The 142,734-nt window shown below is 53.6% G+C and overlaps 1 protein-coding gene and 4 pseudogenes across 1 annotated transcript; 2 read left to right on the forward strand and 3 right to left on the reverse strand.

Annotated features, from left to right (window-relative positions):
* Window positions 1-10,085, reverse strand: part of LOC131094052 (low affinity immunoglobulin gamma Fc region receptor II-like) — a 10,299-nt pseudogene extending 214 nt beyond the window's left edge.
* A 4,933-nt stretch (window positions 10,086-15,018) lies between these two features.
* On the forward strand, window positions 15,019-23,210 carry LOC131094053 (Fc receptor-like protein 2; annotated as a pseudogene).
* Window positions 23,211-41,907: 18,697 nt separating this feature from the next.
* LOC131094054 (Fc receptor-like protein 3) lies at window positions 41,908-69,208 on the forward strand (annotated as a pseudogene).
* Window positions 69,209-69,609: 401 nt separating this feature from the next.
* Window positions 69,610-86,761, reverse strand: LOC131094055 (Fc receptor-like protein 4). The gene is made up of 12 exons (XM_058041520.1): window positions 86,731-86,761; window positions 85,654-85,674; window positions 85,336-85,566; window positions 84,908-85,113; window positions 84,489-84,549; window positions 83,650-83,919; window positions 83,258-83,560; window positions 83,087-83,170; window positions 82,700-82,721; window positions 82,530-82,609; window positions 70,293-70,412; window positions 69,610-69,896 (listed from the first exon to the last, which is right to left on the reverse strand). The coding sequence occupies exons 1-12, from the start codon at window positions 86,759-86,761 to the stop codon at window positions 69,610-69,612; spliced, it is 1,716 nt and encodes a 571-aa protein (XP_057897503.1).
* A 48,376-nt stretch (window positions 86,762-135,137) lies between these two features.
* LOC131094056 (olfactory receptor 14J1-like) lies at window positions 135,138-135,827 on the reverse strand (annotated as a pseudogene).
* Between the last annotated feature and the right edge of the window lie 6,907 nt (window positions 135,828-142,734).

The following is a 142,734-nucleotide window of genomic DNA, read 5'->3' on the forward strand; positions in this document are numbered from 1 at the left end:
CGCGGTGCCTATCATGTCCCAGCTGGTTGGTGGCCACGCACTGGTAGGTGCCTGACTGTCGCACATCAATGTCCCTGAGCTCCAAGAGGGGACCCTGGGCCACCTCCTGCCCATTGTGCAGCCAGGTGAAGGTGACAGGGGCTGAGCCCACCTGCACTGAGCAGTGCAGGGTCACGTTGTCACCTGCAGGCACCTGGTGTGACAGGGGACTGAGGGTGATGGTGGCATTGGCCACAGGCACTGTGGGGACATGCAGGAATTCATAAAGTCAGAGGGTTTTAGGAAATGGTTAAAAAAGGATAGGCCTCAGACTGAAGTTTTGTTAGCATTGCAAACACAGCAAAAAAGTTTTCTAAGCAGTAGAGCATACGTGATAAATAACAAAAGGCCTCTGTAGAATTGGCTTATTGACGGCAACAAGGTTATTTAACGAATATCTTCAGAAAGTTAGCATGAATAGAGCTCTGTTCTTTGTCTCTTATGAGCCAGTCTTTGTTTTAACTACCATTATGTGTGTTTTATAAGATTGGATAGAATGCTTGTCAAGATGTGTTGTTCTATGTATGATTGGCTGAAATCTAGGCTGAGATGGTTTTATGCTATGCTGTAATGCCACACCTCCTTGGCATTCCCTGTGGATCAGCGAGCTGTTAACATCCTGTCTCCATTGTTTAACAATGTCTTGAGACTGATGTGCTGAAAATAAAAAAAAAAGCTGATGTCCCTGGTCCGGTTTGTCCTGTGTTGTCCATAACTGGACGTTGTTGCCGCGGCCAATCGTTTCCTCCATAAGCGTGGGCTTTTGACATAAATTGGACACATTCCCCGCAGGGACACAGACAGGGCTGGCACCTGGCGAGGTGCTATGGGGGTGCCGTGGGCAGGGTCACCCCCAGGCAGAGGGTCCCGCTGACCCAGGATGGTGACATTCAGGGGGTCACTCTCAGCCACGCTGTCCCCGTCGCTGACCCGGCATAGGTACTGGCCGCTGTCATTGTCCCCAGTGTGGCGCAGCGCCAGGCAGGGGCCAGTGCCCAGCAGTGCCACTGAGCCCTCCCGGTGCCAGGAGAAAGACAGGGGACCTGTCACCACGGCCACTGTGCAGCCCAGAACCAGGTTGTCCCCAAGTGCCACCTGTCATCCTGGGGAACACCCCTGAGGGCGGGACCCCTGTGGGACGGGGGGACAGCAGAGGACAGTGAGGGACCCGGGGCAGTCAGGGAGGGGCAGCAGGACCCCAGTGTGGGAGAGGGGGCACACAGATGGGGAGGCTTGGAAACAGGAGAATGGGGTGTTCAGGAGGAGAGACACCTGGAGAGGGAGTGGGGCAACACCAGGGAGGGCATGGGGACCCAGGGAGAGGATGGTGGGACCTGGGGAACGTGCGGGGACCTCAGAGAGGGGTGGGGGGAAGCAAGAAGGACTGAAGGGACCTGGTGAGGGATAGCGAGACATGGGCGAGGAATGGGGAACCTGGGGAGGGACCTGGGGCATGGAGGGCAGGACATGGAAAAGGTGTCAGGAAAGGATGGGGGTATCCATGTAGGGCTGGGGGATCTGGGGAAAGACCCGAGAAAGGAGGAGGGGAGCCAGGGACAGATCTGGGAAAGCTTAGGGCCACAGAGCAGGTGTCAGGGAGCACTGGGAGTCCCTATGCAGTGCTGGGGGCCCAAGGAGACTGTGGGGGCTCCCTGCGCTCATCCCCACACTCACTGTGCACTGTGATACAGAGCCGGGCACTGCTCTTCTGCATGGCCCCTCCCCTCAGAGTGCACCTGGCAGCTGTACAGTGGGCACCAGCAGCAGCGGGGACTCCTGTGGGCCCCCCACCACCTGCCCATCCTGGTAGAACATGTGCAGGAGGGGGGCTCGGGGCCACAGGGGGCTGGGGGTGCTGAGGCAGCTGAGAGTCAGAGGGGACCCCACGGTGGGTTTGGGGGACCCTCCAGCACCGACACCAAGAAGAGCTCTGGGAAGGAGAGGGGAGGTGAGGACTGTGACTCTGAGTCTGCTGGGAAGTGGCTTTGGGAGAGTCAGGAGATTGGAGTTCCATCCGTGGGGGTGCTCACCATGCACTGTCACTGTCACTGGCACCGACTGTGCCCACATTGACATTTCGGTGTCCACCCAGCCCCTGCAGCGGTAGTGGCCACTGTGGTGCAGCTGCAGAGGGGACAGGGACAGCTCAGCCCCATAGCGGGACCTCCCCACCTCCTTGTCCCCATGGTAGAATCGCACCTCTTTGAGTGGCATGTTCTGCCAGCGCTGGCAGCACAGTGTAACCGTGTCTCCCTGCAGCAGTGCCAGTGCCAAAACCTGCAGCACCAACCGGGCTGCGGGACACAGGGGTCTTGTCACACTGGGGGTCCCATTTTCATAAGGGTCCCCCCAGTGGGTCACACCCAGGGAACCAGGGGTACCCAATTCCAACATGTGGTTCTCCACACTGGGATGCTCTGGGATGTCCACAGAGGAGGGGGGCGGGCTTTGGTTACACAGGAGATTACCTATGGAGCAGACACTACCCAGAGATCTTGGGGTCCCCGTGAGTTCCAGGCTGGGGACACCCAAAACCCCTCAGTGTCTGAGACTGTCATGGCATGGGGGGGCTGCACCCAGTGCCAGGTCTGTCACACATGTGGGTGCCTTTCACGTTAATAGTGAAGTGGTCGCGTTCCTCCTGCTATAGGCGTTGCTTGTCCTTGTACAAGTAGCATCACCAGCTGTCCCTGAGCCCTGGCAGGTCAGTGTCACCCAGTCCAACAGCACCGTCGGCCTCCAGGGGGGCTCCATGAGGAACTGGGTGGTCTGGGCACCTGGGGGTGACAGGGGACACCAGTCTGCCAGGGCCAGAGTGGGGCTGGGGAGAGCGAGGTGGGGCCATGGCATCCCTTGAAGACTCACCAGCTAGGCCAAGGGTCTGGGTTGGAAGGGAGAAGGGACAGGGCTCAGTGGGGGTGGAACTGTGCGGACAGAGCCACCGGGGGCACAGGGCATGATGGCTTCCCCAAGCTATCCCCATGGGGACTGCAGCTCCAGTGGGAAAGTGTGTGATGGTGGTCCCCAAAAGATATTTGGCGAAGAAGGGAGACATGTCTGTGTCACAGCCACCCATGCACAGAGTCCATGTGGCACAGGCACCTTGGGAACAGGGACACTGAAGCCATCCTGGGCTGAGGCAGAACATGAGGACACTGTGGACACCCTGGGAATGAGGACATCACAGACACAGCCCATGCTTGCCCAGGTCACCCCCACAAGCTCATGATCCCATCCCCATGAGCCCATCCCCATGGCCACATCTTCACCGTTCTTGTCCCCTTCTGTCCCTGCATCCCAGTTCCTTTGTCCCTATGCCCTGAGCTACCTCAGCCCAAAGGTGCCAGTCCCCACATTCCTGTCTCCCACATCCCCATCCCCAAAATCCTGCATCAGTCAGAGTCCCATCAAGGTCTGCTGTGGGTAACATGGACTGGCTCTGTGCCATTGGGGACCTCAGGGGACCTCACAGCCCCCCTGTGCCCTGTCCCCTCTCCACCCCCAGGGTGTCAGGCCCGTGCCCAGGGCACTCACCTCACAGGAGCAGTGCCACCTTCCCGGCCATGCCGGTGCCCCCAGCCATATGCACTGGCTGTCACTCACTGCCGGGGTAGGCTGTCCCCTTTTTGGTGGCTCTTCAGCCAAAGGGGAAAGAAGCGAGGTCAGGTCTCATCCCCATGCGTAGGTGGCCCTTGGTGGGGGCAGGGTGGCCACAAGCTGGGCACAGGCTGTGGGCAGGGATGGGACAGAGAGGGGACAAGATTGGACAGAACACAGTGGGACATGGTGTTCCCAGGAGTGGGGGGCTCAGAAAGTTTTGGGAGCTGGGGCTGTGTGTCCAGGGGAATTGGGAGTCCCAGGGATGGGGGCCCTGCAAATGGGGATCCTGAAGAGGAGGAATCACCAGGGATGGGGGTGCCATGGGAATAGGGGTCCCCAGGGCTGGGGGGACTCAGAGATGGGAGTCCCAGGGGAATGTGGGCTGCAGGGATTTGGGGTCATGCAATTGAGATGCTGGGGGAATGTGGGGTCCTGTAGGAAGTGGGGTCCTTGGAGAATCAAGGTCCTGGGGAAAGGAGGATTTCAGGGGATGAAATGAATAGGAGAGGGTTCTTTGGGAATGGGATACTGGGCCATGGAGATTCTGGGGAATGTAAATATTGGGATAGAGGTCCCATGCAATGCGGAACATATAGGAATGGGGCTCCCATTATTTGATTTTCAAAGGAATGTAAGTCCCAGGGATGGGCAGTGGCTGGACGGACCCATGGGTCTCAGGGTCCTGCCCTGGGTGCCTCAGATTTTTGGGAGGCTCGTGGCCCAGCACAGCCTCCACAAGGTGTCAGCAGTCAGGGCGTCACCCCAGACAGATTCCAAGGGGGTCTGAGTCTGTGGAGCTGCTGCAGAGGTGAGAATTCTGTAGGGGAAAAAGGCCTGTGTGTGGTTTGCTCAGCCGTGCAAGAAACACAAAGCCTAAAGGGAGCCCAAGCAGTGAATCTGTGAGGGCCTCTGATGGTTTTCAGAGCAGGGCTGGCTGGATAAACCCCTGCAGGGGCAGCTGAGGGAGAACCAGTCCAGAAATGCAGCATTTTATCATTTTCTCCCTTTGCCCAAGGTTCTGAGAGAGCCCCAAATATCCTTCAAAGACAACAACCAACAATCTGTTCAAAAAACATGATCAGGTCTATCATCCTTCCTGTCTCAAACCTGCAGCCCTTTGTAACAGCCTGAGAAGAATCTTTTGGTTCTGACCATGGCTGCTAGACATGAGGGAACAGTGTGGAAATATCAAACAGGGGCTCACCCACAGCCGTGGTGGGGCTGTGGGGAGTGACCCTGTCTGGATTCCAGGTGGGCCCAAAGCTGCTCCAGCCCTGCCCTCCTCACCTGACTGAAAGGCTGATAGTTTGCAGGAATTGTGGTGTAAAGCCAACCGGGGGTGCTGTTGTGGACCCGAGACCTGCCTGGGGTCAGGTGCTGCCTTCCTTCCATTCGGGATCATGGAGAGTGGCCACGGGTGTTGTGCATGGTGTGGGCCTGGCCCCAGGAAACTGCTACGCTGCCACTGGGCACTGGGATCCAACCTGCTGCCTTGGCGGTTTCTGCCCACTGCCGGTGGTGCTGCTGGGAGCGATTGGTGCCCGTGAGTTTGTAAAAGGAGGGATTTCCCCTCCTCCCTCCCGTCCGAGGCCGCCATGACCTCTGAGGGGAAGGAGCTGGAGTGGAGCGCCCCCTGCTGGCCAGGAGTGCTCCCTTCAGTGCCCCCTGCTGGCCGGGAGGGCTCTCTGCAGTGCCCCCTACTGGTCGCAGTTATAACTGCCATAAAAACCAACAGCGCTGAGCAGGAGGGAAAGTTCTGGGTTCGTGTTGTTTGTTCTGTTCTGGTTTATAAATTTCCAAGAAAAGAGCTGGTATTCCTTTTCTTACACTTTGGCCTGGAAGACCCATCATTTTTAAAATTAATAAAAGTTTTAGCATGGGTCTTCTTTTCATTCCAGGAGTGCTCCCAATTTCCTTGCCAGATATTTCTTATTTAAATGAGTTGCCAACTCCTGGGTTCCAGATTGGATGGGACAGACACCCCAAGAGCAGACATGGTCATGGACTGGGCCGCCTCATACTCTGGCTTTTAAGCCAGTTAGGCCACCAAGTGCCCTCTCCCCAGCTGGCACTTCTGGTAACCCGACCACTCAGGAGCTGGCTTTGGCAGGGCGTCACACAGTCCCCAGTGTGCCATGGCTGACAGACTGATGGACAGACAGGGCCCTATCACAGCAAAAGTATAGTCTGACCCATCCCTGCTAGACACAGTGTTCCACAATGTCTCCAGATATCAAACTTTTCTTGTCTCTGACATCCCACCCTGTGCCATGGCCGGATCCTGACCTGCTCTGAAGAAGGGGGAGGCTCTGGAACCCCGACAGGTCATTTGTGACATCCTCGTGGGGGCAACAGGGGAGAGGAGGAATTTGGGACAGGGCACAAGAGAATCCAGAGCCTCCTGAAGGCTGCTTTAGCCATCAGAGCAAGGAAGTTACATGTTGCAGGTTCCTCTGGTGCAGGAATTGTGCAGGGGAGAGTTTCCAGGGTTTGTTCCTTTTGGGGACTTCCCCAGGAAATTGATCTTTTTGTGAAAATTTGGAATCTGAACCTTGTTGCTGGAGCTTTTGGTTTTATTCCCTCTCATTGCTGTTTCAGGAAATTGTTCTTCTCTCAGCCCTTTGGGATCTTTGTGCCTCCACAGGGAGGGCCAGTTTGTAGTGGCAGCACACACATGAGTGGGTGCCCATGGGTGGGGACACCCAGTGCCCCCCAGTTGCCCCCAGTGTCACGGCACAACCTCATTGATGTCACTGGGATTTCTTGGTCGCCCTTGGGGTCCCTGCAGCTCCACGTAGGCCACCCAGGGTAACTGGTAGTCGGTGACGCCAGAGGGCCCTGCAGGACAGAACGGCTGGGGGGACCAAAGGGGAAGGGGTGACACCACTGTCACTGTCCCCCCAATCTACAGTACTCACGCTGCACATGTTTGGTGCTCACAACGTGGGTGTACACAACCTCTCCCTCCTCTGGGTGGGCCAGGGGATCAGGGGGGGGGGGGCTGTAGGGATAAAGACAATGTGTGGGAGGCGATGGAGAGTTGTGTCATGTGGGAAAAAGGGCACGCATGGTTGAAGACCCCACTCACCTTTCCTGCTGATTCCTGGCAGCTGCAAAGGAAAGAGGGTAAGGGTGACTGTGGGGTCCCAGGCCCCTACCCCTCTAAGGATTCCTGAACCCCCACAGGACCCTCAATTCCTCTCAGGACTCCCAAGCATCTCTAAAGCCCCCCAGAATTCATGAGCCTCCCCAGTGCCCTGGGCCAACTCAGCCTCAAGAATTCAAAGCCCAGCAGGGACAGAGACTCTCCAAACACCACCAGGGCCCCTGAAAGAACCCCCAACATCTTTGCAGGACCCTCCAGCACCTCCCCAAACCCTACAGGACCCCCAGGCAAGGTGACAATTCTGGGGCTATGGATGCTGCCCTATCATGCCCACACTCCTGGGCCCTCTACAGCTCCCTAGGACCTCCTGTCCCCATATTGTCACCCACCCACACGGTGCCACCGGTGCCAGGCCACAATGACACCCACGAGCAGGAGCAGGAAGAAAAGGGCCCAACCGACCCCTGTGGCCACTGCAAGAAACAGAGGGGGACACATCAGGTTCACCTAGAACCCCAAGGGTCCTTCGACCCTGAATGATCCTGTGTGACCTTACCTGTGTCCCTGTGTCCCCACGGTGTCACCAACAGGGCCAACTCTGGGCTGAGTGCCCAGAACATGCGGTGCCATTCATGTCCCAGCTGGTTGGTGGCCATGCACTGGTAGGTGCCTGAATGTCCACCATCGGCTGCCCTGAGCTCCAGGAGGGGACCCTGGGTCTCCTCCTGCCCATTGTGCAGCCAGGTGAAGGTGACAGGGGCTGGGCCCACCTGCACTGAGCAGTGCAGGGTCACGGGGTCACCTGCACGCACCTAGTGTGATAGGGTACCAAGGGTGATGGTGGCATTGGCCACGGGCACTGTGGGGACACAGACTGGGCTGAGAGCACAGGGAGACGCTGGCAGCTGGTGTGGGTGGGTAGGGACAAGGGGGATTGGTGTGATGGAGGATGTTGTGGATGGGTTCACACTACAGAGGGGTGAGGTGACACAGGGCAGAGGCAGGGGACACAAGCATGGTGTCTGGGGGACATGGAGATGCCCAGGAAAGGGGATTAGAGGAGGCTGTGAGGGCTCCCCGTGCCCATCCCCGCACTCACTGCACACTGTGACGCAGAGCCGGGTGCTGCCCTTCCACACGGTTCCCCCCTCGGTGCACAGCTGGCAGCTGTAATTCCCCGAGTGGGAGACCCCCACGGCCTGCACCAGCAACTGCGGGGACCCCTGTGGGCCCCCCACCCCCTGCCTGTCCTAGTAGAACAGGTGCAGGATGATGGCTCGGCCTGCAGGGGGCTGGGGGTGCTGAGGCAAGGCAGTTGAGAGTGAGGGGGGACCCCTGGGTGGGCCAGGGGGGACCCTCCAGCACTGGTCCCCGGACAAGCTCAGGGCAGGAAATGGGGGGCTTTGGGAAAGGTGACCCCGAATCCCTGGCGAGGCGTTAGGGGGCTGTCAGGGTGGAGGCTGTGAGGTGCTCACCATGCACTGTCACTGTCACCAGCACTGACTCCTCCCATCCCCATGATACACTCTTGTTCACCCAGGCCTTGCACTGGTAGCGGCCGCTGTGGTTCAGCTGCAGAGGGGACAGGGACAGCTCGGACCCATTGTGGAGCCCTCCCAGTTCCATCTTCTCGCGGTAGAAGAACACTGGACTGGCCCATTTTCCTTCCTGTACTGGCAGCGCAGTGTCAGTGTTTCCCCCTCCAGCAGTGCTTGCGCCAGCCCCTGCAGCACCAGCTGGTCTGGGGGACAGAGGGGTGCTGTCACATCACAGGGGTCTGGAGGGTCCTGATATCATCAGGACCACCATATTGGGTCAAAGCCAGCACACCAGGTTTCCCCAATTTCAACACAATTTCAACACATTTTGTCCCCCCTATAATGGGATGCTCTGGGATGTCCCCCTGTATAGGGGACACTCTCTGGTCACACCAGAGGGTGACCCATGGAGTAGAGCTCATCCAGCATTCTCAGGGTTCCTGTGGGTGCCAAGCTGGGGACACAAACCACCATCACCATCTGAGACGTTCACAGGTGGGTTGCACCCACTTCCAGGTCTCTCGCACATGTAGTTGCCTCTCTCAGTGACAGTGAAATGGTCACCTTCCTCCTGCCCCCAGCGCTGCCCATCCTTGTACCAGGTGGTGTCACCAGCTGTCCCCGAGCCCTGGCAGGTCAGTGTCACCCGGTCCCACAGCACCGCCGGCCTCCAGGGGGGCTCCACCAGGAGCTGGGTGGTCTGGGCACCTGTGAGTGACAGGGGACACCAGCCTGCCAGGACCATTGCAGGGTTGGGGACACTGGGGTGGGGACCTGGCATCCCCCGAGGACTCACCAGCGAGGCTGAGGATCTGGGCTGGAAGGGAGAAGGGACAGGGCTGGGTGAGGGTCATGGGGACACTGTGGACACCCTATGTTTGCACTGCCCACCTCCACCAGCCCTAGGATCTTGTCCCCACGGCCAAGTCCCATGGTCCTGTGTGGAGAGCTTGGTTCAAACATGGCTTAAAGAAAGAGGCCATGAAAATATACAGCTGATGGAAAAGTAAAAGGCAGCTGTAAGCAGCAGTTCCCAAGCCTGTTTCTGTAAATAACTAGGTTCTCAGGCATATTTTTCTAAACAGCAGGGTTCTCAGGCAGTCTTCTCATAACAGGTAAACATTCTGTCCTTGGCTGTTTTGGGAACAGACATGGAGGTTTTGAGAACCCTTCATATCAGAGTGAGAACACAAATCTTGGTTTCAATAAACAAACCACAGGTATTGAAAACAAAAGGAGGGGTTGGTGTTTGATCTGTAACCAATGATGAGCTCGGGTTTTGCAATATGTATGAACTTGATTAACACGGTTATAAAAATATGCATGATTGATCAATAAATTGGAGTTCGATGCTCATCAATCGGATGGTCGTCTCCTTTTACTTCGTCAGTCCTGTGCCCATGATCCCATTCCAATGGCACCTTTCCCCATGGCCAGGTGACATCCGTATGTTACGTGGCCCCATTCCATGTCCCAGTATCCCTGTTCCCCTGTCCCTATACCCACAGTCCCCAAAACCCAAGGCTCCTTCTGCCACATCCTTGTCCCCACATCTCTATCTCCCTGTTCCTGTTTCCACATCCCAGTTCCCCTATTTCTGTCCCTAAAGCCACCCTAAATCTCTGCTCACACTGAGCTCCATGCCCTGCTCTGCCTCTGCTGCCATTGGGGACCTCAAGGGACCTCACAGCCCTCTGTGCCCCCTCCCCACCAGTCTCTGCCTCACCAGGGCCCATCCCCAGGGTGTCAGGCCCATGCCCGGGGCACTCACCCCACAGGAGCAGCGCCACCTTCCCGGCCATCCTGGTGTCCCCAGCCATGTGCACTGGCTGTCACTCGCTGCTGTGGCCAGCGCTCCCCTGGCTGGCGGCTCTTGGGATGAAGGGGAAGGAAGCGAGGTCACGTCTGTCCCCACGTGTAGGTGGCCCTTGGTGGGGGCAGGGTGGCCACAAGCTGGGGACCGGCTGGGGACAAGGCTGCATAGTCTGGGGACATGGTGGGGGATGGTGGGACATGGTGGGGACATGATGTTGCCACAATTTGGAGTCTAAGGCTGTGTAGGGAGCCAGGGATGAGTGTCCAGGAGAATGGGGTGCCTAGGGATGGGGTCCCAGGTAAATGGGTGTCCCAAGGATTGGGTAGACTCAGACTTGGCCATGAGGGTCCCAGAACAATGTGGCCTTCTGAGCTTTGTGATCATGAAATGGGGGTGCCAGGGGAAAGGGGACCCTGTGAGAATGGTGGTCCTGGGGGAATCAAGGTCCCCAAGGGCAGTGGTGTCCCATGGTCTTGAATTACTGGGATGGTGTTCCTTGGGATTGGAGATCCTGGGGGAATTGCAGTCCAGGGATGGGGGTCTCTGGGAAGGGGTGGCATAAGGAAATTGGGTCCCAAGGTTGGGGTCCCAGAGGAATGGGGGTGCCAGGGTTGGGCAGTATGGGGGGGAACATTGGGGTCACTGCTCCTTCCCTGGGTGCCTCAGATTTTGGGGTGAGGCTAGGCCCCACATAATCACCCTTGGGGTGTTCGTTTCCTGGCCAGGCATTGCATGGGGGTCCTGGGTAGTTCGGCCTCTGTGTCCTCGCCTGCCCCTGACATTTTCCTCTCTTTATTTCTCTTTTTTCCTTATTCTCCTTACTTTTTACCATATCCCCTCACCCCTGGTTCCTGGATCAGACATCCTGGGGTGCACCTGAGCAGGGTTGGGGGACCCAGGAGAGGGGGGAAATGGGGAGCAGGGGGTGCAGGGAAGGGTGAGGAGGATTTGAGGAACGGAGGTGTTGGGCTGTGCTCCCTCAGCACTTTGACTTTCTTTGTCCTGGACGAGAGGGAAGAGGCCGTTTGTGCTGAGAGTCAGATGGGAAAAGGGGGTATTCTCTGTTTCAAGGGGGGCACATACAGGGGGCTACTGTCCTCTAAGGTCTCTCCTCTGGAGTTCAGCTGGGAGATCCTGTCCCAGGGGGTGAGACATCCTATAATGGGGTGTCCTGTCCTGGGGGGTGGCAGTTCCAGAAATGTCCCTGCACATTCCTGGCTGGGTGCCTGTCCCAGGGGTGGCATATCCTGGAGACCCCATCAATGCAAGGATGGGGCCCAGCCATGGCCCAGCCCCACTGCACAGGGATGGCCATTGCCCAGCCCTGCTCTGCCCAGCCCCAGGGGGCAGCCTGCACCTGAGGGTCCCCCCTGCCCCCTTGGCTTTCATTCTGGGAGCTTTAGAGCTGCTGCAGAGCGGAGAATTCTGTGGGTGGAAAAAGGCCCCCCCACAGGATGAGCTGAGCTGTGGTTTGCTCAGCCCTGCAAGAAGCACAAAACCCCAAAGGGAGCTCAAGCAGTGGCTCTGTGAGGGCCTTTGATGGTTTTCAGATCAGGGCTGGCTGGAAAAACCCCTGCAGGGGCAGCTGCGAGGGAACCAGTCCAGAAATGCAGCAATTGATCATTTTGTCCCTCTCCCCAAGGAACAGAAAGAGCCCCAGCACTACTGCAAAGACAACAACAATCTACTCAACAACCTGACCTGGACCCTCCTTCTTGAACAAAACCTGCAGACCTTTGGAACCTCTTGGAAAGAATGTTTGTGATCTGGATGTGCACACCAGAAGAGAGGGGAAAGTGTGGAAATACAGAGCAGGGGCTGCACACGAGGGTCTGGGGAACAGGAGTGTCACAGCAGGAGCAGGGAGTGCCCAGGCAGGGGAATTCAGAGCAGGCTGGAGTGGATTTACCAGGGGATGAGACCCTGAGGCACACAGGGGCATTTCCACAGATTCCTGTGCACTGTCCCAAGGATGGACAGAGCTTCTTCTCTTCCTCCAAGAGAAGTCAATGAAGTTTCAGGGTGGGAATGAGCAAAATGGGGAGAGTTCCTAAAGATGGCCCAAGAAAAGGCTTCCTTAGGGGCTGGGTTGCTGCCCAGCAGGCAGGGAACAATCCCATGGAGCTGTTGGACACTTAGGGAGATTCCCCACTCTGTGTTATCCACAAGCAAACGCTGCTGTGGCATGTACCAATGGGCTCCCAAAGGGTACTGAAAACTCTCATTTCATTGTGATTTGTTTGTGGTTTGTTTGTGAGTGGCTTAGTGGGAAAGCAATGGATTCTATAAAGCAGAGAATTTATACCTTTCCAGTTGTATTTTCACTGAGTTTTTACATATTGGGAAAATAATGGTGTGGGAAAGATTTTTGGTTTTATTCTATGGCTTTGGTCTGAACCAGTTGGTCTTCAAGTGTTGCCTGGGATTGCTGAGCCAGGAAATGGGGGGACCTGACCCAGGGGTGTGTGGGGCAGGGACACAGAGACTCCCAGGACTGCCCTGGAATGCTTCAGGGATAGGGCTTTGCTGGGCTCTGAGTCACCCCAAAATCTGAGGCACCCTGGAAAGGAGCTGTGAACCCTGTGCCCATGTAGCCACTGCCCATCCCTGGCACCCCAATTCCCATGGGAACCCAACCATGGGACCCCCATTGCCTTGGTCTCTCCTCCTTGGGCACCCCATACCCAGGACTGCCATTGCCCACCACCCACCACTGCATTGATCCCATACCATGGGCTGCTTCTTCCCTCAGAACCCCTGTTCCCAAGGGTCCCCTTTTTTCCCCTGCACCCCCAACCTTGGGACCCACATTCCATGACACCAAATCCCTCAGGGGGCATGTTCCCAGAGCACCCCCATCCCTGAATCCCCACAGGCATGGAGACCCCAATTCCCCATGACCCCCATTATCCTGGACACCCATTCTTGGTTCCCCACATCCCCTGAACGCCCTACTCCTGGCAACACCATCCCCACCATGTCCCCAGCCTGTGCCCAGCTTGTGGACACCCTGCCCACACCAAGGGCCACCTACACATAAGGTTGAGATGTGACCTCGCTTCCTTCCCCTTCATCCGAAGAGCCGCCAGCCAGGGGAGCGGTGGCCACAGCAGCGAGTGACAGCCAGTGCACATGGCTGGAGACACTGGGATGGCCGGGAAGGTGGCGCTGCTCCTGTGGGATGAGTGCCCTGGGAACGGGACTGACACCCCAGGGATGGGGAAAGGAGGGGGCACAGGGGGGCTGTGGGGTCCCCTGAGGTCCCCAATGCCAGCAGTGCCAGTCCATGTTACCCACAGTGAACCTTGGTGGGACAGTGGATGTAGGGTGGCTTTGGACACTGGAACAGGGGCAGGAATTTGGGGATGGGGATGTGGGGACAGGAATGTGGGGACTGGCACCTTTGGGCTCAGGTAGCTCTGGGCATAGGGACAAGGGAACTGGGATGCAGGGACAGAAGGGGACAAGAACAATGAGGATGTGGCCATGGGGATGGGATTATGGGGATGGGATCACAAGCTGGTGGGAGTGACCTGGGCCAGCATGGGCTGTGTCCGTGGTGTCCTCATGCCCGGGGGGTCCACAGTGTCCCCATGTTCTGTCACAGCCCAGGGGGGCTTCAGTCTCCCTGTTCCCAAAGTGTCTGTGTCACAGGGATGTGCTGCATGGGTGGCTGTGACACAAACATGTCCTCCTGCCTCTCCAAATCTTTTGAGCACCACCCAGACACACTTTCCTACAAGTAGTGCTGTCCCCACGGGGACAGTCTGGGGACAGCCACCACACTCTGTACTCCAGGTGCTGCTGTCCCTTCAGAACCAGCCCCACCCAGCCCTGTCCCTTCTCCCTTCCAACCCAGACCCTCAGCTTCGCTGGTGAGTCCTCAGGGGATGCCATGGCCTCACCCCACTGTCCCCAGCCCTGCACTGGCCCTGGCAGGCTGGTGTCCCCTGTCACCCACGGGTGCCCAGATCACCCAGCTCCTTGTGGAGCCCCCCTGGAGGTTGGTGGTGCTGTGGGACCGGGTGACACTGACCTGCCAGGGCTCGGGACAGCTGGTTCCACTACCTGGTACAAGGACAGGCAGCACTGGTGGCAGGACGGACAGAACCGCCTTCACTGTCACCAAGGGAGGCACCTACATATGTGACAGACCTGGCACTGGGCTCAGCCGCCCCGTGACAGTCTCAAATGATGAGAGGGCATCTTTTGAGATTCATAAATCTCAACAGGTCAGGGTGGCCCCCAACAGGTCTGGATGGGCTCCACTCTGTAGGTGGCCTCACAACCCCTGTGTGGCGAGAGCCTGTGCCCTGCACACAGGAACATCCCAGTTCATCCCAGTGCACCCAGATATCCCTGGTGCCATGGGCACCCACCTTGGACCTGTCTCGACCCCTCAGTGAGATGGGACCCTCCTGTCCCACAGATGATCTGGTGCTGCAGGTGCCAGCACAGGCATTGCTGGAGTGAGACAGGGTGACACTGTACTGCCGGGGCAGGTTGAAAAACACAGTCACCAGGGTACGATTTTACCAGGATGAGAAGGAACTGGGAGGGCTCATAAATGGGACTGAGCTGTCCCTGTCCCCTCTGCAGCTGAACCACAGTGGCAGCTACAGTAGCAAGGGTTTGGGGAGGTCCATTCTTTCATGGTCAGCAGCAGGGACAGTGACAGTGCAAGGTGAGCACACCCACGGATGGAACTCCAATCTCCTGACACCCCCAAAGACACTTCCCAGTGCACTCAGGGTCACAGTCCTCACCTGCCCTCTCCTTCCCAGAGCTCTTCTCGGTGCCGGTCCTGGAGGGTCCCCTAGCCCACCGTGGGGTCCCCTCTGACTCAGCTGCCTCAGCACCCTCAGCCCACTGTGGCCCCAGCCCCCCTCCTGCACATGTTCTACTGGGATGGGGAGGTGATGGGGGGCCCACAGGTGTCCCTGCAGCTGCTGGTGCCCGCCGTGGGGGTCTCCCACTCCGGGAATTACAGCTGCCAGGTGAGCGCCCAGCAGGGGGCCCTGCGGAAGAGCAGTGCCCGGCTCCGCTTCACGGTGCGCAGTGAGTGCGGGGATGGGCACTGGGAGCCCCCAGACCCTCCTCAGGTGCCCTCCCCGGGGACCTCCATGTCTCCCAGACACCTGCCCTGGCACCCCGTGCCTCTGCCCTGTGTCCCCTCACCCCTCCATGGTGTGACCCCATCCCTGACATCCCCCATCACACCCATCCCCTCCAATCCCTATCCCCTCACACCGGCTGCCAGCCCCTCCCTGTACTCTTAGCCCTATCTCTGTCCCCACAGTGCCCGTGGCCAATGCCACCATCACACCCGGTCCACTGTCAAACCAGGTGCAAGCAGGTGACAATGTGACTCTGTTCTGCTTGGTGCAGGTGGGCTCAGCTGCACCTTCACCTGGCTGTAAAACAGGCAGGAGGTGGCCCGGGGTCCCCTCATGGAGCTTGGGGACATCAATGTGGGACATTCAGGCACCTACCAGTGCATGGCCACCAACCAGCTGGGACAGGACGGGCACTGTGTGTTCCGGGCACTCAGCCCTGAGCTGGCCCTGGAGGTGACACCTGGCTCATCCTGGGTCACAGGTGGGGTCACAGGGAGTCACCAGGGTGTTCAGGACCCTTGGGGTTCAGGGTGACCCCAGTGTGTCCCCCTCTGTCCCCAGCAGTGGCTGTGAATGTCGGCAGGACCCTCCTGTTCCTGCTCCTGCTCCTGGCTGTCATCGGGGGCTGTCACCGGTGGCACCACTGGGGTGGGTAACAATTGAGGGGGATAGGGAGTCCTGGAGTGAGGAGAATCCCCCACAGTGGGGGCAGAGATCAGGGATCCAGTGGGAATTGGGGTCCTGTGGGGATTTGGGCTCCCATGGGTGGTTGGAGCTGCTGAGGTCCCAGGAAGGTTCAGGGGTCTCGGTGTCCCCTCGGTCACCCCCTCCCCTTTCCCTTGCAGCTGCCAGGAATTTCCAGGACAGGTGAGTGGGGAGCTCAGGCTGGGACTCCCCTTTCCCCCTCCCCAGACCCCACCCAGACCACCCCCTCCACCCCCGCCCGGACCTCCCCGCAGGAGGGGGCTGTGCTCAACACCCACATCATGGGCACTGAGTGGGCAGGGGGTGAGTACAGGGGCAGACCAGGACACATCACTCACGAGTGTCACCCCCTTACCCAGGTCCCCAGAACTGATGTCACTGTCAGGGCCCCCACAGGTGTCCCCCAGCCCTGCCCCTTCTTGAGATCCACAAGTGACCAACATGGAGCTGTCAGGACCCCATGAGGGTCAGCGGGATCCCTGTGACTACGATGATGTGCTGCGACACTGGGGGCACTGGGGGGCATCGATTCGCCTCAGAGGTCTCTTCTTCCTCTTCGCAGCATCCCATGTGGCTCCTCCTTCCCCCTCCCAGTGCTGGGAGAGCACACGACATTTTTCCCTCCTCTTGTACTTAAAATTAATTTTTGGTCAAACTGTGTGAGAAACAAGGCTCACTCTTTAAAATTTGTAAATGTTTAATAAGGGATAAAGGGGACAGTAAACAGCATGCTGAGTGCTTGGCAACTGCCAGAGGCACACGGATAATTAGAACAATTCTTCATACATACATTTTCATTGTATTGGTGAAATAAATACTCAGGAGAGTACATATAACATATTCAAACATTCTTTCTAGTTCACGTGGTCTGGGAATTCTTTTGCTTGGTTTGACCTTTGATTCATTTTCATAAAGTGAACACCATACTGCAGATTAAATTTATATGTTTTATGTCCTCACAAGGCCTCCCTGTTCTGTGGTTTTACAGTCCGAAGTGTCAGTGGTAAGTTCCTCCTTGCATTCTTTCTTTTGATGTTTTTTCACTTGCTACTTTTCCATGTGTCCTTCTCATACAGATGAGATAGTCCACCAGTACGTTACATCAACATTAGCTAGTTCACAAAATTATCTGAGTTATTTTCACCATTATCACTTAGTTACACAAATAAAGGCATTAGCTACTTCTGAAACAGTTAATGTTTTAATACACAGCGTATTGTCTCTATCTTGATTTTTTGGGAGAGCCTAAACTATAATATATTTATGATGCTAAAATATATAGTCTAAAAAAGGATTAGGGTAAAAATACTGACAATTTGTAGTGTATCAAAATCAGTTGAAAATTGATTACAAACTTTCTTATATCAAAATATTTTGGAAAATCAATATAATAGAGAAAGCCAATGACCAAATAGTTATTCATAACAAGGGGAAGGTGTATTGAAGGGTTTATTTGAATTATCCTGCTCTGATTTTGTCAGCAATAAATTCAATTCATATCTCTAATCCTGAAGCACTTTTACCCATGACATGATTCGATGACTGATCTCCTCTAGTTCATGTCTCAACCCAGGAACCCTTTGCTCAGTTTTCTCTCCCCATCCAGGTGCAGACGGCAGTGAGAGAGCAGCTGTGGTGGGTGAAGGGCATCCAGCCACTGCCCATCAATGGCCAGGCAGGGAGGAGGAGGAGGGTCCAGGTCAGGTTGTTGAGCAGATTGTTGTGGGATTTGCAGTAGTGCTGGGTCTCTCTCAGTCCCTTGGGGAGAGGGACAAAATGATCAATTGCTGCATTTCTGGACTGGTCCCTCACAGCTGCCCCAGCAGGGCATTACCAGCCAGCCCTGCTTTGAAAACCATCAAAGGCCCTCACAGAGCAACTGCTTGGGCTCCGTTTGTGGTTTGTACTTCCTGCATAGCTGAGCAAACCACAGCCAGGCCTTTTTCCCCCACAGAATTCTCACTTCTCCATCAGCTCTAAGGCTGCCAGAATCAAAGCCAAAGGGGCAAGGGGGACCCTCAGGCACTGGCTGCCACCTGGGACTGGCCAGAGAAGGGCTGGGCAATGGCCATCCCTGTCCAGTGGGGCTGGGCCATGGCTGGGCCTCACCCTTGGATGGCCACTGACTTCAAGGAGCAGGAGTTTGGGAGCTCCTTCCTGCCCAGGGCTCCATTCCCCAGTGGCTCTTGTCTCAGATCCTGCAGGGGATGAGCAAGATTGGAGAAGTCTGGACCCCCCTGGAGCTGCCATGCCCCAGGAAAGGAGCCCCTTGTCCAGCATGTGTCTCCTCTCTGGGACAGGATCCCCCCAGGACAGGAGCACCCTGTATTTGCCCCACCAGGAGAGAACATATCCCCTATGTGAGAAATGTGTCAAACGGTCTCTTCCATCTTCTGCAAGAGAGAGAAAGTGAAAGTATTGGGAGGTAAAAGCTGAACACCCACATCCCCCACAGCCTCCTCAGCCTTCCCTGCCAACCCCTCACCCCTGCTTCCCGCACTCTGACGTTCCCCCAAGCTGTTCCCTGCTCTGGTGCCCCAAAGGACCATCAAGGCATGAACTGGGGGCTTGTGAAATTGAGGGGTAAAATGATGGAAATAGAATAAAGAGAGGGAAAAGTCATTGGAGTCTGGGGGGCACAGACCCAGAGCAGCTCAGAATCTGTCTGAGGAGATCCTCAGGCCGCCGGCAACTCATGGGGGCTGTGCTGGCTGTGGTTCACCCCAAAATATGAGGCACCCAGGAAAGGAGCTTTGATCCACGGGCTCACCCAGCCACTGCCCATCCCTGGAACCCCATTCCCATGGGAACCCAACCATGGGACCCCCATTCCTTAAGTCCCACCCTCTCTGCAGCCTCCATCCTGGTACTGACATTCCCCAGGATCTCCATGGCTCAGGACCCCATTCCCAAGGAACCCTGTCCCATTCATTCCATCCCCTGAAATCCTCCTAGGACCCATCATTCCCCCATCCCATGAACTCAAATCCCTCAGTCCGCCCAGCTACAGGGATGCCCATTCCCATGGCACCCCCATTGCCGGAAATTTCGCCTACTCACCACCCCCATTCCCCAGTGACCCCCTTCCTGCTTCCCCAAACCCACTGAGCCACTCACTCCTCGGAACCTCATGTTCCACTTTGTCCCACCCACCTGTGTCCCCACCCTGCCCACACCAAGGGCCACCTACGCATGTGGACAGACGTGACCTCGCTTCCTTCCCCTTCATCTGAAGAGTCGCCAGCCAGGGGAGCGGGGGCCACAGCAGCGAGTGACAGCCAGTGCACATGGCTGGAGACACCGGGATGGCCGGAAAGGTGGCGCTGCTCCTGTGGGGTGAGTGCCCTGGGCACGGGCCTGACACCCTGGGGATAGGGAGGGGAGGGGGCACAGGGGGGCTGTGGGATCCCCTGAGGTCCCCAATGCCAGCAGTGCCAGTCCATGTAACCCACAGTGGACCTGCGTGGGACTGGGGATGTAGGGTGGCTTTGGGAACAGGAGGAGGGGCAGGAATTTGGGGATGAGGATGTGAGGACAGGAATGTGGGGACTGGCACCTTTGGGCTCAGGTGGCTTGGGGCATAGGGACAAGGGAACTGGGATGCAGGGACAAAAGGGGACAAGAATAGTCAGGATGCAGCCATGGGGATGGGATCATGGGGATGGGATCATGAGCTGGTGGGGGTGGCCTGGGCCAGCATGGACTGTGCCTCAGTCCAGGGGGGCCTTAGTGTCCCTGTCCCCAAGGTGTCTGTGTCACATGAATGTGGTGCATGGATGGCTGTGACACAGACATCTCCCCCTGCCTCTCCAAATCTTTTGGGGACCATCCACACTCACTTTCCCTCAAGAACTGCTGTCCCCACAGTTTGGGGACAGCCACCACACACCATTTACCATGGTGTTGCCATCCCTGCAGTGCCACACCCGCACGGCACCCTGTCCCTTGTCTCTTGCTATCCAGACCATTGGCCTCACTGATGAGTCCTCGGGGGATGCCATGGCCCCACCCCACTGTGCCCAGCCCCTTGCTGGCCCTGGCAGGCTGGTGTCCCCTGTGACTCGCAGGTGCCCAGACCACCCAGTTCCTGACAGTGCTGTGGGACCGGGTGACATTGACCTGCCAGAACTCGGGGGCCACCGGTGCCACCACCTGGTACAAGGACAGGCAATGCTGGTGGCAGGAGGGACCTGACGACTTCACTTGCACTGAGAGTGACACCTACACATGTGACAGACACAGAACCGGGTGCAGCCCCCCAGTGTCATTAGTAGATGGTGATGGGGGATCTTAAATTATGAGGGTGGCCCCGGAGAGGTCAGGGTGGGCTCCACTCCGTAGGTGGCCTCACACCCTTCGTGTGACAAGAGCCTGTGCCCTGCACACAGGGACATCCCAGTGCACCCCAGAGCACCTCAGAGCACCCACATGTCCCCCGTGCTATGGGCACCCACCTCAGAACAGTCTCATCAGTGAGATGTGACCTTCCTCTCCCACAGACCCACTGGTGCTGCAGGTGCCAGCACAGGCACTGCTGGATGGGGACACCTTGAAAATGCGCTGCCAGTGCTGTCAGGACAACCATCTCACCAGGGTGCGATTTTACCGGGAGGAGAAGGATCTCAGGGGGTCCCTCAGGAGGACCGAGCTGTTCCTGTGTCCCCTGCAGCTGCACCACAGTGGCCACTAGTGATGTGAGGGCTTGGTGGGGTCCTGGCAGTCACGGTCAGCAGCAGTGACAGTGACAGTGCAAGGTGGGCACCCCCACGGATGGAACTCCAATCTCCTGACACCCCCAAAGCCACTTCCCAGTGCACTCAGAGTCACAGTCCTCACCTGCTCTCTCCTTCCCAGAGCTCTTCTCAGTGCCAGTGCTGAAGGGTCCCGCCAAGCCCACTGTGGAGTCCCCCCTGAATCTCAGCTGCTGCAGCACCCTCAGCCCCCTGTGGCCCCGAGCCCCCCTCCTGCACGTGTTCTACCAGGACGGGCAGGTGGTGGGGGGCCTGCAGGTGTCCCCGCAGCTGTTGGTGCCCGCCGTGGGGGTCTCCCCCTCGGGGAATTACAGCTGCCAGGTGCGCTCCGAGGGTAGGGCTGTGAGGAAGACCAGTGCCCAGCTCCACATCACAGTGCACAGTGAGTGCAAGGATGGGCACAGGGAGCCCCCACAGATGCCTTAGGTCCTCCACACTGCCTGGCATCCCCCAGCCCTCCCTGACACCTGCTCTCGGGTATCCAACCTTTCCCAAATCTCTCCCTGGCTCCCCCCATCCTTTCTCGGGTCCCTCACTGGGTCCCCCACCCCTACATGGGTACCCCCATCCTTCCCTGGTGCATTTTTTGTGTCTTGCCATCACTGCCCCAGGTCCCTCCCAAGGTCCCCCCATTCCTGGCTCATGTTTCCCTCCATCTCATATTGGGTCCCTTCACCCCTGTCTGGGTGCCTTCACCCCTCTCTGAGATCTTTGCACATTCCCCAGGTAACACCATCCCCTCCCTGGGTCCCCATACCCTTCCTGGTGTTTCTCACCTCCCTGTCCAGGTGTTCCCTCCCTTAAACCGCCCATCATCCCTCGGGGTCCTTTTCTAAGACCCACCACCCCAATCTCTGTGACCCCTGTCCCTCATTGGGGTCCTCCTGCCCCTCCTGAACCCCCTGTTTCCCTGACTTTTGCCTGATGTCCCCCTCTCCTGCAGGGGTCCCACCCGCAGGGGTTTCCCTGTCAGTGTAGCCCCCCGAAGGACAGGTGGCATTCAGGGACCAACTGGTGCTGAGCTGCTCAGTGGCCACAGGGTCAGGTCCCCTGCCCTTCTCCTGGTACTGGGATGGCTTGGGGGCACTGCCAGGCACCAGCCCCCACCTGGAGCTGCACCACATTGGGGACAATGACAGCGGCCAGTACCAGTGCCAGGTCAGTGACGGTGACAGAATGGCCCAGGGTGACCCCCTGAATGTCACTGTCCTGGATGAGTGGCACCCTCGGGATGGGAGTGACCTCACCCACAGCACCCCCTTCTCACCTCACCATGTGCCAGCCCTGTCTGTGTCCCCACAGTTCCCATGGCCAATGCCACCATCACACCTTGTCGCCTGTCACACCAGGTGTGTGTAGGTGACAAGGTGACCCTGGGCTGCTCGGTGCAGGTGGGCTCAGACCCTGTCACCTGGCTGAACAACAGGCAGCAGGTGGCCCAGGGCCCCCTCCGGGAGCTCAGGAACTTCGATGTGGGACATTCGGGCACCTACCAGTGCGTGGCCACCAACCAGCTGGGACAGGACGGGCACCATGTGTTCTAGGCACTGAGCTCAGAGCTGGCCCTGGAGGTGACACCTGGCTCATCCTGGGTCACAGGTGGGGTCAGAGGTGGTGTCACCAGGGAGTGCAGGACCCCTGGGGTGATGGGTGATCCTGATGTGTCCCGCTCTGTTTTTTGCAGTGCCCACAGGGCTCGATGGGGCCCTTTTGTTCCTGCTCCTCCTCATGGGTGTCATTTTGGCCTGGCACTGGTGGCACCATGTGGGTGGGTGACAATGGGGGATGGGGGGGCCCATGGAGTTGTAGAGGTTCAGAAATTGGAGAACCATAGGGAACAACCCAAAGACGCTCAATTATGACTTTGGCTGGGAGTCCTGCAGATTTTAGGGAGTAGCTGTAGGGTCCTGCAGGGATGTTGGGGGTTCTTTCAGTGGCCCTGTGAGTGTTTGGAGGGTCTCTGTCCCTGCTGGGCTTTGCGTTCTTGAGGGTGATTTGTTTGGGGCCACTGGGGAAGTTCATGAATTTTGAGGTGATTCAGGAATGCTTAGGAGTCCTATGAGAAATTGAGAGTCTTATCGGTGTTCAGGAATCCTGAGAGGGATCAGGGCCCTGGGACCCCACAGTCACCCCTCCCCTCTTTGTTTTGCAGCTGCAAGGAAATACCAGGAAAGGTGAGTGGGGGGCTCAAACCACACTGTCTCATTTTACCCCAGCCCCCAAGACCTCCCATTCCCTCTCCCACATCCCCTTTATTCCCTCAGGGCTCACCCGGATCCCCCGACCCCCCCAGAGGAGGGGGAGATGCTGTACACACACGTCGTGGTCACCAAGAGGGCAGGGGGTGAGTGCGGGGGGGAAACACAGAGAAGGACATGTCACCCACGAGTGTCACCACACCAGATCCCACAGCCCATGCCTCTTGCAGCGTCCCCCCATGCCACCACCCTCCAGGATCTCCAGGTGACCTACGCGGAGCTGTCGGGACCCCAGGGGCGACTGCAGGAACTCGATGACATCTATGGGAATGTGCTGTGACACTGTGGGGAACTGGGGGGCACTGGGGGTTCCCACCCATGGGCACCCACTCGTGTATATGCTGCTGCTAAAAACTGCCCCTCTCCGTCCCTGTGGAGGCTCAAAGATGCCAAAGGGCTGAGAGAAGAACAATTTCCTGAAACAGCAACGAGACAGAATAAAACCAACAGTAACAGCAACAAGGTCCAGTGTCCAAAGGGTCACAAAAGGAATTATTTCCTGCGAAAGCAAGAACAAAGAACAAATCCCAGAAATTTCCTCCAGCACATTCTCTCCACCAGAGAAACCTGGCAGGGTCCTGGACCTTCCTTTCTCTGATAGCCAAAGTGGCCTTCAGAAGGCTCTAGATTCTCTTCTCCCCTGTCCCAAACTTCTCCTCTGCCGTGTTCCCAACACAAGGATGTCACAAAGACCCTCTGGGGGTTCTGGAGCATCTCCCTTTTCCAGGGATGTCAGGATCAGGCCATGGCACAGAGTGGGGTGTCAGAGACAGGAAAACTTTGATGTCTGGAGACATTTTGGAACACCTGTGTGTGACAGGAGTGGGTCTGGCCTTGCTTTTGAAGAGACAGGGCCCTGTCTGTCCATCCGTTTGTCAGCCATGGCACACTGGAGACAGAGTGATGCTCTGCCAAAGCCAGCTCCAGAGTGGTCGGGTGACCAGACGTGCCAGCTGGGGAGAGGGCACTTGGTGGCCCAGCTGGCTTAAAAGGCAGACCATGAGGTGGGCAAGTCCCTGACCATGTCTTCTCTAGGAGTATCTGTCCCATCCACCCTGGAACCCAGAAGTTGGCAACTCATTTAAATGAGAAATACGTGGCAAGGAAACTGGGAACTGTCCTGGAATCTAAAGAAGGCACATGTCAAAAAGGTTTTTTAATTTCAAAAATGATGGGGCCTAAAGGCAAAAGTGTAAGAAAAGGAGTAACAGCTCTTCAGTGGGAAGTTTATAAACCAGAACAGAACAAACAACACAAACTTTCCCTCCCGCTCAGCACTGTTGATTTTTGTGGCAGTTATAACCCCAGCCAGCAGGGGGTGCTGCAGAGAGCACTCCCGGCCAGCAGGGGGTGCCATGGCGGCCTAGGACCAGAGGGAGGAGGGGAAATCGCTCCTTTTGCAAACTCACGGGCACCAATCGGTCCTGGCACCACCACCGGCAGCAGGTAGAAGCCGCCAAGGCAGTAGGTTGGATCCCAGTGCCCACCGGCAGCATAGCAGTGTCCCGGGGTCAGACACCCATGGCAACACCGTGGCCGTTCTCCATGATCCCGAATGGAAGGAAGGCAGCGCCTGGCACCAGGCAGGTCTCAGTTCCACAGCAGCCCCTCTGGTGGCTTTAAACCACAATTCCTGCAAACCCTCAGCCTTTCCCTCAGGTGAGGAGGGCAGGGATGGAGCAGCTATGGGGACACCTGGAATCCAGACAGGGTCACTCCCCAGAGCTCCTCCATGGCCAGTGCCAGAGCCCCTGTGCGATATTTCCAAACATTTCCCTCTTTTTTGATGGCCACAGCCTAAGCCCAAACATTCTTTCCAAGAGGTTCCAGAAGGTTGCAGGTTTTGTTCAAGAAGGAGTGTCTAGGTCAGCTTGTTGAGCAGATTGTTGCGGGACTTGCAGTAGTGCTGGAGCTCTCTCAGTCCCTTACCAAGAGGAACAAATGATCAATTGCTGCATTTCCAGACTGGGTCTTTCACAGCCTCCCCTGGAGGACCGGTTTCCAGCCAGCCCTGCTCTGAAAAGCATCATAGGCCCTCGCAGAGACACTGTTTGGGGTCCCTCTGTGTTTTGTGCCTCTTGCAGGGCTGAGCAAACTACAGCAAGTCCTTTCCCCCCACATAATTCTCACCTCTGCAGCAGCTCTAAAGCTGCCAGAATCAAAGCCAAAACGTCGGGGGGGGGGACCCTCAGGTGCTGGCTGCCACCTGGGACTGGGCAGAGCAGGGCTGGGCAATGGCCATCCCTGTGCAGTGGAGCTGGGCCATGGCTGGGCCCCACCCTTGGATGGCCACCCCAACAACATCAGCCACACCACAATACACATCACTGTCCCAGCAGTAACAACATCACAATATTTAATCAACAATATAATCAATAATGTTATTTCATATCATATCCAGCGAAAGTCAACTTCCATTAACTTGTTTCTCAAAATACATATTAGTAAAGAATTGTTATTCCTGTTCCCACATCTTTGCCTAAAAGGCCTGTAATTTCAAAGTAGTAATAGTTCAGAGAGATTGGGGTTGTATTTTCCATTCCAAGGGAGGTTCCCACCTTGTTCAGCTTCCTTGATAGAGCTGAACAAAGAAACACCATTTCTGCCTAGTTTAACCAAAGAGCTGCATTTTTGTCCCAGGAGCAGGGAACCAGGTCCTGTGCCCCCTTGGAACTGGGATGGGCACCAGTAAACCACTTTAGTGGGAGCACTGGGAGGGGGATTGCAGAGCCACTAAGCACATGAGGGTTAGGAGGAACAAATCTGATTTTGATTTATTTCTTAACATATGCTACACATGAGGTGAAAAATTACTCTGTGGGTTGTACAAGTGCTGGGAAGCGCTTCCCCAGTGAGGCTTCACGCAATCAAGAATGAGGGGAGAGAAAGCTTCAGTGATTGGGCTGTGAGTGACCCCCCACTGGCTGGTGGGACAGATGCTGGGGGAAAATGTCTGGGAAAAAATGCCTGGGAAATTGAACTGTAGGAGGACCTTTTGCAAAGAAAAGCAGGTAACTGTGACACAACAGGAGCATTTTGCTTTTGGTTTCTTGGAGGATTAGGGTCTCGCTCAGAGGGTCAGTTTGGCCCTCCTCGCCTGTGGGATTGACATTCGCTGAACCTGAGAGAAGCAGTGAGAGAAGCAAAAAATTATCCAAACAATTCTTATCTCATTTTCTGCTCCTGTGATTTTCACAAATGGAATGCATTGTGGGAGATTGTTTACCTGAAGGGAATTGGTAATTGCGAGTGTTTTGATTAACTGACCAATTGAATCCAGATGTGTGTGTGGGGACTGTCTGCTGACAGTCATGAGATTGTGTTCAGTGAAGTGCAGTTGAGTGCTTGGCAGATTCAGTTTAGATGTAATGTAATAAAATATAGAATTATATAGTATAATAAAGTACTTAATTAGCCTTCAGATAAGATGGGGTCAGATGCATCATGCCTCCTGGACATCCGGTAAAAATATCATCGACACTCCCCTCCCTTGCCTTTTCTTTCGGTGGTCCTTCTTCCCTGTCTGCACCCGTTCTTCCCTGCTTTGCTGCTTCCACGAGGCAGCTCATTCCTGCACATCCTGCATATTCCTTCATTGCTCCCCGACAGAGTGGATGCTGCCTGCACCCACCCGCCGCCTCTGCTGTGTTTCCCGTGCTGCCCACAGCACTGAGCCTGCTACGCCTGCCCACCACAGCCCCAGCCCGCAGCAGCCAGCCCAGAGCCACCAGTGCTGCAGCACCAGCCCACAGCCAGCCCGCGGCAGCCAGCCTGCAGCCATCGCTTGCCCATGCCAGAGACACGCAGGTGCCGTCCTTGGAAATCACGCCCAGCCACTCACAAAAACCACGTGGGCTCGCCCTGGCTTGCAGCACACACACTCCATCTGCCCAGCTGATGCCCACAGAGCGCCCGGGCTTCTTGCAGTAACGCTGTCCCTATCTTCTCTTTCTGTCTCTATCGTTTTCCCTTTCTACTCCCTTCTCTCCCCCTTTGGTAAAGACACTTACCCTTCTTTATCAATAAACAGTTGTCAGATATTCCCATGTTTGTGCTTCATTTTCCTCTGAGAAACCTTTCAGCAAGAATTCTCCCCGACTCCCCCTTTTACAGTGGGATGGGACAGGGGTAGTGGGAGGGGGAATGGGGAAGCCCTTGGTGTACTGCAAGCACGGTGGGGAGAGAATGGGGCAGTCCCAGAGGGTACTTGGGCACTTGGATGGGGCTGGGGAGCCCCTACAGGTATGACCAAAGGGATGGGGGAGCCCTTGGGGGTACTGGGAGAGGAAATGGGGAGCACAGGGTGCCCTGTGTAGCCTTCCCCTGGCCCATGACCACCTCCATTGGAAGGATGGGCAACCACAGGAGCCATGGAGGGAGCACCCCCAGAGTCACCCAGTGCCTCCCGCTTCACAAAGCATCACAACTTTTTGTGTAGGTTGTCATAGATGTCACTGGATTCCCACGGTTGCCTTTGCAGCTCCATGTGCATCGCTTGAGGATCCTCCACTGGGGATGCCAGGGGGTCTGGGGGAGCCCTGTGGGAATAAGGGGCTGTGTGGAAGGGGATGGGAGGTGCTGGGTGTTTGGGTAAAAGGTGTATCATGGCTTGAGGCTGCACTCACCTTTCCTGGTGCTTCCTGGCATCTGCAAAGGAAAACTGGAGGGGTGACTTTGGAGACCCAGGGGCCCCCATCCACCCTTGGCACTGCTGAACCACCACCAGATACACAATTCTCCCCAGGCCCCCCCAGTATCCCTGATGCCCCGCCAGTATCCCTGACCCACCCCACTTGCACCAAAACCCTGAGCCCCTAGATCCCCAATCCCGGCAGGGAGGGGACCACTGATAGAACCCCCAACATCCCTGCAGGACCCTCCAACAGATTCCCAGGGCTGTGAGCCATGGCCACTGGGGGCTGAGCCCTGCCCAAGTCAGGGGCTGTGGATGCTGCCCTAGGGCCCCCCTTCTCTGGGGTCCTTCCAACCTCTCTCCATGATCCCTGTCCCCTCATTGTCACCCACCCACACAGTGCCACCAGTGCCTGGCCACAATGACAGCCATGGGCAGGAGCAGGAACAAAACGGGCCCCACTGACCACTGCGGCCACTGCAACAAACAGAGTGGGGCACATCAGGATCACCCATCATCCCAAGGGTCCTGCACTCTATGGTGACCACGTGTTATCCCACCTGTGACCCAGGGTATGCATGCTGTCACCTCCAGGGCCAGCTCTCAGCTGAGTGCCTGGAAGACATGGTGTCCATCCAGCTGGTTGGTGGCCACGCACTAGTAGCTGCCTGAATGTCCCACATTGATGTCCTCGAGCTCCAGGAGGGGACCCTGGGCCACCTCCTGCCCATTGTGCAGCCAGGTGAAGGTGACAGGGGCTGAGCCCACCTGCACAGAGCAGCGCAGGGTCACAGGGTCACCGGCACGCACTTGATATGACAGGGGACTGAGGGTGATGGTGGCATTGGCCACGGGCACTGTGGGGACACAGACAGGGTTGGCACCTTGGCGAGGTGGATGGGGGTGCCTTGGGTGGGGTCACCCCCAGTCTGGGGGTTCCTGCTCATACAGGACAGTGACATTCAGGGGGACACTCTCAGCCATGCTGTCCCCGCACTGGTATTGGTTGCTGCCCTTGTCCCCAGTGTGGTGCAGCTCCAGAAAGGGCCAGTGCCAAGCTGTGCCCCTGAGCCCTCCCGGGCACCAGGAAATGGACAGGTGACCTGTCCATGTGGCCACTGGGCAGCTCAGCACAAGGCTGCGCTGACAGGGACATCGCTGAGGGCAGAACCCCTGCGGGAGGGGGAGACACCAGGGGACATTGAGGGAGGGGGGAGGTCAGGGAGGGGCAGGGAGAGACCAGCGAGGGAGAGGAGAGGAGGTGCAGAGCTGTGGGAGGGGGAGGGGATGGGGGGTTTAAGGAGGGGACACATGGAGACGGAGAGTGGAGGACCCCAGTGCGGGTATGGAGACCCAGAGAGAGTGTGGTGGAACTTGGGGACCGCGGGGAAACAGCAGAGAGGGGTGGGGTTGACTCAGAGATGGGTGAAGGGACCCAGTGAGGGATGGGGGGACGGGGGCAGTAGTGGAGGTACGCAGGCAGGGGACCCAATGAGGCTGTGGGGGCTCCGCATGCCCATCCCAGCACTCACTGCGCACTGTGACGTGGAACTGGGTGCTGCTCTTTCACACGATCCCCCCCTCGGAGCGCACCTCGCAGCTGTAATTCCCTGAGTGGGAGACCCCCACGGTGGGCACCAGCAGCTGTGGTGACCCCTGCAGGTCCCCCACCCCTCGCCCGTCCCGGTAGAACACGTGCAGGAGGGGGGCTTGGGGCTGCAGGGGGCTGGGGGTGCTGAGGCAGCTGAGAGTCAGGGGGGACGAATTGGTGGGCTCAGAGTGAACTTCCAGCATCGGCAGCGTGAAAAGCTCTGGAAAGGTGAGGGGAGGGAGATTTGTGAGCCCGAGTCACTAGGGAGGGGCTGTGAGGGGGTTGGAGTGACAGTTGTGGAGTGCTCACCATGCACTGTCACTGTCACTGATTCCGACTTCTCCCATCCTCGTGATACCCTGGATTTCACCCAGCCCCTGCAGCTGTAGCTGCCGCTGTGTTGCAGCTGCAGAGGGGACAGGGACAGCTCGGTCCCATCGCGGAGCTCCTGCAGTTTCCTCTCCTCGTGGCAGAAGGACACTGAGTTGATTGGGTTGTCCTGCCAGCACCAGCAGCGCAGTGTCACCGTGTCCCCCTCCAGCAGTGTCTGTGCCGGCACCTGCAGCACCAATGGGGCTGTGGGATATGGGGGTCCTGTTACACCTGGTGGGTCCCCAGAGCAGGGGACAGGCTCTGGTAACACAGGAGTTCACCAATGGAGCGGAGCCCACCCAGAACCCTGGGGTCACTGCTGATGCCAGGATGGGGACACCCAAAGGCCCCTCACCATCTAAGACTCTTACAGGAGGGCTGAGCCCAGTGCCGGGTCTCTCACATGTGTAGTTGCCTCTCTCAGGGACAATGAGGCGGTTGTGTCTCTCCTGCCTCCAGCGCTGCCCATACTGGTACCAGGTGGTGGCCCCGGCGGTCCCTGAGCCCTGGCAGGTCAGTGTCACCCGGTCCCACAGCACCGCTGGCATCCAGGGGGGCTCCACCAGGAGCTGGGTGGTCCGGGCACCTGTGGGTGACAGGGGACACCAGCCTGCCAGGGCCAGCATGGGGCTGGGGAGAGCGAGGTGGGGCCATGGCATCCCCAGAGGACTCACCAGCAAAGCCAAGGGTCTGGGCTGGAAGGGAGAAGGGACAGGGCTAAGTGAGTGTGGCACCATGGGGACAGTTGTGCACAGGGGAATGGGTCATAGGGGCTGCCCCTGAACTGTCCCCCTGAGGAAATTGGTGTGGCACAGATGTCTCGATGAGGACACTGTGCTAGCACAGGTCTCCCCCACCAGCCCCATGGCCTCTGTCTTCATGGCCCATCCACATTGTGCTTTTCTTCTTCTCCCTGTCCCTGCATCCCTGCATCCCTTTGTCCCTGTCCCCACAGCTGCCACAGCCCCAGGATGCCTCTCCCAACATTCCTATCCCTCCAGCCCTATTCACCCTCTCCTGTCCCCACGGCCACCCCATGACCCCCGTCACTTCATGCTCTGCCTCTGCTGGCATTGGGAACCACAGGGAACCCTGCAGCTCCCCTCTGCTCCCTCCCCACCACTCTCCACCTCACCACAGCCCATCCCCGTGGTACTACCAGTGTGGCCCGTGCCCGGGGCACTCACCCCACAGGAGCAGCGCCACCTTCCCAGCCATCCTGGTGTCCCCAGCCATGTGCACTGGCTGTCACTCCCTGCTGTGGCCACCGCTCCCCTGGCTGGTGGCTCTTTGGATGAAGGGGAAGGAAGCCAGGTCACATCTCGTCCCCATGTGTAGGTGGCACCTAGGGGGGGCAGGGTGGCCACAAGCTGGGGACCGGCTGTGGGCAGGGTGGGGACATGCTGGAGACAAGGCTGTCTCTGGGTCGGTGGGACATGGGCTTCCCAGGAGCAGGGGGGCTCAGGGGGTTTGGGGAGCCAGGGATGGGTGTCCAGGGGAATGGGGAGCCCAGGGAATGGGTGTCCAGGGAATGGGTCCATGGGGAATTGGGGTCATGAGGAGGGGGAGTCACGGGGGTTGGGGTGCCATGGGAATGGGGGTCCCAAGGGCTGGGGGGACTCAGGGATTGGAGTCTTAGGGGAGGGTGAGCTCCAGGGATTTGGTGTCATGGTTTTGGTTTGCTAATTTGATATATTTTGGTTAATGTAATAATTAATGTGGTGGGTTTAGTGTTGGTTAATTATTCGTGCATTTATCAGAATGTATTTATTTCTTTTTTGTTTTGAGATGAGACTATGAGAAAGGTAAAGTACATTTAAAAGGGTATATTAAGAAAAAAATTTAATTGTAATGAATTTATTAGTAATAAATCCCTCATCAAGGGATTTTTGTGCCAGAGATGGGTGCACGGGGAATCGGGGGACGTGGGAGAATTAAGGTCTCGGGGGAATGGGGATTTCAGGGCATGGAATGAATGGGAGAGGGTTCCTTGGGAATAGGGTCCTGGACCATGGAGATGTTGGGGAATGGCAGCCCTGGGATGAGGGTCTCTCAGGAAAGGGGAGACAGAAGGAATGGGGGTCCCATGGTCAGCTTCCCAGGGGAATGAGTTTGCCAGGGATTTACAGCGACGGGATGTGCATGTGGGTCACAGCTCCTTCCCTGGGTGCCTCAGATTTTGGGAATACTCAGAGGCTGGTGCTGCCTGCTGGGTTTCCCATGATTTGGGGGGGGGGGGAGGGGGGCAACAAGAGAGGATTCAGAGGAGCTCTGTGTCTGTGCCACCACAACCTCCAGGGGCATTTCCCAATCTTCATTTCCATTTCCTTCCTTTTATTCCTCAATTTCACAACCTCCCAGTTCATGCCTTGATCCTGGGGAGCTTCTGAGTATGGAATGTGTTGGGGTAAGCCCAGGGTGGGGGAAGCAGGGGTGAGGGGTCTGCAGGGAGGGCTGGGGAGGCTGTGGGGGATGGAGGAGTGCAGCTTTCCCCCTGCCTACACTTTCACTTTCTCTCTCCTGCAGCAGATGGAAGAGGCCGTTTGTGCTGAGTGTCACATTAGAGGAGGGTTCTGCCCTGGGGGGGGCTAATACAGGGGGCTCCTGTCCTGGGGGGATCCTGTCCCAGGGGGGACACATGCTGGACAAGGTGTTCCTGTCCTGGGGAATGGCAGTTCCAGGGGGGTCCAGACTTCTCCCTTCTTGCTCATACCCTGCAGGATCTAAGACAACAAGAGCAGCTGGGGAATGGAGCCCTGGGCAGGAAGGAGCTCCCAAACTCCTGCTCCTTGAAGCCAGTGGCCATCCAAGGGTGGGGCCCAGCCATGGCCCAGCCCCACTGCACAGGGATGGCCATTGCCCAGCCCTGCTCTGCCCAGCCCCAGGGGGCAGCCAGCACCTGAGGGTCTCCCCTGCCCCCTTGGCTTTGATTCTGGGAGCTTTAGAGCTGCTGCAGAGGTGAGATATGTGTGGGGGAAAAAGCCTTGCCTGTGGCTTGCTCAGCCCTGCAAGAAGCACAAACCCCAAAGCGAGCCCAAGCAGTGTCTCTGTGAGGGCCTTTGATGGTTTTCAGAGCAGGGCTGGCTGGAAATCCCTTTACAAGGAGCAACTGTGAGGGAACCAGTCTGGAAATCCAGCAATTGATCACTTTGTTTTACTAGGCAAGGGACTGAGAGAGACCAAAAAATTCTTGCAAAGACAACAACAATCTGCTAAACAATCTGATCAGGACCCTCCTCCTCCTTCCTGTCTCAAACCTGCAGCCCTTTAGAACATCCCAGAATGTATTTTTGGTTTCTGGCTCAGTTGCAAGACAAGAGAAAAAGACTGGAAATGTCGAGCAGGGGCTATACTCCACGGCCGTGGTGGGGCTGTTGGCAGGGACCCTGTCTGGATTCCAGGTGTCCCCAAAGCTACTCCATCCCTGTACTCCTTACCTGCACAGGGAACAGGGAATAGACAGGGCTCTTCTCTGCCCCTGGCCCGCCCTTTCCAGGGTACCCCTCCAATTCCCAGAGCTGTGGGGGCCTTACCCTGGCAACGCTCGGTCGTGATACATCGTGACAGTGGCTTCAGACACGCTGTCACAGTCGGTTTGGACACTCCGTGACCGTCCTGGCACTCGCAGTGCGATGGCAGCTGGGCCCCTTCCCGATGCTCCGGGACCACCATTGCGGTCCCTCCTTTCCACAGACCCCACCGCAGGGTCTCTGCTCCCCCCTGTTCTGGAGTCTCCCCTCCTCCGTTTCACTCTCTCCACGCTCAGGGCTCCCCAGTGGGGTCCCGGTCCCTCCATCCCGGCCCCTCCCACCTGCTGTCCCCCGGCCCCTCCTGCCGCGCCCCCCAACAGCCCCGGGGCTGGCACCGGCAGAGGCTGCCGAGCTCCTGCAGGATGAGACGTTCCTGGGGCAGCGCCGGCTGAGCAGGGCCCGGCTCCCTCACGCCATCCTTGCCCACAGCACTCGGGCTCCACCAGCCCTGAGCTGCTACTTTGGGATGTGCCGATCGCTCCTGGAGCGCTGCCCTTTGTCGGGAACGAGCCCGGGAGTATCCGAATCATCCCCAAGGCCTGGGCCGGGACCTCCTGTGAGGCTGCGGCTGAGCCCTGAGGGGTTTGGGAGCTCGATAGGTGTCACTGCTCTGTCCCAAAATCTGGGGGAAGCAGGCATGGCAAGTGGTGCCCCAACATGTCCCTGCCCCGTGGACCTCACCTGAGCACCCTGCGGAATTCCTTGCACTCTTGCTCCACCTGCATGGCCAGTTGCTGCTCCGTTGGGCCACCTCATCCAGCCGCTCCTGCCTCAGCAACAGAATCCCAAATTCCCTGGGAGAGGCAGCAGAGCCGTGTGTTTGTGCACAGGGATGCTTTAGGAGCATGGCTAAATTACAGGAATCCCGTCCCTAATTACCACAACTCTGTAAGGGTCTGCAGCTCCCAGAGCAGAACAGGGGCATTGACCAACACAGATACAAGTTTGCCCCATTTTGTCCTCCCAAGGCACTGCTCCCAGCCTGGGCTGTCCCTGTGCTCCAGCTGCAGCTGCAGAGCCCTCAAGGCTGTGGCTCTGCTCTACTTCTCCTCCTCCTCCCCTTGGGGATATTGTGTGGCGATCAGCAGTGGCCAAGGAAGAGCAGGAACTCCAAATGTGCTCTGGTGACCCCTGACAAGCTCTGGCGGAGTCAGCACTGAGCACCAGCTTTCCTCAGGTGCTCAGTGCTGACTATCCCAAGGCAATTCAACGTTCCCAGAGCTGCTGTACCAGGGCTGGAAAAGGAAAAAGGAGTGAAAGGCTGAGGGTTTGCAGGAATTGTGGCACAAAGCCACCAGAGGTGCTACTGTGGACTCGAGACCTTCCTGGTGTCAGGCGTTGCCTTCCTTCCATTTGGGATCATGGAGAGCAGTCACAGGTGTTGTGCAGGGCGTGTGCCTGGCCCGGGGACACTGCTACACTGCCACTGGGCACTGGGATTCAACCTTCTGCCTTGGTGGCTTCTGCCCGCTGCCGGTGGTGGTGCCAGGACCGATTGGTGCCCGTGAGTTTGAAAAAGGAGCGATTTCCCTTCCTCCCTCCCGTCCGAGGCCGCCATGGCCCCTGAACGGATGGAGCTGGACCGGGGTGCCCCCTGCTGGCCGGGGGGGGGAGGGGAGGGGGGGGGGCTCTCTGCAGCGCCCCCTGCTGGGCGCGGTTATAGCTGCCACAAAAACCAACAGTGCTGAGTGGGAGGGAAAGTTCTGGGTTTGTGGTTTTTGTACTGTTCTGGTTTACAAATTTCTCAGTAAAGAGCTGTTATTCCTTTTCCTACACTTTTGCCTGAAAGCCAAATCATTCTTAAAATTTAAAAAAATTTAGACATTGGTCTCCTTTCCATTCCAGGAGTGCTCCCAATTTCCTTGGAAGATATTTCTCATTTAAATGAGTTGCCAACTCCTGGGTTCCAGATTGGATGGGACAGACACCCCAAGAGCAGACATGGTCATGGACTGGGCCGCCTCATACTCTCACTTTTTAGCCAATTGAGCCACCAAGTGCCCTCTCCCCAGCTGGCACTTCTGGACACCCGACCACTCCGGAGCTGGCTTTCACAGAGCATCACACTGTCCCCAGTGTGCCATGGCTGAAAGACGATGGACAGATGGGACCATCTGAGCAGAAGCAGAGCCTGACCCACCCCTGCCACACATCTGTTCTAAAATGCCTCCAGACTTCAAACTTTTCCTGTCTCTGACATCCCGCCCTGCGCCATGGCCTGATCCCAACTGCCCTGGCAAAGTGGGACGCTCTGGAACCCCCAAAGGGCCTTTGTGAGATCCTCGTGTGGGGGACACGTCAGAGGAAGTGTTTGGGACAGGGGGCAAGAGAATCCAGAGGCTCCTGATCGCAGCTTTGGCTATCAGAGCAAAGAAAGTCCAGGGCCCTGCCAGGTTCCTCTGGTGGAGGAAACGTGCTTGGGGAAGTGTTCAGGGTTTGTTCCTTTTTGGGTGACTTTGCCTGGAAATCGTTTTTTTTGTGTGACCATTTAGACGCTGAACCTTGTTGTTGTTGCTGTTGGTTTTATTCTCTCTTGTTGCTGTTTCAGGAAATTGTTCTTCTCTCAGCCCTTTGGCATCTTTGTCTCTCCATGGGGAGGGAGAGGGGCAGTTTTTAGTGGCAGCACACAAACGAGTGGGTGCCCATGGGTGGGTACCCCCACTGCCCCCCAGTTCACCCCAGTGTCACAGCACATTTTTGTAGATGTCACTGGGTTTCCGTGGTCGCCCCTGGGGTCCCCGCAGTACCGCATAGGTCACCTGGAGGGTGGTAGCAGGGGGGGATCCTGCAAGAGACACGGGCTGTGGGATCTGGGTGTGGTGACACTCGTGGGTGATGTGTCCCTCTGTGTGTGTCCCCCCTGTACTCACCCCCTGCACTCTTGGTGACCATGACGTGGGTGTACAGCACCTCCCCCTCCTCTGGGGGGGCTGGGGGATCCTGGAGGGCCCTGAGGGAATAAAGGGAATGTGGGGGAGGGAATGGGAGGTTTGGGGGTTGGGGTAAAAGGGGAGAGTGTGGTTTGAGCCCCCCAATCACCTTTCCTGTTTCTTCCTGGCAGCTGCAGAGGAAAGAGGGGAGGGGTGACTGTGGGGTTCCAGGGCCCTGAACCCTCTCAGGATTCCTGAACCCCCACGGGACCCTCAACCCCTCTCAGGACCCCTAAGTATCCCTGAAGCTGCCCAGAATCCATGAACCTCCCCAGTGCCCCTTACCAACTCAGCCTCAAGAACTCAAAGCCCAGCAGGACAGAAACCCTCCCCAAACAGGACCTTGTTCTGGGGCTGTGGGTGCTGCCCTATTGCTCCCCAACTCTAGGAACCTCTACAGCTCCCTGGGACCCCTGTGCCCCCATTGTCACCCACCCACACAGTGCCACCGGTGCCAGGCCACAATGACACCCACGAGCAGGAGCAGGAACAAAAGGGCTCCACCGACCCCTGTTGCCACTCCAAGAAGCGGCTGTTATTCCCCCAGTGGGAGACCCCCACGGTAGGCACCAGCAGCTGTGGGACCCCTGTGGGCCCCCCACCACCTGCCCATCCCGGTAGAACATGTGCAGGAGGGGGGCTCGGGGCTGCAGGGTGTTGGGGGTGCTGAGACAGGTGAGAGTCAGGAGTGACCCCACAGTGGGCTTGGAGGGGACCATACAGCACCGGTACCAAGGAGAGCTCAGGGCAGGAGAGGGGAGGGAGACTTGTGGCCCCGAGTCTCTGGGGAGGGGCTGTGGAGGTATCAGGGTGGCAGCTGTGGGCTGCTCACCATGTACTGTCACTGGCACTGGCACCGGCGCTGACTCCTTCCACCCCCAGTAGTCCGCCCAGCCCTTGCAGCTGTAGTTGCCACTGTGGTGCAGCTGCAGAGGGGACAGGGAGTCCCCTCAGTCCCATTGTGGAGCGCCCTAGTTCTTTCTCCTTGTGGTAGAAGGACGCTGAGGTGACTGTGCTGTTCCGCCAGCCCTGGCAGCACAGTGTCACCATGTCCCCCTCCAGCAGCGCCCGCACTGGCACCTGCAGCACCAATCACTCTGGGGGACAGAAGGCTCCTGTCACACCTGATGGCACCAGGACCCCCACACTGGTTCACATCCAGTGCACCTGGGTCCCTGATTTCAACACGGTTACCCGCACACTGGGATTCTCTGGCATGTCCCCAGAGCAGGGGGTGACCCATGGAACAGAGCCCACCCAGAATCATAAAGGACTGGTGAGTGCCAGGCTGGGGACACTCAAATCCCCCTCACTCTCAGAGACGATGACAGGCAGGCTGTGCCCAATTCCGGGTCTGCAACACTGGTAGGTGCCTTTCATCTTGAAGTGATCGCTTCCTTGTTGCCACAAGTGTTGCCCATCCTTGTACCAGGTGGAGGCACTGGTGGTCCCCAAGCCATGACAGGTCAGTGTCACCAGGTACCACAGCACTGCCAGCCTCCAAGGGGGCTCCACCAGGAGCTGGGTGGTCTGGGCACCTGTGGGTGACAAGGGACACCAGCCTGCCAGGGCCAGCGTGGGGCTGGGTACAGTGGGATGGGTTCATGGCATCCCCCAAGGACTCACCAGCGAGGCCGAGGGTCTGGGCTGGAAGGGAGAAGGGACAGGGCTGGATGGGGGTGGCACTGCAGGGACAGCAGCATGGGGGCTTGGGGTGTGGGGGCTCTCCCCAAACTGTTGTCCCCGTGGAGACAGCAGTTCTTGTAGGAAAGTGTGTCTGGGTGGTCCCCAAAAGATTTTAAGACTCCAGGGGACATGTCTGTGTCACAGCCACCCGTGCACTACATCCATGTTGCACAGATGTATTGGGAACAGGGACACTGAGGCCACCCTGGGCTGAGGCAGAACATGGGGACACTGTGGACACCCCAAGCACAAGGAGGACACCATGGACACAGCCCATGCTAGGACAGGTAACTCCCACCAGCTCATGATCCCATCCCCATGGCCACATCCTCACCATTCTTGTCCCATTCTGTCCCTGCATCCCAGTTCCCTTGTCCCTATGCCCAGAGCTACCTGAGCCCAAAGGTGCCAATCCCCACATTCCCGTCCCCACATCCCCATCCCCAAATTCCTGCCCCCTCTGCCTGTCCCCAAAGCCACCCTACATCCACTGTCCCACCAAGGTCCACTGTGTGTAACATGGACTGGCACTGCTGGCATTGGGGACCTCAGGGAACCTCACAGACCCCCTCTGCCCCCTCCCCTCCCCATCCCTGGGGTGTCAGATCCATGTCTGGGGCACTCACCCGACAGGAGCAGCGCCACCTTCCCGGCCATCCCGGTGCCGCAGCCATGTGCACTGGCTGTCACTCACTGCTGTGGCCACCGCTCCCCTGGCTGGCGGTTCTTTGGATGAAGGGGAAGGAAGCGAGGTCACGTCCGTCCCCACGTGTAGGTGGCCCTTGGTGGAGGCAGGGTGGCCACAACCTGGGCCAGGATGGGGACAAGGCTGCATAGTCGGGGGACATGACAAGGGATGCTCTTCCCAGGACTGGGGGGGCCCAGGGGGTGTGGGGAACCAAGGATGGGTTTCCAGCAGAATGGGGCTCCAGGGGATTTGAGGTCTCCCTGCCTGGGGGGATTCAGGGATGGGGGTGCTGTAAGAACATGGTCCCCAGGGATTTGGGGTAATGGCATGTGGGTTGCAGGATTGGGGTTGCAGCGGGAAAAAGGGGACCCACAGGAAGAGAGGTTCTGGGGGAAGGAGCAGCCCATGGGATGGGATCAAGGCAATGGTTGTGCTGGGCAATGGCAGTCCTGGGATGGGGGTCCCGAGGGAGGAGAGACCAAGGCAATGGTGGTACCAGGGTAATGGGGGCATTTCCGGGATGGACAGTGTCTGGGTGGGCACAGAGGTCAAAACTCTTTCATGGGGTGCCTCAGATTTCGGGATTACACAGAGCCTAGAAAAGCCCCTACCCTGAGGCACCCCAGGGCTGTCCTGGGAGTCTCTGTGTCCCTGCCCCACACACCTCTGGGTCAGGTCCCCCAGCTTCCTGGCTCAGCCATCCCAGGCAACACTTGATGCCCAAATGGTTCAGTCAAAATTACACATGCATAGAATAAAAGCAAAACTCTTTCCCACACCAATTATTTTCCCCATAAAATACAAACTGACAAAGTACAAAATGCTCTGGTTTGTAGAATCCATTGCTTTCCCAATAAGTCCCTCACAATAAAAACACAAGCAAACCACAATGAAATGAGATTATTTTGTTCCCTTTATCAGCCCCTTGGTGCACCCCACAGCAGCATCTGCTTGTGGATAACACAGAGTGGGGAATCTCCCTGAGTTTCTAACAGCTCCATGGGATTGTTCCCTGCCTGCTGGGCAGCAACCCAGCCCCTAAAGAAGCTTTTTCTTGGGCTATATTTAGGAATTCTCCCCATTTTGCTCATTCCCACCCTGAAACTTGATTGACTTCGCATGGAGGAAGGGGAGAAGCTCTGTCCATCCTTGGGACAGTTCACAGGAATCTGTGGAAATGCCGGTGGTGGAATGCCCAGGCTCTGATTCTCTGGTAAATCCACTCCAACCTGCTCTGAATTCCCCTGCCTGGGCACTCCCTGCTCCTGCTGTGACACCCCTGTTCCCCAGTCACTTGTGAGCAGCCCCTGCTCAATATTTCCACCCTTTTCCGTCTCTTCTGCTGTGAACATCCAGATCACAAATATTCTCTCTGCAGGTTTTATTCAAGAAGGAGGGTCCAGGTCAGGTTGTTGAGCAGATTGTTGTGGGATTTCCAGTAGTTCTGGGGCTCTCTCAGTCCTTTGGGGACAGGGACAAAATGATCAATTGCTGCATTTCTGGACTGGTTCCCTCGCAGGTGCCCCAGCCGGGTGGTTTCCAGCCAGCCCTGCTCTGAAAACCATCATAGGCCCCCTTAGAGCCACTGCTTGGGCTCCCTTTGGGGTTTGTGCTTCTTGCAGGGCTGAGCAAACCACAGGCAGGCCTTTTTCCCCCACAGAATTCTCACCTCTGCAGCAGCTCTAAAGCTCCCAGAATCAAAGCCAAGGGGGCAGGGGAGGCCCTCAGGTGCTGGCTGCCCCCTGGGGCTGGGCAGAGCAGGGCTGGGCAATGGCCATCCCTGTGCAGTGGGGCTGGACCATGGCTGGGCCCCACCCTTGCATTGACAGGGGTCTCCAGGATGTGCCACCCCTGGGACAGGACCCCCTATGCCAGGATGTGTCACTCCCTGGACTGGTTTCCCCCAGGTGGACTCCAGAACAGACACCTTAGAGGACAGGACGGCCCTGGAGGCTACCCCCCAGGAACAGAGACTGAACACCCCCTTTCCCATCTGACTCTCAGCACAAACGGCCTCTTCCCTCTCGTCCAGGACAAAGAAAGTCAAAGTGTTGAGGGAGCAGAGCCCAACACCTCTGTTCCTCAAATCCTCCTCACCCTTCCCTGCACCCCCTGTTCCCCTTTTTCCCCCCTCCCCTGCGTCTTCCAACCCCTTCCCTGCTCAGGTGCACCGCAGGATTGCTGAGCCAGGAACCGGGGGTGAGGGAATGTGACAAAAACTTAGGAGAATAAGGAAAAAAGAGAAAAAGGAGAGGAAAAATTCCAGGGTAGGGGAGGACAGAGAGGCAGAGGTACCCAGGACCACCGTGCGATGCCTGGCCAGGAAACTAACACTCCAGGGGTGATTTTATGGGCCCTCGCATCATCCCAAAATCTGAGGCACCCAGAGAAGAAGCTCTGACCCCTGTGCCCCTCCATGCACTCCCCATCCCTGACACCCCCATTCCTCTGGGACCCCAACCATAGGACCCAATTTCCTTCAGTCCCCCGTTCCCTGGGACCCCCATCCCTAGACTGCAGTTCCCCAGGATCTCCAAACCCAAGGAACCCCATCCCAGTAATTCCACTTCCTGGGACACCCCTTCCCTTGGGGACCTTGATTTCCTCAGGGCCCCCATTCTCACAGGGCCCCCCTTTCCACTAGAACCCTCATGCCATGGCCCCCATCTCAGAACAAGAAGTCCCTCCTGGCCATGTTTTTTTGGGACTCTCATCCCCAAGTCTGAGTCCCCCCAACCCTTGGGACCCCCATTTACCTGGGACCCCATCCCTGGGAACCCCATTCCCCTGGACACCCATCCCTGGCCCCCTACACCACCTCAGCCTCCAAATTCTGGCAACACAATGTCCCCACCATGTCCCACCATCACCCCCATGTCCCACAAGGTCCCCACCCTTCCCCCATCCTGTTCCCACCCTGCCCCCACCAAGGGCCACCTACACATGGGGACAAGATGTGACCTCGCTTCCTTCCCCTTCATCCCAAGAGCCGCCAGCCAGGGGAGCGGTGGCCACAGCAGCGAGTGACAGCCAGTGCACATGGCTGGGGACACTGGGATGGCCGGGAAGGTGGCGCTGCCCCTGTGAGGTGAGTGCCCCGGGCATGGGCCTGACACCCTGGGGATGGGCCCTGGTGAGGCAGAGACTGGTGGGGAGGGGGCACAGGGGGGCTGTGAGGTCCCTTGAGGTCCCCAATGGCCGCAGAGGCAGAGCAGGGCATGGAGCTCAGTGTGACCAGAGATTTAGGGTGGCTTTAGGGACAGAAATAGGGGAACTGGGATGTGGGGACAGGAACAGGCGGATAGAGATTTGGGGACAAGGATGTGGCAGAAGGAGCCTTTAGGCTTGGGGACTGTGGGGACAGGGACAGGGGAACAGGGATGCGGGGACAGGGACAAGGGTAACGTAGCATGGGGATGGGCCAGGAGGACAGGTGCCATTGGAATGGGATCATGGGCAAAGGGCCATGGGTTTATGGCCGTGGGGACAGGTGCTGTGGGGCTGATGGAAGTGGCCAGTGCAAACATGGGATGTCCACAGTGTCCCTATGACCCTCACCCAGCCCTGTCCCTTCTCTCTTCCAGCCCAGACCCTCAGCATTGCTGGTGAGTCCCTGGGGGATGCCATGAACCCACCCCGCTCTCCCTGGCCCTGCAGTGGTCCTGGCAGGCTGGTGTCCCTTGTCACCCACATGTGCCCAGACCACCCAGCTCCTGGTGGAGCCCCCCTGGAGGCCAGCAGTGCTGTGGGACCTGGTGACACTGACCTGCCAGGGCTTGGGGACTGTTGGTTCCACCACCTGGTACAAGGAGGGGCAGCGCTGGGAGAAGGAGGGAGGCAACAACTTCACTGTCACTGAGAGAGGCACCTACATGTGTGAAAGACCCGGCACTGGGCTCAGTCTCCCCGTGAACGTCTCAGACGGTGAGGGTAGTTTGTGTCCCCAGCCTGACACCCACGGGAACCCCGGGGACCCTGGTGGGCTCCACTCCATGGGTCACTCTGTGGTGTGACCAGACCCCATGCCCTACACACAGGGACATCCAAGAGCATCCCAGTGAGGTGGGACCCTTGTGTTGAAATTGGGGAAACCTGGTGTGCTGGCTGTGACCCAATATGAGGGTCCGGGTGACATCAGAACGATGATGTGACGGCACTCCTCTTTTCCACAGACCAGCTGGTGCTGCAGGTGCCAGCGCGGGCACTGCTGGAGGAGGAAACGCTGACACTGCGCTGCCGGTACAGGCAGGAGAAGTCGGTCACTTTGGTGCTCATCTACCATGAGGAGACGGACCTGGGTGGGCTCTACAATGGCACCAAGCTGTCCCTGTCCCCTCTGCAGCTGAAGCACAGTGGCCGCTACCGCTGCAAGGTCTGAGTGAACTATGGGGTATCACAGGGATGGGAGGACCCAGTGCCAGTGACAGTGACAGTGCATGGTGAGCACCTCACAGCTGCCACCCCAACAGCCCGTTGCCAGGGACTCGGGGTCACCATTCCCACAGTCCCCCAACTCCTCCCCTGAGCTTGTCCGAGTGCTGGGGCTGGAGGGTCCCCCTGAACCCATAGAGGGGTCTCCCCTGACTCTCAGCTGCCTCAGCACTCCCAGCCCACTGAAACCCTGAGCCTCCCTCCTGCACGTGTAATACCGGGATGGGCAAGTGGTGGGGGGCCCACAGGGATCCCTGCAGCTGCTGGTGCCCGCCGTGGGGGTCTCCCACTTGGGGAATTACAACTGCCAGGTGCGCACTGAGGGGGGGGCCATGCGGAAGAGCAGAGCCTGGCTCCATGTCACGGTGCGCAGTGAGTGCAGGGATGGGCACAGGGAGACCCCACAGCCTGCTTAGGTGCCCTGTCTGAGGACCTGCATGTCCCCCAGACACCTTTCTTGGGTCCCCCTGCCTCTGCCCTGTGTCCCCTCACCCCTGCATGGTGTGACTCCATCCCCAACATCCCCCATCACACTCATTCTCTTTTTCCCTAACCCCCCCCCCCACCAGATTCTAGCCCCTCCTTGTGCCCTCAGCCTTGTCTGTGTCCCCACAGTGCCCGTGGCCAATGCCAACATCACCCCCAGTTGCCTGTCACACCAGGTGCGTGCAGGTGACCCCGTGACCCTGCACTGCTCGGTGCAGGTTTGGTCAGACCCTGTTACCTTCACCTGGCTGCACAACGGGCAGGAGGTGGCCCAAGGTCCCCTCCTGGAGCTTGGAGCTGTCGATGTGGGACATTCGTATTACAGCGCCTGAGTGGGTCGCTGCTGGTGAGAGAGAGATGGTGAATCTTGTTTCTTGATCAGAAGGCTGATTTATTGATCTATGATATATAATACATTAAGACTATACTAAATAGAATAAAGAGAGAGGTTTGCAAAGCTGCTAGGCTAGGCTAAGAATAGATAGAAAGAATCCATAACAAAGTTTTGCCCAAGGACTCAGTCCCCTAGCTTGCACTGGTGATTGGCCCTTAATTATAAACATAGAAAATGAGCCAATCAAGAAACCCCTGTTACATTCCACAGCATCTGATAATAATTGTTTACCTTGTCTTCTGAGGCCTCTGGCCTCCAGAAGACACAGAAATCCGAAAGAAAGGATTTCTGTGAAGAAATGTCTGCGACACATTCAGGCACCTACCAGTGCGTGGCCACCAACCAGCTGGGACAGGACGGGCATCATGTGTTCCGGGCACTCAGCCCTGAGCTGGCCCTGGAGGTGACACCGTGGGGACACAGGGACAAAGGTAGGGTCACACAGGGTCATTCGGGGTTGCAGGACCCCTGGGTTGATGGGTCACTCTGATGTGTCCCCCTCGGTTTCTTGCAGTGGCCGCAGGGGTCGGTTGGGCCCTTTTCTTCCTACTCCTGCTCGTGTGTGTCATTGTGGCCTGGCACTGGTGGCACAGTGTGGGTGGGTGACAATGTGGGGACAGGGATCCTAGGGAGCTGTAGAGGGCCCTAGAATCAGGGAACCATAGGAAATGACCCACAGACCCACAACTGTGCCTTTGTCTGGGGGTGCTGTATGGTTTGAGGAGGTGCTGGAGGGACCTGCAGGGATGTTAGGGGTTCTTTCAGGGGCCCTGGTGGTGTTTAAGTTGGTCTCTGTCCCTTCTGGGCTTTGGGTTCTTTAGGGTGATTTGTTTGGGGCCACTGGGAAGGTTCATGGATATTTGGGGGCTTCAGGGATGCTTGGAGGTCCTGAGGAGAATTGAGGGTCCTGTGGTGGTACAGGATTCCTGAGAGGGGTCAGGGCCCTGGGAACTCCTCAATCACCCCTTCCCTCTTTCCTTTTCAGCTGCCAGGAAGCACCAGGAAAGGGGAGTGGGGGGCTCAAACCACATTCCCCCTTTTTTCCCAAACCGCACGCACCTTCCATCCCCTTCCACACAGTCCTTTATTCCCACAGGGCCCCACCAAACCCCCTGGCACCCTCGATGGAGGGTCCTCAGGCGACGTACATGGAGCTGCAAAGGCAACCATGGGAACCCAGTGACATCTATGACAATCTACACCAAAAGTTGTGATGCTCTGGAAAGCGGGAGGCACTGGGTGACACTGGGGGTGCTCCTTCCATGTCTCCTGTGGTTGCCCATCCTTCCAAGGGAGGTGGTCATGAGTCAAGGGAAGGCTACACAGGGCACTCTGTGCTCCCCATTTCCTGTCCCGCTACTCCCAAGGGCTCCCCCATCTCTTAGCTGGTACCTGCAGGGGCTCACCAGCCCCATCCAAGTGCCCAAGTACCCTCTGGGACAGCCCCATTCTCTCCCCACCGTGCTTGCAGTACACCAAGGGCTTCCCCATTCCCACTACCCCCTTCCCATCCCGCTGTAAAAGGGGGAGTCGGGGAGGATTCTTGCTGAAAGGTTTCTCAGAGGAAAATGAAGCACAAAAGTGGCAATATTATATCTGAAAACTGTTTATTGATAAAGGAGGATAAGCGTTCGTACTAAAGGGGGAGAGAAGGGAGTAGAAAGGGAAAAGGATAGAGAGAGAAACAGAAGACAGGTACAGCGTTACCACAAGGAGCCCGGGCACTCTGTGAGCATCAGCTCGGCAGATGGAGTGTGTGTGCTGCAAGCCAGGGCGAGCCCACATGGCTTTTGTGAGTGGCTGGGCGTGATTTCCAAGGATGGCACCTGCGTGTCTCTGGCATGGGCAAGCGATGGCTGCAGGCTGCCTGCTGCGGGCTGGCTGCGGGCTGGTGCTGCAGCACTGGTGGCTCTGGGCTGGCTGCTGCGGGCTGGGGCTGCGGTGGGCAGGTGCAGCAGGCTCAGTGCTGTGGGCAGCATGGGAAACGCGGCAGAGGCGGCGGGTGGGTGCAGGCAGCATCCGCTCCATCGGGGAAAGCAATGAAGGAACGTCCAGGATGAGCACAAATGAACTGCCTCGGATGCAGACAAGGAAGAAGGAACACGGGGAGGAAAAGGCGAGGGGGGGAGTAACAGTGATATTTTTGCCCAGTGTCCTGGAGGAGTAATGCATCTGATTCCATCCTATCAGAAGGCTAAATAATTACTTTATTATACTATATTTTTCCATATTATATTACGTTACATCTAAACTGAATCTGCCAAGCACTCGACTGCACTCCACTGCACACCATCTCATGACTGTGAGTCAATAGTCCCAACACACACACCTGGATTCAACTGGTCAGTGAATCAAAACACTGACACCAGAATCCAATTACCAATTCCCTTCAGCTAAATAATCTTCCACAATGCATTCCATTTGTGAAAAACAGAGGAGCAGAATATGAGATGAGAATTGTTTGGATCATTTTTTGCTTCTCCCATTACTTCTCCCAGATTCTGAGAATGTCAATGCTACAGAGCAGGAGGGCCAAACTGACCCTCTGAGTGAGACCCTAATCCTCCAAGAAACCCAAAGCAAAATGCTTCTGTTGTGTCACAGTTTGCTGCTTTTATTTGCAAAGTCTCCTCCCACAGCCTGATTTCCCGGGCATTTTCTCCCACACATTTTTCCCAGGCATCTGTCGCACCAGCCAGTGGGGGTCACTCACAGCCCAATCACTGAAGCTTTCTCTCCTCTGAGTCTCTGTTGAGTGAAGCCTCGCCAGGGACAGGGCTCCCAGCACATGTACAACCCACAGAGTAATTTTTCACCTCATGTGTAGCATATGTTAAACATAAATCCAAATCAGATTTGTTCCTCTTAACCCCCATGTGCTTAGTGGCTCTGCAGTCCCCCTCCCAGTGCTCCCAATGAGATTGCTTACTTGTGCCCGTCCCAGTTCCAAGGGGGCACAGGACCTGGTTCCCTGCTCCTGGGTCAAAAATGCAGCTCTTTGGTCAAACTGGCAGAAATGGTGTTTCTTTGTTCAGCTCTGTCAATGGAGCTGAACAAGGTGGGAACCTCCCTTGCAATGGAAAATACAACCCTCATCTCTCTGAACGATTATAATTTTGAAATTACAGGGCTTTTAGGCAAAGATGTGTGAAGAGGAATAACAGTTCTTTACTAATATATATTGTGAGAAACAAGGTAATGGAAGTTGATTTTGCTGGATATTATATGAATTGATTTTACATTATTGATTGTACTGTTGATTAAATATTGTGAATGTTGTTACTGCTGGGACAGTGATGTGTATTGTGGTGTGGCCGATGTTGTTGTGGTGGCCATCCAAGGGTGGGGCCCAGCCATGACCCAGCCCCACTGCACAGGGATGGCCATTGCCCAGCCCTGCTCTGGCCAGCCCCATGTGGCAGCCAGGACTTGAGGGTCCACCCCGCCCCCTTGGCTTTGATTCTGGCAGCTTTAGAGCTGCTGCAGAGGTGAGAATTCTGTGGGTGGAAAAAGCTGTGGTTTGCTCAGCACTGCAAGAAGCCTCAAACCCAAAGGGAGCCCAAGCAGTGTCTCTGTGTGGGCCTTTGATGGTTTTCAGAGCAGGGTTGGCTGGAAACCCTCCTGCAGAAGCAGATCTGGGGGAACAAGTCTGGAAATGCAGCAATTGTGCATTTGTTCATTTTGGTAAGGGACTGAGAGAGCTCCAGCACTACTGCAAATCCCACAACAATTGGCTCAACAAGCTGACCTGGACCCTCCTTCTTGAACAAAACCTGCAGCCTTCTGCAACCTCATGGAAAGAATGTTTGGGCTCAGGCTGTGGCAATAAAAAAGTGGGAAAAGTTTGTAAATATTGGACAGGGCCTCTGGCCCCGGCCATGGAGGAGCTCTAGGTAATGACCCTGTCTGGATTCTAGGTATCCCCAAAGCTGCTCCATCCCTGCCATTCTCACCTGAGTGAAATGCTTAGGGTTTGCAGGAATTGTGGTGTAAAGCCACTAGAGGGGCTGCTGTGGACCTGAGACCTGCCTTGGGTCTGGCAGGTCTGCCTTCCTGCCAGGTTCTGCCTTCCTTCCATTTGGGATCATGTCACTCACGGGCGTTGTGCAGGGCGTGTGCCTGGCCCCGGGACACTGCTACGCTGCCAGTGGGCACTGGGATCCAACCTGCTGCCTTGGTGGCTTCTGCTCACTGCCAGTGGTGGTGCCAGGACTGATTGGTGCCCGTGAATTTGCAAAAGGAGCGATTTCCCCTCCTCCCCCCTGTCTGAGACTGCCATGACCCCTGAAGGGATGGAGCATGACTGGGGCGCCCCCTGCAGGCCGGGAGTGCTCTCTTCAGCGCCCCCTGCTGGCCGTGGTTGTAACTGCACCAAAGAGTAACAAAGAACACTGAGAAGAAGGAAATGTTCTGGTTTTGTATTGTTTGTTCTGTTCTTTTTTATAAATTTCCTCATAAAGAATGTTTATTCCTTTTCCTACAGTTTTCCCTGGATGACCCATCATTTTTGAAATAAAAATGCTTTTAGAGATCGGTCTTCTTTTTCCTGCAAGGTTTCCATTTTCCTTGGCAGATATTTCTATCGTATACCAAGATGCCTAAACACTCCTGGGTTTCAGTGTGGATAGCACAGACACTCCCAGAGGACACATGGTCAGGGACTTGGCCACCTCATGGTCTGCCTTTTAAGCCACTTGGGTCACCAAAGGCCCTATCCCCAGCTTTCATTTCTGTTCACCCAGCCACTCAGGAGCTGGCTTTAGCAGAGCATCACACTGTCCCCAGTGCGCAATGGCTGACAGATTGATGGACAGACAGGGGCCTGTCTCAGCAAAAGCAAGGCCTGACCCACCCCTGCCACACACAGGTGTTCCAAAATGTCTCAAGACATGAAATTTTTCTTGTTGCTGACACCCACCCTGTGCCAAGGCCTGATCCCAACTGCCCTGGAAAAGGGGAAGCTCTGGAACCCCCACAGGGCCTTTGTGACATCCTCGTGTGGGGAACATGGCAGAGGAGGGGTTTGGGATGGGCTAGAAGAGAATCCAGAGCCTCTTGAAGGCCACTTTGGCCCTCAGAACTAGGAAGGTCCAGGGCCCTGTCCTTGACAAACAAACCCTGGAAATTCTCCCCAGCAGGTTTCCTCCACCTTCCTAGGATTCCTCCTTCCTACCCTTGGGACCCTGAACTTTTTGCTGTTGCTGTTGGTTTTATTCTCTCTCATTACTGTTTCAGGAAATTGTTCTCCTCTCAGCCCTTTGGCATCTTTGTCCCTCCACGAAAGGGAGAGGGGCAGTTTTTAGTGGCAGCACACACACAAGTGGGTGCCCATGGGTGGGGACCCCCAGTGCCCCCCAGTTCCTCACAGTGTCATAGCACATTCTTGTAGATGTCACCGGGTTCCCATGGTCACCCGTGGGAACTCTAGAGCTCCACATAGGACACCTGGGGATCCTGGGGGACAGTGGCATTGGGGGGCCCTGCAAATGACACCAGTTGTTGGGACCAAGGTGGGGGTTGACACAAGTGTGTGACGTGTCACTGTCCCCCCCATCAATGTACTCACGCCATGCCTGTTTCCTGCTCACAACGTGGGTGTATGGAACCTTCCCCTCCTCTGGGGGACCATTGGATCTGGGGGAGTCCTGTGGGGATAAAGACAGTGTGTGGAAGAGGCTGGAGATTTGTGGAGTATGGTAATAGGGGACTCATGCCTGCAGAGCCCCACTGACCTTTCTTGTTGCTTCCTGGCAGCTGCAAAAAAAAAGAGAGGAGGGGTGACTGTGGGGTCCCAGGGCCCTGATCCCTCTAAGGAACCCTGTACCCCCCTGGGACCCTCATTTTCTCTCAGGATCCGCAAGCATCCCTGAAGCCCCTCAGAACTCATGAACCTCCCCAGTGCCCAGGGCCAACTTAGCCTTAGGATCCCAAAGCCCAGCAGGAACAGAGACCCTCCAAAAGCCCCCAGGGTGCCTGAAAGAAACTCCAAAATCCCTGCAGGTCCCTCCAGCACCTCCTCAAACCCTACAGCACCCCCAGACAAAGGCACAGTTGTGGGTCTGTGGGTCATTTCCTATGGTTCCCTAATTCTAGGGCCCTCTACAGCTCCCTACATTGTCACCCACCCACACTGTGCCACCAGTGCCAGGCCACAATGACACACACGAGCAGGAGTAGGAAGAAAAGGGCCCAACCGACCCCTGCGGCCACTGCAAGAAACAGAGGAGGACACATCAGAGTGACCCATCAACCCAGGGGTCCTGCCTGACCCTATGACCCGAATGACCCTGCGTGACCCTACCTTTGTCCCTGTGTCCCCACGGTTTCACCTCCAGGACCAGCTCAGGGCTGAGTGCCCGGAACACATGATGCCCGTCCTGTCCCAGCTGGTTGGTGGCCACGCACTGGTAGGTGCCTGAATGTCCCACATCGATGTCCCTGAGCTCCAGGAGGGGACCCTGGGCCACCTCCTGCCCATTGTACAGCCAGGTGAAGGTGACATGGGCTGAGCCCACCTGCACTGAGCAGTTGACACCAGCACGCACCTGGTGTGACAGGGGACATGGGGAGTGATGGTGGCATTGGCCATGGGAACTGCAGGGACAGAGACAAGGCTGAGGCCACAGGGAGGCACTGGCAGCAGGTGTGGGGGGATAGGAAAAGGAGGGGATGAATGTGCGCGGGGATATTGGGGATACTGGGGACAGGGTTATGCCATGGATGTGTGAAGAGACAAGGGGAGTGGTGGAAGGACCCAAGTAAGGTGTCTGGGGGACATGGAAGTGCCCAGGTAGGGGACCCGAGGAGGCTGTGGGGTCGCCCCGTGCCCATCCCCACACAACACCCGCGACTGCTCTCCATGATCCCGAATGGAACGAAGGCAGCACCTGACCCCAGGCAGGTCTCGGGTCCACAGCAGCACCTCTGGTGACTTTACACCACAATTCCTGCAAACCCTCAGGCTTTCACTCTGGTGAGGAGGACAGGGATGGAGCAGCTTTGGGGACACCTGGAATCCACGCAGGGTCACTCCCCAGCGCTCCAGCACAGCTGTGGGCAGAGATCGTGCTTGGTATTTTCACACTTTTACCTCTTATCTGGCAGACACATCCCAAACCCAAACATTCTTTCCACGAGGCTCCAGAAGGCTGCGGGTTTTGTTCAAGAAGGAGGGTCCAGGTCAGCTAATTGAGCAAAATGTTGTCGATTGTGCAATAGTTTTGTGGTTCTCTCTGTCCCTTACAAAGAGGAACAAATGATCAATTGCTACATTTCCGGGCTGGTTCACTCACAGCTGCCCCTGCCGGGGGGGTTTCCAGCCAGTCCTGCTCTGAAAACCATCAAAGGCCCTCGCAGAGCCACTGCTTGGGCTCCCTTTGCAGTTTGTGCTTCTTGCAGGGCTTAGCAAACTACAGGCAGGCATTTTTCCTCCACAGAATTCTCACCTCTGCAGCAGGTCCACACACCCAGAGCCCCTCAGAATCTGTTTTGGGTTACCCCCAGGCTGCCGGGGCCTTGTGGGGGCTGTGCTGGGCCTTGGGTCTCCAAAAATCTGAGGCACCCAGGGAAGGAGCTGAGACCTGTGGGTCCACCCAGCCACTGCCCATCCCTGGCACATCCATTCCACTGGAAAACAGCTCATGGGTACCCCATTTCTTATGTCTCCCCCTCTTTGGAATCTGTATCCCAGTACTCACATTCCCCAGGATATCCATGGCCCAGGAGCCCTCATTCCCAAGGAACCCTCTGCTGTTCATTCCATCCCTAAAATTCCCTTCCCACAGGACCTTGATTTTCACAGGACCCCCATTTCCCCAGCATCCCCATCCCATGACCCCAAATCCCTGGAGCCCATGTTCCTCTGGCACTCCCATCCCTGAGACCCCTCAGCTCTGGAGCCCCCATTTCCAGTCACCCCCCTCCTCAGCTCCCCATTCCCAGGGACCCCATCCCTGGGACCTCCATTCCCCTGGACACCCATTTCCGCATCCCCAAACCTCCTGAGCCCCTCACTCCTGGAGACCCCATGTCCCACTGTGTCACACCCAGCCTTGTCCCCAGCATGTCCCCACCCTGCCCACAGCCTGTCCCCAGCTTGTGGCCAACCTGATCCCACCAGGTGACACCTACACGTGAGGATGAGACCTGACCTCGCTTCCTTCCCCTTTGGCCAAAGAGCCACCACCCAGGGGACAGCCACCCCCTGCAGTGAGTGACAGCCACTGCACATGGCTGGGGACACCGGGATGGCTGGGAAGATGGCGCTGCTCCTGTGGGGTGAGTGCCATGGGCACGGGCCTGACACCCCAGGGATGGGTAGGGGAGGGGGCACAGGGGGGCTGTGGGGTCCCCTGAGGTTCCCAAAGCCAGCAGGGCATGGAGCCAAGTGTGACCAGAGTTGTGGGGTAGCTTTCGGGACAGAAACAAGAGACAGGAATGTGGGGACGGGGGATGAAGATATGGAAATAAGGATGTGGCAGAAAGAACCTTGGGGCTGGGGCAGCTGTGGGGACCAGGACAGGAACACAGGAATGCAGGGACAAGGGGACAAACACCATGTGGTGGGCCATTGGGACAGGTGTCATCGGAAATGGACCACGGGCACAACGCCATGGGGATGTGGCCGTGGGGCTGGCAGGGGTGATCTGTGCCAACACAGTGTCCCCACGTCTGAGCAAGGGTTGGCTGCTGTGTCCCTGTCCTGAAGACATCTGTGCCACACACATGCACCCACAGAAACCTTTTGGGGATAGCCCCAACAAACCCGGTCCCCTGTGCCTCTGTCCCCATAGTGCCACCCCCACCCAGCCCTGTCCTTTCTACCTTCCAGCGAAGCCCGTGGCCTTGCTGGTGAGTCCTCAGGGGATGCCATTTCCCCACCCTGCTGTTCCCAGCCCCACACTGGCCCTGGCAGTCTGGTGTCCCCTGACACCCACAGGTGCCCAGACCACCCAGCTCCTGTAGGAGCCCCCCTGGAGGCCAGTGGTGCTGTGGGACTGGGTGACATTGTCCTGCCAGGGCTCAGGGACTGCTGGTACCACCACCTGGTACAAGGACAGGCAGCTGTGGGGGCAGGAGGGATGCAAAAATTCTCTGTCATTGAGAGTGGCACCTACATGTGTGAGAGGCCTGGCACTGGGCTCAGCCCCGCCATGAGAATCTCAAGCAGTAAGGGGGCTTTTGGTGTCCCCAGACTGGAACTGAAGGGATCCCGAGGGCTCTGGCTTGGCTCCACTCCATTGGTCACCTCCTGTGTGACCAGAGCCTGTCCCCTGCTCTGGGGACATCCCAGAGCATCCCAGAATGGAGGAACCACTTATTGGAATTGGAGACCCCTAAAGCACTGGGTGTGACCCAATAAGGGTATCTCCATGAAAAGAGGATATCCTTGTGTGCTGGACCCCTCTCTCCCCCAGACCAGCTAGTGCTGCAGGTGCTAGAACGGCTTGAAGGAGACACGGTGACACTGCACTGCCAGAGCTGGCGGAACAGCACAGTCACCTCGGTGTCCTTCTACCACGAGAAGACGGAACTGGAGGTGTTCACCTATGGCACCGAACTGTCCCTGTCACCTCTGCAGCTGCACCACAGTGGCCACTACCCCTGCAGGGGCTGGGTGCTTTTGAAGTGGAAGAAGTCAGAGCTGGTGACAGTGAGAGTGCACAGTGAGTGCCAGGATGGGGACAGGGAAGCCCAACATCCTCAGAGGGTTTCCCCACCATCCAGACCCCCACACCCCTTTACTCCTCCCTGGGTCACCCCAAATTTTCCAAGTCCCTCTTGATTTCCCCCATGACTGCCCAGTTTCCCCTGCAGATCCCTCATCCCTCTCTTTGTCCTCCCCAGCCTTTGTCCTCCTATCCCTGGATTCCCCACCCCTTCCAAGGTCCCTGCTCCACCCTCTGGTCTCTCTGCCTTCTGTGGGTCCTCCCACCCATCTCTAAACCCCATATCATTCCTTGACTCTCCTCAGTCTCTCATCTGCTTCCCCATCCCTGCCTGGGTAACTCCCCATTTCCACGGGGTCTCGCCATTGACCCCAGGTCCCAACATGCCCCTCCGGGTCCCCTCCTGTGGGAACTCCGCACATCATTCCTGATGTCCAGAGTTGCTGAGACAACCCTTGGGGGGCTCGGAAGTCCTGGAATGTTTCCAGAAGTGCTTAGTGGCTGGACTTTGATCCTGCGTGTGATGCAGCACCTGTATGAGGATGAGAGGATCACACGGGGATAAATGGTGAAGGGATAGATTAATTATAGAGTGAAAACACAGGTTTTAGAATCTCGGGTACAAGGGGGTTCTAGGAGACAAGATGGAGGAATTAGGGCATGTCCTGTCCTCCTTCTTCTTCTTCTTCTCATCCATCTTTTTTGGTGATGATGGCACTTTGAGATTGGTTCTTACTGAACTTGCACTTGTCAATAAGAGTGAAAGGTATTGGGAGGAAAAGGTAAATATCTTACACGTCGTTTTTGGTATAAAAATAAGCGTCCGCCCCGAGGGAGATCAGTGTGCCCATGGCTGACTTGCTGTGCAGACCTCTGTCGGGCCGGGAGACAACACTGTAGATAAGAATTAATAAACAACACTGAAGAACTGAAAAACCTGAAGACTCCTTTCGTCCTTTTGAGCGCGGGCTGCCTCAAGGTCATCCAGAGCTATACCAGGCCATTTTAACAGCCGAGACAGGACAATTGGCGTCTGCTGGGTGGGCGACTCCCACCAAGGGGGGGGTATTAGCCCTGAAGAGCCGAGAGGGCAGCTCCCGACTTGGACGAATTCCCAAGAGAGCACTGATAACTCCTTGGGAGGAGCCAGAAAATGGCCAAGAGAGTCTGAAAAAAGCAGCAGCCACTGAGAAGAACATCTCTCAGCTTCTGCTGAAGAACGTTCGCAGCAGAACAGCCCGGACCGGAACCAGAAAGGCGCCTCTGGATCCATCTCCTCTTACCTGCTGGAAAGAGATTTGGAGCCTTCGGACTGCTCTGACAACAGAGATTTGGTGAGAAGGTCAAAAATTAAGAACATGGGGGCACACTCTCCCAAGAACAGCTGGGAATTTTTTCCACCTTACAAGGCGTGGCAGACACACATACAGTAGGGATCCCAAAGAAGGAGTTTAAAGAGCTTCTGTTGTGGGTGAGACTCAATTACCCGTTTTCGGAGACACGTCTGTTGTTTGAAGTGGGGTTTTGGCAAGAAATTAATAGACATCTTTATCTTTTAGCCACGAAAAAAGACGAGACAGCCTTGAAATTGCTGTCTCCGGCAAGAATTATGTTAGAAGGTATCTCAGTGCAGTCATAAAGGCTGGAAAGGCAACAAGCTATTGCGGGTCCCTCAAAGGCAGTGGGAGAAGAGCAAGGCTCGTGACAGAGATTGGCTCTGGCCCCAGCTAGTAAGGGGGAAAAGGCTCTCGAGGAATGGGAGCAGAAAGCAATATCATTGCCTCCAGTCCCACCACCCAGAAAGTCCAAGAGATCCCTGAAATGCCCTGAAACCTCATAGAGTACAGGGGCTTCAGGTTCCAACTCAGGCTCAGAAGATACCATCCTACTCCCAGAAGAGTCGAGGTTTTCTCCTCATGAGCCAGAGGGACAAGGGATGGAAAAACGGCGGAGTCGGAAGGGGGGGTCCTAGGGGGAGAGAAGGGGTCAGGGGAAGCGCTTTTTTGTGGCGAGCCCAGCGGCATGGCGGCGACGGTGCAGGCTGTCGGGGGGAGCGCACATGAGGAGGTGATGGGAGACATGGGTTCTGGTGCGGCTTTTGCGAGCGCAGCGCCAGGGGTGGCAGCTGCCACAACCGGCACGGTGCCAAAAACGCGCGCGAAGGGCAAGGCTCGCAGGACTCCGGGAGAGGGTTCTTAGACCGGCGGGGCAGCGTCAGACACGGGCAGCGAATTGGGAGAGGCTACACAGCCCCAGTCGGCTACTGTAGGGAGACGCAGGGGACGCGCGGTTGTGATGTCAGACCCGGAAGTTGGGACACGGAGATCGGCTCGAATCGTGGAGCCCGGGCGCTGGCAGGGGGCAGGCTGCGCACACCGGTGGGAGGAGTGGATACTGCGTCAGAGGAGGAGGAGAGAGAGTCAGGGACAGATCGTAGGGAGGAGACTTCGGAGGCGGAACAGGAGGGAGAGAGTTATGTCAGCTCGGGAGAGACAGGGGGCAGTTCCAAAAGCATGCATGCGCGGAAAGCAGATCGCGGTTGGAGGTGGGCCCGTTCCCCTGTGACGTCTTGGGCGACGAGGGGCTGTGCTCGGGGTTCCACATCCCAGGGCTCCACCCACTCTCCTTTCCCGGTGCCTTCAGTCCAAACCCTTGGGGTCCAAGCCTCTTCCCTCCAAGGGAGAGGTTCACATATTCAAACTCCATTGTCAGCTGAATCAAAAGCCATGCGGACTCAGTCTCAAACAAGATCGCAGGCATGGCAGTCGGCCGAACGAGGGGCAGTCGAGTTCATTCCGTCACCCAGGCTGTTCAGTCCGGTGACAGCGCCACCTTGTGGGGGACGACCGAAGTGCCCGACATGCTGGATCTGTTCGGGGGAGCCACAGCGCCATCTCGTGGCAAGACTGCAACAATGCAGCAATTTTTTCCAACAACATATAAAAAGAAAAGTACATCTAAGAAAACAATGACAACGCAACAAATGGATTATCCTTCAACTTCTGGATCTTGCGAAGACGAAGAAAGTTTAGATGAAGTACAGCAATAAGGAGAGGACATCATACGGATCACAGCATCAGAAGGTGTTCCGGCGTGGATGCTGTCGGCAGCAGAAGCAGCAAAAAGTTTCTTGCATTCTTTTGATACAGCCAAAAAGATATATCAACAGGATCCTCAAGTTTCTTTTTCGGATTTGGGAGCGAAGCCGAAAACCTCAAAGCAAAGAATGTGGTACAATGAATCATCGATGACCTCCACGACTCCACTGTTCATGCAGATACTGATGGAGTTTCCAGAGGAGGAATTTTAACAGCCAGTGAAGACGATGGACTGGAAGAGCATCAGAAAAGCATTGGCAAAGGATAAGCATTTATTTCCAGGTTCAGGAGATTTGACAATGTCGGTGACGTATGACGCCCAGGGACAAAATCCGAGATGGGAAAGGATGGGTCATGAAACACTCAAAGATTTAGGGAAGGCGGCTCAAACTTTTGGGCTGGGTTCACAATATTTCAAACAACTATTAACGGGGACATTCACCACGTATGACCTTACGCCATATGATATTCGGAGCATTGTGGCAATGATTCTCACTGACACACAGAGTCTCGTCTGGGAAAAAAGATGGAGAAAGTATCTTTCAGAGTTGCAAAATAGGTATCAAGGTGGGCCAAATGCGAATCTCACAGAAGCACAGTTAGCAGGAGATCCTCCGGATGACAACGCAGGGGAGCAGCAGTGCAGCTTCCACAAAGAGTATTAAATGACATCAAAGAGGCAGCGCGAATTGCAATCATGCAGATTATGCCAGCAGGAACTCAGGATGTTCCGTTCTCTTGCATCAGGCAAGGTCCCACAGAACCATACATGTCATTCATTGATCGACTCACGCAAGCCGTGGATCGACAGGTGATGATTGAAGAAGCAAAGAAGCCTCTCTTGGAGAGCTTGGCTTTTGGCAATGCCAGTCCGGATTGTCAACGGGTCATTAGTGCCATGCCAGGACGGCCATCCTTGGCAGAGATGGTGGAGGCATGCAGCAAGGTGGGGAGGTGGGGACACCTCCCCGTGTCGCATCAATTGTGAGGAACGAGTTAAGAGAGGAATGGGAAGAACAGATAAAGGGACACTCAGAGAGACAATCAGAAGACAAGGCATTGGAAAAGATGCTGGAAAAAATACTTCATCAACAGAACGAGAACACAAACAAAGTTCTTGCAACAATGCAGAAGAAGAACAATCCCCCAGGAGGACAGTGTTACAAATGTTAAAAATGTGGGGCGTTTGGACACATGAAAAAAATTGTCCACCAGCACCAGCGCAAAAAAGCAGAAAAGCCAATTTGTGCGTGGTGCGGAAGAGGAAGACACTCTGTGAAAGAATGTTATTCTCAGACAGACGTGGAAGGAAATCCTTTACCATATCCAGGAAACACAAGAAGGAGCGCGTCTGTAAATTGCCAGCGCACGCAGACACAAGTGATGGCAATGACACAAGAGCAGACAGGACAATCATCAGTGAGCAACAAGCAGATACCCTCAGCAAAACCCTCAGTTGATTCCATAGCGACCCAGACCTCCTCCCACCAGGGGCACAGTGTGCATTGGCAGCTTCTAAATTACTATGCTTCCTAGACGAAAATCATGCAGAGATATCAACGGGTATCCACGGAGATTCATACAAAAGACAAGATTTCTTAATAGTTGGACAAGACAAATGCAGCATCCTTGGACTCATTGTTTATCTTACAGTTGTTTCTGCAAATAAGAATACAGAATTGACAGTTCTGGCAAGAGCGCTTCATCCACCATTGACTGTGCCGGAAAACACTGTGGTTGCGAGAGCTTTCGCCTTGCTGCCACACGCCATTGGACAAGTCATGTCAATCTTCGACCAAGAAGGGTTTCCTATGAAGGAGCATGTTTAGATACATACTACCTGGGTGAAGCACATAGGTCGAGATTGACCCACACGCACATGCCAATTGACATGTGGAGACAGGACGATAGCAATCAGAGGCATGCTCGACACAGGGGCGGATGTCACAGTAATATCGTACATCTTTTGGCCATGCAATTGGAGCTTGTTCGCGCCCTTGGGTTCTCTCTGAGGCATAGGGGGAGTTTCTCTGTGTCTGCAGAGCGTAAATTCCATTGTTGTCACGGGACCAGGAGACAAGACGGCAATCATTCGTTCTTTTGTTGTCCAAAAGCTGATCACAGTTTGGGGTCGGGACCTTTTGGCACAATGGGGCTCGAAGATCGAAGTAGATTTTTAGAAGGGGTCACTGCGGCACTCGCCACACTGAAGTTGACATGAAAAACAGATGTTTCAGTTTGGGTGGATCAGTGGCTCCTTGAGCGGAAAAGTTGAATGCTTTGAAAAACCTGGTCCAAGAATAATTGCAGAAAGGAAACATCAAGCCAACAGACCGCCCTTGGAACTCTCCAGTGTTTGTCATCAAGAAAAAGCTATCAAGCAAATGGAGGCTGTTACATGATCTCAGGAGGATCAATGAAGTCATAGAAGACATGGGACCGCTTCAGCTGGGACTTCCATCTGTTTCAATGATTCCCTGAGATTGGCCGCTTGTGGTCATTTACCTCAAGGATTGTTTCTTCAGTATTCCGCTCCATCCAGATGATGCTCCGAGATTTGCCTTTTCAGTTCCGAGTATCAACAAGGAAACACCTCTGCAGCGGTACCAATGGGTGGTTCTTCCACAAGGTCTCAAGAATTGTCCGATGATCTGTCAATGGTACGTGGTACGAGCTTTGGCACCAGCGCGGAAGAAATTTCCGAAGGTGAAGATCATTCATTATATGGATGATTTGCTCATTGCAGCGTCAACACAACAGGAGCTGCAAGAAGCTTGTGACTGTGTGATCGCAGAAGTGCAAAAGGCACGTCTGGAAATCAGCATTTCAGAGATTCAAGAGGTTGCGCCTTGGAAATATCTAGGGTGGAAGATTTCAGAGAAAACAATAAAACCTCAGAAGATGGAGGTCAGCACAGAGATTAGCAATTTACATGATTTACAACAGCTTTTGGGAGAGATCAACTGGATGAGGCCGATTTTGGGAATCACAAACAGCGACATTCCAGCGTTGCTCGATCTTTTGAGAGGAGACACAGACATTTGATATCCCAGGACACTCACGCAAGAAGGGAAGAAAGAGTTGGAGAAAGTTACAGAGGCTATACAGAAAAGGCAGGCACATCGATTTGTTCCAACGTTGCCTTTTCAGTTGGCAGTGCTGGGGAAGAAAACACAGTTCCATGGTTTGATCTTCCAATGGGATGAATCACAAAAAGACTCTCTGATAATCTTAGAATAGGTTTTTCTACCGTACAGGCCTTCAAAGACAATTCTCACAGATTTAGAGATGGCAGCACAAATCATCATAAAGGTGAGAACAAGGTTGCTGATAATGGCAGGACGGGAATTCTCAATCATCAGATTACCTCTCAAGAAAGACTATTTTGATTGGGCGATGCAACAATCGAAAGACTTGTTAATTGTGTTGTTATCTTTTCCAGGAACTTGCACAATCCATTTTCCACAGCATAGAGTACTGCAATCACAAATATGTTACAGAGTGAAACCAAGAATAAGTGAAGAACCTTTGGACGGGATCACAGTGTTCACTGATGGCTCAGGGAAGACACACAAGTGGGTGATCATGTGGAGAAACTCAATGACAGGGGATTGGAATTCAGATGTAAAGACGGTTCAGGGCTTTCCACAAATCATGGAGTTGACGGCTGTTGTCCGAGCATTTCAGTTGTTCGAACAACCTCTCAATCTGGTCACAGACTCCGCATATGTTGCGGGTGTGGTCAAACGATTGGAAGGTTCGCTCTTGAAAGAAGTCAGTAATGAGGTTTTATACTCATATCTGGTGAGCTTGAAAACGTTGCTAGAGAGCAGGGAAAGAGAATATTTTATCACGCACATTAGAGCGCACACAACACTTCTGGGGTTTTTAGCGGAAGCGAATGCTCGTGCAGACAGGTTGACAATGCCCATTTCGCAAACACTTTCGGACATTTTTGAGCAGGCAAGATTGAGTCATGCGTTCTTTCATCAGAATGCACAAGCGCTGATGGAATCCTTTCGCCTCACACAGAGTCAGGCGAGGGAGATCATTAGTGCTTGTCCAGACTGTCAGCTTGTGCAGCCACCTTCTTCTACAGGAGCAGTCAATCCGCGGGGACTGCAAAGTCTTCAGTTTTGGCAAACTGATGTCACAAAGTATCCATCATTTGGGAGGCTCAATAATGTTCATGTTTCAGTAGATACATTCTTAGGTGCAGTCTTTGCTTCAGCACATGCAGGGGAAACAGCAGACCATGCTTGTAGATATTTTTTGCAAGCATTTGCATCATTAGGTGTGCCTCAGGAAATAAAAACAGACAATGGTCCAACATATACAGGCAGGGTGCTTGACAAATTCCTGAAAAGATGGGGTGTCAAACATACATTTGGTATTCCACATTCACCCACAGGTCAAGCAATCATTGAAGGAACACATCACAGCCTGAAATCCCTTCTGGACCGACAGAGAAGGGGTGAGCCAGAGGCAACACCTCACATGAAATTAAATAAGGCACTGTATGTGTTGAATTTCTTTAATAGTTCATCCTCAGAAACTAATCCACCAATCGTGAGGCATTTTTTAAACAGCACACAGGCAAAGCTAAGGGAAAATCCTTTAGTTTTGATCAGAAACCCAGAGACAAGACAAATAGAGGGACCTTCAAACTAATAACTTGGGGCAAGGGTTTCGCTTGTGTTTCCACAGATCGAGGTCTGAAGTGGGTTTCAGTGCAACACGTGAAGCCGTTTCGAACACGAGAGCAGGAGAACGCTGATCTGAGAAACAAAGAGACGAGTACTCAGACAGAAGTCGAGGCTCAGGCTGCATAAGACGACTCAGAAGAGAAATAAAAAGAACTAAAGACTGGGGATTTTTCCTTTGGGATCTTGAGTGAAAACATGACAGTGATTTCGCACGAGAGTGAAGTCATGAGCTTCACAATGCTCATGTGCATCATTCTTTCATTCATTGCAATGAGCAATGGGGCAAGTTTACCCATTGATCAACCAAAACAAAATGTGTGGGAGGCTTTAGCTCTAGCAGCGAATTTGGATAGTATTTGTCTGACACATTCGAGGCCAGGGAGACCATTTTCAGCATGCATGGTTGGATTGCCAGTGGACGAATGGCAGATTCCAGGGCACTCCACAGTTAACATCTAGCAGGTCATTAAAGATCCTGTGAAAGAGTGGTGTGCTTGGACGCATCTTCTTCCTGTGGCTTCTACAGAACCTCAGGAATTGGAGATTTTTGGGTCCATGACAATGGAACTCTGCATGCAGTTTGAAACTCCGAATGTCACAAAGACAAACAAAACTATTGATGTAACTCCCAATCATGAATTCTATAAAAACACATCAGCTTGGTGTAAATATACAGAAAAAAACTGCCAAAGGATCGATCCCAAGTCCCAGTGCAATTGCCACGGGATTTGTTTTTAATTTGCGGGGACAGAATTTGGCACGGCATTCCTGCTAATGCCAGGGGAGGTCCATGCAGTATTGGGAAAATTTCAGTGTTGTCGCTAGATTTGAAATTGCCAAGGGAGAAAAAACACAAAGAAAAAAGATCATTACAACATTACGCGGCAGATTGCAACGACGAAATATATACTTGGGACAAGGCAAGGAGAATTGCTACAGCAATCTTCTCACCCCAAACAGCATCGGGGGTGGCCTTGACTCAACTCGACCGCATGGGTTGTTGGTTGAGCAAACAGGCTCAATCCGTGTCTGTCGCATTGAGTGACATGTTAAAAAACATCAGTAGCGTAAGACAGGCGACTCTTCAAAATAGAGCGGCGATCGATTCTCTATTGCTCACTCATGGACATGGTTGTGAAGAATTCGAGGGGATGTGCTGCATGAATCTCTCAGACCATTCAAGGTCAATTCATGAAAGTATTCAAAAAATAAAAGATAGCATAAATAAACTTGGCAAGATCACAGGATCTTGGATTGATGATCTGGCAGGATATTTTGATCTCTCTCCCGTATGGAGAGGAATTTTAAAGATAGCATTCTATGTCTTAATAATTCTCTTAGTCCTCATGCTTGTTATCCCATGCATCTTTTAATGTATAAGGCGTGTTATGAGTCGGGTAGCGAAAGAAGTGCTTTTAGTGCAAACAGAAGGGGGAGATGTGGGAACTCCACATATCATTCCTGATGTCCAGAGTTGCTGAGACAACCCTTGGGGAGCTCGGAAGTCCTGGAACGTTGCCAGAAGTGCTTAGTGGCTAGACTTTGATCCTGCGTGGGATGCAGCACCTGTATGAGGATGAGAGGATCATACGGGGATAAATGGTGAAGGGATAGATTAATTATAGAGTGAAAACACAGGTTTTAGAATCTCGGGTACAGGGGGGTTCTAGGAGACAAGATGGAGGAATTAGGGCGTGTCCTGTCCTCCTTCTTCTTCTTGTCATCCATCTTTTTTGGTGATGGTGGCACTTTGAGATTGGTTCTTACTGAACTTGCACTTGTCAATAAGAGTGAAAGGTATTGGGAGGAAAAGGTAAATATCTTACACGTCGTTTTGGTATAAAAATAAGCGTCCGCCCCGAGGGAGGTCAGTGTGCCCATGGCTGACTTGCTGTGCAGACCTCTGTCAGGCCGGGAGACAACACTGTAGATAAGAATTAATAAACAACACTGAAGAACTGAAAAACCTGAAGACTCATTTCGTCCTTTCGAGCGCAGGCTGCCTCAAGGCCATCCAGAGCCTTACCAGGCCATTTTAACAGCCAAGACAGGTCATCCTCCTGCACACAGAGATTCTCTACACTCCCCTCCAAACCCCCTCTTTCCCCTTCCGTGTCCCCCACCACTCCTAGGTCCCCAATCCTTCCTGTGTCCCCCTGCAGGGGTCCCGCTCTCGGGGGTGTCCCTGTCAGTGCAGCCCCCTGGGGGACAGGTGGCACTCAGGGACTGCCTGGTGCTGAATATCACGGTGGAAATGTGGACAGGTCCCCTGGCCTTCTCCTGGCACCGGGAGGGCTCAGGGGCACTGCTGGGCACCTTCCCCCCCCGGAGCTGCCCCACGTTCGGGCCAATGACAGCGGCCATCACCGGCACTGAGTCAGCAATGGAGACAGCGTGGCCAAGAATGACCCCCTGAATGTCACCATCCTGGGTGAGTGGGACCCTCAGGATGGGGGCGACCCCACCCTCAACACCCCCATCCCACCTTGCCCGGCGCCACCCCTGTCTCTGTCCCCACAGTGCCCGTGGCCAATGCCACCATCACCCCCGGTCCCCTGTCACACCAGGTGCATGCAGGTGACCCCTGTCCTGGGGTGAGGTTATGATGCTTGCATCCCAATTCATCTGTTCTATGCCTTTAAGACTGTCTCTGAGGGAATGAGGTTTTTCAGCCTCTGATTTCCTCCTTCTCCTATGAATCAGTTGCATCACTAGTGAAGGATGTTCAGTTTCCCCTCAATGTTAAAGAAGCCATCTTTCTGGTATTTAATCTGGTAACCTTCCTCTATACAGCCTCCTGCTACTCTAGAATGAAGGCTGAGATTTCTAGACGGGCTGATGAGACCCCTGACTCAGAAGTAAACCCCCGTGTGGAAAATCCTAAATGGTGTGAGAAAAGGGAGGATATGGGCCAAATCCTTAAGGAATTCTCTGACCCTATAGTCTGAGATTTTTCCCATGAACAAATTCAGAACCCAGCTGAGGTGGGGAAATATTGGAAAGAGAAGTACCAGGATGAGCCTAAGGAGAGGAAGGTCATTGCAGTGAGCTGGGCCCTGGCATACGCTTATCGCACACTGCTAGATACTGTCAGACAGCAGACAGAGGCAGGGGGGCAGGGAGATAAATCAACAACTATCCCGGTGACTCAGGCTGCAGCCAACAGCCCAGGACAACCCCGTAACCCTGCACTGCTGGGTGCGGGTGGGCTCAGCCCCTGTCACCTTCACCTGGCTGCACAATGGGCAAGAGGTGGCCCGGGGTCCCCTGCTGGATCTTGGGGATGTTGATGTGGGACATTCAGGCACCTATCAGTGCGTGGCCACCAACCAGCTGGGACAGGATGGACACCACATGTTCCAGGCACTGAGCCCTGAGCTGGCCCTGGAGGTGACACCTGGCTCACCCTCGGTCACAGGTGGGGTCACATGGGGTCGCCAGATAGTGCTGGTCCCATGGGCTAATGAGTGATCCTGATGTGTCCCCCTCTGTTTCTTGCAGTGGATGCAGGGGTTGGTGGGGCCATTTTGTTCCTGCTCCTGTTCGTGGGTGTCATTTTGGCCTGGTAAAAGTGGCACACTCAGGGAAGGTGACAATGAGGGGACGGAGGTCCCAGTGCGCTGTAGAGGCCCACAAAGTTAGGGAGCGATAGGGCAGCACCCACAGCCCCAGAACTGTGACCTTGTCTGGAGATCCTGTAGGGCTTGGGGTGGTGCTGGAGGGACATGCAGGGGTATTGGGGATTCTTTCAGGGGTGCTGGGGGTGTCTGGCAGTCAACAGCAACAACAACAAGGTTCCGTGTCCCAATAGTCACACAAAGAGAGATTTCCAGGGAAAGACAACAAAAAGGAACAAACCATAAACACACCCCCAAGCACATTTCATCCACAAGAGGAACCTGGCAGGGCCCTAGACCTTCCTTGCTCTGATGGCCACAGCAGCCTTCAGGAGGCTCTGGATCCTCTTGTGCCCTGTCCCAAACCCCTCCTCTGCCCTGTTCCTCACAAGATGATGTCACAAGGCCCTGAGGGGTTTCCAGAGCCTCCCCCTTTTGCCAGAGCAGTTGGGTTCAAGTCATGGTACATGGTGGGGTGTCAGAGACAGGAAAAGTTTCATGTCTGAAGACATTTTGAAACATCTGTGTGTGGCAGGGGTGGGTCAGGCCTTGCTTTTGGTGAGACAGGGCTCCATCTGTCCTTCAGTCTGTCAGCTGTGGCACACTGCGGACAGCTTGATGCTCTGCCAAAGCCAGCTCCAGAGTGGTCAGGTCACCAGAAGTGCCAGCTGGCGAGAGGGCCCTTGGTGGCCCAACTGGCTTAAAAGGCAGAGCATGAGGTGGCCAAGTCCCTGATCCTGTCTCTTCTTGGGGTGTCTGTCGCACCCACGCTGAAACCCAGGAGGTGGCAACTCATTTAAATGAGAAACATGTGCCAAGGAAATTAGGAACCTTCCTGGAATAAGAAGACCCATCTCTAAACCTCTTCTTTAATTTCAAAATACGGGGATACCAGGCAAAAGTGTAGGAAAAGGAATACCAGCTCTTAACAGGGAAATGTATAAACGAGAACAGAACAAACAACACAAACCCAGAACTTTCCCTCCTGCTCAGTGCTGTTGGTTTTTGTGGCAGTTATAACCGCAGCCAGCAGGGAGCACTGCAGGGAGCATTCCCGGCCAGCAGGGGGCGCTGAAGGGAGCACTCCCGGCCAGCAGGGGGCGCCCCGGTCCAGCTGCATCCCTTCAGGGGCCATGGCGGCCGCGGACAGGAGGGAGGGGGGGAAATCTCTCCTTTTGCGAACTCACGGGCACCAATTGGTGCCGGCACCACCACCAGCAGCGGGCAGAAGCCGCCAAGGCAGCAGGTTAGATCCCAGTGCCCACTGGCAGTGTAGCAGTGTCCTGGGGCCAGGCACACGCCCTGCAAAACACCCGTGATTCTGAATGGAAGGAAGGCAGCACCTGATCTCAGTCTCATCTCGGGTCCACAGCATCACCTCTGGTGGCTTTACACCATAATTCCTGCAATCACTCAGCCTTTCACTAAGGTGAGGAGGGCAGGGACTGAGCAGCTTTGGGAAAGCCTGGAATCCAGAAAGGGTCACTCCCCACAGCCCCACCACAGCTGCAGCCAGAACCATATTTTCACACTTTTCCCTCTTTTCTGGCAGCCACGGCCAAAAGCCAAACATTCTTCCCAGGCCATTCTAAAGGGCTGCAGGTTTGAGAGAGGATGGAGAGGGGACCCGGTAAGGTTGTTGTGCAGATTGTTGCAGAATATGCAAGGTTTTTGGGGCTATTTCAGACCCTTGATGCAAGTGACAAAATGATCAATTGCTGCATTTCCTGACTGGTTCTCACACAGCTGCCCCTGCAGGTGGCGATTTCCAGCCAGCCCTGCTCTGAAAATCATCAAAGGCCCTCACAGAGACACTGCTTGGGCTCTCTTTAGGGTTTTGTGCTTCTTGCAGGGCTGAGCAAACCACAGCAAGGCCTTTTTCCACCCACAGAATTCTCACCTCTGCAGCAGCTCTAAAGCTGCCAGAATCAAAGCCAAGGGGGCAGGGGGGACCCTCAGATCCTGGCTGCCACCTGGGGCCGGCCAGAGCAGGGCTGGGCAATGGCCATCCCTGTGCAGTGGGGCTGGGCCATGGCTGGGCCCCACCCTTGGATGGCCACCACAACAACATCAGCCACTCCACAATACTTTTCACTATCTGAACAACATCCCAATATTTAATCAACAGTATAATCAATAATGTAATATCTATTCATATAATATCCAGTAAAAGTCAACTTCCATTAACTTGTTTCTCACAATATATACCAGTAAAGAACTGTTAGTCCTGTTCCCACATCTTTACCTAAAAGCCCTGTAATTGCAAAATTATAATCGTTCAGAGAGAAGGGGGTCGTATTTTCCATTCCAAGGGAGGTTCCCACCTTGTTCAGCTCCATTGACAAAGCTGAACAAAGAAACACCATTTCTGCCAGTTTAACCAAAGAGCTGCATTTTTGACCCAGGAGCAGGGAACCAGGTCCTGTGCCCCCTTGGAACTGGGACGGGCACCAGTAAGCCACTTTAGTGGGAGCACTGGGAGGGGGATTGCAGAGCCACTAAGCACATGAGGGTTAAGAGGAACAAATCTGATTTGGATTTATGTCTCAACATATGCTACACATGAGGTGAAAAAGGACTCTGTGGGTTGTACATGTGCTGGGAACCCTCTCCCTCGCAAGGCTTCACACAACAGCGAATCAGGGGAGAGAAAGCTTCAGTGATCGGGCTGTGAGTGACCCCCACTGGCTGGTGGGACAGATGCCCGAGGCAAAATATCTATGAAAAAATGCCCGGGAAATCAGGCTGTGGGAGGAGACTCTGCAAATAAAAGCAGATTAGTGTGACAAAACAGGAGTGTTTTGCTTTGGGTTTCTTGGAGGGATCAGGGTCTTGTTCGGCAGGTCAGCTTGGCCCTCCTCTCCTGTGGGATTCGCATTCTCTTAACCTGGGAGAAGCAATGAGAGAAGCAAAGAATGATCCAAACAATTGTTATCTCATTTTCTGCTCCTGTTTTTTTCAGAAGTGGAATGCATTTTGGATGATTGTTTATCTGAAGGAAATTGGGAATTGGATTCTGGTGTGAGTGTTTTGATTCACTGACCAGTTGAATCCAGGTGTGTGTGTGTGTGGGGACTGTTGGCTGACAGTCATGAGATTGTGTGCAGTGGAGTGCAGTTGAGTGCTTGGCAGATTCAGTTTAGATGTAATGTAATATAATATAGAATAATATAGTATAATAAAGTAATTAATTAGCGTTCTGATAGGATGGAGTCAGATGCATCATTCCTCCCAGATGCCAGGAAAACTATCACTGGTACTCGCCCCCCTCACATTTTCCTCCAGGTGGTCCTTCTTACCTGTCTGCATCTGTTCTTCCCTTCTTCGCTACTTCCCCAAGGCAGCTCATTCCTGCTCATCCTGGACATTCCTTCATTGCTCCCCGATGGAGCGGATGCTGCCTGCACCCACCCGCCGCCTCTGCCACGTTTCCCGTGCTGCCCACAGCACTGAGCCTGCTGCACCTGCCCACCGCAGCCCCAGCCCGCAGCAGCCAGCCCAGAGCCACCAGTGCTGCAGCACCAGCCCGCAGCCAGCCCGCAGCAGGCAGCCTGCAGCCATCGCTCGCCCATGCCAGAGACACGCAGGTGCCGTCCTTGGAAATCACGCCCAGCCACTCACAAAAGCCATGTGGCCTCGCCCTGGCTTGCAGCACACACACTCCATCTGCCCAGCTGATACCCACAGAGCGCCTGGGCTCCTTGTGGTAACGCTGTACCTGTCTTCTGTTTCTCTTTCTATCCTTTTCCCTTTCTACTCCCTTCTATCCCCCTTTGGTATGAACGCTTATCCTCCTTTATCAATAAACAGTTCTCAGATATAATATTGCCAATTGTGAGCTTCATTTTCATTTTTCGGCAAGAATCCTCCCCGACTCCCCCTTTTACAGCAGGATGGGACAGGGGTACTGGGAGGGGGAATGGGGAGCACAGGGTGCCCTGTATAGCCTTCCCCTGGCCCATAAGCACCTCCCTTGGAAAGATGGGCAACCACAGGAGCCATGGAGGGAGCACCCCCAGAGTCACCCAGTGCCTCCCGCTTCGCAAAGCATCACAACTTTTGGTGTAGGTTGTCATAGATGTCACTGGGTTCCAACGGTTGCCTTTGCAGCTCCATGTACATCGCCTGAGGATCCTCCACTGGGGGTGCCAGGGGGTCTGGGGGGGCCCTGTGGGAATAAGGGGCTGTGTAGAAAGGGATGGGAGGTGCTGGACGTTTGGGTAAAAGGTGTATCATGGCTGGAGGCTGCACTCACCCTTCCTGGTGCTTCCTGGCATCTGCAAAGGAAAACTGGAGGGGTGACTTTGGAGACCCAGGGGCCCCCATCCACCCTTGGCAGTGCTGAACCACCACCAGACACACAATTCTCCCCAGGCCCCCCCAGTATCCCTGATGCCCCGCCAGTATCCCTGACCCACTCCACCTGCACCAACACCCTGAGCCCCTAGAGCCCCAAGCCTGGCAGGGAGGGGGACCCCTGATAGAACCCAAAACATCCCTGCAGGACCCTCCAACAGCTCCCAGGGCTCTGAGCAATGGTCACTGGGGGCTGAGTCCTGCCCAAGGGGCAGGGTGCTGTGGGTGCTGCCCTATGGCCCCCAATCTCTGGGGTCCTTCCAACCTCTCACCATGACCCCTGTCCCCCCATTGTCATCCACCCACACAGTGCCACCGGTGCCAGGCCACAATGACAGCCATGGGCAGGAGCAGGAACAAAAGGGCCCCACTGACCCCTGCGGCCACTGCAACAAACAGAGTGGGGCACATCAGGATCACCCATCACTCCAAGGGTCCTGCACTCCCTGGTGACCACATATTATCCCACCTGTGACCCAGGGTATGCGTGCTGTCACCTCCAGGGCCAGCTCTCGGCTGAGTGCCTGGAACACGCTGAGTGCCTGAACAGCTGTCCATCCAGCTGATTGGTGACCATGCACTGGTAGGGGCCCGAATCTCCCACATCGACAGCCCTGAGCTCCGGAAGGGGACCCTGGGCCACCTCCTGCCCATTGTGCAGCCAGGTGAAGGTGACAGGGGCTGAGCCCACCTGCACCGAGCAGTGCAGGGTCACAGGGTCACCAGCATGCACTTGATATGACAGGGGACTGAGGCTGATGGTGGCATTTGCCACGGGCACTGTGGGGACACAGACAGGGCTGGCACCTGGTGAGGTGGATGGGGGTGCATGGGTGGGGTCACCCCCAGTCTAAGGGTCCCGCTCACAAAAGACACGGACATTCAGGGGGACACTCTCAGCCATGCTGTCCCCGCACTGGCAGTGGCCGCTGTCATTGTCCCCAGTGTGGTGCAGCTCCAGGCAGGGCCAGTGCCAAGCTGTGCCCCCTAGCCCTCCCGGGTACCAGGAAATGGACAGGTGACCTGTCCCTGTGGCCACCGTGCAGCTCAGCACAAGGCTGCGCTGACAGAGACACCCACAAGGGCAGAACCCCTGAGGGAGGGGGTGACACCAGGGGACATTGAGGGACTTGGGGGAAGGTCAGGGAGGGGCAGGGAGATCCCAGTGAGGGAGACGAGAGGAGGTGCAGTAGAAGGACACTGAGTTGACCGGGTTGTCCTGCGAGCGCCGGCAGCACAGTGTCACCGTATCCCTCTCCAGCAGCGCCCACGCCGGCACCTGCAGCACCAATGGGGCTGCGGGATACGGGGGTCCTGTTACACCTGGCGGGTCCCCAGAGTAGGGGACAGGCTCTGGTCACACAGGAAGTGACTCATGGAGCGGAGCCCACCCAGAACCCCAGGTAACTGCTTCCTTCCCCTTCATCCCCTTCCCCTTCATCGTCTCTCTCCTGCAGCAGAAGGAAGAGGCCGTTTGTGCTGAGTGTCACATGGGAGGAGGGTTCTGCCCTGGGGGGAGGCAAATACAGGGGGCTCCTGCCCTGGGGGGATCCTGTCCCAGGGGGAACACACGCTGGACAAGGGGCTTCTGTCCTGGGGGATGGCAGCTCTTGGTGTTTCCAAACTGCTCCATTCTTGCTCCTCCCCTGCTGGATCTGAGCCAGCAAGAGCTGCTGGGGAATGGAGCCCTGGGCAGGAAGGAGCTCCCAAACTCCTGCTCCTTGAAGCCAGTGGCCATCCAAGGGTGGGGCCCAGCCATGGCCCAGCCCCACTGCACAGGGATGGCCATTGCCCAGCCCTTCTCTAGCCAGCCCCAAGGGGCAGCCAGCACCTGAGGGTCCCTTGCTGCCCCATTGGCTTTGATTGTGTCAGCTTTAGAGCTGCTGCAGAGGTGAGAATTCTGTGGGGAAAAAGCCCTGGCTGTGGTTAGCTCAGCCCTGCAAGAAGCACAAACCCCAAAGGGAGCCCAAGCAGTGTCTCTGTGAGGGCCTTTGATGGTTTTCAGAGCAGGGCTGGCTGGAAACCCCCCTGCAGAGGCATTGAGGGGGAGCCAGTCAGGAAATGCAGCAATTGATCACTTTGTCCCTCTCATCAAATATTGTAAATACATATTATATTACTGGAATTTTACAAATATTAAAATGGAATTTATATATGTAATGTAAAAGTAACTTTGTTACAAAGATGTAGTTTTTATGTCTGTTGTTAATTAAGCTTTGTGAAATAGCTGATATAAGGATACTTGTGTTAAAATGCCTGCTTGGATGGGATAACATCCGATGAACACAGGATGGGGATGCCTGCTACCGATATGCCAACTATCAGCACTCACCGCCTGAAGACAGTGTGGACCAAGGCCCAGAAATGAAGATGATTATAAGAATGGCTAAAAGCAGAACCAAGGAATAATGCTCTAAAAAGGCAGATCCAAGTAGGAGCCCAGCTAAACAATTCTTGGAATGTAAATTAGCTTGGGGAAAAATTTTTCTATGCATAAGTGTCTATGAATATGCAACAGCCTGATCTAAGGGAAAAGATATCTAAGAGGTATCCCCGAAGAGAACACTGTGCTCTTGGCTGAGTGCCAAGATGCACCCACCCATAACAACCTTGGCTCTATGATCCTTGTCTCCTATTGTCCTTTATTAAACTTCTAAAATTTTCACAGGAGAGAGAACGTAGTTTTCGCATGCTGCAAAGATGAGAATTCAGTGGGGGAAAAAGGCCTGCCTGTGGTTTGCTCAGCCCTGCAAGAAGCACAAAACCCAAAAGGAGCCCAAGCAGTGTCACTGATAGGGCCTTTGGTGGTTTTCTGAGCAGGGCTGGCTGGAAACTGCCCCTAAAAAGGCAGCTGTGTGGGAACCAGTCCAGAAATGCAGCAACTGATCACTTTATCTTTCTAGGCAAGGGACTGGGAGAGACCCGAAAATCCTGCAAAGACAACAACAGTCTGCTCAACAATCTGACCAGGACCTTCCTCCTCCTTCCTGTCTCAAACCTGCAGCCCTTTAGAACATCCCAGAAAGTATTTTTGGGTTCTGGCTCAGTTGCGAGACAAGAGAGAAAAGGATGGAAATGTTGAGCAGGGGCTCTACCCCATGGCGGTGGTGGGCAGGGACCCTGTCTGGATTCCAGGTGTCCCCAGTGCTGCTCCATCCCTGCCCTCCTCACCTGCACAGGGCACAGGGAATAGACAGGGCTCTGCCCCACCCCTGCCCCACCCCTTTCAGGGTACCCCTTCACTTCCCAGAGCTGTGGGGGCCTTACCCTGGCAACGCTCGGTCCCGACACATCGCGAGAGTGGCTTTGGGCACGCTGCCACAGTTGGTTTGGACACTCCGTGACCATCCTGGCACTCGCAGCACGATGGCAGCTGAGCCCCTTCCCGGTGCTCTGGGACCACCATTGCTGTCCCTCCTTTCCGCAGACCCCACCGCAGGGTCTCTGCTCCCCCCTGTCCCGGGATCTCCCCTCCGCCGTTTCGCTCCCTCCATCCTCGGGGCTCCCCAGTGGGGTCCCGGTCCCTCCATCCCGGCCCCTCCCACCCACTGCCCCCCAGCCCCTCCGGCCGCACCCTCCGACAGCCCCTGGGCCGGCACCGGCAGAGGCTGCCGAGCTCCTGCAGGATGAGACGTTCCTGGGATAGCGCAGGCTGAGCGGGGCCCGGCTCCCTCACGCCGTCCTTGCCCGCAGCACTCGGGCTCCAGCAGTCCCAGGCTGCTCCTTTGGGACGTGCTGACCACTCCTGGAGCGCTGTCCTTTGTTGGGAATGAGCCCAGGAGCACTCGAATCACCACGGGACCTCGTTTGAGGCTGTGCCCAAGCCCTGAGGGGTTTGGGAGTCTGATGGGTGTCACTGCTCTGTCTCAAAATCTGCTCCCTTGGGCCACCTCATCTAGCTGCTCCCGCCTCAGCCACAGATTCCCAAAATCCCTGGGAGAGGTAGCAGAGCCGTGTGTTTGTGCACAGGGATGCTTTAGGAACACAGCGGACCTTCAGGAATCCCATCAATAATTACAACACCTCCTGAAGGGTCTGCAGCGTCTGGAGCAGAACAGGGGCATTGGCCCAAACAGCTCCAATTTAGCCCTGTTTTGCCCTCCCAAGGCACAACTCCCAGCCCTGGCTATCTCTGTGCTGCAGCTGCAGCTGCAGAGCCCTGAGGGCTGTGCCTCTGCTCTCCTCCTCCTCCCCTGCAGTGGCTGTGTCAGAACCATCAGTGGCCCAGGAAGAGCAGGAAATCCAAATGTGCTCTGCAGCCACCTGAGGAGCCCTGGCAGAGTCAGCACCGAGCACCAGCTTTCCTCAGCATCCCAGGGAAATTCAACATTCCCAGAGCTGCTATGCCCAGGCTAACGGAGGAAAAGGGAATGGAAGGCTGTAAAGCGGTCACAAGTGATGTTTTGGATCCGAGACATGTCAGGCGCTGCCTTCCTTCCCTCCGGGATCATAGACAGTGGTTGCGGTTTTTGTGCAGGGCGTGTGTCTGGCCCCAGGACACTGCTATGCTGCAGTGGGCACTGGGATCCAACCTGCTGCCTTGGTGGCTTCTGCCCGCTTCTAGTGGTGGTGTCGGGAGGGATTGGTGGCCGTGAGTTTGCCGTCAGAGGCTGCCATGGGCCCTGAGGGGATGGAGCTGGACCGGGGCGCCCCCTGCTGGCCGGGAGTGCTCCCTGCAGCGCCCCCTGCTTGCCGGGTGTGCTCCCTGCAGCACCCCCTGCTGGCAGTGGTTATAAATGCTACAAAAACCAACAGCACTGAGCGGGACGGAAAGAGGGGCTAAATTTATGTATACAATAGAACAATATAAGTTTAATAATTAACATGAAAGTTATGTAACGATAGAGTATAAAACATGATCATTTTGGATGTATAGTCAGAGTCAGATTTGGGTTGAATATACCCCGATTCCCAGAGCTCTTTAAAAAAGCACCGCATATAATCCCCCGTGATGATGTGTTTTTGAACGCTAGCATTTTGGCGACCCAGATGGGTCACTTGTCAGTGCTGCTGAGTGAGTTTGCAATTTGATCACGCTCCAGATGGCACCGAGAGATTCTTGGGGAGCCCATTGCCCGCAACCGCTTCTGCCGCTCAAAAACGTCCCCGGGAGAAAGGTAAGGTGCTTTTTACTTTGGTTTTGGGTGCCTGCCAATAAGACACATTGAAAGCTACGCTTGGTTAGGCTAAAGGAATTCCTGTTGGTGTAAGCCTAGGCGCCGTTCTGTAAGACAATCATGAAAGCGTTGCGGGTTCAACATTTGTGGTATTTTTGAAATGGAGAAACTTCAAGAAATTTTGGGCAGTAATACCCCTATCCCACATAATTCTCCTTTGGGGTGCTTATTAGCACATTGGAAACAAGGTAACTTTAGAGAAGAATTACGTAAAACTAAGTTGATTGATTATTGTAATTCATGGTGGCCAGAATATGCCTTAGAGAATAGTGAAAAATGGTCAAAATACGGTACTCTGCAATATAACACTATTTCGCAGTTAATGTCGTTTTGTAAACAAGAAAGAAAATGAGATGAAGTCCCATATGTTGATCTGTGTTTCTACTTACGGAGAAAGACAGAATGGCAAGATGAATGTAGATTATTAGTAGTTAAAAGATCTGCAAAGTTTAGGGTTTGTGAAGAACGTTGTTTAGGACACTTGGCGTTAAAAGAAAGCTTGAGTAGAGAAAATTATACAGATATTGATTTACAAGTAGCTCCAATAGGAACTACTAGAGAACCTAACCCTATCCCGCCTGTTTCATCTGTCCCTATCCCACTACCTGCTCCTCACCCACCTAGCCCTGAACCTGTCTCGTCTAGTACACCTTTCCCTCTTTATCCTCCTCTCCCATCATCACCCGATCCCTCTTCCTCAGAAGATGAGCAAAACCTAACTGTGATAGAAAAGAGAAAGAGATATGTGAGTGAAAAAGATAGCAATGGTAATGATCAGTGACCCCAACAGCCCATAGAACCCGGGGTCGGGCAAAGCTTGCTCCAGTTGTGCATAGAGATGGCATAAAGAAACAAAAACAGACTGTGATTGCCCCCTTGCGACAAGGTGTTGGAGTAGAAAGGCCAGTATTTGTAAAAGTGCCTTTTTTTCCCGGCAGACTTAGTCATTTGGAAACAGTCAGACGGAACTTATAGAGAAAATCCTGATAAAGTGGCACGCGTAGTAAAAATAGTTATGAAAACTCAAAATCCTTACTGAGATGACATACAAGTAATATTAGATACTGTGATAGATTCTACTGAAAAAGAAATGGTACTTAAGGCAGCCAAAGAGAGGGCAAGAAAAGATATTAGAAATGGGCTGGTAACAGAGAATTTAGATGTGAATTTCCCAATTGAGGATCCAAATTGGGAGCCTAATTTATTGTGCGATATGAGGAGATTACAGAAATACCAAGAGTAGATCCAAATAAGAGTTCAGAATGCTGTGCCCAAAACTATAAATTAGTCCAAACTATATGAGGTTCGACAAGAAAAGAAAGAATCTCCCACTGCGTTTTTGGAGAGGCTTAAGGAAGTAGCAAAGAAATATACATACATCCAAATGGATACAGAGCAAGCAAAGGTTCAGCTCGCTCTCATATTCTTGGGCCAATCACAAGATGACATTCGTAGAAAATTGCAAAAATTAGAAAGAGAAGAATTAAAGAATTTAGATAAGTTACTCAAGGTTGCTTCGAAGGTATATAACAATTGAGAAAAAGAAGCTAGTAAAAGGCAGCAGCAGAATCTTTTAGCAGTAATACAGGGGAGAGGGAACCCAAATTTCAGGGACCGTAACAAGAATGGTCGGGGTAAGAGACAAGTTACCCAAGAGTTAATCCTGAATCAATGTGCGTACTGTAAGCAGGAGGGGCATTGGAAGTGAAATTGTCCAAGCTTGAATAACCACTTTGACCAAGGCAATCAGTTCCAGCAGGCTACCAAGGAGATGGTCCTGGGGGAGTATACCAGCTGACTAGATGTAGAACTGGGAGAACGTGTTAAGGAACCTGTTATAAATATACAGTTAGGGCATGAAGAGGTCAGATTTCTAATAGATACGAGAGCTACTTTTTCTGTATTGAATTATTTGCAAGGACAAATTGAGGACAAGGAAACGACAATAGTCGGCGCTACAGAGAAAGAAGAAAAATGGCCTTTCCTGCAACCCCTAGATTTGTGGTTTGGAAACAAGATTATAACACACGAATTTTTATATGTACCTGAGTGTCCAATTCCGCTTTTAGAGAGAGATTTGGTAGCGAAACTTGATGAGGTAATAACCTTTGAAAATTGAGAGCTTATAATGAAAATACCTGAATCAAAGATGAGACAAATATTAATGATCAAAGAAAAACCTGTCCCCTCTATCCCTAGGGAGGTAGAAGATGCAGTGATTCCCTCTGTATGGGAGACAGATATACCAAAGCAATCTAAATTGGCACAACCAGTGCATATAGAGTTAAAAGAAGAGGCAAGATCTGTACAAGTCAAACAATATCCATAAAACCAGAAGCACAGCAAAGAATAGTAAAGATTATTGAGAAATTCTTGAAATACTGAATTTTAGAAGAATGTGAATCAGAATTTAATACACCAATATTTCCAGTAAAGAAGCCAAATGGTGAATATAGATTAGTGCAGGATTTGAGAGCAATAAATAAAATAAGAAAGGACATTTATCCAGTGGTAACAAATCCTTATACATTGCTAACATCCGTAAAGGAGACATATAAATGGTTTACAATAATTGATTTAAAAGATGCCTTTTTCTGCATTCCCCTTGACAAAGAAAGTAGGAAACTGTTTGCCTTTGAGTGAAAAAACCCAGAGAACGGAAGAAAGATCCAGCTCACCTAGACACGACTCCCACAAAGCTACAAGAACTCACTGACCCTATTCAGAAACCAACTGGCAAAGGAACTAGAGATTTACACCGAAAATGAGCAAGTACCAAGAGACCAATACTTATTGTTGCAGTATGTTGATGATATACTAGTAGATGCAGAAGAAAGAGCAACCTGTATAAAGGTAACCATTGAGATTTTAAATTCACTGGGAATGGGAGGCTATAAAGTATCCAGAGGAAAGGCACAAATTGCACAACAGACTGATTTACCTGAGATGTGAAATTTCACAAGGGCAACAAAAACTAAATACTAATCGTATCCAAGCTATTTGTGCGATTCCAAACCCCCAGAATTTACATGAGCTTCGAGTCTTCCTTGAGATGGCAAGATGGTGTCGCTTGTAGATCATAGGACTATAGACTGATTAACCCCTGTATGAAGCTCAGAAGACGCAGCCATTCACCTGGGGCAAACCACAGAAAGAAGCCTTTCTAAAATTAAAAGAAGCACTGACAACTGCTCCAGCATTAGAGTTACCTGATTTGTCTAGAGTTACCTGATTTGTCTAAAGATTTTCAGCTGTTTGTACATGAAAGGCTGCGCCTAGCACTAGGAGTCCTGACCCAACGTCTGGGAAGCTGGAAAAGGCCGGTGGGCTACTTTTCCAAACAACTCAACAACATAAGTGCCGGGTGGCCCTCATGTCTGTGGGCAGTCGCAGCTACTGTGATCCTGATACAAGAAGCCAGGAAACTTACTATGAGAAGGCACATAAATGTCTATGTACCACACATGGTAAACACTGTCTTAGAACAAAAGGAGGGCCATTGGCTATCTCCCAGCAAGATGATGAAATTCCAAGTAGTCCTGACTGAGCAAGATGATGTCACATTAAAAACAACTAGCTTTTTAAATCCAGCTTTGTTCCTAGGTACCACAACTGAAGAAGGCCCATTAGAACACGACTGTGTAGAAGTAATAGAGTACACCTATTCAGCAAGAGAAGACCTGAAAGATATCCCAGTAGAGCAGCCGGAGTGGGAGCTGTTTACAGATGGGAGCAGCCTCGTGGAAAACGGAACCAGATACGCTGCATATGCGGTTACAACAGTCAATACAACAGTGGAGGCAAAGGCATTACCACCAAATACATCTGCGGAGAGGGCAGAACTTGTTGCTTTAACCAGGGCACTAGAATTAGGTGAAGGAAAAAAAGTAAATATCTACACTGACTCAAAATATGCTTTTAGAGTGGTGCATGTACACCGAGCACTGTAGAAAGAAAGAGGACAGTTATCTTCTTGGGGTACGCACATTAAACATCAGGATGCAGTCCTGCAATTGATAAAGGCAAGTACAAAAACCTGAACAAGTGGCAATCATACACTGCAAAGCACACCAATCAAGAAACTCCAAAATCTGTGAGAGAAATCAAAAGGCAGACTGAGCAGCCTGACAAATTGCTCGAGAAGTACAAACAACAATGGCATTGATACCTTTGAAGCTTAATGTATCCCAATTCAATTTGCCTCCAAAACCAAAATATTCAGTAGAAGATGAGAGACTGGCACATTTGCTAAATGCACAAAAGAATTCAGAAGGATGGTATGTAACCGCACAAGGACAAATAGTGGTACCCCCCTTAATAATGAGAGAAGTTCTACAAATTAAACATAACGAATGTCACTGGAGAGCAGAGGCATTAGTAAAATTACTAAAGCAGAGTTTAATTTCAGTACAGATGTTAACAATAGCAAAATCAGTAATGTTAAAATGTGATATCTGCTTGAAAAACAACCCAGTGGGCAGGTGACAGGCACAGCTAAGAAGAATTCGAATAGGAATAGAGCCAAGAGACTATTGGCAAGTAGATTTTGTAGAGCTACCAAGAACTCGAGGATACAAATACCTGTTAGTAGGAGTTGACACATTCTCTGAGTGGCCAGAAGCCCTTCCCTGTCACATGAACCAAGCAAAAGAAAAAGTTAAGTAGTTACTACAAGAGATTATTCCCAGATTCGAAGTACCCCTAAGAGTATCATCAGATAGAGGACCCCATTTCATAGCTACAGTAGTAAGAGAACTAAGTAGATTGCTAGAGATAAATTGAGACCTCCACACACCGTGGAGACCCCAGTCAAGTGGACAGGTAGAGAGGATGAATCAGACACTAAAAAGGCAAATCAGTAAAATATGCCAAGAAGCCAAATTGCAGTGGCCCCAGGCTCTGCCAATAACACTGTTGATGATTCGGATAAAGCCTAGGAGTGGGATGTCAGTCAGTCCTTATGAGATATTGTATGGGAAACCATATGAATCTCCCAAGCCTAACCCTAATGTACACGTCACAGGAAAGCAGGAAGTGTATAATTATGTTCTGTCTCTTGGGAAAACTTTAGCTCGGCTCCGGAGTATCCTCGTGTGGAATAGACCACTGACTCTTGAGAACCCAGTCCATAACATACATCCAGGAGACGAGGTGTACATCAAGAACTGGAACGAGGAACCACTGAAAGAAAAGTGGAGTGGACCCCATCAGGTACTACTGACCACGTTTACAGCAGTCAAAGTAGCCGGCGTGGAACCCTGGATCCACTATACCCGAGTGAAGAAAGTCCATCCTGGATCACAGACTGTAAAAACTCTGGAATGAACAAAGGCTGCAGATAAGACATGTTTAATTGCTTTCAGAATGCTATCAGTAATTGTGCTAACGTTATGGTTATTAATATCTTTGAGATGTAGAATGCAAAATGATCAACTAACCACTCTTCATTCTAGAATGAAGAGAAAAGTACAAACGGAAACACAAGTGATAAAAGTTTCTAATGCAGTTCAGGCTGAGAATGTAATGATTAGATTAGTCAAAGATTTTGCCAAAATGCAAAACACCAGCCGAATGACTGCCTGTCTGCCAATACCAAAGGCAGCAGGAGACCCAGTAAATTGGAGAACCATAACATCAAAACTACCTGAAATACAAAAGAACAAAACAATTACATGTAAACTAGTACCCAGATCAAGGCAAGTTACAGAAACCACTCTAGTATGAGAATGTGAAGCCAAAGATAAGAAAGATCAGATAGAACCTTGAGACAGTGCATAGTCTGTGAGTATTCTTCAAAGATTCCAATATATGGCAAACACCCCTTGGTGTATTAAGTGAGAAAGCCCCGAGAATGAAAGAGATCCAGCAATAACGAACACTGACACTAGTAGCAGAATGAAGGCAGACAAAGTAAGTTAGTAAGAATGTAATAAAACTTAGGACTGCACTTCAAATGATGAAGAGATAAAACAGATGCCACTCCTGGCAATAGCCCTACAAATTGGTTGTGCTTGCAGAGAAATCAAACATAAACAAGGCAAAGTGAATTATAAAGTAATTATAGGGTGTATCAAGATTACAATCCGAGTTCCAAGACAATTTGTATGGGCAGCAAATGATGGTACCTAGACAACACATCTGCCTGTAGACGAGAAAGTAAAAGAGATTACTTTAAGCCTCCCAACTTTATGTCCAATTTAGAAAAAGTCCCCATTCAATAGAAAACATGAACTTCTGCAGATAAGAGCAAGACGAGAAGTTCTAGACAATGAAAATCCAGATGACACTTAGCAAGAACCCTCTAGTGGAGTGAAATTTGGATGGGCCCCAGTGTCATTGCTTGGTCCTATAGCAAACTATAAGAGCAGAGAGATGCTGTACAAACTTACAAGTCAAGTAGGTAGACTAGCAAGAGTCACCCAGAAAGAATTTAAATAATTAAATATTCAATTACAAGCCACCACAAAAATGACTTTACAAAATCGATTGACCCTAGATATGTTACTCCTGAAAGAGCATAGAGTATGTAGATTTTTAAAGAGACAAGTTGATCATTGTTGTGTTCATATCCCAAATGTAACTGCAGATGTAGAATATGACATCAATCAGTTAAAACAAATAGATCATGAAGCACAAGAAGAGCAAAAAGATTTAGCTACAAGCTGGTTAAGAAAAATCTTTAAAAGATTAAAGTAGAATGTGAGTTCATGAATGAAATCTATCATTGAGAGTGTGATAATCTTACTAATTGTATTCTTAGCAATTTAGTGAATTTACAGCATCTTAAAGGGAGAGATACAGAAGAAAACATCCTGGAACCAGATGATAATAAAGGCACTAACACGAGATCCACGCCCACCATCTTCTGGTTCTCCAGTTCATAACAGCATCCACGACAACGTTTACATCAACCCTGGATTTGAAGAACCAAGTACGAACTGAGGAATAAAGGACTGTATCAAGTGAAAACATTTACACCTATAGTGAAGTGAAAATGCTTTCAAAGGGGGGAGAATGATAGTGGAACCCTGAAAAAAGTTAAAGATAGAATCTAAAAATGTTAGGCTTTGTGCTTTCCCAGATCAACTGCACCTGCGTAAGCAGTATGATAAATTATATAATTGTTAGATGTGATGATTGTTTAGTAATTAAATGTAATTGTTATATAACCATAAGAAGAATAGTGAGAAACTATGTTGGAAATTCAGAGAGGGGCTAAATTTATGTATACAATAGAACAATATAAGTTTAATAATTAACATGAAAGTTATGTAACGATAGAGTATAAAACATGATCATTTTGGATGTATAGTCAGAGTCAGATTTAGGTTGAATATACCCCGATTCCCAGAGCTCTTAATAAAAAGCACCGCATATAAACCCCCGTGATTTTGTGTTTTTGAACGCTAACAACCTGGCCACACAGGACCTGGTGCATCATACTGTGCCTTGTGTCCCATGGCTGACAGACTGATGGACAGACGGGGCCGTGTCTCACAAAAAGAGAGGTCTAACTCTCCCCTGCCACACAGGTGTTTCAAAATGCCTCCAGACATCAAACTTTTCCTGTCTCTGACACCCAACCCTATGCCATGGCCGGATCCTGACTGCCAGGGCAAAGGGGGAGGCTCTGGAACCCCCACAGGGCCCTTGTGACATCCTGGTGTTGGGAACACAGCAGAGGAAGGGTTTGGGACAGGGGAAAACAGAATCCAGAGCCTCCTGAAGGCCATCAGAGCACGGCAGGTCCAGGGCCCTGCCAGTTCCTCTGGTGGAGGAAATGTGTTGGGGACCACTTCTGGGGTTGGTTCCTTTTTGGTGGTTTCCCCTTAAAATCATTCATTCTTTGACATTTTTGACTCTGAACCTGATTGCTGTTGTTGTCTGTTTTATTTCCTCTTGTGGCTGTTTTAGGAAATTGTTCTTCTCTCAGCCCTTTGGCATCTTTCTCCCTCCACAGGGAGGGAGAGGGGCAGTTTTCAGTGGCAGCACACACACGAGTGGGTGCCCATGGGCAGGGACACCCGGTTCCCCCCAGTGTCACAGCACATTCCCGTAGATGTCACTGGGTTCCTGTGGTCGCCCCTGGTGTTCCCGTAGCTCCGCGCAGGTCACCTGGGGATCCTGGAGGGTGGTGGCACGAGGGGGACACTGCGAGAGACACGGGCTGTGGGATCTGGGTGGGGTGACACTCGTGGGTGACGTGTCCCTCTCTGTGTGTCCCCCCCATACTCACTCCCTGCCCTCTTGGTGACCGCGATGTAGGTGTACAGCACCTCCCCCTCCTCTGGGGGGGCCGGGGGATCCGGGGGGGCCCTGAGGGAATAAAGGGGATGTGGGGGAGGGAATGGGAGGACTTGGGGGTTGGGGTAAAACAGGAGAGTGTGGTTTGAGCCCCCCACCTACCTTTCCTGGTTCTTCCTGGCATCTTCAATAGAAGCAGGGGAGGAGTGACTGTGGGGTCCCAGGGCCCTGACCCCTCTCAGAGTTCCTGAACCGCCTCGGGACCGCCAAGAATCTCTGAAGGCCCTGGAATCCATGAACCTCCCCAGTGTCCCTAAACAATTCACACTCAAGAACCCAAATCCCAGAAGGGACACAGACCCACCCAAACACCCGAGGGCCTTGGAAAGAATCCCCAGCATCCCTGCAGGACCCTACAGCACCTCCTGAAACCCTACAGGACCCCCAGCCAGTTACAACTGTGACGCTGTGGGTAATTCCCTATGGTTTCTCCCATTCTGTGGGCCTCTACAGCTATCTGGGAACCCCCGTTCCCCCATTGTCACCCACCCACACAGTGCCACCAGTGCCAGGTCACAATGACACCCAGGAGCAGGAGCAGGAACAGAAGGGCCCCACCAACCACTGTGGCCACTGCAAGAAACAGAGGGGGACACATCAGGGTCACCCATTACCCCAGGGGTCCTGCACTCCCTGGTGACCCCACCTGTGTCACCCCACCTGTGACCCAGGGTGAGCCAGGTGTCACCTCCAGGGCCAGCTCAGGGCTGAGTGCCCGGAACAAGCGGTGCCCGTCCTGTCCCAGCTGGTTGGTGGCCACGCACTGGTAGATGCCCGAATGTCCCACATTGACGGCCCTGAGCTCCAGGAGGGGACCCTGGGCCACCTCCTGCCCAGTGTGCAGCCAGGTGAAGGTGACAGGGGCTGGGCCCACCCGCACCGAGCAGCTCAGAGTCACATTGTCACCTGCACGCACCTGATGTGACAGGGGACCGGGGATGATGGTGGCATTGGCCACAGGCACTGTGGGGACAGAGACAGGGCTGGCACTGTGCAAGGTGGGATGGGGGTACCGTGGGTGGGGTCATCCCCAGCCCAAAGGTCCTGCTCGCCCAGGACGGTGGCATTCAAGGGGTCAATCTCGACCTCGCTGTCCCCGTCACTGACGCGGCACCGGTACTGGCTGCTGTCATTGTCCCCAGCGTAGCGCAGCTCCAGGCAAGGGCCCGTGCCAAGCAGTGCCGCTGAGCCCTCCCGGTGCCAGGAGAAGGACAGGGGACCTGTTCCTGTGGCGACCACACAGCTCAGCACCAGGTGGTCCCCGAGTGCCACCTGTCCCCCGGGGGTCTGCACCAACAGGGCCACCCCCGAGGGCGGGACCCCTGCGGGAGTGTGGGACACCTGGGGACAGTGAGGGACATGGGGGGATGTCAGGGAGGGGCAGGGCAACTCCAGTGAGGGAGAGGGAGTGCAGAGATTGGGGAAGGGGGACTTAGAAAGGAACACCAAGAAATGATAAAAGGGTCAGGGAGGGAACACCTGGAGAGGCAGGTGGGCAGCACCAGGAAGGGTACGGGGACCATGGGAGGGGATGGTGAGACTTAGGGAATGTGCGGAGACCTCAACCTCAAAGAGGGGTGAAGGGACCCAGGAGGGGTACGGGGACACGATGAAGGATGGAGGGAAACACAAGCCAGGAATGGGGGGACCTTAGGAGCGACCCTGGGCAGCAATGGCAGGACACAGAAAATGCACCGGGGAAGGATGGGGGTACCCATGTAGGGGCTGGGGGTCCCAGGGAGAGACATGAGAAAGGATGGGGATAGCCAGGGAGGGATCTGGAAAAGGTTGGGTACCCCAGAGCAGGCGTCAGGGAGGTCTGGGGGGTGCCAAGCAGTGTGGGGGACCCAAGGCATCTGTGGGGGCTCCCTGTGCCCATCCCCACACTCACGGTGCACTGTGATGTGGAGCTGGGCACTGCTCTTCTGCACGGTCCCCTCCTCAGAGTGTACCTCACAGCCATAATTCCCCGAGTGGGAGACCCCCACGGCAGGCACCAGCAGCTGCAGAGACCCCTGCAGGCCCCCCACCACCTGCCTGTCTCAATAGAACACGTGCAGGAGGGGGGCTCGGGGCCGCAGGGGGCTGGGGGTGCTGAGGCAGCTGAGAGTCAGTGGGGACCCCACAGTGAGCTTGCGGGGACACCCCAGCACTGGCACTGAGAAGAGATCTGGGAAGGAGAGGAGAGGTGAGGACTGTGACTCTGAGTGCACTGGGAAGTGGCTTTGGGTTTGTCAAGATATTGGCGTTCCAGCCATGTGGGTGCACTGTCACTGTTACTGCTGCTGACTGTGACTGCCAGGATCCCACCAAGCCCTCACATTGGTAGCCGCCACTGTGGGGCAGCTGCAAAGGTGAAAGGGACAGCTTGGTCCCCTTAAGGAACATCCCGAGATCCTTGTCCTCCCAGTAAAATCGCACCCTGGTGAGATGGTTGTCCTGCCGGCAGCGGCAGCGCAGTGTCACCGTGTCCCTGTCCAGCAGTGCCTGCGCTGGCACCTGCAGCACCAGCTGGTCTGTGGGACAGGAAGGTCACATCTCATTGATGAGACTGGTCTGAGGTGGGTGCCCATAACACCAGGGACATGTGGGTGCACTGGGGTGCTCTGGGGTGCACTGGGATGTCCCTGTGTGCAGGGCACTGGCTCTTGTTACACAACAGGTGTGAGGCCACCTTCAGAGTGGAGCCCACCCTGACCTCTCAGAGGTCGCCCTCATCATTTAAGATCTCCCCTCACCATCGAAGACTGTCACGGGAGGGCTGCGCCCGGTGCTGGGTCTGTCACTTGTGTAGTCGCCTCTCTCGGTGACACTGAGGTGGTGGCGTCCCTGCCGCCACCAGTGCTGGCTGTCCTTGTACCAGGTGGTGGCACTGGCAGTCCCCAAGCCCTGGCAGGACAATGTCACCCAGTCCCACAGCACCACCAGCCTCCAGGGGGGCTCCACCAGGAGCTGGGTGGTCTGGGCACCTGTGGGTGACAGGGGACACCAGCCTGCCAGGGCCAGTGTGGGGCTGGGGACAGCAGGAAGGGCCATGGCATCCCCCAGGGACTCACCAGCAAGGCCAAGGGTCTGGGCTGGAAGGGAGAAGAGACAGGGCTCAGTGGGGGTGGCACCACGGGGACAGAGGCACATGGGGTACAGGGTGTGGGGGCTGTCCCCAAACTGTCCCTGTGGGGACAGAAGTTCTTGTGGGAAAGTGTGTGGGTGGTCCCCAAAAGTTTTGTAGAGGCAGGGGGACATGTCTATGTCACAGCCTGTCGACGGAAGGAGACCAGGACATCAATTAGATCATCACAGGCCCAGTTTTATTGATCAGTACAGCAGGTTAAATACAGTTCATAATGAGCTTCATACATATTGCAAAAGTTGAGCTCAGGATTGGTTAGTTACATATCAGCAAATATGCCTACTTCTGCATTCTTATGGTTCTACATTTGATACTTTCTACATATTCTCAGGAAGAATCTCTCTTCCCTATCCTCATGTTGTGGCAAGGCCATTCTGTCCTTGCCTGTCATTGGTCACCGACTGCTGACTTCTCCTTTCAGCTTACTGACTGCTGACTTCCCTTTCTCAACTTGACCAGCGGCATTATGTCAGTATGGCCTTTCTCAGCTAACCAATTATTAATAAAACTCTCCACAACAGCCACTGATGCACAACATCCCTGTGGCACAGACAGCTTGGGAACAGGGACACCGATGCCACGTTGGGCTGAGGCAGCACATGGGGACACTGTGGACATCTGGGCAAGTGGTCACCACGGACACAGCCCATGCTGGCCCAGGTCACCCCCACCACCTCATGATCCCATCCCCATGATCCCATCCCCATGGCCACATCCTCACCGTTCTTGTCCCTGCATCCCAGTTCCCTTGTCCCTATCCGAGAGCTCCCTGAGCCCAAAGGTGCAGTCCCCACATTCCTGTCCCCACATCCCTATCCCCAAATTCATGCCCCCTCTTCCTGTCCCCAAAGCCACCCTACATCCCCAGTCCCACCCAGGTCCACTGTGGGTAACATGGACTGGCTCTGCTGGCATTGGGAACCTCAGGGGATCCCACAGCCCCCCTGTGCCCCCTCCCCATCCCATTTCCCCAGGGTGTCAGGCCCGTGCCCGGGGCACTCACCCCACAGGAGCAGCGCCACCTTCCCGGCCATCCCAGTGTCCCCAGCCATGTGCACTGGCTGTCACTCCCTGCTGCGGCCACCGCTCCCCTGGCTGGCGGCTCTTCAGATGAAGGGGAAGGAAGTGAAGTCACGTCTTGACCTCATGTGTAGGTGGCCCTTGGTGGGGGCAGGGTGGGGACAGGCTGGGGACATGAGTGGGTGGGACACAGTGGAACATGAGGTTCCTAGGATTAGGTGGCTTGGTGGGATTGGGGAGGCAGGAATGGGGTCAATGGGAAAGGGCGGTGGTTAGGAGGGGGAATTTCCAGCGAGGGGGATGTCATGGGAATTGGCGTCCCTATATCTGGGCAGACTGAGGAATTTGAGTTCATGGGATGGGGGAATGGTGGTTTTCAAGGGATGGAATGAACGGGAGGTCTTCCTTGGGAATGGGGTCATGAGCCATGGAGATCCTGGGGAATGTCAGTACTGGTATGAGGATTGCAGACAGGGTGGGATATAAGGAGTGGGGGCCCCATGGTCAGGTTCCCAGGGGGCTGGGGGTGCTGAGGCAGCTGAGAGTCAGGGGGGATCCCACAGTAAGATAAGGGGGACCCTCCAGCACCGGCACCGAGAAGAGCTCTGGGAAGGAGAGGGGAGGGAGATTTGTGAGCCTGAGTGCCTGGGGAGGGGCTGTGAGGGTGTCAGGGTGACGGCTGTGGGGTGCTCACCGTGCACTGTCACTGTCACTGAAGCCGAGTGCACCCACGGTGCCACCTTGGAGTCCACCTGGCCCCCGCAGCTCTAGCAGCCACTGTGGTTCAGCTGCAGAGGGGACAGGGACAGCTCGGTCCCATTGAGGGACCTCCCCACCTCCTTGTCCCCTTGTCTCTCCTGGGGGGGCACATCAGGGGGTGGGTCCTGGGAGGATCCCGTCCCAGGGGGTGACACATCCTGGCATGGGGGGGGGGGGGTCCTGTCCCAGGGGTGGCAATTCCAGAAATGTCCCTGCACATTCCAGGCTGGGTGCCTGTCCCAGGGGTGGCACATCTTGGGGACCCCTGTCAATGCAAGGCTGGGGCCCAGCCATGACCCAGCCCCACTGCACAGGGATTGCCATTGCCCAGCCCTGCTCTGGCCAGCCCCAGGTGGCAGCCAGTTCTTGAGGGTCGCCCCTGCCCCCTTGGCTTTGATTCTGGCAGCTTTAGAGCTGCTGCAGAGGTGAGAATTCTGTGGGTGGAAAAAGGCCCCTCCACAGGATGAGCTTAGCTGTGGTTTGCTCAGCCCTGCAAGAAGCACAAAACCCTAAAGAGAGCCCAAGCAGTGGCTCTGTGAGGGCCTTTGATGGTTTTCAGATCAGGGCTGGCTGGAAAAACCCCTGCAGGGGCAGCTGCGAGGGAACCAGTCCAGAAATGCAGCAATTGATTATTTTGTCCCTCACCCCAAGGAACTGAAAGAGCCCCAGAACTACTGCAAATATGGCAACAATCTGCTCAAAAACCTGACCTGGACCCTCCTTCTTGAACAAAACCTGCAGCCATTTGGGACCTTCAAGAAAGAATGTTTGCATTCTGGATGTGCACACCAGAAGAGAGGGGGAAATGTGGAAATATTGAGCAGGAGCTGCACACGAGGGGCTGGGGAGCAGGGGTGTCACAGCAGGAGCAGGGAGTGTCCAGGCAGGGGAATTCAGGGCAGGCTGGAGTGGATTTACCAGGGAATCAGACCCTGAGGCACACATGGGCACTTCCACAGATTCCTGTGCACTGTCCCAAGGATGGACAGAACTTCTCCCCTTTTGGGAGCTGAATCCATGGGAAGTCATTCCAGTTTCAGGGTGGGAATGAGAAAAACGGGGAGAATTCCTAAATATGGCTCAACAAAAGGCTTCCTTAGGGGCTGGGTTACTGCCAAGCAGGCAGGGAAAAATCCCATGGAGCTGTTGGATACTCAGGGAGATTCCACACACTCTGTGGTAACCACAAGCAAATGCTGCTGGGAAATGCACCAATGGGCTCCTAAAGGGAATCAAAAAGACTCATTTCATCGTGATATTTTGTGTTTTTACTGTGAGTGACTTGTTGGGTGAGAAACTTTTAAAAGAATTCTATAAACCTGAGTATTTTATACCTTGTCAGTTTGATTTTTGCTGAGTATGTTCTATATTAGGGAAAAAATTGTGTGGGAAAGATTTTTGCTTTTATTCTACAGAGGTGTAATTTTTTTCTGAACCAATAGGGCATCAGGTGTTGCCTGGATGGCTGAGTCAGGAAACTGGGGACCTGACCCAGGGGTGAGTGGGTCAGAGCCCCAGAGCATCCCAAGACAGCCCTGGGGTGCCCCAGGTTGGGGGCTGTGCTGGGCTCTGAGTCACCCCACAATCTGAGGAAGCCAGGGAAGGATCTGTGACCTCCGTGCCCACCCAGCCATTCCCCATCCTTGACATCCCCATTCTCCTGGGAACCCCAAACATGGGACCACCATTGCCTTGGTCTCTCTGCCCCAGGGACCCCTATCCCAGGACTGCCAGTGCCCAGCACCACCATTGCCTTGATCCCATCCCATGGGCTGCTTCTTCCCCCAGAACCCCTATTCCCCAGGGTCCCCTTTTTCCCCCTGCACCCCCAACCCTGACACCCACATGCCATTACCCCAAATCACTGGGGATCATGTTCTTACAGCACCCCCATCCCTGAATCCCCCCAGGAATGGAGACCCCAAATCCCCCAGACCCCCATTCTCCTGGACACCCATCCTTGGTTCCTCACATCCCCTGAGCCTCCCAGTCCTGGCAACAGCATCCCCACCACGTGCCCAGACTATGCAGCCTTGTCCCCATTCTGTGCCCAGCTTGTGGCCACCATGCCTCCAGCAGGTGCCACCTACACGTGGGGACAGACGTGACCTCGCTTCCTTCCCCTTCATCCGAAGAGCTGCCAGCCAGAGGAGCAGTGGCCACAGCAGCGAGTGACAGCCAGTGCACATGGCTGGGGACACCGGGATGGCCGGGAAGGTGGCGCTGCTCCTGTCGAGTGAGTGCCCCGGGCATGGGCCTGACACCCTGGGGATGGGGAGGGGAGGGGGCACAGGGGGGCTGTGGGGTCTCCTGAGGTCCCCAATGCCAACAGAGTCAGTCCATGTTACCCACACTGGACCTGGGTGGGACTGGGGATGTAGGGTGGCTTTGGGGACAGCAACAGGGGGCAAGTATTTGGGGATGGGGATGTTGGGACAGGAATGTGGGGACTGGCACCTTTGGGCTCAGGTAGCTCTGGGGATAGGGACAAGGGAACTGGGATGCAGGGACAGAATGGGACAAGAACGGTGAGGATGTGGCCATGGGGATGGGGTCATGGGGATGGGATCATGGGGATGGGTGGGGGTGACCTGGGCCAGCATGGGCTGTGTCCGTGGTGTCCTCATGCTCAGGGTGTCCACAGTGTCCCCATGTTCTGCCTCAGCCCAGCGTGGCCTCGGTGTCCCTCTTCCCAAGGCATCCATGCCACACAGATATGGTGCACAGATGGCTGTGACAGACATGTCCCCCTGCCACGACAAATCTTTTGGGGATGACTCAGACACACTTTCCCGCAAGAATTGCTGCCCCTATGGAGACAGTTGGTTGACAGCCACCACACCCCTTGCTCCTGTGCTGCTGTCCCTGCCATGCCACCCCCACCCAGCCCTGTCCCTTCTCCCTTCCAGCCCAGACCCTTGGCCTTGCTGGTGAGTCTCTGGGGGATGCCATGGCCCTTCCTGCTGTCCCCAGCCCCACGCTGGCCCTGGCAGGCTGGTGCCTCCTGTCACCCACAGGTGCCCAGACCACCCAGCTCCTGGTGGAGCCCCCCTGGAGGCCGGCGGTGCTCTGGGACTGGGTGACACGGACCTGCTAGGGCTCAGGGACCACCGGTGCCACCACCTGGTACAAAGACAGGCAGCACTGGGGACAGGAGAGACAGGACTGCTTCACTGTCACCTACCTGTGTGACAGACCCGGCAGTGGGTGCCGCTCCCCCGTGACAGTCTCAAATGGTATGGGGGGATCTTAAATTATCAGGGTGGCCCCTGACAGGTCTTTGTGGGCTTCACTCCGTGGGTGTCCTTACACCCCCCGTGTGGGGAGAGCCTGTCCCCAGGACACTTGGACATCCCAGTCCACCCCAGTGCACCCAGATGTCCCTGGTGCCATGGGGACCTACATTGGACTTGTCTCAACCCCTCAGTGGGATGGGATCGTCCTGTCCCACAGATCATCTGGTGCTGCAAGTGCCAGCACAGGCACTGCTGGACAGGGACACGGTGATGCTGCGCTCCCGGGAGCAGTGGAACAACATGGTCACCGAGGTGAGATTTTACCAGGACGAGAAGGATCTGAGGGGGCCCGTCAATGTGACTGAACTATCGCTGTCCCCCCTGCAGCTGAACCACACCAGCAGCTACAGCTGTGGGGGCTTGGTGAGGTCCTTAATGTCACGGTCAGCAGCAGTGACAGTGACAGTGCTCAGTGAGCATCCCCACGTCTGGAACTCCAATCTCCTGACACCCCCAAAACCACTTCCCAGTGCACTCAAAGTCACAGTCCTCACCTCCCCTCCCCTTCCCAGAGCTCTTCTTGGTTCAGGTGCTGGAGGGTCCCCCTGAGCCCACCGTGGGGTCCCCCCTGACTCTCAGCTGCCTCAGCACCCCCAGCCCCCTGCGGCCCCGAGCCCCCCTCCTGCACATGTTCTACCGGGACGGGCAGGTGGTGGGGGGCCCGCAGGGGTCCCTGCAGCTGCTGGTGACCGCCGTGGGGGTCTCCCACTCGTGGAATTACAGCTGCCAGGTGCGCTGCAAGTGGGGGGCCGTGCAGAAGAGCAGCGCCCAGCTTTGCCTCACGGTGCCCAGTGAGTGCGGGGATGGGCACGGGGAGCCTCCACAGCCTGCTTGGGTGCCTTGCCTGGGCACATCCATGTCCTCCAAACAACTTTCTTGTGTCCTTCCATCACTCCCCTTGTCCCCTTGCCCCTCCCTGTATTGACCCCATCCCCAACATCCCCCACCACACCCATCCCCCCATCCCTATCGCCCCACACCAGCTGCCAGCTCCTCCCTGTGGCCTCAGCCCTGTCTGTGTCCCCACAGTGCCCGTGGCCGATGTCACCATCACCTCTGGTCCCCTGGCACACCAGGTGCGTGCAGGTGACAACGTGACCCTGCGCTGATCGGTGCAGGTGGGCTCAGCCCCTGTCACCTTCTCCAGGCTGCACAACGGGCAGGAGGTGGCACGGGGTCCCCTCTGGAGCTCAGGAACATCAATGTGCGACATTTGGGAACCTACCAGTGCATGGTCACCAACCAGCTGGGACAGGACGGGCACAGCGTGTTCCAAACCCTCAGTCCTGAGCTGGCCCTGGAGGTGACACCTGGCTCACCCTGGGTCACAGGCGGGGTCACACAGGGTTGCTGGAGGGTTCAGGTCCCCCATGGCTCAGGGTGACCCCGGTGTGTCTCCCTCTGTCCCCAGCAGTGGCTGTGAATGTCGGCAGGACCCTCCTGTTCCTGCTCCTGCTCCTGGCTGTCATTGGTGGCACTGCAGGGCTGGGTGACATTGGCGTGGGATGGGGACTCTGCAAGGATGGGAAGCCCCCAGAGTGGGGGCAGAGATCTGCAGCACCCAGGGTCCTTGAGCTGGGGGACACTGAGCCTGCAGTGACCTTGGCTGGGGGCTCTGGGGGATCTGGGGGGAATTTGGAGTGTCTTGGTTGGGCTCCACGGGCTTCCCTGGGTGGGCTTTGAGCAACATTGTGGTGCATTGGGAGTTCCTGGAAGGTTTGGGGAGGTCCTGGAGGGCTGTACAAGGATGTTGGAGGATCTTTTTGGATCCTGGAGGAGTTTGGGGGTGGCCCTTCCTGCCAGGCTTGGGGTTCTGTGGACTCAGAGGCTTGGGGGCACCAGGGGGGTTGGGGGCACTGTGGGGATGCAGAAGTTCTAGAGATCTCAGGAGTGCTGAGTGTCTGGGGAGAATCAGGGATATGGTGGGAGTCGGGGCTGCAGTGGGGATTTGGGGGGTCCCGTGGGTGGTTGGAACTCTGAGGTCCCAGGAAGGTTCAGGGGTCCCGGGGTCCCCTCGGTCACCCTCTCCCCTTTTCCCTTGCAGGAATCTCAAGGACAGGTGAGTGGGGGGCTGGGGCTTTCCCCCTCCCAGACTACTGAGATCCCCCCTTATCCCCACAGGATCCCCCTCTGGAGGAGGGGACTGTGCTCAACACCCACGCCATGGGCACCGAGTGGGCAGTGGGAGAATTTGGGGGGGACAAGGACACATCACCCACGGGTGTCACCCCCACCCAGGTCCCTACAACCGGTATCACTCTCAGAGTCCCATAGGGTGTCCCTCAGCCCTGCCCCACCTCGGGATCCACAAGTGACCAATGTGGAGCTGTCAGGACCCTACGACGGACAGGGGGACCCCTGTGACTACGATGATGTGCTGTGACACTGGGGGCATTGGCAGAATTGGGAGCCCTGGGGGCACTGGGGACACTGGGAGCACTGGGGGTCCCTGCCCCAGGGCACTCTTTGTGTGCTCCCCTCGGGATCCTGTGCTCCTGTGCCCAGGGGGTGGTAACGAGTGGGGATCTCATGTGGGGCTGCCCAGAGCTCCCAGTACCAGTTCCAGTGCTCCCAGTACCCAGAGGCTCCCCGTTCTCTCCCCCAGTGCCAGGGGGTACAGCACCCCTGTCCCTCTTATTGGACCCAAATGCAGCTTTGTGATTAAACTGGGCGAAATGGTTTTTGTTTGTTCATCTCTGCCTGGCCAGCTCGGGATTGAGCAGGGTCCCGGTCAGGTTATTGAGCAGGTCCTTGTGGGATTTGCAGGATTTTTGGGGCTCCCTCTTTCCCTTGGGGACAGGAACAAAATGATCAATTGCTGCATTTCCAAACTGGTTTCCTCTCAGCTGCCCCGCAGTGGGGAAGGAGGTGCCGCTCCCTGTTTGTTCCCTCTCGGTGACACCAGCCAAGGGCTCGGGCACCTGTGGCGGTGCCGCCCCGTTACCTCGGGCACTGATCCGGCAGCTGCCGAGCTCCTGGGGCCCACCCCAGCTCAGCCCATCCCCGCCCAGTGCCCAAACCCCGCACCTGGCGCTCCCCGAGCGGCGTCTGAGCCCCGGAGCTGCTGCGGAGCCCCGGCCGGGGGCACCGGGAGGGCGGAGGGGAATGGGGACCCTGGGGAGGAGCCCCCAGTGCTGCGGGAGCGGAGTCCCGGCCTCGGGTCACTGTCGCCGGTCACGGCTGCTATCGCACTGCGAGAGCCGGGACTGTCCCGGGCTGCGGGGACCGACGGTGTCGGTGTGTCCCGAGGGGGGATTTTGGGGTCTCACCCCGTACTTTCCAGGACCCCCCGATCCCCCATTCCCCCGCAGCTCTGGGGCTGTTGGGGACGTTGGGGACAGCGCCGCTCGCGCCAAGGGCCGTTGGGGACATCTCGCGACAGCCGCTGCCGCTGCCCACGGCCGGGCCTGGCGACAATCGCGACATCCGTATCGGCCAATGGCGACACGCGACAGCCGCCCCTGCCCGGGATTCGCCTCCCTCCATCCCGGGGACACCCTGGGGTCCCAGTTCGCCAACCCCAGCAGGTCCCGTGTCCCCCAAAACGCTCCTGGGGACACCTTGGTCCCCCCTGACCCCTCCGGTCCCTCCTGTCCCCCCCGGGCTCGGCGGAGGCTCGGCAGGAGCTCCGGGGCTCGGAGCCCGCCCGGGGAGCGCTGGGTGCGGGGTCGGGCGCCTAGGGGGCACCGGGAGGGGAACCGGGCAGGGCTGGGGAGGGGGGATCTGGGCACCGGAGGGATTTTGGGAGGATTTGGGGAGATTTTAGGGTGATTTGGGGGATTTGGAGGGCATTTTGAGGTGATTTGGGATTACTCTGGCGGCCATTTGGGGGATTTTTGGAGGGTGGGGAAATTAGGAGGGGTTTTGGGGTGATTTCAGGGATTTTGGGGGTGATTCAGAGGTGATTTTAGAGAAGTCTGGTGAAATTTGGGGTCATTTTGGGCAGATTTTTGAGAGTTTGGGGTGATTTGTGGGAATTAGAGGATATTTGGATATTTTGTGCAGAATTTGAAAGATATTGGGGTGATTTAGAAGATTTTGGGGGCTTTAGGGATGATTTGGGGGAATTTTGGGGCAATTTGGCGTAAGGATTTGGAGGAGTTTGGGGACATTTGGGGTTGATTTTGGGTTGATTTTGGTGGATTTTCTGGGTATTTTTATGGTATTTTGGGGGCCATTTTTATGGGAGATTTTTGTGGGATTTTGGGAGAATTTGGGGGGGATTTGGGAGTCTCACCTCATCCTTTCCTGCAGCCTGAGGGCTTCTCCAGCTCCATCGTGCTGCTCCATGATGTCACCAATGTCACCGTCACCCCTGGAGCGCTGCCCTCGCTCCGGGACAAACCCCAAAACCATCCAAGTCATCATCAGGGACCTGACCCAGGAGCTCATGCGAGGCTCCCAAAATTTAACATTTTTCCCCCAACATCTACAATTTTTCTCCCCCAAAATCTGCTATTCCCCCCCCCCCCCCAAATCCATTATTTTTTGCCCCAAAATTCGGGATTCTTTGACTGAAGATTCAGGATATTTTCCCCCAAAAGTCAGGATTTTTTTTTCCCCAAAATTCAGGATTTTTTCATTGAAAAGTCATGGGTTTTTTCCTCCAAAATTTAGGATATTAAACACAAAAAATAAAACACAAACAAAAAAACCCCCAGAAAAACACCAGGATTTTTTTGCTTAAAATCTGGTGGTGGTTTTTCCCTCCAAAATCTGGGATATTTTCCCCAAAATTCATGGTGTTTTTCCCCAAAATTTGAAAATCTTCCCCCCAAAATCTGGGATATTTTTCCCCTGATCCTGGTCCGTGTCCCCAAGAATTCCCAGGGATCGACCCCCAGCCTTGCTCATTATCGGCACCGAGGAATGCCAGCATATCCAGGAGGAGGCTCAGCCTCCACGGCAGCTCACGGATCGGCTGCGGATCCTCAAATCCCACCAGGACGTGGCTTTTGTGAGCATCTCCTGATTCCCTGAGCCCCAATTTCCCAAACCCGAATTTCCTGCTCCCAATTTCCTGATCCCAAATTTCCCAATCCCACTTTTCCTGAGCCTGATTTTCCCGATCCTGCTATTCCTGGTCCCGAATTTCCTGAGCCCGATTTTCCCTATCCCAAATTTCCCAATCTCGATCTTCCCAATCCCAAATTTTCTGATCCAGCTTTTCCTGACCCCACTTTCCCTGACTCCACTTCCCCTGATCCCACTTTTCTGATCCCAATTTTCTCAATCCCACTTTTCCCAATCCCACTTATCCTGATTTTCTGGATCCTGTTGCTCCTGATCCTGATTTTACTGATCCAGGGAATGTCCCGTGATTTCCCCGGAAATGTTGCCAGGAATGGCTCTGGGAATGTCCCCGGGAATGCCTTGGGATGTCCCAGGGATGTCCTCAAAATGTCCATGGGCTGTCCCGGGGATATCCCTGGGAATGACCCCCAGGAAGATGCTGGGAATGCCCTGGGCTGTCCCTGCGATGTCCCCGGGCTGTATTATTATTGTTTGTGATTCTCCTTATGTTACAGGAATCATTGAGAGAATTCAGCACTCATTCCTGAAGGAAGGCTCTAACAAAGTTCTTTTTCTGTTATTAATCTCTCTGTACAGCTTTTCACTTCACAGGTCTCAGCAATACAACCTTCTGCACTTTAGATCACACATCCCTCTGCCTGGACCTTCACTGGAAGGTGATGTGAAGGCGGATGCCCTCGCCATGACAGTCACTATACCACAAAAGTCAGGGCAGGCCAAACTTTCTCATGATGTCTACCATCAAAATGCCCGAGCACTGGGAAAACAATTCCATCTGACTTTGCCCCAAGCATGGGATGCAGTGAATCCTTGCTCACAGTGTCAGCAGACTCTTTGCCACCAATGTTAGGTACAAACTCACAAGGGTTGAAACCTAATGACATGTGGCAAACAGATGTAACACACTTTTCAAGCTTTGGGACGTTTAAATATGTCCTTGTTTCTCCTGATACCTTTTCTGGATTCACAGTAGCAACAGTACACTAGGGTGAGAAATCCATGGGAATTTGAGGGGAATTTCGGAAGGGAACTGAAAGATTCTAAATGCCTGGAATGCTTTCATTCCTTGGGAATATTGGAGGGGAACTGCAGGATTCCAAATTCCCAACATCCGGAATGCCAGTATTCCATGGAAGTTCCATGGGGAATTTGAGAAGGGAGCTGAAGCACTCGAAATTCCTGATGCCCAGAATGCAGTTATTCCATAGTTTTGGTGGGAATCTGGGAGGAGAACTGGAGCATTCTAAATTCCCAACACCCAGAATGCTCTTATTCATTGGGAATTTGGGAGGGGAACTGAAGGATTCCAAATTCCCTATGCCCCGAATGCCAATATTTCATGGGAATTTGGGATGAGACCTGCAGGATTCAAAATTCCCAATGTCCAGAAGGCAATTATTCCATAGTTTGGGGGGAATTTTGGATGGGAACTGGAGGATTTGAAATTTCCAATGCCTGGAATGCAATTACTTCATGGGAATTTGGGAAGGGAGCTGAAGGATTGAAACTTCCTGATGCCCAGAATGCCGTTTTTCCATGTGAATTTGGGAGGGGAGCTGGAGGATTTGGAATTCCTGGTGCCCAGAATGCAGTCATTCCATTCTACAGTTTTGGTAGGAATATGACATTGGAGCTGGAGGATTCAAACTTTCTGACGCCCAGAATACTGTTAATCCATGGGAATTTGGGAGGGGAATGGGAGGAGTTGAAATTCCTGGCGCCCAGAATACTGTTAATCCATGAGAATTTGGGAGGAGAATGGGAGAATTTGAAATTCCTGACACCCAGAATGCTGTTATTCCGGGAATTTGGTGGGAATTTGGGAGAGGAGTTGGAGGATTTGAAATTCCCAACAGTTTGAATGCCATTATTCCATGGGCATTTCAGAGGGCAGCTGGAGCATTCAAAAATTCCAATGCCTGGAATGCCATTGTTCCATAGTTTTGGGGGGAATTTTTGAGGAGAACTGCAGGGTTTGATGCCTGGAATGCCATTATTCCATGGGAATCTGGAGGGAGAGCTGGAGCATTCAAAATTCCTCATGGCCGGAAAGCCATTATTCCATGGGAATTGGGGAGAGCAGCTGGAGTGTTCAAAATTCCCAATGCCTGGAATGCCGTTATTCCATGAGAATTTGGAAGGTAAATGGCAGGATTGAAAATTCCTGACGTCTGTGTCTCTCATGTGCCTTTGCAGCTGCCAGAAGGTGCAGTTTTGATCTGTGCTGATCATGCTTGTGCCAAACATGGGCACCAGTGCTTGTGCATTTTGATGGAAAAAAGCATGACTCAGTTTTGCTTGTTCAAAATGTTTGGCAAAGTGTTTGAAAAAACCATTGTAAGTTTGTCGGCTCTCACATTTCCTTCTGCCATGAATCCTGTTAGCGAGGAATGAGCCCTGATATGAGAGACAAAATATTGGTTAGTTCTGAGTGTCAAAATTGAAGAAAGACATGAAAGCCAACAATATCATTTGTAACATCCTTTAAAACGGATCCTTTTATTCTTTTAACAATACTAGCAACACAAGATAAATCTGTAATTAAATTCAAAAGTTCTGAAAAGAGCTGAAACGCTCTAAACTACTGCAGCCAGTTCAACAATCTGAGGAGAGCCCTCTATTGTAGGGACATCTGACTCCCATGTTTTGGTTGTTTGATTTTGCCATACTATTACTGATTTCTGTGTTTTCCCTGCTCCAGCAGTGAGGAGAGTTATAGCACTTAAAGGCTCTTCACTTAGCATGGGTTTTTCTCTAAAACTTAATTTAGCTTGTAACAATTTGTGCCCTGGGTAATGAATAGAACAAACACCTGAATAATTTAGCAATGCAATTTGCAAGTCTAAATTTTGCAAAGCCCAATCAATCCTTTTCACAGGTAAATAAATAATTACAAAATCTTGGCCTGCCATAGTTACCAATCTCGTTCTGGCTCTAACTATGATTTCAGCTGTCATCTCCATGGTTGTAATAATTGATTTTTGGAGACCTATAAGGAAGAAAAACCCACTGTGTGATTAGCAAAGGATCTTTTTCAGAAGTGTTCCATTGAAAAATGAGACCATAAAGTTGCATTTTTTCTCCTAACTGCAAGAAATGCAGTGTCTATTCTACAAGATTCCTTCACTTTTATTTCTAGCTTTACAAGAAAAAAGTAAGATGTTGGAGTCAACCCAACTAAGACAAAGGGTCAGCTGACTTCACACCAAATAAACCAAGCCTGATCTTCAAGGTCTGGGAACCATTCATCTAAATCAGGGCAATCCTCAGATCGCCTCCCAAGAGCTTTGGAGTAGTTATGTTAATTAGTCCAGGTCCCACTCCCCTACTGGTTACATATGTTCCATATATTGTATGGTTTCTAGAGTGTTAATCTCCAAGACTATATACTGTTACCTCTTCCTTGTTTCTGGCCCTTGGAGCTTCTCCCTAGGTTGTGTTCTGTTCCTGAGCATAGTTCGCATTTTTATTTCCCATTAAAAGTCATTTCCTTGTTGGGCACTCCATGGTTCCCCCTCCTTCTCTCCTATTTTGCACCACGTTCACCCTGAAGTCAGGGAACCCAAAGGTTTGTCACAGCCACCCTCACTGTGACAGCCAATGCCCAGAGCGCTGTCAGGCAGTGCCGGGATCCTGGCTGTGCTTCTGCTCCCCACAAGTGAGGAATGGCAGCCCCAGGCTCAGACCCAGCAGAAAGCCAAGCAAGGGAGAGCAGAGGGAGGGCACCCTTCCAGTCTCTCTGGGGCATGGCTGCAAAACAGCCCCTGCTGCTTCTTCCTCCGCCTGTGTTTGGGCTGTGCTGGTGGCAGAGCCAGCCAAGTTGTGCTCTGTGTTCCAAAGCCTGTTGGGAGCGGGCATGAAAAGCGCTGTGTGCACAGCACAGAGTTCTGGAAGGTGCTGGCAAGAGCGTGCCCATGGAGTAGCCGTGCACAGGAAGGCTCGCTGGCAAGGATGATCCAGGAACTACAGGCCTGGCAGCCTGGCTTTGCTCCAAGCCAGAGAAGGCCTTGGAGCAGATCCTCCTGAGTGCCATCCCACAGCACGTGCAGGGAACCAGGGGCTCTGCTGGAGGCTGGGAAAGCTCTGCGGAGGGACGGGCACAGCTGGGGCTCCTGGTGGGGAGTTGAGGGCTTCTGTGGGGGCGTTTAGGGGTGATTGTTTGGGGGCGTGTTGGGGAAGGAGTTGTCTGGAAGGTGAGAGGTCTGGGCTGGAATTTGAGTCAGTTTGAAGGCAGCATCTGTGCTTTAGCACAGCTTTGGTTATGGAGGGCAGAAAGAATATCTGTGACCATTTGTTTTACTGGTGCTGTTTCTCCTGCAGGGAACAAGAAGGGAGAGTTGTACTTTATTGGCCACTTAGATATCTGTACTGGGGGAGGATTAGCCCTTTTGCCATCTACTCATTTGTTCTGGTTACTCTTGTAACACTGAGTGGTCTTTCATTCCTTGACAGTGTTTAGTCCTTAAGAGAATTAGGAGATTATAATCCCTTCTTCAAAATCCATTTGCAAATCAAAGAATGGCCTTCTTTTTGGCTCTGTGTAGTGTTATGTTTTGTAAAGTGACTTCCAGGGGATGATGTTAAGACAAATGAGTTGCTGCTTTCAGATGGGAACAAACTTCCAAACCATTCCCATTCTCTGGCCATGGCTATTAACTGGAGAAGTTTGCAAATTTTGGAACTACTTGAGTTGAGCAATGGGAAGTAAAGCTTTCCTGAAGTGAGGATTCTTAAATGCCCTGAGCCCACAGAGCAGGGCAGCATTTGCTGATGTTTCGAGCAGTTCCAAGAGATCCTGTGGGGCTGCCTTAGACACCTGGGCCCAGGGATTCCTTCCAGCCTGGGCCACTTTGGCTGGGCTGGGGGCGGCCCCAGGGCAGGTGGCAGTTGTGCAACGGCCCTGGGTGGCAAGCTGCAGCACGGTCACTGTTGCATGGAATGGAACCCGGTGTCCAAGGGACCTTTGGGACACGTGGGAAATAGAAGCTTGCCCGGGTGCTCAGAACAGCCAACGGGACAGAACAGGACAGAGCAGTGCTGTGAGGAGCCCCCACACAGCACACTCGTTTCTGTCTCTCCTGGAGCTTTTCCGCAGCATTATTCCTGCAGCTGAGCTCGAGGCCAGACTGCGGGACTCTGTGACTCGGAGCTTTTCCGAGGCATCTGCCATTCCTGCAGCCAGTGCCATCGACTGTGGGATTTGATCACCTGAATCACTTAGGAGGAGCCTCCTGTCATTGTGGCAGGAGCCCTCAAGACCAGAGTGCAGGGCTTCCTGTCCTGCAGCCTTCCTGAGGCTTCCCTGTTGCAGGTGCCTTGAGGGCACAACTGCAATTGTTGACTTGTTGATATCCTGAGGCATCTCTTTTTAAGGCGCCCTCAAGAACAGACTCTGACATGGCAGCCAGATTCCCCGGCATGTTGAAAGTGTTCAGGGGGAAAAAAAAGAGAAGCCCTGGAGCTGCCGCAGCACAACAGCCTGAAGATCCAGAGCAGATCCAGACACTGCAGGATGGTGAGTAGCAGAGCTGGGCCACAGGGCTGATGGGTACAGCCAGCTTGGCCCCATCCCATCCCATCCCATCCCATCCCATCCCATCCCATCCCATCCCATCCCATCCTATCCCATCTCATCCCCTGGGGAAATGCCCATGGACAGGATGAAACAGGGGCAGGACAGACACCCCACAATGGCTGTGCTCTATCCCCTGGGTCATGCTGGGGCTCTCCCTGCCTGCGAGCGCAGGGCTGGGCTGTCTTCTCCAGGCTCTCCCGCAGCCCCTCAGCTCTGGCTGCGCTCGCTCTTTGCCAGATGCAGCCCTGGACAAGACACAAGAGCAGAAATCCAGCCGTGGCTGCTTGCGCCAAACCCTGAAGGTACCTACAGCCACCCCCACCTGGGCTGGGCCTGCTGTCCCTGCTCAGCCCAGCACCACGCTTGGAGCATGCCACGGAGCATCCCTGGCTTCCCTGCCCTTTATTCTCCTGCAGGTGTTCCGGAAATTCCTGCGCATCCGACGACGTAGAAAGAGCGGCACCACAGCAGCTGAGGGCACAGTCCAGCCTGACTCAGGGCTGACCGAGCTCCAGGCAGAGCCCGATGTCAGCCCAGATTCGGCTGAGCGCTCACAAAACTCTGAGGCTGCAATGAATGAGGACAGGGCAAAGGCGGACAAGGCAGTGACTGAGGATGTGGCCGTCATGAACAACAACACTGCAAAGACTGAGGACATCTCAAATACTGGCACCAGGCCCATTCTCACTGGGACTCATGCTCCCACTAAGGGTTTTTTCGAGGAGAGTGCTGTTCCTTCTCAGCAGCAGGTAAGCAGCCTGGGGCCAGGCCTGGAGGATTGCCAGGATTGTGTCCCCTCAAGGCATGGTCATTGGGCCCCCTCAGCCTTTGAGGCCAGCACAGTGTGGCGGGAAGGGAAGCTCTTCTTGGGGGAAGCTGAGGAAGTTGCTCCCAAGGACAGCACTCAAAATCTACCCCATGCCTCCTCCAGGTGCCAGCCATCGTAAGAAACATCCACCAGACTCTACTGTCCCAGGGCACTGTGGATGCCAGGCTGCAAAGGGACATTGTGAGGCTGGCTGAAGCACAGCCTGCTGACGTGGTGCTGACCCTCCTGCGCTGTGCCCCAACATGTGACAGGTACGGGGCCCACGTGCCTGGAGAGCTCAGGGCTCACCAGCCTTTAGGGCCCATGGCCCTGCACAGCCTGTGCTATGGGTTATGCCAGACAGGCACAGAGGTCCAGGACCCTCAGGCCCTTCTGTTTCCCAAACCTGCTGCCAATGCTCCCCCCCTGCCCCTCAGGGCACCGGGGCTCTTTCACGTGCACTCCCACAGCTGCACAGGGCAAGGTACTGTGACTGAGATGCCCCTGACACAGAGCTCTGATCCCACAGAGCTGCTGCAATCATATGGAGAACCATTGGCTCGCCACAACTAACAATGGAGAGAGTGCGTCCAACACTGGTCCGTGTAATGGAGGATTGGCCACTGCACAGCGCATGCACCTCTGATGGGGATGACGGCGACGTTTTTGCCCTGGCTGTGAGTTTCTGGGCCCATGCTCACCCCCAGGTCGCCTCTCCAGTAGCTCTCAGTCCTCTCGGTGCCAGAGTCACTGGGCTGAAACCTGGTCTAGGGGCAGGCTCAGGGGGCACCAAGCCTGCTGCCCCTCCTGCATCTGCCCTTGGGCCCTGCCCCATGGATGCCTTGGCACTGAGCGCTGTCTTGGGCTGCTTCTTTTGCAGGCAGCTCTGGTGCTCTGGGTGACTGTCCAGGTGCCTGAGTGCAAAAAGGCCATGATCCCTTATTGTGAGCAACTGTTTGTGGCACTGCTCTTCCATATTGTCATCACTACACAGCAGATGCCACCAGAGGAAGTTGATACCTTCTGGAGAGCATGCCAGGAGGAACACCGCCTTCCCATCAAGCTTAACAGGTCCCAGTCCTCCTGTCCTTCCCATGCCCTTGTGGCCAGTGCCAGCGCTCCCAGTGTGACCTGGCCTTTACTCTGCACACAGGTTTGCAGTGCAGGCCATGAAGGTTCTGCTCTACATGCTGCAGTGTGACCACGTGGTGATGTCTATGGAGCGCAAGTGTGGCTGGGACACGCTGCTGTGTGCTGACACCCAGCACTATGCCATGGGTCTGCTGGCCAGGTGATGCGCTGGAGCGTATTTGGCCCTGAAGTCTGGCTAGCAGATGCGAGAAGGAGGTGGCCGACACCCCCGGCGCATGTACTGCCAGCCCCCCTCGGTGGCTTGGCCTTGGGCTGGGCTGGATGCACAGTGGGGGTTGAAGCGCTAACGGACGAAGGAAGAGGCGTCCACAAGCTGGGGGCTAACTCCGGTTTATTGAGGGTCCGATGACATGAACCGAAAGGGAGGGTGCCAACCAGCAAATGGCAGGGAATGAGGGGAGAGGCAAAGTTTTAAAAGGAAGGGGTGGAGAGAGGAGGGAAGCCCAACTAGCCAACCAGGGAGGGGTACAGACATAACTGGCATAAGGGGTTAACCAATTGATACAACATAAAGGAGGGGCCCTGGGACCACAGCCAACCACAGCCCCCAGAGAGGCGAAGTTTCTAGAAAGCAGGGAGGAGTGGGGGGGGATTGACTGGGCCCAGGGAGGAGGAAAAACTTACATATAAGGAGTAAAAGGGAGGGGTAATTACATAACCAAGGGAGATTGGCAGTTGAGGGGGAAGGGGGTAACCGGGGAAACCAACTGCCAGGAGAGGCAGTGGCGGGAAAATCTGGGAAGGGAGGAACCATTGTACAGAAACAGGGGGGAGAATACATAAAATGGGGGAATAACTGGGGAAATTAAACAACACAACACAACATCTCCCCGTTTCTTAACAAATAAAACAAAGGAACATAAAGGTCCATGTAAACTTAAACTTCGGGGACCCGCGGCTGGTCCGGCCAATCCTCACCTTCTTCGAGCTGGGGCTCGTCCGCCCATGGATGGTCAGCAGGCGACACAGTTGACCCCTCCTCTTCTGCAGCTTCTTCGGCCTCTGAGGAGAGGTCCCCCAGCTCGATGTGCTCCTCGACGGGCACGGTGGCATGGTTGATGTTTGGCGAGGTGGCTTTAGATATCAGTCTCTGGACCAGACCGCGGATCACCATGATAAGAACTGAAAATGTAATCAAACTCAAAACAACTTTAATAATGGTTTCTATGATAGTGGGGGCCACTGGGGAGACGTAACTGAAACGACAAAGAACGGTAAAAGTATATCGAAATCGTAAGTATGGTTCCTCCCCAAAAAGCCAACTTAAATAGAACATTCGGGGCGATATATCCGGGAGAGGGGGAGAATAGGAAGAAACGTGGAGAAGGAGGTCCAGTGGTGGAGGAGAGGCTGGAGGGGAAGGCTCTTCCTCCACTGAGGGAAAGTCCAGAGGAGCGGATGGCAGATGGTGGTGCCTCCTCCGTCGCCGCCAACACGCCTGCCGAACTTGTGGCACAGTCCCTGCTTTTGTCCCCTGCTTCGGGACGAAAGGCCTTACCCACTTCGATGGAACCCACTTGGGACCTGAGGGGGTAGACACGCAAGCGTATCCCCTCCCCCAGGTCACCAAGTCGAAGGGGCCTTCCGTCCGCCAGGTCTCCGGATCCTTGACCAGAACCGGAGGCCTGACTTTGGGCTGCAGCTGCTGGTGGCTGCTGAAATGCCGGACCACTGAAGGATTCTGGCTGTCGAAAGAGCAATTAAGAAAGTTGAGGGTGTACAAGGCTCTCGACAGCCAGACGTGGGGGGTCTCCACCTTCATCGCCGGTTGTTGGCGGGACAGGGTCTTCTTAAGGCTCTGGTGGGCCCTCTCCACCATGGCTTGGCCTGTCGGGGAATAGGGGATGCCGGTCTTATGGACTATTCCCCATTGCTGCAGGAAGCTCCGCAGCTCCTTAGAGGTATACGCCGGGCTGTTATCAGTCTTTAGGGCCCTAGGGATGCCCAAGACAGCGACTGCCTGAAGCAGATGCCTCTGAACATCCGCTGCCTTTTCACCTGCGTGGGCAGAAGCATAGATAGCTCCGGAGAAGGTATCTACTGAGATGTGGACGCAACACAACCGGCCAAAAGATGGGACATGTGTTACGTCCATCTGCCACACCTCGCAGCTCGCCAGGCCTCGAGGATTAGCTCCTGAGGCCACGGTGGGCATTTGATGCTGCTGGCATTGGGGACATGTGGCCACAATCGCCTTGGCCTGGTCCTGCGTCAGGTTGAATTGCCGAACCAGGCCGGGCACATTTTGGTGAAAGAGTTGGTGGCTGATCTTAGCCTGGCCGAACACATCCAGGAGCGGGCCCTGCGTAATGGCAGCCGTGGCCAAAGAGTCGGCACGGCGGTTGCCCTCCGTTATGAACCCGGGCAGGTCAGTGTGTGACCTCACATGCATCACATAAAATGGGTGCTCGCGGTGGGAGACCAACTCGACGAGCCTATTTAATAATTCAAACAATCTCTTGTTTGTGACCTCTTGAAGAACTGCATGTTCTGCTCGGGACACTACACCGGCGACGTACGCAGAATCTGTCACCAAATTAAAAGGTCCAGGGAATCTCTGGAATGCCTTGACAACTGCGTCTAACTCAGCAACTTGCGGAGAACTCTCCACAAGGACAACATCGGTCTCCCACTGCTGAGTCTGAGGATCCCTCCAAGTCATCACAGACTTGTGAGATGCTCCAGACGCGTCAGTGAAAACAGTCACAGCATCCAATGGTTCCCTACTTTGAACCTTAGTGAGAGACAATTTGAAATCCGAATTAAATAATTTGTGGGCCGGCCGATCAACTGCGACGCGCCCAGTGTAGCTGTCTAATGCAAACTGTAGATATTCATTCGTTTGCAACAGTTCTTCAAAGGTCTTTAATTTTAATTGGCCCGCTTCCAATTTGATTGGAATGTGAATGCATGAAAAGTCACACCCTGCCAGCTCCCTGATCCTCGATCTCGCTTTGAGGATCAGTTCGGCTACCAACTCTTGTGGCCGTGTCATCCTTTTGGACCTATGGTGGCTGAGGAACACCCACTCTATGATCAAGAGGGGGTCACCCAGACCCTGGTCCTTCAGGTCTTGGTCCCATTGGTGGATCATGCCATAGAGGTGTGGCAGCTTTCCCAGTATAATAAATTTGAATGGCAGGCCCGGATGGGCCTGCCTGGCCGAAATAGTTTTCTGGACCTTCTCCAGAGCCACCTCTGCCTCTGGGGTGAGAACCCTAGGGGAACTAAGCCCTTCTCCCCCTTTCCACAAATTGAAAAGGGGGGCCAGGTCTTCGGTGGGGATGCCTAGCCAGGGTCTCACCCAATTTAAAGAACCCCACAGTTGATGGACATCCGCTAGGGTCTGGACTTTTGTCCTAATAGCCAATTTTTGCGGAACAATGGTCCGCTTTGTAATTTCGAGGCCCAGGTACTTCCAAGGTGGCATCCGCTGAATCTTGTCCTGCTGGAGCTCGAACCCTGCAGCAACCAACGCATTGGTTGTCAGGTCAAGCGCATGGGCAAGTACACTGTGGTCGGCCGCACACACAAGGATGTCGTCCATATAATGGTGGAGGATGACGGCATCCCCGAGGGTTGTACGCAAAGGTGACAGCAGCGAAGCGACGTACCATTGGCAGATCACAGGGCTGTTCTTCATGCCCTGTGGTAATACCTGCCAATGGTAGCGCTTGGCCGGGGACTCACGGTTGATGGACGGAACCGTGAAAGCAAAGCGTGGGGCATCGTCCGGGTAAAAGGGAATTTGGGAGAAACAATCTTTGATATCAATGATTGCCAAATTCCAGTTTTGGGGGAGCATTGCTGGGGATGGCATCCCTGGTTGGAGAGATCCCATATCAACAATTAAGTCATTAATTTGGCGGAGGTCGGTCAGGAGCCGCCACTTATCTTTATTGGGCTTCCTGATGACAAAAACCGGGGAGTTCCATGGCGACATGGACTCCACGATATTGCCCTTAAGTAACTGCTCCTGCACGAGCTCGTTGAGCGCCTTCAATTTCTGTTTGTTAAGTGGCCACTGTTGGACTGTACTGGTTTATCAGAAAGCCAATCCAGCTTCCAAGTCCAGCGCTCATCAGTGGCCACTGCCCGAAAAACCTGGGGAGCCTTTGGTAGGTCAACTCTAGCCCCCCATTGGGCTAGTAGATCTCTCCCCCAGAGAGGCTCGGTGTAGTCCAAAACAAACGGGCGCACTGATGCCAATTGCCCGTCGGGCCCCTTAATTTGAACAATGCTCTTTGACTGTTTAGCCAATTGCAAACCCCCGACACCTGAAATCGTGCCCGCTGCACTTTGCAAATGCCAATGTGACGGCCACTCCCGAGAGGGAATGATCATCACATCTGCCCCCGTGTCCAAGAGACCCCTGATGACCTTTTGATCCCCGCCCAACGAGAGTTGACATGTCAGGCGGGGCTTCTCCCTCCCTACGAGTTGCGCCCAGGCCACTGACGGAGGCGATGTCCTCTCCGCAACGCTGCTCCAATGGTCTTTGTCAGGAACGGGAATGGCCTGGGCGATGACCTGTCCCTTGGGAAGGAGAAGTGGGGGTCGGACACAGTACAGCCCTACAGCGAAACGATCCCGGTCTGTAGTGACCAGACCGGGGACAATGTGCACGTCTCGCGGCGTGTGCTTAGTGTCACCGATGACAGTCCACCTGCAACGTCCCAGTTTCCTCCAGCGACCCGGATGTTGAAGGTCGACAGACACCAGCTGGATGTTACTGCTAGGGATATAAAAATCCCTTGTTAGCTGCAGCCTGTATGGGGAAACAGAGGACAAGGTGTTAAGCGCAGGAACTGCACCACAGGTATTAGTCACATCCGAAAATTGAGTCAAGTCCGGCAAAACGTAAATTGGCGGCGGCGCTCCCTCTTCTCCTTCCTCCCTGCGTGCTGTTACTCTGCCCGCCGCATTTCTGTCTTGGCGCAGGGTGGGGCTGCGCTCTCGGCTTAGTTTTTTGAAGCCCTTTTTTCTCTCTCCCTCTGCCTCCTGTAATTGAGATAGTCCAGCCTCATGGGGCACTGGGGCATCCAGTGCCCTATCTCGCCACATAAGTGGCAGGGGTGGGTGTCGGTTGTTCTTCTGCCGGGCCCTGGTGTTGGTGGCCCGGCAGCGGGGGCAGCCTCAAGGTCGAACGGCTCGGGGAGATCGGCAAAGGCTACAGAGGTTCTGCGTGGGCGCGCAGAAAGAGGGACGTGAGCCACTACCGCCTCCATCATCGCCTCTACCGTGGGCCGGGGATTTCGGGGGAGAGTCCTGATCGCCTTTCTGCATTCAGGATTGGCGTTATAATACGCCATCTTCCTAAGCATGGATTCTCTCTCCCTGTCCCCGGACACCTGTGCTTCAACGAAGTGGTAGAGGCGCTCGATAAAGGCCAGGTAGGGCTCCTGCGCGCCCTGCCGCACCTTGTCTTCCTCCCATTTGGAGGTGACGACCGCGAGTTTTAAAAAAGCTCGCTCCGCAGCCTGAGCCGTCTCCACTAGATGTCGTGGGAAGAGAGCCCGAGCCTGGGCTGCCCCAGTCGCCCACTGCCCCTCGCCCAATAGATGCTCTTCCTGAACTATCACGCCGTCCGCGTCGTGAGAAGTTGAAGGACTCCCCCAAAGGTTTGGGAGAACCTCCAAAATCTCCCTCTTCCACTCCGCCACCCAAATCCGGAACTCCATGGGGCCTGTCAAGCTGGAGAAGAGAGCTCTCAGGTCAGCTGGCACCAGATCTCCCTGTGCAAGGGCATTACGGAGCAACCCCCGGAAGTATTCGGACTCCCGGGAGTAGTCCTTCTGCGCCTTGCACAGCTCCTTGATCCGGGCCGGTGCTAAAGGCACCCACTGCGCCAGAGAACTCCCCTCTCCGCTCAGGGTGTACGAAACCGGGGCGGCTTCCAACAAAGGCGCCTGCCCCGGCCTCCGGTCATCCACCCCTCCCCCCCACAGGAACACAAAGCGTGGGAACCGGAAGGGAAGGTGTGGGAACCGGAAGTGGAAGAGGTTGAGGCAGGGCCTGGTAGTGAGGCGGGACGAGGGGATGGGCACGGCACACCACCCCTCTCCGCCCCCTGGGTGGAGCGGGGGGGGGAAGCTGAACACAAAGGAGTAACAGGGGAGGGATCCACGGGGGGCTGGACTGGGGGAGGAGATACAGGAGGAGCCAAAGGAGGAGCCGAATGGGTGGGAGGAGCAGGGGCGGGATCGGCAGAGGGTTGTACCAGGGGCGGAGGAATGGGAGGAGTTGAGGGAGGAGCCGAATATGAGGGAGGAGCAGGGGCGGGGTCAACAGGGGGCTGTACCGAGGGAGGAGGAACGGGAGGAGTCGAAGGAGGAGCAGTGGGAGGGACCGTGGAGGGGTACAAGGGAGGGGCAACCGAAAAAGGGGTTGGGTCAGGAGCGAGAAAGGGATTGGGATTTGGGAGAAAGGGGTTCTGGGGAAGAGAAGGGGCCCTGGCGGGAACGGCCATGTGGCCGCCGCCATTTTGGGCACCCTGGGAGCCATCTTCGAAACCTTCAACAAACCGAACCTTAGGCTTTACAACTGGGGACTTGGGGACAGGGACAGAGGGGTCGGGAAGAAGAGAAACCTGGCCAGGGCTCCTCGAAGGGGGAGGCCGAGCAGGTCGAGGGGGAGCAGGGGCAGGTGGAACCCCCTGCTTCTTTTCGGCCTTTAGAATCCCCCTCGAGGGCTCCTGCCTATGGGATGGGGGAGCGGAATGAGGGACAAGGGCAAGCGAACGAGGGGAACGAGGGGATAACACAGAACTTGCGGGTCCTTTCTTAAGCTCCGCTACTGGGCGGAGAACGGCAAGCACAGTACCAGCCCAGCATGCCACGTTGACTAATTTTGTCTCCCCAGACTTCACGGTCTCATCTAATTTTGCCACAACGGCTGCCCAAAAACGTGGCTGTTTCACAACTTCTGAGGAGGCATTGGGGAACTTCGAAAAGACCCACCTAACCAACAACTTTACTTCCTGCTTGGGGGCCTTATGCCCACCCGTAAGCAGCAAACCTTTAACATAGTAATAAACCTCTTTCTGCTCCTTTCCCAAGCCTGCACCCATGGCGCCTTTCTAGCAGCAAAAAATTTTACTACCGGAAAGGGGGAAAGGTAGCTGATGTCACATCCCCTCTTGCCCGGGGAAAAAAACGCAAACTAAAACAACGAGCCGCTTACAACCAGCCTTCGCCCTCCCACCGCCCCGAAGTCCGGGGGAAGGTGCGAGGAACAAGGGAATGGGGTGGTGGGTCCGGCCCCCGCATCCAGGGAGAGTCCGGCTCCCACAGGGAAACTAAAATAACAACGGTTCGGGGTTTAGGGAAGAGGGTGGGGAGCAGGTCCCCAGGGCAGGGCCCGTACCCCTAAGGGAAAGTTTAAAAAGGCGAAGGGGAAGCCCAGAGAGTCCCCAGGGGGAAAAAGGGGCCCGGACTTACCAATCCAGTTGTAGCGGCAACAAAAACCCAGGCGAGGGGCCTTCGTCCAGGAGTCGTCCCGGCGGGTGCTTGGGAGTCCCGACTCCGGTCCCCAGGGAGCACTGCCCTAGAACGGGCCTGCTACTACCTTGGGGTAGGTCGACGGCCAAGGAATTTGTAAAATCCCACACCGCGGGGACCGGTCAGTGGTCCAGACGTCCGGCGTCCACTTCGCAGCCCCACATTGGGCGCCAACCTGCGCTGGGGCGTATTTGGCCCTGAAGTCCGGCTAGCAGATGCGAGAAGGAGGTGGCCGACACCCCCGGCGCATGTACTGCCAGCCCCCCTCGGTGGCTTGGCCTTGGGCTGGGCTGGATGCACGGTGGGGGTTGAAGCGCTAACGGACGAAGGAAGAGGCGTCCACAAGCTGGGGGCTAACTCCGGTTTATTGAGGGTCCGATGACATGAACCGAAAGGGAGGGTGCCAACCAGCAAATGGCAGGGAATGAGGGGAGAGGCAAAGTTTTAAAAGGAAGGGGTGGAGAGAGGAGGGAAGCCCAACTAGCCAACCAGGGAGGGGTACAGACATAACTGGCATAAGGGGTTAACCAATTGATACAACATAAAGGAGGGGCCCCGGGACCACAGCCAACCACAGCCCCCAGAGAGGCGAAGTTTCTAGAAAGCAGGGAGGAGTGGGGGGGTATTGACTGGGCCCAGGGAGGAGGAAAAACTTACATATAAGGAGTAAAAGGGAGGGGTAATTACATAACCAAGGGAGATTGGCAGTTGAGGGGGAAGGGGGTAACCGGGGAAACCAACTGCCAGGAGAGGCAGTGGCGGGAAAATCAGGGAAGGGAGGAACCATTGTACAGAAACAGGGGAGAGAATACATAAAATGGGGGAATAACTGGGGAAATTAAACAACACAACACAACAAGGTGAGACCCCCTTCTCCCCACTGCCCCTGGCATTTGTGCCCTGTGCTCCACACAGTCCCTGTGGTCATGGGCCACGGAGCCTCGTCACTGAGGGACGGCCAAGGAGCCTGAAAAAGGCTGGGAGAGGAGAGTGCCCAGAAGGGGCCACTTCCCACAGCACCCACATCCACTCCAGGGATGTGGGGGAATGACCAGACCTCTCTGAGTCAGTCCTGGGAGAGGTTTGCCCCCCACCTCAGGGTCTCCTTTTTTCCCCCTGCCAGGGAGATGCGTTATGACTTGACCCCTCTGTGTTCCCATGTCGCATATTGCCTTCTCCTGCTGCTCAGCAGTGAAAAGCCAAGGTGGGATCTGCCCTTGCTGGCATTCCTTGTGGAGGTGAGCCTGGCAGCCAGCGCTGCCTCACTGAGCTGCCTCCCAGCTCTGTGCCCTCTCACAGCCACAGCTGCCTGGGACGGTGCCCACGCCCTGTGCTGCTGCCTGGGCCCGGCCCTGTGCGCTTCTGGGCTCCTGCTGGATGGGTCCCCTGTCACTGTCATGTGCCTTTCAGGTCCTCGAGTGCCTGGACTTGAGGGAATGTGCTCACACTCTTGTGAAGATCATGTCAAGTAGCCTGCAGATGGAGTGCAGGGAGCGGCGTCGCCTGGCACTCAGAGGCCTCGTGGTGCTCAGCAAGGATGCCCCGATGGTGAGAAGGGAGCTGTGGCTGAAGCTGCGCTGAGGAAAGCAGCCCCTTGGGCGTGCAGGGATTCAGGAGCTGAGGCAGTTGCTCACAGCTCTCCTGCCTCACCTGCCCCAGTGCTTGGCATCAGGCCTTTGTGGGCCCTGCAGCAGCAGGGTGGGCTTGCAGTGCCAGGGCGGTGTTGGCGGTGCAGCCCTCCATGGCTTTGCAGCACAGCCTTGTGTTCCACACAGGCCAGCAGAATGTGCAGTCTGTCTCCGAGCCTTCTGGAGCTGCTGGATGATGCCGATGGAGAGGTGGTCAGCATGTCCATCCATGTGTTCACAAATGTGCTCCAGGCAGACATCCTGGTATCCAGCACCACTGCCCCAAAACTGACTGAGGCACTGCTGCTGCTCTTTGACCATGTAAGGCTCTGTGTCCCCAGTTGCAGGCACTGGCTGCTGCCCAGAAACTTTGCCTAGGTGAGCCTGGAGTAATTGTTCTAAAGGCCTCATCCTCTTCCATTCCTCCAGGACAACAGCTATGTGCAAGTGCTCTCCCTTCAGCTCTTCTTCAGGGTGATGGACTTGGTAGTGGATGAGGGAAAAAAGGCCCTTGCAAAGATTCTGAGCCAAAGCCTCCTTCCACTCTTCTTCCACTGCCATGATGAGAACCAGTGTGTGGCAAAGGTGAGGTTTTGTGTGATGCTGGTGGATCTCGGGGAGGGGGCTCAGCTGCCTCCTGCCCTGGCACCTCATGGACTGCAGCCTCCCGCAGAACTTGGCACAGGGATGTGGGTCCTGTGCCTTGGCCTGTGGGGCCATCTCTGGGTCTCTGCTGCCCTCCAGGCCTCTTGGGAAATGCTGCTTCGTGTGGCAAGGTTCCTGAAGAGGAGGAAGCTCAAGCAGCTGGTGAAGAAGGGGCAGCTGTCAGAGTTCACCGAGGTCCTGGTAAGGAGGGCCTGGAAGCCCCAGGCTCAGCCTGGAGAAGGTCCCTGAGGGCGGTGCTCAGTGTGCGGGGCTGGCAGTTGTGCCCGCTGCTGCAGCCAGAGGCCGCGCGAGCTCTTCTCCAGGCTCCCGTGGGCCTGAGTCGGGTGCCCATGGAGCCGCAGCCTGGCGGGGCTGCGGGCCGGCACCGCGGCTCCCCGGGCAGCAGCCGGCCCTCTGCCCCCTCCCTTCGGGAGCCCTTGGCCAGCGGCTGCTGGCCGCGCCTCAGGGCTGTGCGGGCAGGCCAGGCCGGCGATGGGCGCAGGCAGCGCCCGGCCCAGGAGCTGAGCCCGCGCCAACCCTTCCCTCCTGTTGCTCTCTCCAGCTGGCAGAGGACAGGAGCCGAGCGGCCGAGCACCTGCGCCGGGCACTGCTCTACCTGGACAGCCCACAGGAGCCCCTGCGAGCGGCGGCCGTCAGGATCATGGGTGAGTCCCGAGCCCGGGCTCCTCCCCGGCCCGCCGCAGCTCGGCCCCGGCCCCGCCTGCTGCCCCGGCAGCGCCAGCCCGGCCCGGCGCCGTGGAGCCCCGCCTGGCCTGGGCGTTGCTGCCGCCCTCTGGCAGCCGTGCCCTGAGGCAGCCGTGAGCGGCAGGGGCCCGGACTGAGCCCTGCCGGGCCAGCAGCCCGTCTGGCCACAGCGCCGGCAGCGCCGCTGGCAGGGAGCTGTGCCGCTGGGGCCGTGACAGGCTCTGTGTTCACAGGCATGGCCGGGATGGTCACGATGGGCTGGAAGGAAGAGCTCCAGCTCCTCAATGAGGGTGAGTGCGGGCAGTGGGCTGACAGCGGGGGCTGCCACTGGGGGAACTGCAAGTCCTGCCTTGGCTGCGACAGGCTTCTTTCCCTGTGTGGACAAGCACAGAGAGATCTCAGGGACAGGACCTGTGTGGGGGACATTTGTGGCCAGCACCTTCTGGCTGATCCCATTGTCTCCTGCTGCCTCCTGTCCATGGCAAGATGTAGGGGGGATGGCCCTGGCAGGAAGGCCTCCTTGGCTACGTGCAGATCCAGGCTCTGACTGTGCCTCTGCTCATCTCTCTTCCAGCCCTTCAAGGCCTGAGAAGAGATGACAGCCCTTCCAAATGAACATAGTCGTTCAGCAGAGAATCATTGAGAGATCTGCAGAACTACGTTTATCTGGTGGCTCAGAAGAACCATTGCTCCTAAAAGTCCTAAAAACACCATGGAAGAGGAGATCAACTTGAGAGGCCAGAAGAGACAGAAGAGACCAGCTGGAGCTTCAGGCACAGCTGATGATTGGCACAGCTGAGCCTATGGGAAGCTCCAATAGCTCCTGCCTTCTCCGTGCCTGTTGACAACTCCGTGCCTCCCCCCAGCCCTCAGACCCTGCCCGTCCCCTTTCTTCCCTCCCCACTCCTCCCTTTGCTTCGCCTTCCATTAATAAACAGTTTGGCTTCTTCACTTTGCCTGCATCCCTGTGGAGCTGAAGCACATCCGGGGCCCTGGGACACACTGGCCCCTGCTGCCATTCTCTCCCACAGACCCAGAGGAACAAGGGCAGGTCAGGCTGGAAAGGTCCCTGTGCTGAAGGCACAGCTCCACAGCGCTGTGCAGTTCCACAATCTTGTTGAGCACAGTAAAGGCCAGCAGAGGGACAAGGAGCCAGTGTGTCAGGACCAAAGTTGTGTCTAAGGCCCTGCCATATTTGGTCCACTGTTGTGCACGACAACAAGATCATGAAGAACAGACAATGAAGGAAACTTTACGGTTTAACTGGTGGGAATTTGACTGTAACTGGAAAAACTCCACCCCAGAAGAGGAGATGTCAGGCCTGGTTATGGGCTGGAGGGATGAAAAGGACAAAATGCCCATCCTTTTGATGCAGGGGATGCCCTGAATGTGGGTGGCCAGCCTGCTCCTCCCACTGGAGCACCATGCTGAGATACCCTGAGAGCAGCCCAGTACTCCTTGCTCCTCTCTGCTGACCCATGAGCATTTGTCTGCTTTTGGGATGGCCCTGGCTGTGTCAGGGCTGCTCCATGGACACGAGACAGCTGGTCCTGACCCACTGGGTCCCAGAAGTGCCTGGCAGTAGCCCTGCATCCACATCAGGGTGCTGGCCAAGAGAGGCCCCGGAAGCTGGGGCGGCTGATTTGAAGCATTTGCAGATACACACAGGGGATGGCCAGCAGTGTTCCCTCAGGATTCAGCAGTCCTGAGGGGTCTCCCTAATTCAAAGAAATCAGCAGACAAATGCATTGCCTTGTAAAAGCCCTTTTATTGAGCTAGCAGGAGGGCAGGGGGTCTGCACTCCACTAAAATGCTTCTCTGCCACATGCAAATTTCAGTGGGTTGATATAGGAATTATCTCAAAATTGCAATCTATCTTTTCTCTTCTGAGGTGATTTTAATAGGCAGCACGTTAGAATTACATTCTGTCAGATTCCTTCCTGTACTTGAATCTAATGTCCAGTGCTGGTCAGGAGCAGTCTCCATGCCCTAGAGGAGTCAGTAGTCAGTGTCGAATGACAGGCAAGGACATTGTTCCCTTGGTGCAACAGCAGGATAGGGGAGAACATCTTTGGCAGAAATATGAAGAAAAGTTTCAATAAAATATCCACAAGAATGCAGAAGTAGGCGTACTTGGCTGATAAGTAACTAACCAATAGTGAGCTCGCCTTTGCAATATGTATGAGCCTCATTAACACCAACATAAAGATGTGTACCTATCAATAAAGTTTGAGATTTGCTGATCACTCATATTGCGTGCTGCATTTCTCCCGCAACAACATGGTGACCCCAACGACGTGATATCGGTAATGGTGTCCACGGGGGATTGGTGAAGGAGTTTGGGTCCTGTCGCAGCAAGGACGGTGAAAAAGCACCGCTGAAAACGGGGGAGGTGCCGCTCCCTGAGTGACTTCAAAGGAAAGCCCGGCCGATACATGCTGCCTCGACCTTTTGGGGCTGCAACAGCGCTGATGTTTAAAATGGAAAGGCAAGCAGCATATGATTTATTTACTTGCTTTTTAAAAAAGCAACAGGTTAAGGGCATAGATTTGCAGAAATCTTCATGGGTTATTAATTTACGGGTATGCACAGGGATTTTTTCAAAATCCTCATACGGTCCATAAATAAAGTGAGTAGCAAAAGTTTGCAGATAAGCTGTGGGAGGTGGTTTCAGATGATGATAAAACTGCAAAGAAGTTAGGAAAGTTATGGCGAGTGGTGCATAATGAGTTAGTACAATATCAGGTAGAAAAGAAGGCTGCACAGCAAGCTACTGCGGCTCATGGGAAGAATAAAAGTTATGGGGAATGGTCAGATTGCCCATTACCCCCTGCCACATCCACAGTTATCTTGCCACCAACATCGGCTCCTGCTTCAAGCAGCAACTCACCCCCCACAACAGCACCATCCGCACCGCCTGTGCCCTGGCCAGACCCTCCACTCCCTCTCCTAGCAATGAGCCGATCACTGGGGCAGAGAGGGACCTAGCGGGGGACATTGCACAAGAGCAGAGGAAGGCATGGGCAGCGGTAGCAAAAGAGATCACCGATTCAGGGGATAGTGAGGCTATGGCAGCAGCTATGGAAGTGGCTTGCCCCGTGGTGCATACTCCTCTGGACGGGGGTGGATTACAGGCAGCAATTACTGCCCTAGATTGGAAACTGTTGTCACAGTTATGGACCACAGTTAGTCAGTTTGGGGTGACCGGTGAGCCCACAGAGCAAATGCTTGGCTATATTTGGGGGACCCAAGTGTTATTGCCAGCTGATTGTAGAGGAATAGCAACTCCTATTTTTACTCAACATCAGCAGCTTCTGTTTAATGCACATTGGCAAGCACTCTGCCAGGAGTGCATAGCAGTGGTACGGCAACCAGGTGACCCTTTACAGGGGATAACCTTAGATGAATTATTGGGCATAGGGGCTTTTGCTCAAACAGAAGCACAAGCGTTAATCGGTCCTGATAATATCAAGAGGCTATGCGACTGGTGAGGCTAGCTATAGACAGGATAAAAGAACCAGGCAGGGTTCCCTCATACATGCGTATAAAGCAAGGAAGGGGTGAATTGTTTGGATCTTTTGTAGATAAGGCAGCCGCTGCTATCGAGTGATCTGGAGTGGCAGATTTCATGAAGGGGGCCCTAATGAAGCAGTGTGCGCTTCAAAATAGCAACCAGGCTACGAAAAATGTGTTAAATAGCCTAGGAGCTAATTTGACTATAGAAGAAGCTTTAGAACGCATGGCAAATGTGCCTGGAGGGACTCAGGCAATGTTAGTAGAAGCTATTAAAGAGCTAGGGACAGGATTGAAGGAGCAGGCAGCAGCATCACAGAGTCAAGTCCTTGCCACCCTTGCACCCCTACAAGTAGCAGCAACAAGTAGTCCACGATCTCCATCTACTGGCCAATTTAAATGTTACCGGTGCGGAGGCATGGGACATACCCGGCGAGCCTGCCAAGCAGCTGGTGCCACAGTTGTCACTTGGACACCCACAACACTGGAGCCTGCCAACGCCACTCAGGAAATGGGAGGCCCAGCGCGAACAGCCACCGCACCCAGACACAAGTAGCAGCTGTCAACACCTCAGCCCAGCCCCCCTTCAACCAGCCACCGTCGGGAGCCTCGGGCTGGACGTGGCAGCCTCAGTAGCGGTAACATTGATGACCACCCAACCAGAAAAGGTCCCGACTGGAATAAAGGGACCAATCATCATTGATGGACAGCCTATGGGAGCTTTGCTTCTGGGGCGATCATCAGCCACCATGATGGGATTATTTGTTTTAACTGGGGTAATAGATGCTGATTTTACTGGGGAAATTTGTGTTATGGTACATACTCCTTTTCCACCGATACGAATCTGAAAAGGACAGAGGATAGCTCAATTAGTTCCATTGGAACAAATGACTAAAACATTATCCCCTCATCAATCACAGTCCAGGGGGGAACAGGGCTTTGGCTCCACTGGAGGACTTTGTTGACAATGAACTTAAGCGATCGGCGAAAATATGCTGTATTGATAGAGTATCAGGGTGACAGGCAAACCTTGGAAGGTTTATTAGATACTGGCGCAGACTCCAGCATTATCAGCCCAGATTGCTGGCCCCACAACTGGCCGTTACAGCCAACCACAGTAGCAGTTACCGGGGTTGGAGGCTTAATGCTTGCAAGAAAATCACCCATGTTATCACTAATTATGGATGGAAAAATTTTACAGAGTATTTTCTCTGTTGTGCCTTTGCCCCCTACTGTGCAGAGCCTCATTGGTCGGGACATTTTGGCTCAAATGGGGGTAGTGCTGACAAATGAGTACCCTTTGGGCTAATGACCATTGTGTGGACTTTCCAATCCCACTCATTTGGAACACGGACACACCAGTGTGGGTTAAGCAATGGCCATTAAAAATGGAAAGTCTGGAACAAGTACATGTACTAGCACAAGAACAATATGAGCAGGGTCATTTACAGTTGTCAGTAAGCCCATGGAATACCCTTATTTTTGTTATTAAAAAGAAGTCGGGAAAGTATCATTTACTACAAGATTTACAGGCTGTAAATGAACAAATGGAGCCTATGGGCGCCTTACAAACAGGTTTGCCTAACCCAGCCATGTTGCCACAGGGCTGGCCACTGTTAATTGTGGATCTTAAGGACTGCTCTTTTACTATTGCTCTTCATAATCAAGACACTCAGAGGTTTGAATTTACCTTATCGGCTTTAAATAGGGAAGAAGAACCAGACAAGAGATTTGAATGGCTTACTCTTCCACAGTGAAATGCGCAACAGCATCCCCTTGTGTCAGCTGTATGTTGACAATGCTTTACAACCTTTGCGACAGGCCTGGGCCAAAACAACCATTTATCATTACATGGATGATATTTTCTTTGCACAGCTGCAACCTTTTACAGGTCAACAAATTCATAAGGCCCTGGAACTACATGGCTTGGTTGTAGCTCCCGGAAAAATTCAATTATCTGCACCCTGGAAATATTTGGGATGGACACTTACTGATCAGGTTGTTACCCCCCAGAAACTGCAATTGAATATTAAAATACATACATTGCATGATGCTCAAAAGTTACTTGGTGGTCTGCAATGGCTGTGCCCTATTGTGGGCATCCCAAATGAGTTGTTAGATGAACTTCGACCTTTACTAAAAGGGACTGACCCACCACAACCTGTCCATATAACCTCTTAGTAAGTTAAGACACTTCAGCAGATATTGGACTGTGTGACACAGGGCAGTGTCCGGAGACGAGATCTTAACCTCCCCATACAGCTGACAGTTTGGTGTGGAACTAAATTTTTACTGGGTTCACTTATTCAGCAAAACAGAAAAACGGGGGAGGTGTGGGCCTTAGAATGGATATCTCCTCCACTTCAACAGCATAAAACCCTTCTTCAAAAAATCAAAATTTTGGCTGACCTGCTAAAGAAGGGTTGTGAACGGGCATTACAGATTACGGGAAAGGAGCCTGATCAGATATGGATACCAATGAAGAAAGATACATTGACATAGTACCTGATAAACAGTATGGAATTACAAGAGACCCTGCTGGGAGCTGGAAGCGTGATTGCCACTGATGATATTCCCAATACACCATTGAACTGGATAGGGCAGTGGGGTTGGATTCAATGCCCAAAAAGATCACAGAAGCCCCTGTCGGATGCTATAACAGCCTACATGGATGCAGGAAGAAAATCAAGAACTGCTGCAGTGACCTGGCAGGAAAAGGGACAATGGCACCATCAGATTCTCCAGGCTTCCGAGTTGGATACTTTACAAACAATGGAGCTATTGGCTGTTTTATGGGTCATGATGCATTTTTTGGGGCCCCTCAACATAGTGACAGATTCTTTGTATGTTGCAGGAGTGTGTGAGCAAATAGAGGATGCCTCTATAAAAGAGGTTCAAAACAGGAGGTTACATGAGCTGTTTATTCAATTACAGAGGGCAACTAAGCTGAGAAAACATCCCTTTTCTGTTATCCATATCAGAAGTCACAAATGGGATATTGGTCTGGGAGAGGTTAATGCATGAGCAGATAAGCTAGTCACAATCACACAAATGACTCCAATTCCCAGGCAGACTATGGCCAGAGAGTCACACTCCATGTTTCACCAAAATGCAAAAGGTCTCCATAGAGAATTTCAGATATCTATGGACGAAGCACGGGCAATAGTCAAAGCCTGCCCCATATGTAGGCATCATAATGGGAGCTGCGGGTTAGGTCTGGGAGTTAACCCAAGAGGGTTGAATACAAATGAGACCTGGCAAATGGACCTCACACATGTTGCTGAGTTTGATAGGATGAAGTATGTGCATGTTACTATAGACACCTATAGCCATTTTATATGGGCCACAGCACAGACTGGTGACAATGCCAGACAAGTGGAGAGGCATCTCAGCAGCTGCTTTGCTGTAATGGGAGTGCCACGGTGTATTAAGACAGATAACAGGCCTGCCTACTGCAGCAAAAGAATAAAGCAGTTTATGTGGGGAATAGAACATGTGACAGGCATCCCTAATTCCCCGACAGGGCAAGCAATCGTAGAAAGAGCTAGTGGTACCTTGAAAAGATATCTAGGTAAATACAAGGATATTAGAGAGCTGCAAGAAAGACTGTTAAGGTGTTTATTTGTTTTAAATCACTTGTGTGGTTTTGGGGAAAGCAAGCTGTAATTTGCCACTATGTACAGGAGAAAGAAAGTGTAAAGCAAGATGTAAGGGTAAAATACAGAGATCCCAAAACAGGACAATGGCAAGGTCCTGCTAAGGTGTTATATTGGGGCCGAGGATATCTTTGTGTCTCTACCCCTACAGGATCCTTATGGGTACCTGCTAAATGGACCCAAGCAGCTGTATTAGATGGAACCACCAGAACTCCATCAACTGAGCACAGAAGACCGTCAGCGAGTAGAGACGAAGCTGTTGATCATCCTTCGACCAATACTTCTCAAGCTGAAAGGACAGTGCAGTTTGGCTATCTACCGAGCGATTGATTGGTGTAAATCCTTAGATTATATACTAAGCCTGCTTCAAGCACTTTCTACATTTGAATTTAGAAGGCCGAGGTACCTACCTTGTACTGATTGTCAAAATAGACAGTGTGCTGCATGGGTATTGTTTTTTTGTGGGGGTTGTCAGCAAACTAAGTGGGTGAATCAGACTCAATTACCTGACTTGTGGTGCAGGAGCTGTGAATTTTATTGGCTGTTGGGCTCCTGGCAAGCAGAACTCTGGACCTTTCCAGGATTACCTTGCCGCCAAGGGTTACAGTTGTATGAGTCACCAGAACAGAAAATTATTGCATGGTTTAGGTGGGAAATGCAGCATTTAGTTAAACGTGCTTTGGGACAGTCCAAGTTGCATATTTTACAGACTAAGTGTGGTAAGGGTATTCCCCTTTCACAGACAAGTATAATAGGTCCAATTTCTGCAGATCAAGATCCCAACCAAGCGTGGGACAATTGTCTGAGAGACCTAAAGTTGTTAAATCTGGGCAGATCAAGGACAAAGAAGGGGAAAGGAAAGAAGAGACATTCTTATTGACTTGTGGGAAACATGTTTATCTCCCAAATGTCTGGGTGGTTCAAAGCAGCGCCTGGGGAGACCAGGGTGATGTGGCACTTTTATGCTGTTACCTTGCTCACCCTCTTAGCAGACAGTGCATGTGCTGCCGGAGAAGTGAAAACTCATCATGCATGGGCCCCACCTCAGCCTAAGACTAACATTTGGGTCACCCTGGCAAACTTAACTAACCAGGAGGCTATTTGCCTGTCATTATCTTCTCCTGGTAATCCATTTACAACTTGCTTGGTAGGGCTACCAGCAGATCCCTGGCCATGTCCCTCATGTACCCACCTGCAAAACTGACAATCCTAAAACAAGTGTAGATAATTGGGACCAATGGGTTTCTCACTTCCCCATAACACCACAGGAACCCCAAGAATTGGAGCTGATAGGTTCAGTGATGGCAGATGCATGTATTAATTTTAACTATAGAAGCCAGCTTTCAGCAAAAAACCATTCCACTATTGTAACTTCCAGCATGGCTGTGTATTGTAAAATAATGCAACAGCTTGGTGCAATTATACCACAGGGAAAGTGTCAATCTCATCAAATGACCCTTTTCAACTGCCCGCAGGTTACTTCTTAATCTGTGGGGACCATGCTTGGCCTGGTGTCCCATCGATGCTGCATGTACATTGGGCCATGTACAATTGGACAGCTGTTTCTGCTTACTCCAAATACGTCCATGATATTAAATATGAGCCGCCACCACCATCGTCAACATAAGAGAATGATCCATGCATTTACTGCTGACTGTAGGGACGATGTAAAATTTTGGTTCCCAGGGGCTATAATTGCAGCATCCTTTCTGACTCCAGGGGTGGCAGCCGCAGGTGCCCATGGTACGCTCAATAAGTTGGGATGCTGGCTTGCAAAGCAAACCAATGCCACCTCTTTGGCACTTGCTAGCCTTTTGCTTGATGTTAATTCTATTCGTCACGCAACGCTTCAAAATAGAGCTGCGATTGACTTTCTTTTACTTGCACAAGGCCATGGCTGTGAGGAATTTGAAGGCATGTGTTGCATGATTCTTTCTGACCATTTGCAGTCCATCCATGCCCAGCTCCCTGAATTGCAAAGGTTAGCTGGAAACTTACGGGTAGAATCAGGTTTCAGTATTGATGGATGGCTCTCATCGTTAGGCCTGGAATCATGGTTACGTTCTGTTATTAAAGTTGGCATTATAGTGGGCATTATAGCTCTGTTAGTAGTGTTAATTATGCCGTGTTTTTGCATGTGCTTACAGAACATGGTGCAAAGGATGATATCTGCTGCATTTAATCAGACTATGCTTATTCAACAGAAAAACGGGGGAAGTGTGGAGAGCTTTGTGGACAGTTGGTCAGCTGAGAAAGGTCACGTCAACATAATGCCGCTTGTTAAGCTTGAAAGGGACAAGCATGGAAGCCAGTAGTCAGTGTACAATAACAGGCAAGGATATGGTGCCCTTGGTGCAACAGTAGGATAGGGGAGAGCATCTTTGGCAGAAATACGAAGAAAAGTTTCAATAAAATATCCACAAGAAGGCAGAAGTAGGCATAGTTGCCTGATAAGTAACTAACCAATAGTGAGCTCGCTTTTGCAATATGTATGAGATTCATTAACACTGATATAAAGATGTGTACCTATCAATAAAGTTTGAGATTTGCTGATCACTCATATTGCATGCTGCATTTCTCCCGCCGGTCCCAACAGCTTAGAATAGGACACAGCCGGTCCACTGTACCTTGTAAGGCTCCACTAGCAATTTGTCCCTGCACACGTGCTCTGGCTACCCTGATCACCAACACTTTTGCTGGTTTGGTTAGCTCTCTCAGCATGAAATCAGTATCACCTCATTCTGGCTCTTGACTCTTGACTATGAACTCCAATCTCTTTGCTACTTTGTTAGGGTTTTCTCTATCCATTTTAACTTTTTCCCACCAACTCTTCAGGTCACTAGTAGAAAAGCAGATGTTCACCCCCATGGCTTCTCCTGGGGGACTCAAGACTTGCCTTAAGGGGGTGACTAAAGGCAAAGCTTTCTTGATTTTATTCCTTGGGTTGCTTGTCACTGGGGCTCTCTGAAATTGTCCCCTGACCTGGATTATTCATCTCATCCTCACTGCCATTTGGCTTTCATTCAGGGGGCGGAGTGGTTGCCTGAGGGGGAGTGTACCTGAGCTGGCCTGGGCTAACTCCGCTCTATGTCTTGGACACCTAGAGCACAATCTTCCTGGTGCATTTGAGCCAATTTCAAACATCTCTGCCTTATGCTGAATGCTGAACAACATCTCTTTCTTTTCTGCCTCTTATCTCTTTCCAAAGTTAGGACTAAAGGTCCTGTGGGGCCAAATCAAAGCCACATTCTTTCTGACACTCAGGTCTATTCTTCAGGGTGAAAAAGATGTCTGCATATATCACTGGATCTCATTTTTCTTCTTGTCTTAAAAATAACATCAACTGGAACAATGGATCATAAAGTTCCATTGGGGGTCACTTTTCACCACTTTCTAATTAATACCAAGCCTACTATTGGGTAAGAGTATTTCATCAGATCACCTTTCCTTGAAAAATTACCCTCCGGGATTCCTGCCAAATCTTTCTCATCTGCTAAATTACATTCTAGTGGACTCTTTTTAATACCATTTTTACTTCTTGTGTTATTCATTCTTCATTCTATCTAAATTTCCAAACTTAGCAGGATGTATTAGTACTTCTCTTTTCCTTCTCTTTATCCCCTATAGACAACACCTAACACACATGGGCTGACTCTGAATCACCCAGCAACAATATTTTTTTTATAGTCCTAACAAGTAATGAAAACCAAAGGATTCCATGTGTGGAAAATTGGTATGATTTGTGCTGTAAAATTGAAACCGCAATCAATATTGATACAGCAATTAATAATTGCAAATAATAAAACATTTAAAAGTTGTAATGCCAAAAAAGAAAGAGATAGGAGGGGTTCCACCCCCCCTCCCTGCAGATGTTGATGGACAGGAGAAAAAAGCAAGAGATAACAGTTACTAAAAATTAACAAAAAGAAGGGACAATCACATTGGGTCCCAGGAAAATGCCAGCTGTAAGAGATTTATAAATTTGATGCTTAAATGCAGTAATATGTTAGTTTTGGCTTTCATTGTGCTGGCTTGATGTGCATGTGTAACCCAAAGGTGAATTAAAGGACATAGATGAAAAAGAGAGGCCTTCATCAGTGACGACCCCCAAAGACTTGTGTGACCACCAAAACAAGTGGTGGTGCATGCACGGTAAAGGTGGTGATGAGGGCGGAGGTAGAAGTGTGATGAATCGAAAATGGGAGGAGATGACATTGACACATGGCATAGAAGGGGGGAATCTTCACTTGGCAAGCTCGTACGTGTGGTGACAAGGGTCCAAGAGCCCTGCACTCCGTACCCCGCGGTTATCTTTTGCTTATGCGCTATTATTGGAACCAAATTATCCCTTAGTTTTAGCCCAATTATATTGTTAATATTTCAAGTGTATCCAATTTTATATATTTTCTAAACTTTTCAATTCAAATTGCTGCCACCTCTAATATTGTTTGGTTTTTTGATGATGGGATAATTGGGCAAACATAACAATATGGAAAAACAGGCCTGGGAGCCTCCCTCATGGCTGCTTACCACACAGCTCATCTTTGAGACGGGCGCTTCAGCTTTTATAACTCTGGGGGTTGCATAAGCCAACCCTGGCCCCTCCCAAAGTCTGTCAGTCAACTCTTCTTTGCCATTTATTGGTGGAGATTGCTTTCCTGCAACTTGATTGGTGAGTCAGGGGTTGTCATGCTGTGCCCTCCAGGCGCGATGAGCTTTTTCATTCTCAACTGCCCTGTAGGAGGGGCACACGTACACGCCTTCCATTTACATGTGCTAAATAACCCAGGCTGCCTGGTGGCAACAATACAGAGGATGGGGAAAGGGGACTGTGACGGGAACAGAGGGCATCTAAACAATAAACTACAATAACATACCTATACATCACTAAAGCTTCTCTTAATATTCACACAGTATTCATTCCTTAATTGTTAGGGACAATCATCTCATTATTCATCTATAACAATTTTTATTTTTAACTTTTACATTTTCCTACTGTTATTCCTACTCCCCTATCTTTACCTGAGAGCCCCTTAATTCCAAAATTTTAATAATTCAGAGGGAAGGGGTTTATAGTTTCCATTTCCAGAGAAGCTCCTTCCTTCCTTTACAGACACCTGTCTTTCAAACCAAGACAGAGCCCCAAAAATCCCACAAAGATCTGCGCAACAATATGGCCGTGTCCCTCCTTCCTGAGCCAAACAGGGCAGAGCTGAACAAACAAAAACCATTTCTCCTGGTTTAACAAAAAAGCTGTGTTTTGGGTCCCATAAGAGGGACACTGATGCTGTGCCCCCTGGTACTGGGGGAGGGAATGGGGAGATCCTGGGGGTACTGGGAGCACTGGGAGCACTGGAACAGAGAGCTCTGGACATCCCCACATGGGACCCCACACTCGTGGCCATCCCCCCATGGCATGGTGGGCATCCATGGGAGCTGGGGGGCGGACACACAGTGGAAGGTGCCCTCAGGCAGGAATCTCCAGTGCCCCCTGTGCCCCCAGTGTCACAGCATGTTCTCGAAGATGTCACTGGAGTCCTGCTGTTGCCCATGGGGTCCTGGCAGCTCTGCATTGGTCACCTGGGGGGTTGTGGCACAGGGGGGCACTGCAAGAGACACTGGGTGGGGGAAGCTGAATGGGAGGTGGCACCCCTAGGGTGACATGTCCCTGTCCCCCCACCTGTACTCACCCCCTGCCTTCTTGTTTCACACGACCTGGCTGTACAGCACCTCCCCTGCCTCTGGAGGGGCCGAGGGCCCTGGGGGGCCCCTGCAAGGATAAGGGGATGTCTGTGGGGGTGTGGGGGGTTGTAATGAACATAAAATGGGGGTTCAGGCCTGGACCCCCCACTCACCTTTCCTGCTGTTTCCTGAGGGCTGCAAAGGAAAGGGGGGAGGGGTGACTATGGAGTCCTCAGGGCCCCTGAACACCCTTGAGATCTCTGACTGTCCCCAGGAGCCTCGTGCATCCCTGAAGCTCCTAATGAGCCTTGAATCACCCACTGAATCCACTGAGCCCCCAAACTCCTCCAAACCCCTAAAAGAGCCCCCAATGTCCCTGCACGACCCTGCAGGACCTCCCCAAATCCCCCAGGACCCCCAGGTGAGATCACTAAGGATTCAGCTTCACCCAAGTCAGGAGCTGTTGGTGCCACCCTCTGGACCTCAAACTCTGTGGGGGTTTCACCCCAATCTCTGGGACCCCCATTCCCCCCATTGTCACCCACCTGGGTGGTGCCACCAGTGCCAGCCTCCGATGACAGCCAGGAGCAGAACCAGGAACAGGAGGGACCCACAGACCCCTGCAGCCACTGCTGGGGACAGAGAGGGACACAGTGGGGTCACCCAGAACCCTACGGGGTTCTGCACCCCCCATGTGATTCTGTGTGACCCTACCTGTGCCCTGTCCCTGTGTTGTCACCTCCAAGGCCAGCTCTGAACTGAGTACCTGGTTCCCGTCCTGTTGGTTAGTGACCATGCACTGGTAGGTGCCCAAATGTCCCACATCAACAGCCCTGAGCTCCAGGAGGGGACCCTGGGCCACCTCCTGCCCATTGTGAAGCCAGGTGAAGGTGACAGGGGCTGAGCCCACCTGCACCAAGCAGCGCAGGGTCACGTTGTCTCCTGAGCGCACCAGGTGTGCCAGGGGACTGAGGGTGATGGTGGCATTGGCCACGGGCACTGTGGGGACACAGACAGGGCTGGCACCTGGTGAGGTGGATGGGGGTGCCATGGGTGGGGTCACCCCCAATCTGAGGGTCCCCCTCGCAAAGGACAGTGACATTCAGGGGGACACTCTCAGCCATGCTGTCCCTGCACTGGCAGTGGCCGCTGCCATTGTCCCCAGTGTGGTACAGCTCCAGGCAGGGCCAGTGCCAAGCGGTGCCCCTGAGCCCTCCCGGGCACCAGGAAATGGACAGGTGACCTGTCCCTGTGGCCACCGTGTAGCTCAGCAAAAGGCTGCGCTGACAGAGACACCCACGAGGGCAGAACCCCCGAACCAGGGGACATTGAGGGACTTGGGGGGAGGTCAGGGAGGGGCAGAGAGAGCCCAGTGAGGGAAAGACCAGTGAGATGCCGAGTTGGGGCGGGGAGGGCTTGGATAGGTACCCCAAGGAAGGATGGGGAGTTTAATGAGGGGACAGGAGATGGGAGGACCCCAGTGCGGATATGGAGACCCAGAGAGGGTATGGTGGGACTTGGTGACTGCGGGGAAACAGCAGAGAGGGGTGGGGTTGACACAGAAATGGGTGAATGGACCCAGTGAGGGATGGGGGGAAAGGGGGCAGTAATGGAGGTACCCAGGCAGGGGACCTGAGGAGGCCGTGGGGGCTCCCCGTGCCCATCCCCGCACTCACTGTGCACCGTGACGCAGAGCTGGGCGCTGCTCTTCCACACAGCCCCCCCCATCGGAGCGCACCTGGCAGCTGTAATTCCCCGAGTGGAGGAGACCTGCCTGCGCTGTGAACAAGTGAATGACCTCCTTTCACTGGTGGCTGAGCTTAGGGAGGAAGTCGAAAGGGAAAGGAGTATCAGGGAGTATCAGGGAAAGTGAAAGGGAAATAGACTGGTGGAGTTCAGCCCTACCATCTTTAAGGGAGGCTTCGGACCAAGAGACTGAGGACTTATATGCCTCCCGCTCTCAGGCAACAGAAGGGCACCTGGTAGATGAAGAGGAGTGGAAACGGGTCCCCATTCAGGGAGGTAATAACAAAAAGTCCTCCTCCTCCCCATCATCCAGCCAAGTACCACTTCAGAATAGGTATGAGATCCTGGATAGAGAGACCCAACCAGATGATTTAGTAGAGAATTGCCTGCCCAGTGAAACCCCCAATTATGATTCATCTGCAAGACGGATCACTACCTCTAGCATCAAGAAGAAAAGAAGGGTAATCGTAGTAGGTGATTCCCTCCTGAAGGGAACTGAGGGCCCCATATGTCGACCAGACCCATCCCACAGGAAGTCTGTTACCTCCCTGAGGCCCGGGTACAAAATATCAGAGAGACTTCCTGAGCTGATTCAGCACTCTGATTATTACCCACTGCTGATACTCCAGGCTGGCAGTGATGAGATTGAGAAGAGGAGTGTAAAGGCAATTAGAAAGGACTTCAGGGTACTGGGTCAGGTAGTTGATAAGGCAGGAGCACAGGTAGTGTTCTGCTCAGTCCCTTTGGTGGTGGAGGAAAATGATGAAAGAAACAGAAGAATCTGCATCATCAACAAGTGGCTTAAGGGTTGGTGTCATTGGCAAAATTTGGATTCTTTGATCATGGGGAAACTTTTACAGCATCTTCTCTGCTGGAACCAGATGGGGTACACCTCTCTGTTAAAGGCAAAAGGTTTTTAGCTCATGAACTGGCAGACTTCATTGAGAGAGCTTTAAACTAGTTTTGAAGGGAGAAGGGGAACCAGCTGAGCTATCTGGAAACAGGCCCAAGAATTTCAAGGCTGAGTTAGGGGTGAAGTCAGTAGCCCAGATGAGGTGCATGTATACCAATGCACACAGCTTGGGCAACAAACAAGAAGAGCTGGAGGCCATTGTGCAACTGCAGAACTATGATGTAGTTGCCATCATGGAAACATGGTGGGATGACTCACATAACTGGAGTACTGCACAAGCTCTTCAGGAGAGAAAGGAAAGGAAGAAGAGGTGGAGGGATGGCCCTTTATATTAAGCAAACTTTTGATGCCATCGAAATTGAAACTAAGGAAGATGGAGTTGAATGTCTATGGGTAAGAATAAAGGGGAAGGCCAACAAGGCTGACACCATACTGGGAGTCTGTTATCGTCCACCCGACCAGGAAGAAGAGGTAGATGACTTATTCTACAAGCAGCTAGGTAATGGTTCAAGATCATCAGCCCTTGTTCTTGTGGGTGACTTCAACCTACCAGACATCTGCTGGGAACTTAATACAGCAATAAAGAGGCAGTCCAGGAAATTCTTAGAATGTATGGAGGACAACTTTTTGTTGCAGCTGGTGGGTGAACCCACCAGGGGAGGGACTATGTTAGATCTGCTGTTTGCAAATAGAGATGGACTGGTGGGAGATGTGGTGGTTGGAGGTTGCTTGGGGCAGAGTGATCACGAAATAATAGAGTTCTCAATATTTGGTGAAGTCAGGAAGAGCACCAGTAAAACTCTTGCATTGGACTTCCGGAGGGCAAACTTTGGCCTCTTTAGGAGACTTATTCAGAGCGTCCCTTGGGAAGCAGTCCTAAAAAACAAAGGAGTTCAGGAAGGGTGGGCATACCTCAAAACAGAGATCTTGAGGGCACAGGAACAGACCATCCCTGTGTGCCGAAAGATCAGTCAACGGGGTAAACGTCCAGCCTGGCTGGGCAAGGAGATTTTGGAGGAACTTAAGAATAAAAAGAAGATGTATCAGCATTGGAAGAAGGGTCAGGTCTCTAAGGAAGTATTCAAGAAGGCTGCTAGAGCATGCAGAAAAAAAATTAGAGAGGCCAAAGCTCAGTTTGAACTTAGAATGGCAACTTCTGAAAAGGATAATAAAAAATGTTTTTACAAATACATTAATGGTAGAAGGAAAGGTAAGACCAGCCTTTGTTCTTTATTGGACAAAGGAGGGAACTTAGTATCTGAAGATGAGGAAAAGGCAGAAGTGCTTAATGCCTATTTTGCCTCAGTTTTTAGTGGGAAGATGACTTGCCCTCAAGACACCTGCCCGCCTGGACTGGTTGATGGTGACAGGGAGCAGAATGGACCCCACATTATACAAGAGGAGGCAGTCATAGAACTACTGAAATGCTTGGATATTCATAAATCTATGGGACCAGACGGGATCCACCCCAGGGTAATGAGAGAGCTGGCAAATGAGCTTGCAAAGCCACTCTCCATCATTTACCAACAGACATGGCTCACTGGTGAGGTTCCGGATGACTGGAAGCTGGCCAGTGTGATACCCATTCCCAAAAAAGGTGCAAAGGAAGATCCTGGTAATTATAGACCAGTCAGCCTGACCTCAGTACCTGGCAAAATAATGGAACAGTTTATATTATGCGCCATCACGCAAAATTTACAAGATGGCCTGAGTATCAGACCCAGCCAGCATGGATTTAGGAGGGGTAGGTCATGTTTGACCAACCTGGTCACCTTTTATGACCAGGTAACCCACCCAGTGGATTCAGGGAAGGCTGCAGATGTTGTTTACTTGGATTTCAGCAAGGCCTTTGACACTGTCTCCCACAGCATTCTCCTAGACAAACTGGCAGGCCGTGGCTTGGACAGGAGCACTCTTTGCTGGGTTCAGAACTGGCTGCATGGCCGGGCCCAGAGAGTGGTGGTGAATGGTGCTGCATCCAGCTGGCGACCAGTCACCAGTGGTGTCCCTCAGGGGTCTGTGCTGGGGCCAGTTCTGTTTAATATTTTTATTGATGACATGGATGAGGGTTTAGAGTCCTTTATTAGCAAATTTGCGGACGACACTAAGCTGGGAACGTGTGTTGATCTGTTAGAGGGACAGAGGGCTTTGCAGTGGGACCTGGAACGGTTGGATGGATGGGCAGAATCTAATGGGATGAAGTTCAGTAAGTCCAAGTGCCGATTCCTGCACTTTGGCCACAATAACCCCCTTCAATTATAAAAGCTAGGAACGGTGTGGCTGGACAGTGTTCAGGTGGAAAGGGACCTGGGGGTGCTGTTGACAGTCGGCTGAACATGGGCCAGCAGTGTGCCCAGGTGGCCAAGAAGGCCAATGGCATCCTGGCCAGTATCAGGAATGGTGTGGCCAGCAGGAGCAGGGAGGTCATTCTTCCCATGTACTCAGCACTGGTGAGGCCTCACCTGGAGTATTGCATCCAGTTCTGGGCCCCTTACTTTAGGAGGGACGTTGAGATGCTTGAGTGTGTCCAAAGGAGAGCAACGAGGCTGGTGAGGGGCTTGGAGCACAAGCCATATGAAGAATGACTGAGGGAGCTGGGGTTTTTTGGCCTGGAGAAAAGGAGACTCAGAGGTGACCTTATCACTCTCTTCAACTTCCTGAAGGGTGGCTGTGGTGAGCTGCGGGTCGGTCTCTTTCTCCCAGCAACAACAGACAGAACAAGAGGACACAGTCTCAAGCTGCTCCAAGGGAGATACAGGCTAGAATTAAGGAGAAAGTATTTTACAGAAAGAGTGGTCAAATACTGGAATCATCTACCCAGGGAGGTGGTAGAGTCACCATCCCTCGAAGAGTTTAAAAAAAGACTGGATGTGGCACTTGGTGCCATGATCTAGTTGAGGTATTAGAACATGGGTTGGACTCGATGATCTTAAAGATCTCTTCCAACCTAGAATTTCTGTGTGATTCTGTGTGAAATGAACAGAGCTTTTGTCACACACACTGATTATGTGTTCATGAGCTATCCCCACTTCCTTTGAGTTTATTTAACAGAGTTGCACCCCTTATCTCAAATCCTTTCATGGTTCTTTGTGTTTTGTCTTCAACATCCAGTGCCCTTTTAAGGTGGCTGTTCCTTGACCCCTCCTTTTGAGTAAGGGCAGTATTATTGTTCTGTATAACTTCTGTTTTGTCAGCCTTGCAGAGCTGAGCTGGCATCCTACTTGCATTTTGTGTGACTTCTGTTTGCCAGAGGTGCATCCTCAATCAGTTTCTCCAAGGCTGTGCTGTTCTGTTCTACTGTCCTTGACAAGAGTAAATGTTGTTCTGTTCTCCTGTCCTTGTCTCAGTGCTCACTCCGCATGAGGCGTATGCAACCCCCCCAACCTATGGGCCTGGGGTGGGCAAGTGCTCCTGGGGAACAGGGATGGGACAGCTGGGCTGGACTGACGCAAGGGATGTTCCATTCCATGTCACACCATGATCAGCGATCATCTGAGAGAAGCAGGGGGAGAAGGAGGGTAGGCCATTAATTTCTTTTTTAAGACATTATTCTTTCAAAACAGCACCTACATATACAGAATCCTCTCCTGCCACAAGGTGGTCAAACATTTTCTGCTGGTAGGAGATTTCCTGAGGATTTGCTTTTCTTCTGTGGCTTTTTCTTTTTGTGGTTGGTTTGTTTGTGGGGTTTTTTCTGTTGTTGTGGGTGGGTCTTGCTTTGGTTTTTTTGATTTGGTTTGGGATGTTTTTGGTCAGATTTGGGGTTTTCCCTATTGAACTGCCTTTGTTCTGAGGCATTAGTTTTTTGTGGCTTGCTTGGCGCCTGATGGCAAGACAAATTTACACAACTCAGTCATCTTCCCAATTACATTTTGCAGTCACCATTAACTAGATGAGTTCAGTCACAGACTCTCTGCAATTTGGCAGCATCCATAAAGGAATTGAAAGTACATTTATTGCCATTTTAGAGACAATAGAAACATTCCACAGTGGTGGCCAAGGGCTGGTCACTGAGGGGTGTCACCAGGGTGTGGCTGCCAAGAGGACTCTGTACCACGGATGACATTTGACCCTCATTGTTCAGCCAAATTCCCACCCAGCCCATGTTCCACTCCTTCAGCCCAGCTCTCTTCAGTCTGGCTCTGAGGAGGCCACAGCAGACCTTGTCCCAGGCCTGGCTGAAGTCTGGGCGCACAACATTCCCTTCTGTTCCCTCCCACGTGGGTTCTGCAGTGCCTGCCCTGTCCTGCCAGTGCCTGGGATGGCTGCAGGAGGATTTGTCACATCCCCGTCCCTGCTGAGCCTGAGCAGGCTGTGACTCTCCCAGTCCCCCTCCCTGCCCTGTTTGCAGACTGGTTCCATGTCTGCCCTTCCCAAGTGCCCAGGACCCTCTGGGATGGCTCTGGCCTTTCCAAGGGGTTTGAGAGAGGTCCCACAGTGACTCTGCCCAGCCTTCTCAACAGCCCTGACACCAAAGGCCTTTTCCACCTCCCTCAGTTCCAGGTAAGTGCCCAGAACACAGCACAGCCCTGTCCAGGTCCTCAGGCGAGTTCAAAAGGGAAGCAGCTCTGATTTCTCCCCACAGACCCTCACTCTATCCAGTGTCTCTCTGTGCAGTCCATGGCTTCCCTGAGCATTTTTTCCCTGGAGCCTCCCTGCCTGGGATATTTCTCTCTATGCTGTCATAACCACAACCCAGCAAAGAATTCAGGTGTTTTCCCAGAGGACATTACTCTCAGAGTGAAGTGGCCTCAAGGCCCTGTTTGTGCCACTGGAATTGTGCCACCCCTGGGTGCTGCTGATGGTGTTTGTGCTCACTGGGGTTCATCTCCCCATGCACACACGATGCACTGCTGAGATCTCCTCAGCACAGAGCAAACATGGCCTGCTGGCCTGGTCACTTGGTGTCCCTCTGTTCAGGGACAAACAACCTCCTGCAGGTGGGGAGAGGCTATTGCTGGCAATGGTGGTTGCAGGGGCTGGTGTGGGACAATTGCCCTGGGGCCCCTTCCCAGGCTGCCCCAGAACAAAGACACAGCCCAGGCCCTGCTCTGCTGCTGCCTCAGGTCCATGCCAGGAGCTCTGGCTGTGCCAGGACACTGCTGTGAGCCCCCCCTGCACACTCTCCCCCCTGCCCCAGGCCCTGGGCTTTGCTGTGCCAGGGCATTCCTGGAGCACATTGCTGACAGCAGCTCTGGAGGGGAGCGAAGCCTCCCTGCCCTGCCCTCAGGAGATGCCCTTTGCTGATGGAGCTGCTGTGCTGGAGCTCAGCTGTGTCCCAGCAGTGCCCATGGCCTGACCCTGCCTGTGGACACAGCAGGGACACACAGCAGGACAGTGACCAAGCTGCCAGAGCACTCCGGCCTCACAGCCACAGCAGGGCTGGCAAGGACAGGGTGGAGTTGGGCAGAGCAGCTCTGAAAGGACCAATCCCTGATGCTCCCTGGCCGTGCTGCTCTGCTGGGACTCTTTTTCCCTTCTTCCCTCTAACTTCATGCAGGTCTCAGAGTTGAGATCTCTGATAAAACAGGAACTGCAAGGTAGTTTATTTTCTTCAAATGCAGCTATCATCCAAACCCTGATTTACAGATCTTCTGGGTCAAATTCAAGAGGCAGACAGTGAATTTGATGGGGGTGATTAAAAAATTTATTGAGCATAATTTTATAACAGAAAACCCCATTGAACACTACCAATGACCTGGGCAGGCTTGTTGGGCCTGTTGGGAGTTCCAATCAAAAAGCTATGCAGAAGAAAACAGAAAATTGGTTGATTCAGAAATCATCCAGTCATCATTTTCTTCAGGGCAGCCTTGAGCTCTTGATTCCTCAGGCTGTAGATAAGGGGGTTCAGGGCTGGAGGCACCAACGAGTACAGAATTGACCCTCCCAGATCCAGGGAAGGGGAGGACATGGAGGGATGGGGCTTCAAGTAGGCAAAGGCTGCAGTGCTGAGGAACAGGGAGACCACGGCCAGGTGAGGGAGGCAGGTGGAAAAGGCTTTGTGCCGTCCCTGCTCAGAGGGGATCCTCAGCACAGCCCTGAAGATCTGCACGTAGGAGAAAACAATGAACCCAAAACAGGCAAATGATTAAAAGGCACTAACAACAAGGAGTCCAAGTTCCCTGAGGTAGGAGTATGAGCAGGAGAGTTTGAGAATCTGGGGAACATCACAGAAGAACTGTCCCAGGGCATTGCCATGGCACAAGGGCAGGGAAAATGTATTGGCTGTGTGCAGAAGAGCATTGAGAAAGGCACTGGCCCAGGCAGCTGCTGCCATGTGGGCACAAGCTCTGCTGCCCAGGAGGGTCCCGTAGTGCAGGGGTTTGCAGATGGACAAGTAGCGGTCATAGATCATGACTGTGAGAAGGGAAACCTCTGCTGAAATGAAGAAGACAAATAGAAACAATTGAGCAGCACATCCTGAGTAGGAGATATCCCTGGTGTCCCAGAGGGAATTGTGCATGGCTTTGGGGACAGTGGTGCAGATGCAGCCCAGGTCAGTGAGGGCCAGGTTGAGCAGGAAGAAGAACATGGGCGTGTGCTGGTGGTGGCCGCAGGCTACAGTGCTGATGATGAGTCCGTTGCCCAGGAGGGCAGCCAGGGAGATGCCCAGCAAGAGGCAGAAGTGCAGGAGCTGCAGCTGCCGCGTGTCTGCCAATGCCAGCAGGAGGAAGTGGCTGATGGAGCTGCTGTTGGACATTTGCTGCCTCAGGAAATGGTTTTCTGCTGAGGAGGAAAAGGTAGGACAGAGCTGGGCCAGACACAGAGCAAAATATATTACATATCTCATAGCAATTCAACATTCAGAGTCTCTCTTTTTAGGAACACTTCTCTGCATTCCCCTTTCCCGGGCCCTGGGTTTTGCAGGCATTGACAGCAGGGACTTACAAATGGGCTCCAGAGAATTCCTTAGTCCTGACCAGTGAGAGGCAACTGAGAAGGCTGGATGATCACCAATTAAATGGACTCATCAAACACCAGAAAGCTTTTCAGTCCTGCTGTTTGCAATTTGCCCATCTGAAGAACTGAGCTGAGGAAATTCCTTGTATTTGTTCATCCAGCTGCATCTGCCCCAGTTAGGAGTGGTTGTGGGTGTCTGAAATCCCTGACATTTCTAAAGCACTGCAGATGAAACCGTGTGGGTGTAAGAGGCACAGGGATGGTCTCTCAGTACAAGAGAGGGACAAGAGAGCAGCTCTGCCCATCAGGGCTGTTCTCAGTTGTCCCTCGCTGGCAGCATGGAACTGAAGGAGAGGCACCCAGAGGAGTTCCCCTAGTGAGAAACAGAGCAGTGCTGAGGGCAGAGGGGTCTGGGCAGAGAGGAGATGGACAGAGCCCTCGCCTTCTGCCAGGGTGAGACAGAGTAGAGATCCATTCTGAATTAGGTGAAGTGTCTAGGAGAGGTGAAAAGTCTGTGAGGCCAAAGCTGAAGGAAAAGTCGGATGCCGGAGACAGCAAGACGACAGAGAAAGAAAAACAGAAATGACCACAAGGTCAATTTGCCCCCGACCTAGGAATTCCTTTGATAAAAAAGAACTGGCGATAAATGTCACGCGGAACAAATATGTATGAACCTATTGTGAAACTGTATGCATATGCATTTGGAAGGGGGATAAAAGGAGACCTGAGGTCTTCAGGGGCACGCATGCCTTTTGGGGAGGCTTGCGTCTGGCGCGTGTTGTAATAAAGGCATACAGGGCTTTACAACTTTTATAAAGTGAGGTTTCTTCTTTTCTCCGCAAAACATTTTGGCGAGCCAAGCCAGGAGTTCTCTGTCCCTGAAGGGGCAGGGGGGATAGACAGACCTCCAAGGCGCGCCCTAGGATTTTTTTTTCCTGGTGGGGCTCCACTCGTCTTGCTTGCCACCTGCGGAGACAGACAACGACCTGCTGGCTGTGGAGGAAGATACAGTATGTACTGAGAGGCCCCTGGGGAAGAGAAAGGAGAGCAAAGGAGTAAACCGCCCAGAGATGTCTCGGTATAGCTGATGGAGCAGCTGCAGTAGAGACGGGGTTCATCGTTGTGATAGAGCAGACTGCTAGTGACCCTGGGGGTGGGTCGGGTGAACCCATGTATGTGTGTGTTGGGGGTTTATTGTTCTGATAGAGCAGAACTGCTGAACCCGCATGTGTTTTGTTTGTGTGTGCGTGTGATGTCCGGACACTGTGTTGCTCTATGGTTAATGCATTGTGTGGTCAGTGCACTGCGTTTCTAATCGTGCAAGTGTATAAGTGTATGGTGTATAAAAGAGAGTAAACCTACAGTGCCCTACGGTGCAGGGGGGTGAGTACTACCCATGTTTGAAGCAGCCGAGTGAGGCCTGAGGTGCCGGCTGCAGCAGCCTGAGGGGGCAGGGAGAGAAGTGCCCTGCGGAGAAGCGAGTGGAAGAACGACAGTGATGGTATTTATTGTGTTTAAATGTAGTGATTTGTGTAAATTTGGTGCATTTTGACCGTAAGTATGAGCTCAGAGAGTTCCTTTGCCCTGGATGTTTGTAGTTGATCTCTAGACTGTGTGCTGTTATTTTGATTGTGTCCAAGAAAAACTGATGTGAGTAAATGCTGAATTATGGTATGCTGTGTTGTGTTGAGAAAAGTGAGCATTTTGAGAGATATGCCCTTTCCCAGTGATTTGTGTGGTGATTTTCTTCCACTGCATTGTGGTAATTTGATTCTCAGATTGTATAGTGGTGTTTGTGGAGATTTTAAGATTTTGTTTGCAAGAAGAGTAGCATTTTACACAGAAGAACTATAGTGTGGTGATTTATGCTTAACTATGATAAAGCAAATTAAAGGAATTCCAAGAATTCTCCCCCTCACAGCAATTCAAGCCTTGACTCTAGTGAATTTGAGATAAGGGGGAGGGGGGGGGGGCATGTGTGTCTGTGTCTGTGGGCATATCAGAGTTTCGGCTGTGACAAGTACAGCCTTTTTTGCAAGGCAGTAAAACAAGTGTGAGTAGACACAGTGCTTAATTTTGTAAAACAGAGTTTAGATAGAAGAGATAAATTAGTTAATGAGACTTCAGCTGGTACCATAGCAAGTCTGGACTGAGAATAGTCTGCTGTAGGGATTTAAAATTCTCTGTAACAAACAGAAGAGCCTGCCTTTGTGAGCGATTTTGGGGAGCCTTTGGTGCATCAAGAGGCTGGCATGCTGCATGAGGTGACAGTGGCTGTCCCCTGGGCACAGGGACAGCTCTGGCTGCCCTGTCTCCCCAGGGAACACGCGAATGACCTGTAGGCAAAAGCTGGATGTGCAGGTATTATTGCAGTGCGGTGTTTGTGAGAAACACTTGTTCTAATAAGCGTCAGGGCACATGCCCCAAGTGCAAATTAGAGGTTTCTGATCAAGCGGATTCAGAACCCAAGGTCTTAAAGCTTGTGTGTGGGAATCACATCTGATACCTGCCAGCTGGAGCTGTGTGTATGTAGGAGGAAAACTGAGAAACTACTGTGAAGGTCTGTGAAAAGAGGTTTGGGTGGAAGCGAGATAGGGCAAGGAGAAAGAGGTAATGAGAACTGACCAGAGCAAAGAGGTTCCTAAATTAGCCCCTTTTGGGAGGGGCTCACTGGGAGAAGGCTGCCAGTAGGAGCAGCTCAGAAAATAAAAAGATTTATAATACTTCATTGCAGTTAGTACTGTTTTAAAATAGGAAGATAAATGGGATGGGGGTTTTGTATGCTGAAATGTCTTTTTGTTTTAAGAAGTCACCCAGAAAGGCAAAGAGACTGTGAGATCAGACCGCCCTCTGGTCTTGGTCCTTGAAAAGGACAACAAGGCAAAGAGAAAGCAAATCAAATGTTTTGTTCAGCATACAGCATAAGATAGCAATGTATGAAGTCAAACAAAGATTATCATGCTGAAATGCAAAGCAATCACAGTTCGCAAAATGAATACATATGATTTGTTAAGGTCCCAAGGTAAGGGAGGGAGGATAAAGATGACCTCCCAAAAAGGGAAGAATTTTAGTTGACACAAGGCCCATATATTCAGTTTTAAATAAAGCTTTAGTACCTGTGGAGAATGTTTATGTTGTAGTGTGGGGAACAACTGAACAACTGGCCAGTCTGAGAAGGCATACTTTTGCAAACCTTTAAAGTAACGTGTACTATGTGTACTTAGAATCTTTTGTTACAATTCGCTCAATTCGCTAAACATTCTCAAATGAGAAAGGTTACTCTGGAGGCAAATGATATGAACATGTTAGGCTTAACATTAACAGACATTGAAATTAAGAAAGGCACTGGTAAGGAGATATTAGAATAGGTAAATAAAGTGTTTTCAAGGATATGGACCTCTGCTGTACCAGGGAGAAAGATGCCCATCCATGGTAATCAAGCTTAAGGAAAGAACACAACTAGTGAGAACTGAGTAGTACCCTCAAAAGGAAGATAAGGAAGGAATCAGCCCAATAACGGATAGTACTGGATTAAAGGCTGTTAATAAGATGACACAGAACTTATACCCTGTGGTAGCAAATCCATATACTTTACTAACTTGTTTCACACCTTAGCTAACCTGGTTCACTGTTTTAGGCCTAAGAAATGCCTTCTTTTGCCTCCCTATCCACGAAGCCAGCCAGAAAATTTTTTCATTCAAACACAGCTCACATAGTCCATGTGCCTGAAGGCTTCAAAATTCCCCACTCCGATTGGAGAACAGCTTGCAAAGACCCAGAGTCCCAGGAAGCTCCACAAGAGGAAAGGAGGCTGTTGCAGTATGTGGATGATCTTCTAGTAGCCACTCGGACAAGGGAAGCGAGAGAAGCCTGGATGGTGAGCCTTTTGAATTTCCTAGGATCCCAAGGATGCAGAGTCTCAAAGAAAAAGGCACAGGTAGTGAAACAGAAGGTAATCTACCTGGGGTAAGAAGTGAGTGCTGAGCAGCAGACTTTAAGGCAGGGAAGCCCTACGCCAAACCTTGAAACCCCAGACAACGAAGGAACTCTGAACCTTCTTAGGCATGGCAGGGTAGTGCCAGCTGTGGGTTTATAATTATGGACTGTTCGCCAGACCCCTCTATGCTCTTATTGCCAATGGAAACAGATCTCCAGTGGACAAAAGACACCACATGGGCCTTTCACCAGCTAGAGAATGCCCTCATGTCAGCTCCAGCTCTGAAACTTCCAGATGTAAGCAAACCATTCTTTCTATTTTTCCATGCAAGGAATTGCCCAGGGAATATTGGCTGAGGACTTGGGTCCATACTGAAGGGTAGTTGCTTACTTCTCCAAGCAACTAGATGCAACAGCCAAAGGATGGCCAGGTTGCCTCAGAGCTGTAGCAGCAGTTGTGCTGAATATTCAAGAGGAACGCAAGTTTACCCTGGGACAAAAAATGACTGTGCTAGTGTCCCACACAGTGTCCGCAGTACTGGAAGTAAAGGGTGGCCACTGGGTCTCACTGCAGAGGTTTCTGAAATACCAGGCCATCATGGTAGAGCAAGATGATGTAGAGATAGTGGTGACTAATATTGTCAACCCAGCTTCTTTTCTCAGTGGAAATCAAGGAGAAGCAGTACACCACGATTGCCTAGAGACCATTGAAGCTACCTACTTCAGCTGCCCAGACTTAAAGGACACCCCTCTGGATGATGCAGAGACCTGGTTCACTGACGGGAGCAGCTACATTGCCAATGGGAAGCGACATGCTGGGTATGCAGCGACCACCTACAGAGAGGTAAGAGAGTCTGGACCCTTACCAACAGGGACCTCTGCACAGAAGGCTGAGATAATTGCCCTGAGCCATGCCCTGGAAAGGGCAAAAGGGAGGAGAATAAACATCTACACAGACTCGAGGTATGCATTTGGAGTCATACATGCACATGGAGCCATCTGGAAGGAGAGGGGACTGCTGACCTCACAGGGAAAGAAGAGACAATCCAGCTGTTGCAATCAGTTCAGCTACCTGAAAAAGCCTATAAAGGCACACCAGAGAGGGAGCTTAAAATTGGAGGAAAGAAATGAGCTGGCGGATGGAGAGGCAAAGAAAGCAGCAAAGGGTGAGGTACAGATTTTCCTCGAAGGTAAGCCATAATACAATAGAACTAATCAAAAGAGACATACAACTGCAAGGGGTGGGCTACCATTGAAAGAGAGCTAGTAATCCCTTCCCATTTTCATGGTTACTAGTGAAGGAAGAGCACTAGAAAACACACTAGGGCCTAACTACTTAAAAGCTTTCTATGGAGTGTGGCTCCTTTCTCAAAATAACCAGGCTGCCAGTGATACAAAGTGCATTTAAATGAAGTGTTGACTTTGAAGTAGTAATTTCCACAGGCTTTCTAGAACACATATCTGATTGAAAGAATCGCTGTATCGTTGTCAGGAATTTATATGCCACTGTCACTCAGGTAAGCCGACAATGTGATCCTTGCCTCCAGACTAACCCCAAAATGCACCCCGTCCGAAACTCGGTCAGACTGGGAGAGGCCATGAGCCTGTACAGCAGTGGCAAATTAACTTTTCAGAACTCCCAAGGAAAGGGGGGTATCAGTATTTACTGGTATTAATAGATACATTTTCAGGGTGGCCAGAAACATTCCCCACCAGAACTGTCAGAGCTCAAGAGATGACCAGATTAGTTTTACAAGAAATAATACCACGCTTTAGAGTTCCAGCCACGATGTCCCCAGATAAAGAATCATATTTCATTTCCAAAGCAGTGCAACAGATTAGTAGCCATCTGGGCATAGATTAAGAACTTCACACTTCATACTGCCCCAATCAAGTAGCCAGGTAGAGAAAATTAATCATTTGATTAAGCAGCAGATTGTAACACTGGGGCAAGAAGTTAATCTACCCTAGCCCAAGCTCTTCCACTAGCAATATTGCAAATTCAAACTAAATCTTGAGCTAAAGGAATGCTGAGTCCTTTTGAAATGCCTTATAGAAGACCATATAGAATACAAAGGGAATGTCCAGAATGTCCACCTACATAGTGGCTGTAAGCAAACAGCTCAGAGAAATTGAGAAACGTGTGGCTGGAACTCGGAGCAGGGAGTTAGATAGCCTGGGGATGATGTATATGTTAAGTCTCTTACAGAGAAGACTTCGGAACCACAGTGGGAGACACCACTGCAAGTACTTCTCACCACCTTCACTGCAATCAAAATCAAGGAGCAGAATGCCTGGATCCATCACTCTAGGGTGAAGAAGGCCTAGAAGCCCCTTCAGAAGTGACACCAGGAGACAATGAACTGAGACTAAAACTTACTCAGGCAAAATGAGTATATTGCAGTCGGGAGTAGTTCATACTTTAGTTTACAGAATTGTTTTGTATGTAATTGTAACTGAAGTTTTAGAACTAGGGAGTACCTCCATCCAAAGCAATGCTGAATGGCCTTGGTCTCAGGCATTTAATCAGTATACTGGAT

Source organism: Melospiza georgiana, chromosome 28 (assembly GCF_028018845.1).
Source record: "Melospiza georgiana isolate bMelGeo1 chromosome 28, bMelGeo1.pri, whole genome shotgun sequence".
Taxonomy (NCBI): domain Eukaryota; kingdom Metazoa; phylum Chordata; class Aves; order Passeriformes; family Passerellidae; genus Melospiza; species Melospiza georgiana.

Excerpts from the sequence above, each read along its gene's own strand:
- LOC131094055 (XM_058041520.1), bottom strand. The coding sequence starts at position 86,761 with ATGGCCGGGAAGGTGGCGCTGCTCCTGTGGG. Across the intron at positions 85,675-86,730 it reads GGTGGCGCTGCTCCTGTGGG|CCCAGACCCTTGGCCTTGCT; the intron begins GTGAGTGCCCCG and ends TCTCCCTTCCAG. Across the intron at positions 83,171-83,257 it reads TGGCTCACCCTGGGTCACAG|TGGCCACAGTGGTTGGTGGG; the intron begins GTGGGGTGACAC and ends TGTTTCTTGCAG.